The 129,428-nt window shown below is 53.7% G+C and overlaps 3 protein-coding genes across 9 annotated transcripts; 1 reads left to right on the top strand and 2 right to left on the bottom strand.

Annotated features, from left to right (window-relative positions):
* Window positions 1-47,354: 47,354 nt before the first annotated feature.
* RNF40 (ring finger protein 40) lies at window positions 47,355-85,247 on the bottom strand. The gene is made up of 20 exons (XM_073546289.1): window positions 85,152-85,247; window positions 71,099-71,293; window positions 68,847-69,014; window positions 68,563-68,704; window positions 65,573-65,794; window positions 65,381-65,499; window positions 52,480-52,626; window positions 51,307-51,381; window positions 51,113-51,232; window positions 50,817-50,996; window positions 50,601-50,736; window positions 50,412-50,524; window positions 49,975-50,300; window positions 49,545-49,662; window positions 49,325-49,474; window positions 49,027-49,239; window positions 48,833-48,958; window positions 48,464-48,604; window positions 48,255-48,356; window positions 47,355-47,621 (listed from the first exon to the last, which is right to left on the bottom strand). The coding sequence occupies exons 2-20, from the start codon at window positions 71,228-71,230 to the stop codon at window positions 47,445-47,447; spliced, it is 2,907 nt and encodes a 968-aa protein (XP_073402390.1). The 5' UTR covers window positions 71,231-71,293; window positions 85,152-85,247; the 3' UTR covers window positions 47,355-47,444.
* A 61-nt stretch (window positions 85,248-85,308) lies between these two features.
* CFAP119 (cilia and flagella associated protein 119) lies at window positions 85,309-108,673 on the top strand. 5 transcript variants are annotated; one of them, XM_073546298.1, is made up of 8 exons: window positions 85,326-85,478; window positions 87,234-87,265; window positions 87,987-88,052; window positions 88,130-88,296; window positions 88,398-88,468; window positions 101,232-101,348; window positions 101,516-101,582; window positions 107,732-107,892. In XM_073546298.1, exons 1-8 carry the CDS (start codon window positions 85,389-85,391, stop codon window positions 107,755-107,757), a joined length of 636 nt encoding a protein of 211 aa, XP_073402399.1. In that variant the 5' UTR covers window positions 85,326-85,388; the 3' UTR covers window positions 107,758-107,892. The 5 variants fall into 5 exon arrangements, with proteins under 5 accessions (XP_073402398.1, XP_073402394.1, XP_073402395.1 ...); XM_073546295.1 differs by having other exon boundaries at window positions 85,330-85,478; window positions 101,516-101,611; window positions 107,732-108,673; XM_073546297.1 differs by lacking the exons at window positions 101,232-101,348; window positions 101,516-101,582; window positions 107,732-107,892 and adding an exon at window positions 90,709-92,454 and having other exon boundaries at window positions 85,309-85,418.
* Window positions 108,674-108,862: 189 nt separating this feature from the next.
* On the bottom strand, window positions 108,863-119,258 carry PHKG2 (phosphorylase kinase catalytic subunit gamma 2). 3 transcript variants are annotated; one of them, XM_073546291.1, is made up of 9 exons: window positions 119,063-119,258; window positions 112,502-112,677; window positions 111,081-111,135; window positions 110,939-111,004; window positions 110,359-110,522; window positions 110,153-110,243; window positions 109,882-110,035; window positions 109,668-109,793; window positions 108,863-109,539 (listed from the first exon to the last, which is right to left on the bottom strand). In XM_073546291.1, the coding sequence occupies exons 1-9, from the start codon at window positions 119,155-119,157 to the stop codon at window positions 109,279-109,281; spliced, it is 1,188 nt and encodes a 395-aa protein (XP_073402392.1). In that variant the 5' UTR covers window positions 119,158-119,258; the 3' UTR covers window positions 108,863-109,278. The 3 variants fall into 3 exon arrangements, with proteins under 3 accessions (XP_073402392.1, XP_073402391.1, XP_073402393.1); XM_073546290.1 differs by lacking the exon at window positions 119,063-119,258 and adding an exon at window positions 112,882-115,833; XM_073546292.1 differs by lacking the exon at window positions 119,063-119,258 and adding an exon at window positions 112,877-112,967.
* Window positions 119,259-129,428: the final 10,170 nt, after the last annotated feature.

The raw sequence follows: 129,428 nt of genomic DNA on the forward strand, positions 1-129,428 counted from the left end.
CCGGCGTCACCTCACGTATGACCACATTGAATACGGATTTCATTCTGTGTACGCCGTTGCCTGTCAGTGCACATCCAGTGTAGAGAATCATCTGTGACTGGTGGATGACAGACTGTATGGTTATATATATATATATATACATTGTACACGGTGTATGACATCTGATATATATCCCAGCACTGATATTCTATAGGGAGAGGATGGTGCTCGTGGCTACAGGACCTCCCATGTGGACGGTCCGGTGCGGGCTCCGCAGTGGCTCCATCTGGGGCACAGGGTGACTGATAGCAGCAGGTTGGGGGCCGAGGACCCGACACAGACAGCCATCATAACACTCCCTGATCCTCCGGCTCCGGCCTGCTGGGCTTCTCAGGAGAGGAGCCACCCCGTTCCGCTGCTCCTGGTACAGGCATCGCTCATCTCCGGCCCCGCTCACTCTCTGGAGCCCACACAGTATACAGTCATGGCTGAGCCCCATGTCGCCTGTGCGGTGATGCGGCCAGCCCGACACACATCGAGGCTCTGGGAAGCGGCGAGGAGTCAGAGCTGCAGCTTCCGTGAGAGGCCGTGCTCCGCCTCACTCGCCCACCACCGCGCCATGTCACCTGCCTGCAGCAGAGCAGCCCCCGCCCGGCGTCCCGGGGCAGTTGAACCGATGTCCGCCCGTGGCTACAGCGCGATGATGAGACTCAGGGGTTCGGGGGCTTCCGGGGATACATTGGGCTTATTAACCCTGAGAAGCACGGTGCTGCCATAATTCATCTCTCGGTGCCACGTGTCGCCCCTCTCCCTGGATATCACTGATTGATGGGGGCTCCCGGGGATACATTGGGCTTATTAACCCTGAGAAGCACGGTGCTGCCATAATTCATCTCTCGGTGCCACGTGTCGCCCCTCTCCCTGGATATCACTGATTGATGGGGGCTCCCGGGGATACATTGGGCTTATTAACCCTGAGAAGCACGGTGCTGCCATAATTCATCTCTCGGTGCCACGTGTCGCCCCTCTCCCTGGATATCACTGATTGATGGGGGCTCCCGGGGATACATTGGGCTTATTAACCCTGAGAAGCACGGTGCTGCCATAATTCATCTCTCGGTGCCACGTGTCGCCCCTCTCCCTGGATATCACTGATTGATGGGGGCTCCCGGGGATACATTGGACTTATTAACCCTGAGAAGCACGGTGCTGCCATAATTCATCTCTCGGTTCCCACGTGTCGCCCCTCTCCCTGGATATCACTGATTGATGGGGCTCCCGGGGATACATTGGGCTTATTAACCCTGAGAAGCACGGTGCTGCCATAATTCATCTCTCGGTGCCCACGTGTCGCCCCTCTCCCTGGATATCACTGATTGATGAGGCTCCCGGGGATACATTGGTCTTATTAACCCTGAGAAGCACGGTGCTGCCATAATTCATCTCTCGGTGCCACGTGTCGCCCCTCTCCCTGGATATCACTGATTGATGGGGGCTCCCGGGGATACATTGGACTTATTAACCCTGAGAAGCACGGTGCTGCCATAATTCATCTCTCGGTGCCCACGTGTCGCCCCTCTCCCTGGATATCACTGATTGATGGGGGCTCCCGGGGATACATTGGTCTTATTAACCCTGAGAAGCACGGTGCTGCCATAATTCATCTCTCGGTGCCCACGTGTCGCCCCTCTCCCTGGATATCACTGATTGATGGGGGATCCCGGGGATACATTGGACTTATTAACCCTGAGAAGCACGGTGCTGCCATAATTCATCTCTCGGTGCCACGTGTCGCCCCTCTCCCTGGATATCACTGATTGATGGGGCTCCCGGGGATACATTGGGCTTATTAACCCTGAGAAGCACGGTGCTGCCATAATTCATCTCTCGGTGCCCACGTGTCGCCCCCTCCCTGGATATCACTGATTGATGGGGGCTCCCGGGGATACATTGGTCTTATTAACCCTGAGAAGCACGGTGCTGCCATAATTCATCTCTCGGTGCCCACGTGTCGCCCCTCTCCCTGGATATCACTGATTGATGGGGGCTCCCGGGGATACATTGGACTTATTAACCCTGAGAAGCACGGTGCTGCCATAATTCATCTCTCGGTGCCACGTGTCGCCCCTCTCCCTGGATATCACTGATTGATGGGGGATCCCGGGGATACATTGGACTTATTAACCCTGAGAAGCACGGTGCTGCCATAATTCATCTCTCGGTGCCCACGTGTCGCCCCCTCCCTGGATATCACTGATTGATGGGGGCTCCCGGGGATACATTGGTCTTATTAACCCTGAGAAGCACGGTGCTGCCATAATTCATCTCTCGGTGCCCACGTGTCGCCCCTCTCCCTGGATATCACTGATTGATGGGGCTCCCGGGGATACATTGGGCTTATTAACCCTGAGAAGCACGGTGCTGCCATAATTCATCTCTCGGTGCCACGTGTCGCCCCTCTCCCTGGATATCACTGATTGATGGGGCTCCCGGAGATACATTGGACTTATTAACCCTGAGAAGCACGGTGCTGCCATAATTCATCTCTCGGTGCCACGTGTCGCCCCTCTCCCTGGATATCACTGATTGATGGGGCTCCCGGGGATACATTGGGCTTATTAACCCTGAGAAGCACGGTGCTGCCATAATTCATCTCTCGGTGCCCACGTGTCGCCCCTCTCCCTGGATATCACTGATTGATGGGGCTCCCGGAGATACATTGGACTTATTAACCCTGAGAAGCACGGTGCTGCCATAATTCATCTCTCGGTGCCCACGTGTCGCCCCTCTCCCTGGATATCACTGATTGATGGGGGCTCCCGGGGATACATTGGTCTTATTAACCCTGAGAAGCACGGTGCTGCCATAATTCATCTCTCGGTGCCCACGTGTCGCCCCTCTCCCTGGATATCACTGATTGATGGGGCTCCCGGGGATACATTGGACTTATTAACCCTGAGAAGCACGGTGCTGCCATAATTCATCTCTCGGTGCCACGTGGCGCCCCTCTCCCTGGATATCACTGATTGATGGGGGCTCCCAGGGATACATTGGTCTTATTAACCCTGAGAAGCACGGTGCTGCCATAATTCATCTCTCGGTGCCCACGTGTCGCCCCTCTCCCTGGATATCACTGATTGATGGGGGATCCCGGGGATACATTGGACTTATTAACCCTGAGAAGCACGGTGCTGCCATAATTCATCTCTCGGTGCCACGTGTCGCCCCTCTCCCTGGATATCACTGATTGATGGGGCTCCCGGGGATACATTGGGCTTATTAACCCTGAGAAGCACGGTGCTGCCATAATTCATCTCTCGGTGCCCACGTGTCACCCCTCTCCCTGGATATCACTGATTGATGGGGGATCCCGGGGATACATTGGACTTATTAACCCTGAGAAGCACGGTGCTGCCATAATTCATCTCTCGGTGCCACGTGTCGCCCCTCTCCCTGGATATCACTGATTGATGGGGCTCCCGGGGATACATTGGGCTTATTAACCCTGAGAAGCACGGTGCTGCCATAATTCATCCCTCGGTGCCACGTGTCGCCCCTCTCCCTGGATATCACTGATTGATGGGGCTCCCGGGGATACATTGGACTTATTAACCCTGAGAAGCACGGTGCTGCCATAATTCATCTTTCGGTGCCCACGTGTCGCCCCTCTCCCTGGATATCACTGATTGATGGGGCTCCCGGGGATACATTGGGCTTATTAACCCTGAGAAGCACGGTGCTGCCATAATTCATCTCTCGGTGCCCACATGTCGCCCCTCTCCCTGGATATCACTGACTGATGGGGGCTCCCGGGGATACATTGGGCTTATTAACCCTGAGAAGCACGGTGCTGCCATAATTCATCTCTCGGTTCCCACGTGTCGCTCCTCTCCCTGGATATCACTGATTGATGGGGGCTCCCGGGGATACATTGGGCTTATTAACCCTGAGAAGCACGGTGCTGCCATAATTCATCTCTCGGTGCCACGTGTCGCCCCTCTCCCTGGATATCACTGATTGATGGGGCTCCCGGGGATACATTGGGCTTATTAACCCTGAGAAGCACGGTGCTGCCATAATTCATCTCTCGGTGCCACGTGTCGCCCCTCTCCCTGGATATCACTGACTGATGGGGGCTCCCGGGGATACATTGGACTTATTAACCCTGAGAAGCACGGTGCTGCCATAATTCATCTCTCGGTTCCCACGTGTCGCTCCTCTCCCTGGATATCACTGATTGATGGGGGCTCCCGGGGATACATTGGGCTTATTAACCCTGAGAATCACGGTGCTGCCATAATTCATCTCTCGGTGCCACGTGTCGCCCCTCTCCCTGGATATCACTGATTGATGGGGGCTCCCGGGGATACATTGGACTTATTAACCCTGAGAAGCACGGTGCTGCCATAATTCATCTCTCGGTGCCCACGTGTCGCCCCTCTCCCTGGATATCACTGATTGATGGGGCTCCCGGGGATACATTGGGCTTATTAACCCTGAGAAGCACGGTGCTGCCATAATTCATCTATCGGTGCCCACGTGTCGCCCCTCTCCCTGGATATCACTGATTGATGGGGCTCTCGGGGATACATTGGGCTTATTAACCCTGAGAAGCACGGTGCTGCCATAATTCATCTCTCGGTGCCCACGTGTCGCCCCTCTCCCTGGATATCACTGATTGATGGGGCTCCCGGGGATACATTGGGCTTATTAACCCTGAGAAGCACGGTGCTGCCATAATTCATCTCTCGATGCCACGTGTCACCCCTCTCCCTGGATATCACTGATTGATGGGGCTCCCGGGGATACATTGGGCTTATTAACCCTGAGAAGCACGGTGCTGCCATAATTCATCTCTCGGTGCCACGTGTCGCTCCTCTCCCTGGATATCACTGATTGATGGGGCTCCCGGGGATACATTGGACTTATTAACCCTGAGAAGCACGGTGCTGCCATAATTCATCTCTCGGTGCCCACGTGTCGCCCCTCTCCCTGGATATCACTGATTGATGGGGCTCCCGGGGATACATTGGGCTTATTAACCCTGAGAAGCACGGTGCTGCCATAATTCATCTCTCGGTGCCACGTGTCGCCCCTCTCCCTGGATATCACTGATTGATGGGGGCTCCCGGGGATACATTGGGCTTATTAACCCTGAGAAGCACGGTGCTGCCATAATTCATCTCTCGGTGCCCTGGTGTCGCCCCTCTCCCTGGATATCACTGATTGATGGGGCTCCCGGGGATACATTGGGCTTATTAACCCTGAGAAGCACGGTGCTGCCATAATTCATCTCTCGGTGCCCACGTGTCGCCCCTCTCCCTGGATATCACTGATTGATGGGGGCTCCCGGGGATACATTGGACTTATTAACCCTGAGAAGCACGGTGCTGCCATAATTCATCTCTCGGTGCCCACGTGTCGCCCCTCTCCCTGGATATCACTGATTGATGGGGGCTCCCGGGGATACATTGGACTTATTAACCCTGAGAAGCACGGTGCTGCCATAATTCATCTCTCGGTGCCCACGTGTCGCCCCTCTCCCTGGATATCACTGATTGATGGGGCTCCCGGGGATACATTGGGCTTATTAACCCTGAGAAGCACGGTGCTGCCATAATTCATCTCTCGGTGCCCACGTGTCGCCCCTCTCCCTGGATATCACTGATTGATGAGGGCTCCCGGGGATACATTGGGCTTATTAACCCTGAGAAGCACGGTGCTGCCATAATTCATCTCTCGGTGCCACGTGTCGCCCCTCTCCCTGGATATCACTGATTGATGGGGGCTCCCGGGGATACATTGGACTTATTAACCCTGAGAAGCACGGTGCTGCCATAATTCATCTCTCGGTGCCACGTGTCGCCCCTCTCCCTGGATATCACTGACTGATGGGGGCTCCCGGGGATACATTGGGCTTATTAACCCTGAGAAGCACGGTGCTGCCATAATTCATCTCTCGGTGCCCACGTGTCGCCCCTCTCCCTGGATATCACTGATTGATGGGGGCTCCCGGGGATACATTGGGCTTATTAACCCTGAGAAGCACGGTGCTGCCATAATTCATCTCTCAGTGCCCACGTGTCACCCCTCTCCCTGGATATCACTGATTGATGGGGGCTCCCGGGGATACATTGGGCTTATTAATCCTGAGAAGCACGGTGCTGCCATAATTCATCTCTCAGTGCCCACGTGTCACCCCTCTCCCTGGATATCACTGATTGATGGGGCTCCCGGGGATACATTGGGCTTATTAACCCTGAGAAGCATGGTGCTGCCATAATTCATCTCTCGGTGCCACGTGGCGCCCCTCTCCCTGGATATCACTGATTGATGGGGCTCCCGGGGATACATTGGGCTTATTAACCCTGAGAAGCACGGTGCTGCCATAATTCATCTATCGGTGCCCACGTGTCGACCCTCTCCCTGGATATCACTGATTGATGGGGCTCCCGGGGATACATTGGGCTTATTAACCCTGAGAAGCACGGTGCTGCCATAATTCATCTCTCGGTGCCCACGTGTCGCCCCTCTCCCTGGATATCACTGATTGATGGGGCTCCCGGGGATACATTGGGCTTATTAACCCTGAGAAGCACGGTGCTGCCATAATTCATCTCTCGATGCCACGTGTCACCCCTCTCCCTGGATATCACTGATTGATGAGGCTCCCGGGGATACATTGGGCTTATTAACCCTGAGAAGCACGGTGCTGCCATAATTCATCTCTCGGTGCCACGTGTCGCTCCTCTCCCTGGATATCACTGATTGATGGGGCTCCCGGGGATACATTGGACTTATTAACCCTGAGAAGCACGGTGCTGCCATAATTCATCTCTCGGTGCCCACGTGTCGCCCCTCTCCCTGGATATCACTGATTGATGGGCCTCCCGGGGATACATTGGGCTTATTAACCCTGAGAAGCACGGTGCTGCCATAATTCATCTCTCGGTGCCACGTGTCGCCCCTCTCCCTGGATATCACTGATTGATGGGGGCTCCCGGGGATACATTGGGCTTATTAACCCTGAGAAGCACGGTGCTGCCATAATTCATCTCTCGGTGCCCTGGTGTCGCCCCTCTCCCTGGATATCACTGATTGATGGGGCTCCCGGGGATACATTGGGCTTATTAACCCTGAGAAGCACGGTGCTGCCATAATTCATCTCTCGGTGCCCACGTGTCGCCCCTCTCCCTGGATATCACTGATTGATGGGGGCTCCCGGGGATACATTGGACTTATTAACCCTGAGAAGCACGGTGCTGCCATAATTCATCTCTCGGTGCCCACGTGTCGCCCCTCTCCCTGGATATCACTGATTGATGGGGGCTCCCGGGGATACATTGGACTTATTAACCCTGAGAATCACGGTGCTGCCATAATTCATCTCTCGGTGCCCACGTGTCGCCCCTCTCCCTGGATATCACTGATTGATGGGGCTCCCGGGGATACATTGGGCTTATTAACCCTGAGAAGCACGGTGCTGCCATAATTCATCTCTCGGTGCCCACGTGTCGCCCCTCTCCCTGGATATCACTGATTGATGAGGGCTCCCGGGGATACATTGGGCTTATTAACCCTGAGAAGCACGGTGCTGCCATAATTCATCTCTCGGTGCCACGTGTCGCCCCTCTCCCTGGATATCACTGATTGATGGGGGCTCCCGGGGATACATTGGACTTATTAACCCTGAGAAGCACGGTGCTGCCATAATTCATCTCTCGGTGCCACGTGTCGCCCCTCTCCCTGGATATCACTGATTGATGGGGCTCCCGGGGATACATTGGACTTATTAACCCTGAGAAGCACGGTGCTGCCATAATTCATCTCTCGGTGCCCACGTGTCACCCCTCTCCCTGGATATCACTGATTGATGGGGCTCCCGGGGATACATTGGGCTTATTAACCCTGAGAAGCACGGTGCTGCCATAATTCATCTCTCGGTGCCCTGGTGTCGCCCTCTCCCTGGATATCACTGATTGATGGGGCTCCCGGGGATACATTGGACTTATTAACCCTGAGAAGCACGGTGCTGCCATAATTCATCTCTCGGTGCCCACGTGTCGCCCCTCTCCCTGGATATCACTGATTGATGGGGCTCCCGGGGATACATTGGGCTTATTAACCCTGAGAAGCACGGTGCTGCCATAATTCATCTCTCAGTGCCCACGTGTCACCCCTCTCCCTGGATATCACTGATTGATGGGGCTCCCGGGGATACATTGGGCTTATTAACCCTGAGAAGCACGGTGCTGCCATAATTCATCTCTCAGTGCCCACGTGTCACCCCTCTCCCTGGATATCACTGATTGATGGGGGCTCCCGGGGATACATTGGGCTTATTAACCCTGAGAAGCACGGTGCTGCCATAATTCATCTCTCGGTGCCCACGTGTCACCCCTCTCCCTGGATATCACTGATTGATGGGGCTCCCGGGGATACATTGGGCTTATTAACCCTGAGAAGCACGGTGCTGCCATAATTCATCTCTCAGTGCCCAGGTGTCACCCCTCTCCCTGGATATCACTGATTGATGGGGGCTCCCGGGGATACATTGGGCTTATTAATCCTGAGAAGCACGGTGCTGCCATAATTCATCTCTCAGTGCCAACGTGTCACCCCTCTCCCTGGATATCACTGATTGATGGGGCTCCCGGGGATACATTGGGCTTATTAACCCTGAGAAGCACGGTGCTGCCATAATTCATCTCTCGGTGCCCACGTGTCGCCCCTCTCCCTGGATATCACTGATTGATGGGGGCTCCCGGGGATACATTGGGCTTATTAACCCTGAGAAGCACGGTGCTGCCATAATTCATCTCTCGGTGCCCACGTGTCGCCCCTCTCCCTGGATATCACTGATTGATGGGGCTCCCGGGGATACATTGGGCTTATTAACCCTGAGAAGCACGGTGCTGCCATAATTCATCTCTCGGTGCCCACGTGTCACCCCTCTCCCTGGATATCACTGATTGATGGGGCTCCCGGGGATACATTGGGCTTATTAACCCTGAGAAGCACGGTGCTGCCATAATTCATCTCTCAGTGCCCACGTGTCACCCCTCTCCCTGGATATCACTGATTGATGGGGGCTCCCGGGGATACATTGGGCTTATTAATCCTGAGAAGCACGGTGCTGCCATAATTCATCTCTCAGTGCCCACGTGTCACCCCTCTCCCTGGATATCACTGATTGATGGGGCTCCCGGGGATACATTGGGCTTATTAACCCTGAGAAGCACGGTGCTGCCATAATTCATCTCTCGGTGCCACGTGTCGCCCCTCTCCCTGGATATCACTGATGGATGGGGCTCCCGGGGATACATTGGACTTATTAACCCTGAGAAGCACGGTGCTGCCATAATTCATCTCTCGGTGCCCACGTGTCGCCCCTCTCCCTGGATATCACTGATTGATGGGGGCTCCCGGGGATACATTGGACTTATTAACCCTGAGAAGCACGGTGCTGCCATAATTCATCTCTCGGTGCCCACGTGTCGCCCCTCTCCCTGGATATCACTGATTGATGGGGCTCCCGGGGATACATTGGGCTTATTAACCCTGAGAAGCACGGTGCTGCCATAATTCATCTCTCGGTGCCCACGTGTCGCCCCTCTCCCTGGATATCACTGATTGATGAGGGCTCCCGGGGATACATTGGGCTTATTAACCCTGAGAAGCACGGTGCTGCCATAATTCATCTCTCGGTGCCACGTGTCGCCCCTCTCCCTGGATATCACTGATTGATGGGGGCTCCCGGGGATACATTGGACTTATTAACCCTGAGAAGCACGGTGCTGCCATAATTCATCTCTCGGTGCCACGTGTCGCCCCTCTCCCTGGATATCACTGATTGATGGGGCTCCCAGGGATACATTGGGCTTATTCACCCTGAGAAGCACGGTGCTGCCATAATTCATCTCTCGGTGCCACGTGTCGCCCCTCTCCCTGGATATCACTGATTGATGGGGGCTCCCGGGGATACATTGGACTTATTAACCCTGAGAAGCACGGTGCTGCCATAATTCATCTCTCGGTGCCACGTGTCGCCCCTCTCCCTGGATATCACTGACTGATGGGGGCTCCCGGGGATACATTGGACTTATTAACCCTGAGAAGCACGGTGCTGCCATAATTCATCTCTCGGTGCCCACGTGTCGCCCCTCTCCCTGGATATCACTGATTGATGGGGCTCCCGGGGATACATTGGGCTTATTAACCCTGAGAAGCACGGTGCTGCCATAATTCATCTCTCGGTGCCACGTGTCGCCCCTCTCCCTGGATATCACTGATTGATGGGGCTCCCGGGGATACATTGGGCTTATTAACCCTGAGAAGCACGGTGCTGCCATAATTCATCTATCGGTGCCCACGTGTCGCCCCTCTCCCTGGATATCACTGATTGATGGGGCTCCCGGGGATACATTGGGCTTATTAACCCTGAGAAGCACGATGCTGCCATAATTCATCTCTCGGTGCCCACGTGTCGCCCCTCTCCCTGGATATCACTGATTGATGGGGCTCCCGGGGATACATTGGGCTTATTAACCCTGAGAAGCACGGTGCTGCCATAATTCATCTCTCGGTGCCCACGTGTCACCCCTCTCCCTGGATATCACTGATTGATGGGGCTCCCGGGGATACATTGGGCTTATTAACCCTGAGAAGCACGGTGCTGCCATAATTCATCTCTCAGTGCCCACGTGTCACCCCTCTCCCTGGATATCACTGATTGATGGGGCTCCCGGGGATACATTGGACTTATTAACCCTGAGAAGCACGGTGCTGCCATAATTCATCTCTCGGTGCCCACGTGTCACCCCTCTCCCTGGATATCACTGATTGATGGGGCTCCCGGGGATACATTGGGCTTATTAATCCTGAGAAGCACGGTGCTGCCATAATTCATCTCTCAGTGCCCACGTGTCACCCCTCTCCCTGGATATCACTGATTGATGGGGCTCCCGGGGATACATTGGACTTATTAACCCTGAGAAGCACGGTGCTGCCATAATTCATCTCTCGGTGCCCACGTGTCGCCCCTCTCCCTGGATATCACTGATTGATGGGGCTCCCGGGGATACATTGGGCTTATTAATCCTGAGAAGCACGGTGCTGCCATAATTCATCTCTCAGTGCCCACGTGTCACCCCTCTCCCTGGATATCACTGATTGATGGGGCTCCCGGGGATACATTGGGCTTATTAACCCTGAGAAGCACGGTGCTGCCATAATTCATCTCTCGGTGCCCACGTGTCGCCCCTCTCCCTGGATATCACTGATTGATGGGGCTCCCGGGGATACATTGGGCTTATTAACCCTGAGAAGCACGGTGCTGCCATAATTCATCTCTCGGTGCCACGTGTCGCCCCTCTCCCTGGATATCACTGATTGATGGGGCTCCCGGGGATACATTGGACTTATTAACCCTGAGAAGCACGGTGCTGCCATAATTCATCTCTCGGTGCCCACGTGTCGCCCCTCTCCCTGGATATCACTGATTGATGGGGGCTCCCGGGGATACATTGGACTTATTAACCCTGAGAAGCACGGTGCTGCCATAATTCATCTCTCGGTGCCCACGTGTCGCCCCTCTCCCTGGATATCACTGATTGATGGGGCTCCCGGGGATACATTGGGCTTATTAACCCTGAGAAGCACGGTGCTGCCATAATTCATCTCTCGGTGCCCACGTGTCGCCCCTCTCCCTGGATATCACTGATTGATGAGGGCTCCCGGGGATACATTGGGCTTATTAACCCTGAGAAGCACGGTGCTGCCATAATTCATCTCTCGGTGCCACGTGTCGCCCCTCTCCCTGGATATCACTGATTGATGAGGCTCCCGGGGATACATTGGGCTTATTAACCCTGAGAAGCACGGTGCTGCCATAATTCATCTCTCGGTGCCACGTGTCGCCCCTCTCCCTGGATATCACTGATTGATGGGGGCTCCCGGGGATACATTGGACTTATTAACCCTGAGAAGCACGGTGCTGCCATAATTCATCTCTCGGTGCCACGTGTCGCCCCTCTCCCTGGATATCACTGATTGATGGGGCTCCCAGGGATACATTGGGCTTATTCACCCTGAGAAGCACGGTGCTGCCATAATTCATCTCTCGGTGCCACGTGTCGCCCCTCTCCCTGGATATCACTGATTGATGGGGGCTCCCGGGGATACATTGGACTTATTAACCCTGAGAAGCACGGTGCTGCCATAATTCATCTCTCGGTGCCACGTGTCGCCCCTCTCCCTGGATATCACTGATTGATGGGGGCTCCCGGGGATACATTGGACTTATTAACCCTGAGAAGCACGGTGCTGCCATAATTCATCTCTCGGTGCCACGTGTCGCCCCTCTCCCTGGATATCACTGACTGATGGGGGCTCCCGGGGATACATTGGACTTATTAACCCTGAGAAGCACGGTGCTGCCATAATTCATCTCTCGGTGCCCACGTGTCGCCCCTCTCCCTGGATATCACTGATTGATGGGGCTCCCGGGGATACATTGGGCTTATTAACCCTGAGAAGCACGGTGCTGCCATAATTCATCTCTCGGTGCCACGTGTCGCCCCTCTCCCTGGATATCACTGATTGATGGGGCTCCCGGGGATACATTGGGCTTATTAACCCTGAGAAGCACGGTGCTGCCATAATTCATCTATCGGTGCCCACGTGTCGCCCCTCTCCCTGGATATCACTGATTGATGGGGCTCCCGGGGATACATTGGGCTTATTAACCCTGAGAAGCACGGTGCTGCCATAATTCATCTCTCGGTGCCACTTGTCGCCCCTCTCCCTGGATATCACTGATTGATGGGGGCTCCCGGGGATACATTGGGCTTATTAACCCTGAGAAGCACGGTGCTGCCATAATTCATCTCTCGGTGCCCACGTGTCGCCCCTCTCCCTGGATATCACTGATTGATGGGGCTCCCGGGGATACATTGGGCTTATTAACCCTGAGAAGCACGGTGCTGCCATAATTCATCTCTCGGTGCCCACGTGTCGCCCCTCTCCCTGGATATCACTGATTGATGGGGCTCCCGGGGATACATTGGGCTTATTAACCCTGAGAAGCACGGTGCTGCCATAATTCATCTCTCGATGCCACGTGTCACCCCTCTCCCTGGATATCACTGATTGATGAGGCTCCCGGGGATACATTGGGCTTATTAACCCTGAGAAGCACGGTGCTGCCATAATTCATCTCTCGGTGCCACGTGTCGCTCCTCTCCCTGGATATCACTGATTGATGGGGCTCCCGGGGATACATTGGACTTATTAACCCTGAGAAGCACGGTGCTGCCATAATTCATCTCTCGGTGCCACGTGTCACCCCTCTCCCTGGATATCACTGATTGATGGGGCTCCCGGGGATACATTGGGCTTATTAACCCTGAGAAGCACGGTGCTGCCATAATTCATCTCTCGGTGCCCTGGTGTCGCCCCTCTCCCTGGATATCACTGATTGATGGGGCTCCCGGGGATACATTGGGCTTATTAACCCTGAGAAGCACGGTGCTGCCATAATTCATCTCTCGGTGCCCACGTGTCGCCCCTCTCCCTGGATATCACTGATTGATGGGGGCTCCCGGGGATACATTGGACTTATTAACCCTGAGAAGCACGGTGCTGCCATAATTCATCTCTCGGTGCCCACGTGTCGCCCCTCTCCCTGGATATCACTGATTGATGAGGGCTCCCGGGGATACATTGGGATTATTAACCCTGAGAAGCACGGTGCTGCCATAATTCATCTCTCGGTGCCACGTGTCGCCCCTCTCCCTGGATATCACTGATTGATGGGGGCTCCCGGGGATACATTGGACTTATTAACCCTGAGAAGCACGGTGCTGCCATAATTCATCTCTCGGTGCCCACGTGTCGCCCCTCTCCCTGGATATCACTGATTGATGGGGGCTCCCGGGGATACATTGGGCTTATTAACCCTGAGAAGCACGGTGCTGCCATAATTCATCTCTCGGTGCCCACGTGTCGCCCCTCTCCCTGGATATCACTGATTGATGGGGGCTCCCGGGGATACATTGGGATTATTAACCCTGAGAAGCACGGTGCTGCCATAATTCATCTCTCGGTGCCCACGTGTCGCCCCTCTCCCTGGATATCACTGATTGATGGGGCTCCCGGGGATACATTGGGCTTATTAACCCTGAGAAGCACGGTGCTGCCATAATTCATCTCTCGGTGCCCACGTGTCGCCCCTCTCCCTGGATATCACTGATTGATGAGGGCTCCCGGGGATACATTGGGCTTATTAACCCTGAGAAGCACGGTGCTGCCATAATTCATCTCTTGGTGCCACGTGTCGCCCCTCTCCCTGGATATCACTGATTGATGGGGGCTCCCGGGGATACATTGGACTTATTAACCCTGAGAAGCACGGTGCTGCCATAATTCATCTCTCGGTGCCACGTGTCGCCCCTCTCCCTGGATATCACTGATTGATGGGGCTCCCAGGGATACATTGGGCTTATTCACCCTGAGAAGCACGGTGCTGCCATAATTCATCTCTCGGTGCCCACGTGTCGCCCCTCTCCCTGGATATCACTGATTGATGGGGGCTCCCGGGGATACATTGGGCTTATTAACCCTGAGAAGCACGGTGCTGCCATAATTCATCTCTCGGTGCCACGTGTCGCCCCTCTCCCTGGATATCACTGATTGATGGGGGCTCCCGGGGATACATTGGACTTATTAACCCTGAGAAGCACGGTGCTGCCATAATTCATCTCTCGGTGCCACGTGTCGCCCCTCTCCCTGGATATCACTGACTGATGGGGGCTCCCGGGGATACATTGGGCTTATTAACCCTGAGAAGCACGGTGCTGCCATAATTCATCTCTCGGTGCCCACGTGTCGCCCCTCTCCCTGGATATCACTGATTGATGGGGGCTCCCGGGGATACATTGGGCTTATTAACCCTGAGAAGCACGGTGCTGCCATAATTCATCTCTCGGTGCCCACGTGTCACCCCTCTCCCTGGATATCACTGATTGATGGGGGCTCCCGGGGATACATTGGTCTTATTAACCCTGAGAAGCACGGTGCTGCCATAATTCATCTCTCGGTGACACGTGTCTACCCTCTCCCTGGATATCACTGATTGATGGGGGCTCCCGGGGATACATTGGACTTATTCACCCTGAGAAGCACGGTGCTGCCATACTTCATCTCTCGGTGCCACGTGTCGCCCCTCTCCCTGGATATCACTGATTGATGGGGCTCCCAGGGATACATTGGGCTTATTAACCCTGAGAAGCACGGTGCTGCCATAATTCATCTCTCGGTGCCACGTGTCGCCCCTCTCCCTGGATATCACTGATTGATGGGGCTCCCGGGGATACATTGGGCTTATTAACCCTGAGAAGCACGGTGCTGCCATAATTCATCTCTCGGTGCCCTGGTGTCGCCCTCTCCCTGGATATCACTGATTGATGGGGCTCCCGGGGATACATTGGACTTATTAACCCTGAGAAGCACGGTGCTGCCATAATTCATCTCTCGGTGCCCTGGTGTCGCCCCTCTCCCTGGATATCACTGATTGATGGGGGCTCCCGGGGATACATTGGGCTTATTAATCCTGAGAAGCACGGTGCTGCCATAATTCATCTCTCAGTGCCCACGTGTCACCCCTCTCCCTGGATATCACTGATTGATGGGGCTCCCGGGGATACATTGGGCTTATTAACCCTGAGAAGCACGGTGCTGCCATAATTCATCTCTCGGTGCCACGTGTCGCCCCTCTCCCTGGATATCACTGATTGATGGGGCTCCCGGGGATACATTGGACTTATTAACCCTGAGAAGCACGGTGCTGCCATAATTCATCTCTCGGTGCCCACGTGTCGCCCCTCTCCCTGGATATCACTGATTGATGGGGGCTCCCGGGGATACATTGGACTTATTAACCCTGAGAAGCACGGTGCTGCCATAATTCATCTCTCGGTGCCCACGTGTCGCCCCCTCCCTGGATATCACTGATTGATGGGGGCTCCCGGGGATACATTGGGCTTATTAACCCTGAGAAGCACGGTGCTGCCATAATTCATCTCTCGGTGCCACGTGTCGCCCCTCTCCCTGGATATCACTGATTGATGGGGCTCCCGGGGATACATTGGACTTATTAACCCTGAGAAGCACGGTGCTGCCATAATTCATCTCTCGGTGCCCACGTGTCGCCCCTCTCCCTGGATATCACTGATTGATGGGGGCTCCCGGGGATACATTGGACTTATTCACCCTGAGAAGCACGGTGCTGCCATAATTCATCTCTCGGTGCCCACGTGTCGCCCCCTCCCTGGATATCACTGATTGATGGGGGCTCCCGGGGATACATTGGGCTTATTAACCCTGAGAAGCACGGTGCTGCCATAATTCATCTCTCGGTGCCCACGTGTCGCCCCTCTCCCTGGATATCACTGATTGATGAGGGCTCCCGGGGATACATTGGGCTTATTAACCCTGAGAAGAACGGTGCTGCCATAATTCATCTCTCGGTGCCACGTGTCGCCCCTCTCCCTGGATATCACTGATTGATGGGGGCTCCCGGGGATACATTGGACTTATTAACCCTGAGAAGCACGGTGCTGCCATAATTCATCTCTCGGTGCCACGTGTCGCCCCTCTCCCTGGATATCACTGATTGATGGGGCTCCCAGGGATACATTGGGCTTATTCACCCTGAGAAGCACGGTGCTGCCATAATTCATCTCTCGGTGCCACGTGTCGCCCCTCTCCCTGGATATCACTGATTGATGGGGGCTCCCGGGGATACATTGGACTTATTAACCCTGAGAAGCACGGTGCTGCCATAATTCATCTCTCGGTGCCACGTGTCGCCCCTCTCCCTGGATATCACTGACTGATGGGGGCTCCCGGGGATACATTGGGCTTATTAACCCTGAGAAGCACGGTGCTGCCATAATTCATCTCTCGGTGCCACGTGTCACCCCTCTCCCTGGATATCACTGATTGATGGGGGCTCCCGAGGATACATTGGGCTTATTAACCCTGAGAAGCACGGTGCTGCCATAATTCATCTCTCGGTGCCACGTGTCGCCCCTCTCCCTGGATATCACTGATTGATGGGGCTCCCGGGGATACATTGGGCTTATTAACCCTGAGAAGCACGGTGCTGCCATAATTCATCTCTCGGTGCCCACGTGTCGCCCCTCTCCCTGGATATCACTGATTGATGGGGGCTCCCGGGGATACATTGGGCTTATTAACCCTGAGAAGCACGGTGCTGCCATAATTCATCTCTCGGTGCCCACGTGTCACCCCTCTCCCTGGATATCACTGATTGATGGGGCTCCCGGGGATGCATTGGACTTATTAACCCTGAGAAGCACGGTGCTGCCATAATTCATCTCTCGGTGCCACGTGTCGCCCCTCTCCCTGGATATCACTGATTGATGGGGGCTCCCGGGGATACATTGGGCTTATTAACCCTGAGAAGCACGGTGCTGCCATAATTCATCTCTCGGTGCCACGTGTCGCCCCTCTCCCTGGATATCACTGATTGATGGGGGCTCCCGGGGATACATTGGACTTATTAACCCTGAGAAGCACGGTGCTGCCATAATTCATCTCTCGGTGCCCACGTGTCACCCCTCTCCCTGGATATCACTGATTGATGGGGCTCCCGGGGATACATTGGGCTTATTAACCCTGAGAAGCACGGTGCTGCCATAATTCATCTCTCGGTGCCACGTGTCGCCCCTCTCCCTGGATATCACTGATTGATGGGGCTCCCGGGGATACATTGGACTTATTAACCCTGAGAAGCACGGTGCTGCCATAATTCATCTCTCGGTGCCCACGTGTCACCCCTCTCCCTGGATATCACTGATTGATGGGGCTCCCGGGGATGCATTGGACTTATTAACCCTGAGAAGCACGGTGCTGCCATAATTCATCTTTCGGTGCCCACGTGTCTCCCCTCTCCCTGGATATCACTGATTGATGGGGCTCCCGGGGATACATTGGGCTTATTAACCCTGAGAAGCACGGTGCTGCCATAATTCATCTCTCGGTGCCCACGTGTCACCCCTCTCCCTGGATATCACTGATTGATGGGGCTCCCGGGGATACATTGGGCTTATTAACCCTGAGAAGCACGGTGCTGCCATAATTCATCTCTCGGTGCCACGTGTCGCCCCTCTCCCTGGATATCACTGATTGATGGGGGCTCCCGGGGATACATTGGACTTATTAACCCTGAGAAGCACGGTGCTGCCATAATTCATCTCTCGGTGCCACGTGTCGCCCCTCTCCCTGGATATCACTGATTGATGGGGGCTCCCGGGGATACTTTGGGCTTATTAACCCTGAGAAGCACGGTGCTGCCATAATTCATCTCTCGGTGCCCACGTGTCGCCCCTCTCCCTGGATATCACTGATTGATGGGGCTCCCGGGGATACATTGGACTTATTAACCCTGAGAAGCACGGTGCTGCCATAATTCATCTCTCGGTGCCCACGTGTCGCCCCTCTCCCTGGATATCACTGATTGATGGGGCTCCCGGGGATACATTGGGCTTATTAACCCTTAGAAGCACGGTGCTGCCATAATTCATCTCTCGGTGCCACGTGTCGCCCCTCTCCCTGGATATCACTGATTGATGGGGCTCCCGGGGATACATTGGGCTTATTAACCCTGAGAAGCACGGTGCTGCCATAATTCATCTCTCGGTGCCACGTGTCGCCCCTCTCCCTGGATATCACTGACTGATGGGGGCTCCCGGGGATACATTGGGCTTATTAACCCTGAGAAGCACGGTGCTGCCATAATTCATCTCTCGGTGCCCAGGTGTCGCCCCTCTCCCTGGATATCACTGATTGATGGGGCTCCCAGGGATACATTGGGCTTATTAACCCTGAGAAGCACGGTGCTGCCATAATTCATCTCTCGGTGCCACGTGTCGCCCCTCTCCCTGGATATCACTGATTGATGGGGCTCCCGGGGATACATTGGGCTTATTAACCCTGAGAAGCACGGTGCTGCCATAATTCATCTCTCGGTGCCACGTGTCGCCCCTCTCCCTGGATATCACTGATTGATGGGGGCTCCCGGGGATACATTGGACTTATTAACCCTGAGAAGCACGGTGCTGCCATAATTCATCTCTCGGTGCCACGTGTCGCCCCTCTCCCTGGATATCACTGATTGATGGGGCTCCCGGGGATACATTGGACTTATTAACCCTGAGAAGCACGGTGCTGCCATAATTCATCTCTCGGTGCCCACGTGTCACCCCTCTCCCTGGATATCACTGATTGATGGGGCTCCTGGGGATACATTGGGCTTATTAACCCTGAGAAGCACGGTGCTGCCATAATTCATCTCTCGGTGCCACGTGTCGCCCCTCTCCCTGGATATCACTGATTGATGGGGCTCCCGGGGATACATTGGACTTATTAACCCTGAGAAGCACGGTGCTGCCATAATTCATCTCTCGGTGCCCACGTGTCACCCCTCTCCCTGGATATCACTGATTGATGGGGCTCCTGGGGATACATTGGGCTTATTAACCCTGAGAAGCACGGTGCTGCCATAATTCATCTCTCGGTGCCACGTGTCGCCCCTCTCCCTGGATATCACTGATTGATGGGGGCTCCCGGGGATACATTGGACTTATTAACCCTGAGAAGCACGGTGCTGCCATAATTCATCTCTCGGTGCCACGTGTCGCCCCTCTCCCTGGATATCACTGATTGATGGGGGCTCCCGGGGATACTTTGGGCTTATTAACCCTGAGAAGCACGGTGCTGCCATAATTCATCTCTCGGTGCCCACGTGTCGCCCCTCTCCCTGGATATCACTGATTGATGGGGCTCCCGGGGATACATTGGACTTATTAACCCTGAGAAGCACGGTGCTGCCATAATTCATCTCTCGGTGCCCACGTGTCGCCCCTCTCCCTGGATATCACTGATTGATGGGGGCTCCCGGGGATACATTGGGCTTATTAACCCTTAGAAGCACGGTGCTGCCATAATTCATCTCTCGGTGCCACGTGTCGCCCCTCTCCCTGGATATCACTGATTGATGGGGCTCCCGGGGATACATTGGGCTTATTAACCCTGAGAAGCACGGTGCTGCCATAATTCATCTCTCGGTGCCACGTGTCGCCCCTCTCCCTGGATATCACTGACTGATGGGGGCTCCCGGGGATACATTGGGCTTATTAACCCTGAGAAGCACGGTGCTGCCATAATTCATCTCTCGGTGCCCAGGTGTCGCCCCTCTCCCTGGATATCACTGATTGATGGGGCTCCCAGGGATACATTGGGCTTATTAACCCTGAGAAGCACGGTGCTGCCATAATTCATCTCTCGGTGCCACGTGTCGCCCCTCTCCCTGGATATCACTGATTGATGGGGCTCCCGGGGATACATTGGGCTTATTAACCCTGAGAAGCACGGTGCTGCCATAATTCATCTCTCGGTGCCACGTGTCGCCCCTCTCCCTGGATATCACTGATTGATGGGGGCTCCCGGGGATACATTGGACTTATTAACCCTGAGAAGCACGGTGCTGCCATAATTCATCTCTCGGTGCCACGTGTCGCCCCTCTCCCTGGATATCACTGATTGATGGGGGCTCCCGGGGATACTTTGGGCTTATTAACCCTGAGAAGCACGGTGCTGCCATAATTCATCTCTCGGTGCCCACGTGTCGCCCCTCTCCCTGGATATCACTGATTGATGGGGCTCCCGGGGATACATTGGACTTATTAACCCTGAGAAGCACGATGCTGCCATAATTCATCTCTCGGTGCCACGTGTCGCCCCTCTCCCTGGATATCACTGATTGATGGGGCTCCCGGGGATACATTGGACTTATTAACCCTGAGAAGCACGGTGCTGCCATAATTCATCTCTCGGTGCCCACGTGTCACCCCTCTCCCTGGATATCACTGATTGATGGGGCTCCTGGGGATACATTGGGCTTATTAACCCTGAGAAGCACGGTGCTGCCATAATTCATCTCTCGGTGCCACGTGTCGCCCCTCTCCCTGGATATCACTGATTGATGGGGGCTCCCGGGGATACATTGGACTTATTAACCCTGAGAAGCACGGTGCTGCCATAATTCATCTCTCGGTGCCACGTGTCGCCCCTCTCCCTGGATATCACTGATTGATGGGGGCTCCCGGGGATACTTTGGGCTTATTAACCCTGAGAAGCACGGTGCTGCCATAATTCATCTCTCGGTGCCCACGTGTCGCCCCTCTCCCTGGATATCACTGATTGATGGGGCTCCCGGGGATACATTGGACTTATTAACCCTGAGAAGCACGGTGCTGCCATAATTCATCTCTCGGTGCCCACGTGTCGCCCCTCTCCCTGGATATCACTGATTGATGGGGGCTCCCGGGGATACATTGGGCTTATTAACCCTTAGAAGCACGGTGCTGCCATAATTCATCTCTCGGTGCCACGTGTCGCCCCTCTCCCTGGATATCACTGATTGATGGGGCTCCCGGGGATACATTGGGCTTATTAACCCTGAGAAGCACGGTGCTGCCATAATTCATCTCTCGGTGCCACGTGTCGCCCCTCTCCCTGGATATCACTGACTGATGGGGGCTCCCGGGGATACATTGGGCTTATTAACCCTGAGAAGCACGGTGCTGCCATAATTCATCTCTCGGTGCCCAGGTGTCGCCCCTCTCCCTGGATATCACTGATTGATGGGGCTCCCAGGGATACATTGGGCTTATTAACCCTGAGAAGCACGGTGCTGCCATAATTCATCTCTCGGTGCCACGTGTCGCCCCTCTCCCTGGATATCACTGATTGATGGGGGCTCCCGGGGATACATTGGGCTTATTAACCCTGAGAAGCACGGTGCTGCCATAATTCATCTCTCGGTGCCCACGTGTCGCCCCTCTCCCTGGATATCACTGATTGATGGGGCTCCCGGGGATACATTGGGCTTATTAACCCTGAGAAGCACGGTGCTGCCATAATTCATCTCTCGGTGCCCACGTGTCGCCCCTCTCCCTGGATATCACTGATTGATGGAGGCTCCCGGGGATACATTGGGCTTATTAACCCTGAGAAGCACGGTGCTGCCATAATTCATCTCTCGGTGCCACGTGTCGCCCCTCTCCCTGGATATCACTGATTGATGGGGGCTCCCGGAGATACATTGGGCTTATTAACCCTGAGAAGCACGGTGCTGCCATAATTCATCTCTCGGTGCCACGTGTCACCCCTCTCCCTGGATATCACTGATTGATGGGAGCTCCCGGGGATACATTGGACTTATTAACCCTGAGAAGCACGGTGCTGCCATAATTCATCTCTCGGTGCCCACGTGTCACCCCTCTCCCTGGATATCACTGATTGATGGGGGCTCCCGGGGATACATTGGGCTTATTAACCCTGAGAAGCACGGTGCTGCCATAATTCATCTTTCGGTGCCCACGTGTCGCCCCTCTCCCTGGATATCACTGATTGATGGGGCTCCCAGGGATACATTGGGATTATTAACCCTGAGAAGCACGGTGCTGCCATAATTCATCTCTCGGTGCCCAGGTGTCGCCCCTCTCCCTGGATATCACTGATTGATGGGGCTCCCGGGGATACATTGGACTTATTAACCTTGAGAAGCACGGTGCTGCCATAATTCATCTCTCGGTGCCACGTGTCGCCCCTCTCCCTGGATATCACTGATTGATGGGGGCTCCCGGGGATACATTGGGCTTATTAACCCTGAGATGCACGGTGCTGCCATAATTCATCTCTCGGTGCCCACGTGTCGCCCCTCTCCCTGGATATCACTGATTGATGGGGGCTCCCGGGGATACATTGGACTTATTAACCCTGAGAAGCACGGTGCTGCCATAATTCATCTTTCGGTGCCCACGTGTCTCCCCTCTCCCTGGATATCACTGATTGATGGGGGCTCCCGGGGATACATTGGACTTATTAACCTTGAGAAGCACGGTGCTGCCATAATTCATCTCTCGGTGCCACGTGTCGCCCCTCTCCCTGGATATCACTGATTGATGGGGCTCCCGGGGATACATTGGGCTTATTAACCCTGAGAAGCACGGTGCTGCCATAATTCATCTCTCGGTGCCACGTGTCGCCCCTCTCCCTGGATATCACTGATTGATGGGGGCTCCCGGGGATACATTGGACTTATTAACCCTGAGAAGCACGGTGCTGCCATAATTCATCTCTCGGTGCCCACGTGTCGCCCCTCTCCCTGGATATCACTGATTGATGGGGGCTCCCGGGGATACATTGGACTTATTAACCCTGAGAAGCACGGTGCTGCCATAATTCATCTCTCGGTGCCCACGTGTCGCCCCTCTCCCTGGATATCACTGATTGATGGGGGCTCCCGGGGATACATTGGGCTTATTAACCCTGAGAAGCACGGTGCTGCCATAATTCATCTCTCGGTGCCCACGTGTCGCCCCTCTCCCTTGATATCACTGATTGATGGGGCTCCCGGGGATACATTGGACTTATTAACCCTGAGAAGCACGGTGCTGCCATAATTCATCTCTCGGTGCCCACGTGTCGCCCCTCTCCCTGGATATCACTGATCGATGGGGCTCCCGGGGATACATTGGGCTTATTAACCCTGAGAAGCACGGTGCTGCCATAATTCATCTCTCGGTGCCCACGTGTCTCCCCTCTCCCTGGATATCACTGATTGATGGGGCTCCCGGGGATACATTGGACTTATTAACCCTGAGAAGCACGGTGCTGCCATAATTCATCTTTCGGTGCCCACGTGTCGCCCCTCTCCCTGGATATCACTGATTGATGGGGGCTCCCGGGGATACATTGGGCTTATTAACCCTGAGAAGCACGGTGCTGCCATAATTCATCTCTCGGTGCCCACGTGTCGCCCCTCTCCCTGGATATCACTGATTGATGGGGGCTCCCGGGGATACATTGGGCTTATTAACCCTGAGAAGCACGGTGCTGCCATAATTCATCTCTCGGTGCCCACGTGTCACCCCTCTCCCTGGATATCACTGATTGATGGGGCTCCCGGGGATGCATTGGACTTATTAACCCTGAGAAGCACGGTGCTGCCATAATTCATCTCTCGGTGCCACGTGTCGCCCCTCTCCCTGGATATCACTGATTGATGGGGGCTCCCGGGGATACATTGGGCTTATTAACCCTGAGAAGCACGGTGCTGCCATAATTCATCTCTCGGTGCCACGTGTCGCCCCTCTCCCTGGATATCACTGATTGATGGGGGCTCCCGGGGATACATTGGACTTATTAACCCTGAGAAGCACGGTGCTGCCATAATTCATCTCTCGGTGCCCACGTGTCACCCCTCTCCCTGGATATCACTGATTGATGGGGCTCCCGGGGATACATTGGGCTTATTAACCCTGAGAAGCACGGTGCTGCCATAATTCATCTCTCGGTGCCACGTGTCGCCCCTCTCCCTGGATATCACTGATTGATGGGGCTCCCGGGGATACATTGGACTTATTAACCCTGAGAAGCACGGTGCTGCCATAATTCATCTCTCGGTGCCCACGTGTCACCCCTCTCCCTGGATATCACTGATTGATGGGGCTCCCGGGGATGCATTGGACTTATTAACCCTGAGAAGCACGGTGCTGCCATAATTCATCTTTCGGTGCCCACGTGTCTCCCCTCTCCCTGGATATCACTGATTGATGGGGCTCCCGGGGATACATTGGGCTTATTAACCCTGAGAAGCACGGTGCTGCCATAATTCATCTCTCGGTGCCCACGTGTCACCCCTCTCCCTGGATATCACTGATTGATGGGGCTCCCGGGGATACATTGGGCTTATTAACCCTGAGAAGCACGGTGCTGCCATAATTCATCTCTCGGTGCCACGTGTCGCCCCTCTCCCTGGATATCACTGATTGATGGGGGCTCCCGGGGATACATTGGACTTATTAACCCTGAGAAGCACGGTGCTGCCATAATTCATCTCTCGGTGCCACGTGTCGCCCCTCTCCCTGGATATCACTGATTGATGGGGGCTCCCGGGGATACTTTGGGCTTATTAACCCTGAGAAGCACGGTGCTGCCATAATTCATCTCTCGGTGCCCACGTGTCGCCCCTCTCCCTGGATATCACTGATTGATGGGGCTCCCGGGGATACATTGGACTTATTAACCCTGAGAAGCACGGTGCTGCCATAATTCATCTCTCGGTGCCACGTGTCGCCCCTCTCCCTGGATATCACTGATTGATGGGGCTCCCGGGGATACATTGGACTTATTAACCCTGAGAAGCACGGTGCTGCCATAATTCATCTCTCGGTGCCCACGTGTCACCCCTCTCCCTGGATATCACTGATTGATGGGGCTCCTGGAGATACATTGGGCTTATTAACCCTGAGAAGCACGGTGCTGCCATAATTCATCTCTCGGTGCCACGTGTCGCCCCTCTCCCTGGATATCACTGATTGATGGGGGCTCCCGGGGATACATTGGACTTATTAACCCTGAGAAGCACGGTGCTGCCATAATTCATCTCTCGGTGCCACGTGTCGCCCCTCTCCCTGGATATCACTGATTGATGGGGGCTCCCGGGGATACTTTGGGCTTATTAACCCTGAGAAGCACGGTGCTGCCATAATTCATCTCTCGGTGCCCACGTGTCGCCCCTCTCCCTGGATATCACTGATTGATGGGGCTCCCGGGGATACATTGGACTTATTAACCCTGAGAAGCACGGTGCTGCCATAATTCATCTCTCGGTGCCCACGTGTCGCCCCTCTCCCTGGATATCACTGATTGATGGGGGCTCCCGGGGATACATTGGGCTTATTAACCCTTAGAAGCACGGTGCTGCCATAATTCATCTCTCGGTGCCACGTGTCGCCCCTCTCCCTGGATATCACTGATTGATGGGGCTCCCGGGGATACATTGGGCTTATTAACCCTGAGAAGCACGGTGCTGCCATAATTCATCTCTCGGTGCCACGTGTCGCCCCTCTCCCTGGATATCACTGACTGATGGGGGCTCCCGGGGATACATTGGGCTTATTAACCCTGAGAAGCACGGTGCTGCCATAATTCATCTCTCGGTGCCCAGGTGTCGCCCCTCTCCCTGGATATCACTGATTGATGGGGCTCCCAGGGATACATTGGGCTTATTAACCCTGAGAAGCACGGTGCTGCCATAATTCATCTCTCGGTGCCACGTGTCGCCCCTCTCCCTGGATATCACTGATTGATGGGGCTCCCGGGGATACATTGGGCTTATTAACCCTGAGAAGCACGGTGCTGCCATAATTCATCTCTCGGTGCCACGTGTCGCCCCTCTCCCTGGATATCACTGATTGATGGGGGCTCCCGGGGATACATTGGACTTATTAACCCTGAGAAGCACGGTGCTGCCATAATTCATCTCTCGGTGCCACGTGTCGCCCCTCTCCCTGGATATCACTGATTGATGGGGCTCCCGGGGATACATTGGACTTATTAACCCTGAGAAGCACGGTGCTGCCATAATTCATCTCTCGGTGCCCACGTGTCACCCCTCTCCCTGGATATCACTGATTGATGGGGCTCCTGGGGATACATTGGGCTTATTAACCCTGAGAAGCACGGTGCTGCCATAATTCATCTCTCGGTGCCACGTGTCGCCCCTCTCCCTGGATATCACTGATTGATGGGGCTCCCGGGGATACATTGGACTTATTAACCCTGAGAAGCACGGTGCTGCCATAATTCATCTCTCGGTGCCCACGTGTCACCCCTCTCCCTGGATATCACTGATTGATGGGGCTCCTGGGGATACATTGGGCTTATTAACCCTGAGAAGCACGGTGCTGCCATAATTCATCTCTCGGTGCCACGTGTCGCCCCTCTCCCTGGATATCACTGATTGATGGGGGCTCCCGGGGATACATTGGACTTATTAACCCTGAGAAGCACGGTGCTGCCATAATTCATCTCTCGGTGCCACGTGTCGCCCCTCTCCCTGGATATCACTGATTGATGGGGGCTCCCGGGGATACTTTGGGCTTATTAACCCTGAGAAGCACGGTGCTGCCATAATTCATCTCTCGGTGCCCACGTGTCGCCCCTCTCCCTGGATATCACTGATTGATGGGGCTCCCGGGGATACATTGGACTTATTAACCCTGAGAAGCACGGTGCTGCCATAATTCATCTCTCGGTGCCCACGTGTCGCCCCTCTCCCTGGATATCACTGATTGATGGGGGCTCCCGGGGATACATTGGGCTTATTAACCCTTAGAAGCACGGTGCTGCCATAATTCATCTCTCGGTGCCACGTGTCGCCCCTCTCCCTGGATATCACTGATTGATGGGGCTCCCGGGGATACATTGGGCTTATTAACCCTGAGAAGCACGGTGCTGCCATAATTCATCTCTCGGTGCCACGTGTCGCCCCTCTCCCTGGATATCACTGACTGATGGGGGCTCCCGGGGATACATTGGGCTTATTAACCCTGAGAAGCACGGTGCTGCCATAATTCATCTCTCGGTGCCCAGGTGTCGCCCCTCTCCCTGGATATCACTGATTGATGGGGCTCCCAGGGATACATTGGGCTTATTAACCCTGAGAAGCACGGTGCTGCCATAATTCATCTCTCGGTGCCACGTGTCGCCCCTCTCCCTGGATATCACTGATTGATGGGGCTCCCGGGGATACATTGGGCTTATTAACCCTGAGAAGCACGGTGCTGCCATAATTCATCTCTCGGTGCCACGTGTCGCCCCTCTCCCTGGATATCACTGATTGATGGGGGCTCCCGGGGATACATTGGACTTATTAACCCTGAGAAGCACGGTGCTGCCATAATTCATCTCTCGGTGCCACGTGTCGCCCCTCTCCCTGGATATCACTGATTGATGGGGGCTCCCGGGGATACTTTGGGCTTATTAACCCTGAGAAGCACGGTGCTGCCATAATTCATCTCTCGGTGCCCACGTGTCGCCCCTCTCCCTGGATATCACTGATTGATGGGGCTCCCGGGGATACATTGGACTTATTAACCCTGAGAAGCACGATGCTGCCATAATTCATCTCTCGGTGCCACGTGTCGCCCCTCTCCCTGGATATCACTGATTGATGGGGCTCCCGGGGATACATTGGACTTATTAACCCTGAGAAGCACGGTGCTGCCATAATTCATCTCTCGGTGCCCACGTGTCACCCCTCTCCCTGGATATCACTGATTGATGGGGCTCCTGGGGATACATTGGGCTTATTAACCCTGAGAAGCACGGTGCTGCCATAATTCATCTCTCGGTGCCACGTGTCGCCCCTCTCCCTGGATATCACTGATTGATGGGGGCTCCCGGGGATACATTGGACTTATTAACCCTGAGAAGCACGGTGCTGCCATAATTCATCTCTCGGTGCCACGTGTCGCCCCTCTCCCTGGATATCACTGATTGATGGGGGCTCCCGGGGATACTTTGGGCTTATTAACCCTGAGAAGCACGGTGCTGCCATAATTCATCTCTCGGTGCCCACGTGTCGCCCCTCTCCCTGGATATCACTGATTGATGGGGCTCCCGGGGATACATTGGACTTATTAACCCTGAGAAGCACGGTGCTGCCATAATTCATCTCTCGGTGCCCACGTGTCGCCCCTCTCCCTGGATATCACTGATTGATGGGGGCTCCCGGGGATACATTGGGCTTATTAACCCTTAGAAGCACGGTGCTGCCATAATTCATCTCTCGGTGCCACGTGTCGCCCCTCTCCCTGGATATCACTGATTGATGGGGCTCCCGGGGATACATTGGGCTTATTAACCCTGAGAAGCACGGTGCTGCCATAATTCATCTCTCGGTGCCACGTGTCGCCCCTCTCCCTGGATATCACTGACTGATGGGGGCTCCCGGGGATACATTGGGCTTATTAACCCTGAGAAGCACGGTGCTGCCATAATTCATCTCTCGGTGCCCAGGTGTCGCCCCTCTCCCTGGATATCACTGATTGATGGGGCTCCCAGGGATACATTGGGCTTATTAACCCTGAGAAGCACGGTGCTGCCATAATTCATCTCTCGGTGCCACGTGTCGCCCCTCTCCCTGGATATCACTGATTGATGGGGGCTCCCGGGGATACATTGGGCTTATTAACCCTGAGAAGCACGGTGCTGCCATAATTCATCTCTCGGTGCCCACGTGTCGCCCCTCTCCCTGGATATCACTGATTGATGGGGCTCCCGGGGATACATTGGGCTTATTAACCCTGAGAAGCACGGTGCTGCCATAATTCATCTCTCGGTGCCCACGTGTCGCCCCTCTCCCTGGATATCACTGATTGATGGAGGCTCCCGGGGATACATTGGGCTTATTAACCCTGAGAAGCACGGTGCTGCCATAATTCATCTCTCGGTGCCACGTGTCGCCCCTCTCCCTGGATATCACTGATTGATGGGGGCTCCCGGAGATACATTGGGCTTATTAACCCTGAGAAGCACGGTGCTGCCATAATTCATCTCTCGGTGCCACGTGTCACCCCTCTCCCTGGATATCACTGATTGATGGGAGCTCCCGGGGATACATTGGACTTATTAACCCTGAGAAGCACGGTGCTGCCATAATTCATCTCTCGGTGCCCACGTGTCACCCCTCTCCCTGGATATCACTGATTGATGGGGGCTCCCGGGGATACATTGGGCTTATTAACCCTGAGAAGCACGGTGCTGCCATAATTCATCTTTCGGTGCCCACGTGTCGCCCCTCTCCCTGGATATCACTGATTGATGGGGCTCCCAGGGATACATTGGGATTATTAACCCTGAGAAGCACGGTGCTGCCATAATTCATCTCTCGGTGCCCAGGTGTCGCCCCTCTCCCTGGATATCACTGATTGATGGGGCTCCCGGGGATACATTGGACTTATTAACCTTGAGAAGCACGGTGCTGCCATAATTCATCTCTCGGTGCCACGTGTCGCCCCTCTCCCTGGATATCACTGATTGATGGGGGCTCCCGGGGATACATTGGGCTTATTAACCCTGAGAAGCACGGTGCTGCCATAATTCATCTCTCGGTGCCCACGTGTCGCCCCTCTCCCTGGATATCACTGATTGATGGGGGCTCCCGGGGATACATTGGACTTATTAACCCTGAGAAGCACGGTGCTGCCATAATTCATCTTTCGGTGCCCACGTGTCTCCCCTCTCCCTGGATATCACTGATTGATGGGGGCTCCCGGGGATACATTGGACTTATTAACCTTGAGAAGCACGGTGCTGCCATAATTCATCTCTCGGTGCCACGTGTCGCCCCTCTCCCTGGATATCACTGATTGATGGGGCTCCCGGGGATACATTGGGCTTATTAACCCTGAGAAGCACGGTGCTGCCATAATTCATCTCTCGGTGCCACGTGTCGCCCCTCTCCCTGGATATCACTGATTGATGGGGGCTCCCGGGGATACATTGGACTTATTAACCCTGAGAAGCACGGTGCTGCCATAATTCATCTCTCGGTGCCCACGTGTCGCCCCTCTCCCTGGATATCACTGATTGATGGGGGCTCCCGGGGATACATTGGACTTATTAACCCTGAGAAGCACGGTGCTGCCATAATTCATCTCTCGGTGCCCACGTGTCGCCCCTCTCCCTGGATATCACTGATTGATGGGGGCTCCCGGGGATACATTGGGCTTATTAACCCTGAGAAGCACGGTGCTGCCATAATTCATCTCTCGGTGCCCACGTGTCGCCCCTCTCCCTTGATATCACTGATTGATGGGGCTCCCGGGGATACATTGGACTTATTAACCCTGAGAAGCACGGTGCTGCCATAATTCATCTCTCGGTGCCCACGTGTCGCCCCTCTCCCTGGATATCACTGATCGATGGGGCTCCCGGGGATACATTGGGCTTATTAACCCTGAGAAGCACGGTGCTGCCATAATTCATCTCTCGGTGCCCACGTGTCTCCCCTCTCCCTGGATATCACTGATTGATGGGGCTCCCGGGGATACATTGGACTTATTAACCCTGAGAAGCACGGTGCTGCCATAATTCATCTTTCGGTGCCCACGTGTCGCCCCTCTCCCTGGATATCACTGATTGATGGGGGCTCCCGGGGATACATTGGGCTTATTAACCCTGAGAAGCACGGTGCTGCCATAATTCATCTCTCGGTGCCACGTGTCGCCCCTCTCCCTGGATATCACTGATTGATGGGGGATCCCGGGGATACATTGGACTTATTAACCCTGAGAAGCACGGTGCTGCCATAATTCATCTCTCGGTGCCACGTGTCGCCCCTCTCCCTGGATATCACTGATTGATGGGGGCTCCCGGGGATACATTGGACTTATTCACCCTGAGAAGCACGGTGCTGCCATAATTCATCTCTCGGTGCCCACGTGTCGCCCCTCTCCCTGGATATCACTGATTGATGGGGCTCCCGGGGATACATTGGACTTATTAACCCTGAGAAGCACGGTGCTGCCATAATTCATCTCTCGGTGCCACGTGTCGCCCCTCTCCCTGGATGTCACTGATTGATGGGGGCTCCCGGGGATACATTGGGCTTATTAACCCTGAGAAGCACGGTGCTGCCATAATTCATCTCTCGGTGCCCACGTGTCGCCCCTCTCCCTGGATATCACTGATTGATGGGGCTCCCGGGGATACATTGGACTTATTAACCCTGAGAAGCACGGTGCTGCCATAATTCATCTCTCGGTGCCCACGTGTCGCCCCTCTCCCTGGATATCACTGATTGATGGGGCTCCCGGGGATACATTGGGCTTATTAACCCTGAGAAGCACGGTGCTGCCATAATTCATCTCTCGGTGCCACGTGTCGCCCCTCTCCCTGGATATCACTGATTGATGGGGGCTCCCGGGGATACATTGGACTTATTAACCCTGAGAAGCACGGTGCTGCCATAATTCATCTCTCGGTGCCCACGTGTCGCCCCTCTCCCTGGATATCACTGATTGATGGGGGCTCCCGGGGATACATTAGACTTATTAACCCTGAGAAGCACGGTGCTGCCATAATTCATCTCTCGGTGCCCACGTGTCGCCCCTCTCCCTGAATGTCACTGATTGATGGGGCTCCCGGGGATACATTGGAATTATTAACCCTGAGAAGCACGGTGCTGCCATAATTCATCTCTCGGTGCCCACGTGTCGCCCCTCTCCCTGGATATCACTGATTGATGGGGCTCCCGGGGATACATTGGAATTATTAACCCTGAGAAGCACGGTGCTGCCATAAATCATCTCTCGGTGCCCACGTGTCGCCCCTCTCCCTGGATATCACTGATTGATGGGGCTCCCATGGATACATTGGGCTTATTAACCCTGAGAAGCACGGTGCTGCCATAATTCATCTCTCGGTGCCACGTGTCACCCCTCTCCCTGGATATCACTGATTGATGGGGCTCCCGGGGATACATTGGGCTTATTAACCCTGAGAAGCACGGTGCTGCCATAATTCATCTCTCGGTGCCACGTGTCGCCCCTCTCTTTGGATATCACTGATTGATGGGGCTCCCGGGGATACATTAGGCTTATTAACCCTGAGAAGCACGGTGCTGCCATAATTCATCTCTCGGTGCCCACGTGTCGCCCCTCTCCCTGGATATCACTGATTGATGGGGCTCCCGGGGATACATTGGACTTATTAACCCTGAGAAGCACGGTGCTGCCATAATTCATCTCTCGGTGCCCACGTGTCGCCCCTCTCCCTGGATATCACTGATTGATGGGGGCTCCCGGGGATACATTGGACTTATTAACCCTGAGAAGCACGGTGCTGCCATAATTCATCTCTCGGTGCCCACGTGTCGCCCCTCTCCCTGGATATCACTGATTGATGGGGGCTTCCGGGGATACATTGGGCTTATTAACCCTGAGAAGCACGGTGCTGCCATAATTCATCTCTCGGTGCCACGTGTCGCCCCTCTCCCTGGATATCACTGATTGATGGGGCTCCCGGGGATACATTGGGCTTATTAACCCTGAGAAGCACGGTGCTGCCACAATTCATCTCTCGGTGCCACGTGTCGCCCCTCTCCCTGGATATCACTGATTGATGGGGCTCCCGGGGATACATTGGGCTTATTAACCCTGAGAAGCACGGTGCTGCCATAATTCATCTCTCGGTGCCACGTGTCACCCCTCTCCCTGGATATCACTGATTGATGGGGCTCCCGGGGATACATTGGGCTTATTAACCCTGAGAAGCACGGTGCTGCCATAATTCATCTCTCGGTGCCACGTGTCGCCCCTCTCCCTGGATATCACTGATTGATGGGGGCTCCCGGGGATACATTGGGCTTATTAACCCTGAGAAGCACGGTGCTGCCATAATTCATCTCTCGGTGCCCACGTGTCGCCCCTCTCCCTGGATATCACTGATTGATGGGGCTCCCGGGGATACATTGGAATTATTAACCCTGAGAAGCACGGTGCTGCCATAAATCATCTCTCGGTGCCCACGTGTCGCCCCTCTCCCTGGATATCACTGATTGATGGGGGCTCCCGGGGATACATTGGGCTTATTAACCCTGAGAAGCACGGTGCTGCCATAATTCATCTCTCGGTGCCCACGTGTCACCCCTCTCCCTGGATATCACTGATTGATGGGGCTCCCGGGGATACATTGGGCTTATTAACCCTGAGAAGCACGGTGCTGCCATAATTCATCTCTCGGTGCCACGTGTCGCCCCTCTCCCTGGATATCACTGATTGATGGGGCTCCCGGGGATACATTGGGCTTATTAACCCTGAGAAGCACGGTGCTGCCATAATTCATCTCTCGGTGCCACGTGTCACCCCTCTCCCTGGATATCACTGATTGATGGGGGCTCCCGGGGATACATTGGACTTATTAACCCTGAGAAGCACGGTGCTGCCATAATTCATCTCTCGGTGCCCACGTGTCGCCCCTCTCCCTGGATGTCACTGATTGATGGGGGCTCCCGGGGATACATTGGGCTTATTAACCCTGAGAAGCATGGTGCTGCCATAATTCATCTCTCGGTTCCCACGTGTCGCACCTCTCCCTGGATATCACTGATTGATGGGGCTCCCGGGGATACATTGGGCTTATTCACCCTGAGAAGCACGGTGCTGCCATAATTCATCTCTCGGTGCCACGTGTCGCCCCTCTCCCTGGATATCACTGATTGATGAGGCTCCCGGGGATACATTGGGCTTATTCACCCTGAGAAGCACGGTGCTGCCATAATTCATCTCTCGGTGCCACGTGTCGCCCCTCTCCCTGGATATCACTGATTGATGGGGCTCCCGGGGATACATTGGGCTTATTAACCCTGAGAAGCATGGTGCTGCCATAATTCATCTCTCGGTGCCACGTGTCGCCCCTCTCCCTGGATATCACTGATTGATGGGGGCTCCCGGGGATACATTGGGCTTATTAACCCTGAGAAGCACGGTGCTGCCATAATTCATCTCTCGGTGCCCACGTGTCGCCCCTCTCCCTGGATATCACTGATTGATGGGGGCTCCCGGGAATACATTGGGCTTATTAACCCTGAGAAGCACGGTGCTGCCATAATTCATCTCTCGGTGCCACGTGTCGCCCCTCTCCCTGGATATCACTGATTCATGGGGCTCCCGGGGATACATTGGGCTTATTAACCCTGAGAAGCACGGTGCTGCCATAATTCATCTCTCGGTGCCCAGGTGTCGCCCCTCTCCCTGGATATCACTGATTGATGAGGCTCCCGGGGATACATTGGGCTTATTAACCCTGAGAAGCACGGTGCTGCCATAATTCATCTCTTGGTGCCCAGGTGTCGCCCCTCTCCCTGGATGTCACTGATTGATGGGGGCTCCCGGGGATACATTGGGCTTATTAACCCTGAGAAGCACGGTGCTGCCATAATTCATCTCTCGGTGCCACGTGTCGCCCCTCTCCCTGGATATCACTGATTGATGGGGGCTCCCAGGGATACATTGGACTTATTAACCCTGAGAAGCACGGTGCTGCCATAATTCATCTCTCGGTGCCACGTGTCACCCCTCTCCCTGGATATCAATGATTGATGGGGGCTCCCGGGGATACATTGGGCTTATTAACCCTGAGAAGCACGGTGCTGCCATAATTCATCTCTCGGTGCCCACGTGTCGCCCCTCTCCCTGGATATCACTGATTGATGGGGGCTCCCGGGGATACATTGGGCTTATTAACCCTGAGAAGCACGGTGCTGCCATAATTCATCTCTCGGTGCCACGTGTCGCCCCTCTCCCTGGATATCACTGATTGATGGGGGCTCCCAGGGATACATTGGACTTATTAACCCTGAGAAGCACGGTGCTGCCATAATTCATCTCTCGGTGCCACGTGTCACCCCTCTCCCTGGATATCACTGATTGATGGGGGCTCCCGGGGATACATTGGGCTTATTAACCCTGAGAAGCACGGTGCTGCCATAATTCATCTCTCGGTGCCACGTGTCACCCCTCTCCCTGGATATCACTGATTGATGGGGGCTCCCGGGGATACATTGGACTTATTAACCCTGAGAAGCACGGTGCTGCCATAATTCATCTCTCGGTGCCCACGTGTCGCCCCTCTCCCTGGATGTCACTGATTGATGGGGGCTCCCGGGGATACATTGGGCTTATTAACCCTGAGAAGCATGGTGCTGCCATAATTCATCTCTCGGTGCCCACGTGTCGCCCCCTCCCTGGATATCACTGATTGATGGGGGCTCCTGGGGATACATTGGGCTTATTAACCCTGAGAAGCACGGTGCTGCCATAATTCATCTCTCGGTGCCCACGTGTTGCCCCTCTCCCTGGATATCACTGATTGATGGGGGCTCCCGGGGATACATTGGGCTTATTAACCCTGAGAAGCATGGTGCTGACATAATTCATCTCTCGGTTCCCACGTGTCGCCCCTCTCCCTGGATATCACTGATTGATGGGTGCTCCCGGGGATACATTGGACTTATTAACCCTGAGAAGCACGGTGCTGCCATAATTCATCTCTCGGTGCCACGTGTCACCCCTCTCCCTGGATATCACTGATTGATGGGGGCTCCCGGGGATACATTGGGCTTATTAACCCTGAGAAGCACGGTGCTGCCATAATTCATCTCTCGGTGCCACGTGTCGCCCCTCTCCCTGGATATCACTGATTGATGGGGGCTCTCAGGGATACATTGGGCTTATTAACCCTGAGAAGCACGGTGCTGCCATAATTCATCTCTCGGTGCCACGTGTCACCCCTCTCCCTGGATATCACTGATTGATGGGGGCTCCCGGGGATACATTGGGCTTATTAACCCTGAGAAGCACGGTGCTGCCATAATTCATCTCTCGGTGCCACGTGTCACCCCTCTCCCTGGATATCACTGATTGATGGGGCTCCCGGGGATACATTGGACTTATTAACCCTGAGAAGCACGGTGCTGCCATAATTCATCTCTCGGTGCCCACGTGTCGCCCCTCTCCCTGGATGTCACTGATTGATGGGGGCTCCCGGGGATACATTGGGCTTATTAACCCTGAGAAGCATGGTGCTGCCATAATTCATCTCTCGGTGCCCACGTGTCGCCCCCTCCCTGGATATCACTGATTGATGGGGGCTCCCGGGGATACATTGGACTTATTAACCCTGAGAAGCACGGTGCTGCCATAATTCATCTCTCGGTGCCCACGTGTCGCCCCCTCCCTGGATATCACTGATTGATGGGGGCTCCCGGGGATACATTGGGCTTATTAACCCTGAGAAGCACGGTGCTGCCATAATTCATCTCTCGGTGCCCAGGTGTTGCCCCTCTCCCTGGATATCACTGATTGATGGGGGCTCCCGGGGATACATTGGGATTATTAACCCTGAGAAGCACGGTGCTGCCATAATTCATCTCTCGGTGCCCAGGTGTTGCCCCTCTCCCTGGATATCACTGATTGATGGGGCTCCCAGCTCTGCTGCTCCTCTAATTCTCTGGCCATGTGATAAAGTTCTGGTCTTTTGGGAATTCTGTACTTATGGCAAGGGTGGGAGCCACAGCCTGTGGAAGGGAGAGCTCTCCATAACCTAAGGGGCCTGATCCTGCATGGCGGCTCCCTCGTCCCTTACACCGCCTATTAATTGCCCAGCCCGCGCTGACTGCAGCTATAGTGGGGTACTGGCATAGTCGGAGACCTCTCCCGTGTCTCCCACCCCAGAGAAGCGCCTCTATTCTCTTGATATCATTAAGCCGCTGCTGGGGCTCAGTTCAGATACAAATTAATAGATCGCTCTGTCTATACAGTGACTGGAATGGAGATTAGATCCCCATTTAAACGCTTCTCCATTTGTGAAGACACACAGACCTATAGCGGATTCCTGGTGCTGCTTGTGATCATATGATCAGATCCAAAGCAGATCACTGTCAGGAAAATATGCGTATTGCCTAAATAACCGCAGCACCCATCCAGTGCTGCCTGTTGCATTTCTTTGGTTTGTGAATGACATGCTTCAGTAACGATCCCCCCTCTGTGATAACACACGCTCCCTCCGCCTTCCCTGTAACACAGGGTCATTTTATGACCCCGAATGGTTAAAAGCAGTTCTTCCCACCATGGATTTAAACTCTCCTTTGTCTGTCCAAACTCAAATGTAATATCACACAATAATCCTGCGGCAGGAAACATTTTCAGAACCAGCATCATTAAAGCTACTCACAGCAGTGTTCTGCAACTTCTGGGGCCGCCAGAAGCCGAGACAAGGGTCTCCACCTTCCAGCGGCCTGCAGATAGGCCTTGTTCGGTATAATACTCCCGTCGTCACTCTGTGAGCTCCCCAGACGGAGAGATGGCCAGCAGAAGTTTTTAATAACTTTCAAAAAGGGGCGAACTCAGACCACCTAGTGAGGTCAGCAAGGGGGGAGTCTCTTGGTTTTAGGCAAAGGGATAAAGCCCAGATGCTGCATCAGGGGGGGGTCACTTGCCTGGAGGATCAGCTACATGACGCCGTGAGGGTGTACCCTTTGTTCTGGGACGGTTCTCCCCCTCATCGACACGTCATACCAGTGACGGAGATGGAGTAAGTTCTTATTTTAATCCGCTTTCATTCGTAGCTGTATATTCTGTATTTTGTCTCCTTTTGTAAAATCTTTTGTATCTTTTCTGAAGTAAACTTATAAAATTACTAGTTCGTTCTTTTGGCTCTATGATGGAACAGACACGTCCTCCGCGCTAAACTATGCTACCTAGTGGGTCGGTTCCTGACCAGATATCACCTCTGGTATCAAACAAGCATCCTGGTGGTATTGGAGAACCTTGGCAGTGATGGACCGGAGGTTTGTGTGTATTCCCTGCCTGGGACTGGTGATACACATACCGCCCTCACTACAGAGTGCCCAATAGCCAGGAAGTGACCAGGCAGCTGTTCTGGCAACTACTTAACCTAGGTGCAGTTCCCTGACTGACCTGAGGGTAAGAGGGGATTTATATATCCAAACAGTTTTTCCAAACGCGAAGCGGCCATAGTTCTTTCTCCCCGCATTTCTCCTTAATCCTGCACGTCCGTCACTTTGTCTAAGCCATTCATGGCGCAATAAAGGACATTGGAAACTTGCAACTTGGAGAGCGCAGCATCGTTTTTTTCTCTTCTGTATACGGACACTAGCTTGAACCTCCGACCTAGTAGATAATACCTCAATGTATCCACTGCCCATTTTAGACATTCCTTCTCGTAGTTCTTTTCGCATGAGATCTTCCGTCTCAAATACAAGATGGGATGTTCTTCTCAATTTATCTCCTGAGACAGCACGGCTCCCAAGCCAACTTCTGACGCATCCGTCTGGACCACGAACTCTTTGCTGAAGTCTGAGGTGACAGCATCGGATGTTTACACAGAGTTCTCTTCAGTTCCTGGAATGCAATCTCCATGTCATCAGTCCATTTGACTATCATCCATCAATGGTGCGGCAGACTATGGTGAAGCTTGGGATGAATCGCCGGTAACATCCCACAATTCCAAGAAACGCCCTCACTTGCTTCTTGAAAAACAGTTGTGGCCACTCTTGAATCGCCTCGATCTTTTCGATTTTTGCGGTTTAATTTCGCCTCTCCCAACGACATAGCCTAGGTATTTGGCCTCTTCCTTACCTATGGCACATTTTTGGGGATTTACGGTGAACCCCACATTTCTTCAAGCATCCAGAACCAGCTGTACCTTTGGCAGATGACTAGCCCAGTCAGGGCTAAAGACCGCTAGGTCATCGATGTATGCGGCGGCATACTTATGCGAAGCCAGGATCCAATCCATTGCTCTTTAGAAGGTGGCCGGGGTCCACTGCAGACCGAAGGGTTACTAAACAGTTCTCTATTTCAGTAGTTACTATGCAATATGGTGTGTTCGCTTGAACCTGTTGATATTTTTGAACCTGTTTTTGTTGTGCATTATAAAACAATAAAATTTTGAATAAGAAAACAACCATCAGGTGTCGAGAAGCCTGTCTTCTCCTTGGCATTCTGGGACATGAGGATCTGTCAGTAGCCCTTCATCAGGTCCACGGTTGTAATGTACCGTGTGTATTCGTCTCTCAATGAGTTTGTCCACGAGGCATTGGGTAAGCATCAAAACTAGAAACTTCATTCAGCTTGCCGTAGTCGTTGCAAAACCGTCACTCACTGTCAGGCTTCGGTACAAGGACGATGGGACTCAACCATACGCTTTTCGACTCCTCTATCACCCCGAAGTCTAGCATCCTCTTCTCTTCATTGGATATCACCTCTCCGTGCTTCCGGAATTCTATAGGGCTTGAGGTTCACTCTTACGTGCCATTCTGGCAACACATCATGTTCGAGCGCCTGCGTAGGCCCTGCCAACTCTGAGAATAGGTACCGGTTCCGCTGCAACAGCTCCCGACACTGTTTCCTCTGGGCTGACGTCAGAGTCTCGGGAACGGTGACATCGTCCACGGTAACTTTGGGACTGGCTCCCAGGCAAGGGGTGTCCAGCGATACTCAATCTTGCTATTCACATGATAGACCTGGTGCGGCTTCCTTTGCCCTGGCTGGCATACCTTGTAATTAACTTTGCCCAGTTTTTCCACCAGCATGGACCTTACCACTTGGCTAGTGACTTGCTTTCCACCGTGGGGATAAGCACTAGCATGTGGTCCCCAGGCTGGAACTGCCTCAGCCTCACTGATCGATTATACATCCTTGCCTGCGCCTCCCGTGCTTAAAGAAGATGCTACTTCACAATAGGCATCACTTTCGCCATTCTCTCCTGCAGCTGGGCGACATGTTCTGTGATGCTCCAGTGTGGCGTGACCTCGGCTTCCCATGTTTGTTTGGCAATATCAGGAGCCCTCGAGGATGTTGACTATACAGGAGCTCGAACAGTGAAAAGCCAGTAGAGGCCTGAGGAACTTCCCTGAGAAGAGCAGAAACAGGAGGTAGTCCCAGTTTCGACCGTCTTACTCAATGACCTTTTTGAGCATGGCCTTCAAGGTTTTATTGAAGCGCTCTACTAGGCCGTCGTTCTGTGGATGGTACACTGAGGTTCGCAGCTGGGCAATCTGGAGGACCCTACAGAGTTCTTTCATTATCTTGCTCATGAAGGGGGTTCCCTGGTCTGTCAGAATCGCCGCCGGCAGGCCCGGCCTAGCAAAAAATATGGACAAGTTCCCGGGTGATACTCTTAGCTGAAGAGTTCCTTATGGATACTGCTTCAAGGTACCATGTCGCATAGTCCATGACCATTACAATATATTGGTGCACGTGTGCAGACTCAACTAGAGGACCTACTAGGTCCATGGCAATTAGCTAAAACGGGATCTCTATTACTGGTAACGGAACTAGAGCACTTGAGCGAGCGGTTATCTGGCAGGTGGGGCAGGACCTACAATAAATCAGGATCTCCCGATAACATCCCGGCCAATGGAAGCTAAGCAGTATTCTCTCCTGCGTTTGCTCCACCCCCAGATGTCCACATAAAACATGCAAATGGGCCATGACTAGAACACTCCGCCGGTATGGCTCTGGAACCAGCAACTGCTCCACTATTTCACCTCAACTCGATACAATTCGCTAGTGACTGCAAAGTGTGTGTACCTGGTGTCAGCCTGCAGCTCTTGAGCAACCCCATCAATCACAGACACATTTTCAAAGGCCCCTTTTAGGGTAAGATCCTGCACTTCAGCAGAGCCAAAATTTTCCCCCAAACCTCCCGCTCAGGAACCTCAGCCTCACTGGCCACCGTTTCGTCCTCATCACCACCTAGAATACACAATGGGAACTCCTCCACCTCCGATGGGGACTCATCAGGGTTGCGCTGGCTCCTTCCTGAGCCACTGGGCAACCCTGCCTTTCTCCATAAGTCTCAAAACAGGCTGAAGTCCCGCCCGATTATCACTGGGTATAGTAAGTCTATGACTACCCCAGCCTCATGGGACTCTGTACCCCAACTCGTTTTAATCAACACTCTGGCAACAGGATAGTTTTGGCATCCCTGTGTATACAGCGTACCCCCACAGGTTTCCCTGGGATCAACTGGTGGGAAAGTTTGGCTCTTATCAGGGTCACCAAACACTCGGAGTCTACGAGTCCTGATGCCAGTACTCAGTTTATGGTCACAGGGCATGACTGCGAACCCTATCCGGGCTGATAGTCCACACTGCAGGCTAGGTGGGCATAATATGAGCGGCGCCTTCCTAGGCTACAATCCATCTGCTCGGAAGACATAGGACAACAGGCCTCTGTGTCCAGGACTGTGACACCGCCAGCATATCAGGTCGTTACCAGCAGCCTTTGGTAGCCCCTCAGCGGCTCCTCGGATTCCCTTCAGTGGCGGCTGTTACCCCTTTTTTGGGACTTGGGTTCCTGCTGGGTATCCCAGTATGGAGATATACCACCCCCTGGCTTCCTCAGGTACCAGGTGGTCGAGAGGTCCCCATCTATGAGACCCACCAAGTCATCAGCATTATGGGGGTTCCCTTTGGCAACCTAGGTCAGAAAGTGAATAAATCAGTCCATGACGACCCGACGATCTGGGCTGCAGTGGAGGACTCTGACTGCAATCATTTCTTGATCAAATGCAACAAGTCAAACACTTATGAGCGGGAAGGTTTGTCGCTACCCATTGATGAACCCTTTGGACTCTGACAGACATAGTGACCCATGAGTGTGCCAATATCTCCGTTTTCAAATTGGCATATTCCTGGGCATCCTGTAATGTCAAATCATACTATGCTTTCTGGGGTTCACCAGTCAGATAGGGGGCCAGCAACTCTGCCCATTGCTCCGGGGACAATCTCTCCTGCTCTGCAACCCATTCAAAATCTCCTCTATTTCATCCCCTGGGGTCATCTTTTGCATGGTTCGTCTTACCGCTTCCCGGACGCAGGAGTCATCACCTTGACCTGGGGGAGGTTTCCCGGCTGCAAACATCTCCCATGAGCAGTTCCACCTGCTTTTGCTGTTGTTGCAGCTGTTGTATTAGGAGTTTACTTGTCTCCTGTTGTACCTGCTGCTGCTGGCTCAGGATCAGATGCTTGAGTAGCTCCTCCATTTTGTCCGACAGCTGTTCCATCTCCGTAGCTGCCTTAACCCAGGACATACGATTTGTCCACAGCTGTTACTCATGATCCTGGAATGTTTGCCCGCTTCCAAAACACCTCTTGTGGCAGGTCGGCTCACTTAGCTGCTCCTCGAGGCAGACACAGGCACACATGTGGTTAAAGTCTCTGGGGGGTTTATTGCAACATAAACCAAAAACCCAAATGGGTAACAGAAAAAACAGCCTTCTAGCTCAAAAGAAAGTAAACAGTTCATATACAGTCCTGCCCCGGCCCTCTGGGACCACACATACAGCCGCGCTCGCAGGAGCTAGCAATCCAGAGGGGCCTGCTCGCCCCCACACAACACAGAGAGAAAAAACTGGCTGGACATTTAACTCCCAGCCGCACTCTGGAGGTGGAGATATGGTGGGGTGGCGATATGGTGAGGTGGAGATATGGTGAGGTGGAGATATGGTGAGGAGGAGATATGGTGAGGAGGAGATATGGTGAGGAGGAGATATGGTGAGGAGGAGATATGGTGGGGTGGAGATATGGTGAGGTGGAGATATGGTGGGGTGGAGATATGGTGGGGAGGAGATATGGTGAGGTGGAGATATGGTGGGGTGGAGATATGGTGAGGTGGAGATATGGTGAGGTGGAGATATGGTGAGGAGGAGATATGGTGGGGGTGGAGATATGGTGGGGGTGGAGATATGGTGAGGAGGAGATATGGTGAGGAGGAGATATGGTGAGGTGGAGATATGGTGAGGTGGAGGTATGGTGAGGTGGAGGTATGGTGAGGTGGAGATATCATAGAATCATAGAATCGTAGAGTTGTAAGGGACCTCCTGGGCCATCTGGTCCAACCCCCTGCTCAAAGCAGGATTCGCTAAATCATCCCAGTCAGATGTCTGTCCAGCCTCTGTTTGAAGACTTCCATTGAAGGAGAACTCACCACTTCTCGTGGCAGCCTGTTCCACTCATTGATCACTCTAACTGTCAAAAAGTTTTTTCTAATATCTAATCTGTGTCTCCTCCCATTCAGTTTCATCCCATTGCTTCTAGTCTTTCCTTGTGCAAATGAGAATAAAGTTGATCCTTCTACAATGTGACAGCCCTTTAGATATTTGTAGACAGCTATTAAGTCTCCTCTCAGTCTTCTCTTTTGCAAACTAAACATTCCCAAATCCTGCAACCTTTCCTCATAAGACAGGGTTTGCAGACCGGTCACCATTCTGGTCGCTCTTTTCTGAACTTGCTCCAGTTTGTTGATGTCTTTTTTAAAATGTGGTGCCCAAAACTGGACACAATATTCCAGATGAGGTCTGACCAAAGAGGAGTAGAGGGAAATAATGACTTCACGTGATCTAGACTATATGCTTCTGTTAATACATCCTAGAATTGCATTTGCCTTTTTTGCTGCTGCATCACACTGTTGACTCATATTCAGTCTGTGATCTATTAGTATACCCAAGTCTTTTTCACATGTGCTGTCACTTAGCCCTATTTCTCCCATTCTGTATATGCTTTTTTCATTTTTATTGCCCAGATGTAGTACTTTGCATTTCTCCCTGTTAAAAATCATTCTGTTAGTTGCTGCCCACTGCTCCAGTTTATTTAAATCTTTTTGAATCCTCTCTCTCTCTTCTCTTGTATTAGCTATCCCTCCTAGCTTTGTGTCATCAGCAAATTTAATCAGATTACCCTCAATTCCTTCATCTAAATCATTGATAAAGATGTTGAACAATACAGGGCCCAGGACAGAGCCCTGTGGTACCCCACTTGAGACATTCTTCCAACTGGATGTGCAGCCATTTACGACCACTCTTTGGGTCCGATCACTAAGCCAGTTATGAATCCACCTAACAGTTGCCTTGTCCATTCCATACTTAGTCATTTTTTCAATAAGGATTTTATGAGAGACTTTGTCAAATGCTTTGCTGAAGTCAAGATATACTATATCTACAGCATTTCCTTGATCCACCCAATCAGTGATTCCGTCATAGAAGGAAATTAAGTTAGTCTGACATGACTTATTAGTTACAAACCCATGCTGACTCTGTTTAATCACTTCATTCTTATCCAGGTACTGACATACATGTTGTTTAATAATTTGTTCAAAGATCTTTCCTGGTATAGAAGTCAGACTCACCGGCCTATAGTTGCCTGGGTCCACCTTCTTCCCCTTTTTGAAGATAGGAACAACATTTGCTCTTCTCCAGTCTTCTGGCACTTCTCCTGTTCTCCAAGAATTTTCAAAGATTATGGAGAGGGGTTCAAAAATTTCTTCTGCTATCTCCTTCAGTACTCTGGGGTGTAATTCATCTGGTCCTGGAGACTTGAATTCATTTAGGTTAGCTAAGTGTTTCCTTACTATCTTTCTGTTTATAGATATCCTGGATTCTTCTATTCCCTTAATAGGACAGTGAATAACAGTTGATGTTACATTTCCTTTCTCAGAGAAAACAGATGCAAAATAGGAATTTAAAAGTTCAGCCTTCTCAACATCCTGTCTTATCATTTCATCATTTTCATCCTGTAAAATGGTGAGGTGGAGATATGGTGAGGAGGAGGTATGGTGAGGAGGAGGTATGGTGAGGTGGAGGTATGGTGAGGTGGAGGTATGGTGAGGTGGAGATATGGTGAGGTGGAGATATGGTGAGGTGGAGATATGGTGAGGTGGAGGTATGGTGAGGTGGAGGAATGGTGAGGTGGAGGTATGGTGAGGTGGAGGTATGGTGAGGTGGAGGTATGGTGGGGTGGAGATATGGTGGGGTGGAGATATGGTGGGGTGGAGATATGGTGGGGTGGAGATATGGTGGGGTGGAGATATGGTGGGGTGGAGATATGGTGGGGTGGAGGTATGGTGGGGTGGAGGTATGGTGAGGTGGAGATATGGTGAGGTGGAGATATGGTGGGGTGGAGATATGGTGGGGTGGAGATATGGTGGGGTGGAGATATGGTGAGGAGGAGATATGGTGAGGAGGAGATATGGTGAGGTGGAGATATGGTGAGGTGGAGATATGGTGAGGTGGAGATATGGTGGGGTGGAGGTTTTGGTGAGGTGGAGATATGGTGAGGTGGAGATATGGTGGGGTGGAGGTATGGTGGGGTGGAGGTATGGTGAGGTGGAGATATGGTGGGGTGGAGATATGGTGGGGTGGAGATATGGTGGGGTGGAGATATGGTGAGGAGGAGATATGGTGAGGAGGAGATATGGTGAGGTGGAGATATGGTGAGGTGGAGATATGGTGAGGTGGAGATATGGTGGGGTGGAGGTTTTGGTGAGGTGGAGATATGGTGAGGTGGAGATATGGTGGGGTGGAGATATGGTGGGGTGGAGGTATGGTGGGGTGGAGGTATGGTGAGGTGGAGATATGGTGAGGTGGAGATATGGTGAGGTGAAGATATGGTGAGGTGGAGATATGGTGGGGTGGAGATATGGTGAGCCGGCGTCCTGCCCATCTCTTACCTACTCACCTAAACACCCGACCACAACATGGCCGCTTAACTCCTTCAGCACATAGCATCACAGAGGAAAGCAGTCTTCATGACACACAGATCCCTTCACATACAGTGCCAGTGCCCCTGTCACAAGACATACACGTGATAGATCGCTCCCCGTCCCGAATACGCCATTACCGCGTATATATCCTCACTACAGCTGGAGTAAATAGCAGGCGGCACTTGCGCTTTACTCACAGAGTCAATCTCTAGCGGCGCTCACACACCAGTCTTCTCATTGTAATTGTGTGTTTCCTTTGAAAATGATTAAAAGTTACGTTTTACTTTACGATCTTGATTAGGGATCTTTAGTTGCCTTTGGCAAATTGTGTCGCCTCACGTACAAGACACGAGCCCGGCCACGGCGTCGCCTCACGTACAAGACACGAGCCCGGCCACGGCGTCGCCTCACGTACAAGACATGAGCCCGGCCACGGCGTCGCCTCACGTACAAGACACGAGCCCGGCCACGGCGTCGCCTCACGTACAAGACACGAGCCCAGCCACGGCGTCACCTCACGTACAAGACACGAGCCCGGCCACGGCGTCGCCTCACGTACAAGACACGAGCCCGGCCACGGCGTCACCTCACGTACAAGACACGAGCCCGGCCACGGCGTCACCTCACGTACAAGACACGAGCCCGGCCACTGGATGATTTAGCGAATCCTGCTTTGAGCAGGGGGTTGGACCAGATGGCCCAGGAGGTCCCTTCCAACTCTACGATTCTATGATTCTATGATCACCTCGCGTACGAGACACCAGCCGGCAGCATCACATCACCTCAAGTGCAAAACGGGCCCGACCGCAGCGTCACATTAGATACGGGACACCGGCTGGCAGCATTATCTAATGTACAAGACAGGGGCGAGGCCGGACAGTCACCTCACATACGGGACACCGGCCGGCAGCATCATATCATGTACAGGACACGGGCCCGTCAGCAGCGTCACACCACATACGGGACACCGGCCGGCATTGTCACCTCATGTACAGGACAGGAGCCAAGCCACAGTCACCTCACATACGGGACACCGTCCGGCAGCATCATCTCACATACAAGACAGGGGCGAGGCCGCACAGTCACCTCACACACGAGACACTGGCTTGGCTGCCTGAATCCAGCATCACTTCCCAAACAATATAGCAGCCTTGACACAAACAGGACACGCAGGAAAAGTGACCGGGTGACATGTTGGCCATATATGAAGATTTCCCAGGAGGCCGTCCCAGCTGACTACTGGAGTAAAGCACGTAGCGCCTGTCAGAGGGTACGCAACCAATACAGACACGTTCGGACTCATCAACAGGTGACGTGTGCACCGCCATCTGCTGCACATACGTAACACAGCGATCAGGTCACAGGTGGTGCAGATCAATCCATCTTTATTGCCCCCATCACCACATTCTGGTTTCCACCCACGAATTCCTCAAGAGGACTCCGGTCACCTTCTCTCCATCAGTTTATATAAATTCGGTGGAAATCGTGCGCCCCGAAGGCGGCGTTACACTTGGGGCACTTCCTCTGTCTGGAGTCATATCGGGTCTTTACACATTCGAAGCAGAAGACGTGGAAACACTTGGTGAGGACGGCGTCCTTCTTACGGGTGTTACAGCAGGGGCAGGTGAGACGGGCCTAGGGAGAAACATGGACGTCACCACAGGGCTCTGTACCCACACCCCCACATGCAGCCTCGGCCCTGTGCCGAACCCCTGCCCCCACGTGGTCTCTGCCCTGCGCCGGATCCCTGCCAGCAGATGCAGCCTAACCTGAACCCTGCTTCCGCTTGCGGCCTTGGCCCTGTACTGGACCCCGGACCCCACATGCAGCCTCAGCCCTGCGCTGGACCCCTGCCCCCACATGCAGCCTCGGTCCTGCGCCAGACCCCTGTCCCCAGATGCAGCCTCACCTGACCCTTGCTCCCACATGCAGCCTAGGTCCCTGCACTGGACCAGTGCCCCCCGGGATGCAGCCTCGGTCCTGCACCAGACCCCTGTCCCCGGATGCAGCCTCACCTGACCCTTGCCCCCACATGCAGCCTCGGCCCTGCACCCCAAAAGCAGCCTAGGTCCCTGCACTGGACCAGTGCCCCCGGGATGCAGCCTCGGTCCTCGCGCCAGACCTATGATCCCAGACGTAGCCTCACCTGACCCCTGACCCCACATGCAGCCTCAGCCCTGTGCGGGAACCCCTTACCCCTGGAAGCAGCCTAATGCCCACCCCATATTTCCAGAGGTATATTAGGTGTGGCACTCTGTCCCGCCTTACTCTGTACTCTTTGATCTCCTCCTGCAGGATCTGATCAGCGTCTGCATAAACCTCCATCTTCTTTTGTTTCTCCAATTTTCTACGCAGGCGCGAGACATCCTCCTGCAGAAGACGAAGGGTTAAAAGGGGCTAAGATGAGCGACAGCGGGAACATGGAAGGCTGGCAGGAGGTTCATTGCGCCCTCTCGTAGGCGGGTGTGGGGCGTTACCTGCGCTCTCTTCAGACTGAATGATTCCTTCTCCTTGGCGGAGCGGTTGTCACACACCAGGCTCTGCGTGTCGCGGAGCGTGCTGACTATATGTTCCAGCTGAACCTTCAGGTCCTCGGCGAGCTGAGCCGCTTCGACTGCCTGGGATAAGTGTAGGGTGAGTAACCAGCTGCCCGCGCCCCATTCCCAGAGCCGCCCAGCCCAAGTCGCCTCCCACCCCACGTCCGGCCCCCCGAGTCGCCTCGAGCCCCATTCCCGATGCCACATCGTACAATGGAGTCACCTCACACCTTGTCCCTGGAGCAATCCCGCGACCTAGCCCTGGAGCCATCCTGCACACCCCAGAGCCACCCCCTACCCGGTCCGCACCTTCCTCTTCTGGATCTCTAGCGCCTGTGTCCTGAGCGTTAGCTCCTTCTCGATGGCGGCCAGGGAGGTGTGCAGCACCCGCTCCCGCTCCTCCAGCTTCTGCACCTGTAACAGCTGAGAGTCCACCTGCCAAGGAGAAGCTATGAGACCAGGCCCTGCACCCCCAGACACCCCAGAGCGTCCCGCAGCGGTACCTGTGTCTTCAGGCCCTGCACCTGCTCCGCCAGCTCCTCCTTCTCCTCTCGCAGCAACTTGTGGATCTGATTGGATTTGATCCGCTCAGACATGAGCTTGAAGTTGGCGTCGTCCTTTTCTCGCAGCTGTTGCATCAGGCGGATGTTCTGCTCCTGCATGTCCTCAAACGCCTGCCCTGTCACATCCATCTCCGACAGCAAAGCCTCCTCCTCCTGGATAAATGACCGAGACGGGTGGGGGAATGTGGTGAGAGTGGCACCCGGCGGTCATCCTCACCTCACTGCAGGCGCCACTCACCTGCTTGGTTGCGCTGAGTTTCCGCTGTAGATGTTCGATCTGCTCCTCGGCTATTTTAATCTTCCGCAGCGCTTCCTCATCCGCCAGCTTCTTCCGCTCACGACGATCCTTTTCTTCAAGCACTTGAACTCGTAATCGCAGCTCCTCCACCTGCGAGAAACACAGGTGTATGACACCAGGCTGTGGCCCGCATCCCTCAGGGAGCAGAGTGGGCACTCACCTCAGCTTTGGTCTTCCTCTCGGCTGCCATCAGCTGCACCTTGTCCCTCTGTTCCTTGGGGGCAGATTTGTACATATCAAGAAGCAGCTTCATCTCCTTCTGACTCTCCTGGGCTTTTCTAAGAGAGGGACAGATAAGCCAAGAGTCAGCGGCGGACAGAGAGGTCCAGCTCTGGCAGCAGAGGTTGGTGGGTGGGCAGCTGAAGCGGGCGCAGGAGGACGGTGGGCGGGCAGCTGAAGCGAGCGCAGAGGCCAGTGGGCGGGCAGCTGAAGCGAGCGCAGGGGCTGGTGGGCAAACAGCTGAGGCAGGTCAAGAAGCTGGCAGGGAAGAGGGCAGACAGCTGAAGTGAGCGCAGAGGTCGGGGGTGGGGATAGGGGACATGCAGACATTAGCAGAGGCAGGTAGAGAGGCTGGCAGGAACAGCTCTTACTTGAGGTCTGCTCTGAGCTGTTTTAGGATGTCCGTGTCCTTCCTCTTTGTGTCTTCGCCCTTCTGCTTGTCTCGCTCCCGCTCTCGCTCCTTCTCCCGCTCCTTTTCCCGCTCTAGTTCTCGCGTCTTGCTCCTTTCGAGTTCTTTTTTCTGCTCCTCCTCTTCTTTCTTCACCTCCAGGATTGTGGGCATTTCTGGGTCTCGAGGCAGAAGCATAGGAGGCTCCTTCTTCACTTCTGCTGCCGCTTCTTCTTCTTTGATGGCTGGAGAGGTGACTTCAGCACTAGACAATCCGGGTGCTGGACCCAGAGGGACCTGTAAACGCATCTGGGGAGATGGGAGAACGCAGGCGTCATGCAGAATCGGGTTCACCATACTAGGCACCACGCACACATGGGGGCGCCGTATAACCTCCACCTCCCCCTGCACCTTGCTCACCTCTCCTTGGGCATCTCGCACCTTGCGCTTGTACCGCTGCACGTCACCCTTCAGCTGGTGGTTGTGGTTCTGTAGACTTCCGATCAGATGACGCATTTCTCGATTAATGGGACCTATAAGAGGAGAGGAGTCATCCTTTAGCAATGGCAGTGTCGGGGGGCGCAGTGTCGGGGGCATTCCTCTTGTTACCTGCTTGTTCGTTGGCAGCCAGATTCTGCTCAAACTCGATCCTCAGCATCTCGTACTCCTTGCGCACCTGAGCGAGCGTGTCCTCCAGCTGGATCACCTCCGTGCGCAGCTTCTTCTGTACAGACAGCTCCTCGCTCTGTGGAAGCAGAGACCAGAGCGAGCGGTCACAACAAAGGGCTGCCGTGGTAGTAAGGTCACCCCAGTAGAGTGCTTTACCTCCATGCGTTCGATCTGTCGCAGATGGCTGTTTTTCGTGCTCAGGAGCAGCGCTCGTGCTTCATCCAGTTGAGTCTTCACCTGCAGAGACTCGTTATACAGAAGTGAGAATTGGGACTGCAGACAGCGGAAGTCCTGTGTCCCCCTGACCGCCTCCTCCGGGAGGGTCCGCAGATCAAGCTGTAAGAATAGAAACTTGGTGAAGACTGCAAGCCCCAAGAGACCCACCTACCCAAAGCAGAGACCCTTCCCAAGATTTCTCCTCCAGAGACCCCTCCGTTACTCTGGACACGGACCTTCAGCTTCTCCTTTAGCCGCACGGCCGCTTGCAGCTCATTCTGCAGCTTCTCCAGCTCACACATGCGACCGTTTGCCAATTCTTGGTTTTGTTCCAGCTCGGCATTCAGCATCTCAAACTGAGAAAGGAGACGATGCAGAAGGCAGCAGCAGCACAAAGCACCTCAGTCATAACCAGGCAGCACCCCATTACCTTCTGCACAGTCAGAGTCGTCTGTCCTCCCTGGAAACTTCCAGAACTTCCAGAGATGTGGTGTCCAGAATTCAGCTATGGAAAAATAACGAGGCAACCTGAGGACAGCCAGTCGTGGGGAGGTCGGGGGACGGATGGCGGAGTCGATGGAGGAAAGCAGGAAGGCTGGTTGTAGGGGAGATCGTTGGATGGCTGGTTGAGGGAGGAGAGCTGGAGAAACAGTCATGGGGGAGGTGCTGCCTGTAGTGGGGGTCAGGTGACAGGATGGCGGAGTCGATAGGGAAAGCAGGAAGGCCGGTTGTGGGGGAGGATGGGAGAGAATTGGATGGCTGGTTGTGGGGGAGATCGGGTGGGACAGTAGTGGGAGGGACAGTTGTGGGGGAAATGCAGCCTGTAGTGGTGGTTGGAGGACAGGATGGCGGAGTCGATAGGGGAAAGCTGGAAGGCCGGTTGTGGGGGAGGATGGGAGAGAATTGGATGGCTGGTTGTGGGGGAGATCGGAAGGGACAGTAGTGGGGAAGAGTGGGAGGGACAGTTGTGGGGGAAATATAGCCTGTAGTGGGGGTCGGGCGACAGGATGGCAAAGTCGATAGGGGAAAGCTGGAAGGCCGGTTGTGGGGGAGGATGGGAGAGAATTGGATGGCTGGTTGTGGGGGAGATCGGAAGGGACAGTAGTGGGGAAGAGTGGGAGGGACAGTTGTGGGGGAAATGTAGCCTGTAGTGGGGGTCGGGTGACAGGATGGCAAAGTCGATAGGGGAAAGCTGGAAGGCCGGTTGTGGGTGAGCATGGGAGAGAGTTGGACGGATGGTTGTGGGGGACAGCGGGACAGTCATGGAGAAAATGGGTGAGACTGGGAGGCTACCCATGGCAGGGTAGCGTGCAGGCCATGAGGGAAGGATAGGGGAGAGTGCGATGGTTGCCCATGGGGGGGGCGGGAGGGATTGCAGGACTGCCACCTATGGGGGGGTTGGGACACAGGAGCATCCGCCCATGGTAGATTGGGAAGGTAGAGAAGATAGAGAAGAGCAGCCACCTGTTGGAGAAAAAAGCAGCAGACAGTGGGGTGTCCATGGGTGAGAGTGGGTTTTTGCTGGATGGCCGGTCATGGGGTTCAGAAAGGAATGAGGGCAGCCCCACGCAGAGGAGCAGCACTGTGACCAGAGGGCACATACCTGCTCCAGGGCCTCCGCCAGGTGGCGGTTCAGCTTCTGCTCGTGTTTGCGCAGTTTCTCGATGTCCCATTGAAGATCCTCGATGCTTCGCTCCATTTCTGACACTTTGGTTTCTGATGAAGTGACGCGATCCTGGAGCTCATGGTGCTGGAGGCAGAAACCAGAGGGCGAGTCAGAGGGGACGACGGGAGGCAGCACATAGGGGAGAAGACACCACTGTGTCATGTACTGTCCTCCAGTACTATATACAGTTGTATGAAAAAAGTGATTGCCCCCTAAATCTAGTAACTGGGCCGCCCTTAGCAGCAATAACGGCAACCATGCGTTAGTGAAAACTGGCAGAGTCTTTTACAATGATCTGGAGGAATTTTGGCCGCTCATCTCTGCAGAATTGTTGTCATTCAGCCACATTGGAGGGTTTCCGAGCATGAACCGCGCTTTTAAGGTTATGCCACAGCATCTCGATTGGAGTAAGGGCAGGACTTCGAGTAGGCCACTCAAGTCTTAATTTTATTTTTTCTTAAGCCATTCAGAGGTGGACTTGCTTGTGTGTTTTTGGGCCATTGTTTTGGTGCATAACCCTAGTACGCTTCAGCTTGAGATCATAAACAGATGGTCGGACATTCTCAGGAGTTTTTGGTAGACATTAGAATTCATGGTTCCATTTACCACAGCAATTCTTCCAGGTCCTGAAGCAGAAAAATAGCCCCAGACCATCACACTACCACCACCATATTTTACTGTTGGTATGATGTTCCTTTTCTGAAATGCTGCTACTTCTATGCCAGATGTACATCTTCCAAAAAGTTCAACTTTTGTCTCGTGAGTCCATAGAGTATTCTCCCAAAAGTCTTGGGGATCATCAAGATGTTTTCTGGCAAAACTGAGAAAAGCCTTTATGTTCTTATTGCTCAGCAGTGGTTTTCGTCTTGAAACTCTGCCATGCAGGCCATTTTTGCTCAGCTTCTTTCTTATGGTGGAGTCATGAACACTGACATTAACTGAGGCAAGTGAGGCATGCAGATCTTTGTTGTGGGGTCTTTTGTGACCTCTTGGATGAGTAGTCGCTGCGCTCTTGGGGCAATTTTGGGAAGAATCACCACTACTCCTTGTTTTTGCCATTTGTGTATAATGGCTTTCACTGTGGTTCGCTGGAGTCCAAAGCTTTAGAAATGGCTTTATAACCTGTTCCAGACTGACAGATCTCAACTATTTTATGTGAGGATATGGCCACTTACTAAAGACTGTATCCACAAAATAAAAGGAAGAGGGAACAGGAAAGTCAGCTCACCGGTAAGCTGTACACCTTGTTTGTGGAACTCTTCTGCACGGAGCGGCACCAGTCTAGGGCGTAGTAAGAATAGCAAGGAATAAAGTAGATTTGGGGTTCTTACCATAAAATCTCTTTCTCAGAGCCTTCATTGGGGGACACAGCACCCACCCTTTTTTCTAATGATTCAGTTTATGTTGACACAGGAAACCATGGGTGTATGCTGCTGCCACTAGGAGGCCGACACTATGCAAATAAACGTCAGTGTCAAAGCAGTAGGAGAAGCAACCTAAATGGAATCATTAGAAAAAAAAGGGTGGGTGGTGTGTCCCCCAATGAAGGCTCCGAGAAAGAGATTTTACGGTAAGAACCCAAAATCTACTTTTCTCTATCGCTTCATTGGGGGACATAGGAAACTATGGGACGTCCCAAAGCAGTACCCAAGGGTGGGAAGACTACAAGGACTAGTCAAAGACAAAAGCAGAGGCAACGATTGCGGGACAGAGACCGGCCTCTGTAATATGTAGAAGACCATGCTACCCAAGCGAAAAATGCCAGGAAGGCAGAAGGAAAGGCAAAATTACAACAGCTTAGAGAGTTGCTATTAGGGACCCGAGAAAGAATCTTGTAGAAGAAGATACAGTCATATGTTAAAGTTTGTGCACCCCTATTAATGTTAAGCTTTTTTCTTTATAACAATTTTGGTTTTTGCAACAGCTATTTCAGTTTCATATATCTAATAACTGATGGACTCAGTTATATTTCTGGATTCAAATGAGGTTTATTGTACTAACAGAAAATGTGCAATCTGCATTTACACAAAATTTGACCGGTGCAAAAGTATGGGCACCTCAACATAAAAGTGACATTAATATTTCGTAGATCCTCCTTTTGCAAAAATAACAGCCTCTAGTCGCTTCCTGTAGCTATTAATGAGTTCCAGGATCCTGGATGAAGGTATTTGTGACCATTCCTGTTTACAAAACAATTCCAGTTCAGTTAAGTTTGATGGTCGCCGAGCATGGACAGCCCGCTTCAAATCATCCCACAGATGTTCAATGATCTTCAGGTCTGGGGACTGGGATGGCCATTCCAGAACATTGTAATTGTTCCTCTGCATGAATGCCTGAGTAGATTTGGAGCGGTGTTTTGGATCATTGTCTTGCTGAAATATCCATCCCCTGCGTAACTTCAACTTCGTCACTGATTCTTGCACATTATTGTCAAGAATCTGCTGATACTGAGTTGAATCCATGCAACCCTCAACTTTAACAAGATTCCCGGTGCCGGCATTGGCCACACAGCCCCAAAGCATGATGGAACCTCCACCAAATTTTACTGTGGGTAGCAAGTGTTTTTCTTGGAATGCTGTGTTTTTTAGCCTCCATGCATAACGCCTTTTTGTATGACCAAACAACTCAATCTTTGTTTCATCAGTCCACAGGACCTTCTTCCAAAATGTAACTGGCTTGTCCCAATGTGCTTTTGCAGACCTCAGGCGACTCTGTTTGTGGCGTGCTTGCAGAAACGGCTTCTTTCACATCACTCTCACATACAGCTTCTCCTTGTGCAAAGTGTTCTGTATTGTTGACCGATGCACAGTGACACCATCTGCAGCGAGATGATGCTGCCGGTCTTTGGAGGTGGTCTGTGGATTGTCCTTGACTGTTCTCACCATTCTTCTTCTCTGCCTTTCTGATAGTTTTCTTGGCCTGCCACTTCTGGGCTTAACAAGAACTGTACCTGTGTTCTTCCATTTCCTTACTATGTTCCTCACAGTGGAAACTGACAGGTTAAATCTCTGAGACAACTTTTTGTATCCTTCCCCTGAAAAGCTATGTTGAATAATCTTTGTTTTCAGATCATTTGAGAGTTGTTTTGAGGAGCCCATGATGCCACTCTTCATAGGAGAAGCAAATAGGAGAACTACTTGCAAGTGGCCACCTTAAATACCTTTCCTCATGATTTGATACACCTGGCTATGAAGTTCAAAGCTCAGTGAGGTTACAAAACCAATTTAGTGCTTCAGGAAGTCAGTAAAAAGTAGTTAGGAGTGTTCAAATCAAGAAAATGATAAGGGTGCCCATACTTTTGCACCGGTCAAATTTTGTTTAAATGCAGATTGCACATTTTCTGTTAGTACAATAAACCTCATTTGAATCCAGAAATATAACTGAGTCCATCAGTTATTAGATATATGAAACTGAAATACCTGTTACAAAAACCAAAATTGTTATAAAGAAAAAAGGTTAACATTAATAGGGGTGCCCAAACATATGACTGTAAACGATGATGACAGTCCGAATACAAGCAAGGAATCTGATAGTCCGAAGAAGCTGTTCTCTGCAGAAGGAACGCGGAGACGCCCCTTTGTCCAGTTACTAAGGTATCCAGGAAAATTGCTAGAAAAAAAAAAAATCACAAGAAGGAGCATGGGAAAAAATTACCGCCAGAGGAGGGGTATCACAAAGACACCCAGGAAGCCGCTAGGAATCAAAGAAGGAGAAACTAACACCAAGGGGGAGAGGATGAGAGACAACTGGGCTCCAGAACCGACCCAGGGAGGAGAGAAAGGGCATATAAAAGAGGGATTCCCTGCTAAGGTCGTATCTACACCTTGACTGGAGGAAACCGAGTTTGGATGTCACGGTTCACTAGCTGGCCACAAAAAGGACAGGGACAGTTACAATATGACAAGAAAAAAACGCGAAAGAAGGTTATCGTGAGCCTATTGGAGAGCGAGACACTGAAGCCATACTGAAAGAAACCCCATGTAGTACTCAGGATTTCCTAAGAGCGACGCAGGTTCCGTTTCATCACCAAGCGGCTCAGAAAACAAAGACCGGCAGCACGGTGGCTCAGTGGTTAGCGCTGCAGCCTGGGTTCGAATCCCACCAAGGACAACATCTGCAAGGAGTTTGTATGTTCTCCCCGTGATTGCGTGGGTTTCCTCCGGGTGCTCCGGTTTCCTCCCACATTCTAAAGACATACTGCTAGGGAATTTAGATTGTGAGCCCCATCAGGGACAGTGATGAAAATGTGTGCAAACGGTAAAGCGCTGCGGAATATGTTAGCGCTATATAAAAATAAAGATTATTATTATTATGAAGAGACAGCCCCTTGCCTGTCTACGTAGGTAGAAGTTAAGACTGCCGTGGACGACTCAGCAGACTCGGAAAAATCACGAAACTAAACTCAAGCGTACTGGGATGAGAAAGGTCATAAGGAACTAGGGAAACAGATGTCTAGATGGCATGAGAAGGCACAATAGTAATGAGCAGTCACCTCTGGAAAACCTGTTGAGAAAGGAGATGTACCTTTCCAGAAGATGCGACCGTGCCTCCTAAAACCATCAGGCTCTGGTGAGCGAGTGGGTAGGAGACGGGGCCAGGACAATATAAGGATCACCTAAACACGCTTCTGTGTTAGGGTTAGGGTCCTACCGGCCAGACATAGGAGGATACGGAGTAGCAGTACACTCCGTACTCAAAGTCTCTACGTAGGAGTACAGTTGTGGCTGTTCACACTGTATCCCTCCAGAGGTAAAGGAGAAGCTCCATCTGATAAACAAGAGACATTACAGGAAAATGACGAAAGCCGAGGTAGAAATGGGTCTCGTGAAAGACCCGTGTGCACCTCCTACTAAGCTAAGCTGACCAGCTTTGCCCTGGTCGGTGGGGAGGACACTGCGAAGGAGGAGCCAACTCTTACTTGCATAGTGTCAGCCTCCTAGTGGCAGCAGCATACACCCATGGTTTCCTGTGTCCCCCAATGAAGCAAGAAAAAAAAAAAAATAAAAAAAGAAGAGGGTTGTCTCTAGCGATGAATAACTCCACTCGTAAGGTACAAAAAAAAAACAAAACTTAATAGAATCCTCTAAAATCATGTAACCAACGTAGTCAACAATACCAGATAGTCCACACATGTAACACCAACGCGTTTCAGCATCTAGACTTACACCATGATTAAGACTAGATGCTTGGGAGAGATTGAAAACCTAGAAAGATCACAGACATCACCCGTCGGACGAGGTCAGAAAGTCATTATGTTATGAATGAGTCACCGGTGGAGTAAACAAAAATACAAGCTAAGTCCAGAAAACAGGAGAGGTTGGTAGATATCGGATTGCAGACCCCTGATCCTATTCACCACAACTAACAGTAGCCGTGGGGGGTTCCTACGGTGGTCCTAGACCCCTCGTCACAGCCGGAGAACTACATAAGCCTAAAGAAAGAAAGGGGAAATCTAAATTGCCCCAGAGCAGACCCCAAAGCAATAGACAGCCCCCAACATGTACTGTCGGTGAAAAAGAGATGAAAACACAAACACAGACAGAAAGACAGGCTGCGCAAACGATGGGGCCCTCACTAACTAGATAGGACAGGACAGAAAAGATGCTGGCTGCAATCCGCAAAAAACCCTACAAAAATGTCCCAACCGTCTGATAGGAAAAAAGGCCCTGAAGTCGCTAGACTTCAAAATCACTATATCAGCACTCAGGTATATTCTGAAAACAGAGCAAAGAGATCAACTGATCAGAGACAAAAATGGAATTCAGCCAGTCCCAACCAGGACTGGCTGAATACAAACACCAAGGAAACCAGACAAAATCTCATGGAACAATAGCAGAGCAAAGCCAGAGCTCAGAGCAGAAAGGATCACCAGTAAACCCTGCAGGGCGTCGGCTGCCTTATATCCACTCAGAAATTCCAGCTGTCCAATCACACTCTGCCTGTTCAGATAACAGGTTCTTCCCATCCCAATCAATTTCACTACCTCTCTTCACCAGCAGAGGGAGTTCATCAGACATCAAAGGTGAAGGGGAAAATGAACTCACAACACATTAATAATAAAACGTGAATCGTTACGCCCCCTACTCATACATAAAGCAAAAGCCGATCTCCCCGGATGCCGTCATTATTATGAATATGGAAACAAAAGTGGGAAGTTTTTAGCCAGAGCTCGGAGGACACAGAGAGCCAACACCTATATCCCACCCAACAATCGAACACAACTACGCAAACACCTGCTGCCCGACATTGTGGATATGCTTACAACCTTCTACGCTTCTCTGTAGACTCGACTAACCCCGCCACACAAAATGCTAAACTTCAAATGGCGCATCCAGACATACATAGCAGAGTCTGGCCTTCCCTCCCTGTCCGCCACTGACAGCGCTTCCTTAGAGTTGCCCTTTACTATAGAGAACTGCGTGCCGCTGTAAAAAAAACAAGTCAGGAAAGGCCCCGGGCCCAGAAGGATGGACAATGGCCTATTATACGTGGTTCTTGGGATCTCTCTCTCCTCATCTGATCACTAGCCTTAACGAGAGATCTAAAGGCTCTGCTCTCCCAGGAGACTCCCCGCGAGCCCACATATCAGTGATACCTAAGGGGGAGAAAGACCCCGCACAAAGTGCATGTTATAGGCCTATAGCCCTGCTCAACGAGGGTACTAAGCTGTTTGCGAAAATGCTTGCATCCAGATAGTCTCCACAGGGATTATCCACCCAGATCAGGCAGGGTTCATGAGGGGAGAGAAGCCAGGGACAACACAGCCAAGGCATTGAGCCCAATACATAGAGTCAGAATTAAAGGTCACCCTCTTATGCTACTGTCCACCGAGGCGGAGAAGGCATCCGATAGAGTGAACTGGGATTTTGTGAATGAGACTAGTCCTAAAATCCAACATGTTACGCTGGATATCAGTATTATACCCAAAGCCAATGTGAAAGTGAATGGGGTAGTCTCCAAGAGCTTGTTATACGCAGTGGTAGGCGTCAGGGAGGTCCATTATCTCCTCCGATCTTCATTCCTACACTAGAACCATTTCTGGGGAAAAGCCGGTCTAATGACACTATTGAGGCTCCTTGTGTTCGGGGTTCTTCAGGTAAAATTGATGGGTTTTTTCCATTAACAAACCAGCCAAATCTTGGCCTACTCTAATGGCGGAGTGCAGCACATAGAACGACCGCTCCAATGTTAAAATCAATTGTGCCAAATCAGAAGCCCTGAACATGAATAACTCTCAGTCTATAGTGGCACCCCCCCCCTAAAAGCAGCTTTTAGCTTTAAGTGACAGTGATAAAGTATCTGGGGATATTACCACCAAGTGACACGACATTATTCCCTTAATTTCCCTAAATTGCTGAAGATGGACGAGAAATGCCTTTACACGGTTCGGCAGAAGAGTGATCGGTAAAATGCACATTCTGCCTCGGATCCTGCCTGTTATCCCGACTGCTGACCCCTCGTCCGTCTTTACAGATCTTGCCACGGCTCGGATGAAGTCTATCTGTTCCGGTAAGGAGCACACTGCATCCTCCCAAGTCCTCTGGGGGTATTGCCTTGCCTGACTTCAGATTAGAGCTCTGGACTGGTGCAGGGATGGAATGGAGAAGGCCTGGATCAGGATGGAACAAAGTCTCATAAACATCCCTCTAGGACGAGCGGACGATGGTCGTAGAGCGGAGTCCACAGCATTATGCAAGAGACACGTTTCCAGCACAGCGCATCGGGTGCCTCGATACTCTGGTGTTTTATTAGTGATTTTCTTGCTCGTCAGTCCATCCTCAGGAATCCATGTTTCCATTCAGGGACAGTAAAGGCCCCGTTACACTTTGTGATGCACCAGCGATCCCGACCACGATACGACCCGGTCAGGATCGCTGGTACATTGCTAAATGGTCACTAGTGAGCTGCCACACAGGCAGATCTCACAGCGATGCAGCAGCGATACAGCGGACGATACTCACCTGTCAGACGTGGCGATGATGACGTCCTCCACCCGCGTCCACACAACGCTTGTCAGCGCCAGCAGGAAGCTCCCAACGAGAAGTGGAGCTGCGCGATCAGCGACAGACAACAGGGGAGCGGGTCGTAAGTATCACACATAGCGATATCGCTAGCAATATCGCTGCTGCGTCACTAAATCGGTGATGCTTTTGTGATGTTGCTAGCGATATCGCTATGTGTAAAACCCCCTTAAGGCCAGACAGGAGATTGCTAAAGGTAAATGTAAAGCAATCATCCTATGAATCCATTGCTCTCCCAGACTAGGCCCATTGTGTGGAGGGAGAGAGTAGACGCAGGGGCGCCGTCACCACAGGGGGTCTCACATCAGTCCCAGGTGATGGAATACGCTTTGTTCTATGAGCTAAAGGAAAATGTTTAAAGGGGTTGCCGGGCTTTTCACATAATCTCAGTACATATCTGGGCTACAGAATTATGACAATAAGTAATTTACTTTCTGTCACTAGTTTGCAGGGTTTTCTAGTTTTGCACGAATTTCCCTCCTCACTAGTTTCACTTTCCATAGATCACTGTTCAGTGTGTGTCTGGGGGAGGAGCAGCTGCTCTCTGCAGTGAGGGAAGGAATTACTGATAATGAGTTATGTATTGTAATCATGGAGTGGCCCAGAATACAGGACGGTTTTCCCTCCTCACTAGTTTCACTTTCCATAGATCACTGTTCAGTGTGTGTCTGGGGGAGGAGCAGCTGGGTGGTCTGCTCTCTGCAGTGAGGGTAGGAATTACTGATAATGAGTTATGTATTGTAATCATGGAGTGGCCCAGAATACAGGACGGTTTTCTCTCCTCACTAGTTTCACTTTCCATAGATCACTGTTCAGCGTGTGTCTGGGGGAGGAGCAGCTGCTCTCTGCACTGAGGCTGCTAGAGGGGGAGGATTTGTTACTGTGTGAGGAGGGCTTCTTCATGTGGAGGGGGAGGGTCTGTAGCTATGGAGGGTGGGGTTGTTGCTATAGAGGGCAGGTTTGGAGTAGAGTAGGAGGAAACGACCAGTTCTCATTTCAATGCCAGAACACCCCCCCCTTGGACGTTCTGTTTAGAATATCTAGAAAACCGTGCAAACTAGTGACAGAAAGTAAATTACTTATTGTCAGCATTCTGCAGCCCAGATATGTAGTGAGATTATGTGAAAAGCCCGGACAACCCCTTTAATGGGGAGGGAGAAAAAGACACAGAGGCAACAATCAGGCAGTGTTGGAGTGACTTCGAAGGGAGAGGATCCCAGCTGGGCTGGATGGATGGATGATCTATGGAGTTTTGCAGACTGATTGTTGGCTGGAGGGGTACCCATGAGCAGGGCTGTGGAGATGGTAGCCTCCGACTCCTCCATTTCCATGGCACAGACTCCCTCATACAGGGCTCATGTTTAAGTGATACATTTCCTGCAGTAAAATGATAACATCAGGCTTTCAATCATTATTATGATGCAATAACCAAGCCATTTAGAAAGAACATAAATATATTTATTAGAACACAACTTCAGAACAAAGAACTTTTTCATACTTACAATTATACACTCTACAGTAAGAGGGGGGAAAAGCCATTTTCATCAAAAACCGTCCTGAGTAGCGTGTGTGCAGTGTATGAATGTGTCCTGAGAAATAGAATCACCTCCATCAGATCCTCCCTCAGAGGACCTCACATCTGACCTCATTATTCTAAGGCCAGAGAACAACCTCTCTACAGTAATGTGTGTTGGTGGTAAAGCCGTAACCACATGGGAACATCTCGAACAATCTCAGGGTGTGAAGGAATTGCCTCGTGCACAGTCAGTGTTGATGAACGGTTGAACTCTTCTACTCCTTTGAAAGCAAGTGAAAAATTTTGGTGAAATCTGGTCACTGTTTTCTATGGGAGTGGAATCTTGTTCCTTGAGGCAACGCTTTGCCGGCTCCATGTCGTCCAAATACTTTTCGAAATCAAACTCCTCATCTGATGAGGATGAAGAGACAGCAGCAGCAGCACTGGCAGGACCAGAGTCCTCTTGCTCTCGGCCGTCCTGTAGGCCTCTCATCCTAACTGCTACCTCAGTCAGAGCTTCTTCTCCTTTAGTAAGCTGTTGATCATCCAGCAATATCCGATGACTCGGGTCCACATAAACAGCTGCCTCCTCTCTGGGACAGGCAAATAACAAGTTTTCCACTCCTTTATAAAAACACCAGGAGTTAAATCCTCAGCTTGTAATTTTTTAGTCACCGGTAAATGGGTGATGAAGCAATTCCTTCAATTCAGCCACCTGTGTCCATTGACCTTCATGTAGTGTTACCTGAGGGTTCGCCATATCTACAGGGAAGGGTTTCAGCTCAAGCAATCGCTCAATCATTAATTAAGTGCTGCCCCACCGAGTTGCTTGATCGACAATTGCCCCTTTCCCAGCACGTCTCTTCAAGATGGAATCAATTTTAGGAGTTCTCGCAGCAATAACCAATTTCCTCACTTTTCCAATCAGATTTCCAGCATGTCCCTCTTGCAGACTGTCTCTTATTGCCAGCTGCAGCGTGTGCACAACACAGCGCATGTGATGGATAGGAAGGAGGTGTGAAGCAGCTTCAACAAGATCATCTATTTCTACAGTATAATGTTCTGTTCTTCTGTAGTAATATCTGTTTGTTCCTCAGTTACATGAATAACACTGTGGCCTTCCATCTCATACTGAATCCTAAATGTTCCTCTAGCTTCTCATGACTCTCATTCATCAGTGTCATTGTACTTATGTGTGAAGCATTGTCCGTCACAATACCAAGAACCTGTTCTTGTGCGAGTTTGTAATCTTGCAGAACTTTTTCCACTAAGGCCTGGAGAAACTGGCTGCTGGGAGGAACTTTAGGATCTTTTACTGCCAACGTGTTGGTAACAATTTTTGTTGTCACAACCATCGAACGTTGATGGCAAAATCGTTCACTCTGTGACGTGTGCAGGCATCCAGTGTAAGAAACATGAAGCGTCTCTTGAGAGTCTTTTTAAGATCTTCCTTTTGGTTAAGGGCTTCTTCAATCACTAATTTTCTAATACTTTCTCTTTCCAGAGAAACACCAAGTTTGCGGCCATTTCTCCATTAATAGTAAAAGCTGGTCGTGCCAATAGTGATAATGGTACACCGTCCTTCACAACAAGCTGGAGGAGCTGTTAGACATATCTGCTGTCATTGTTACAGTAACTTTGTCACTTACAAAATATCTAGTAGCTGATGTCTGAGACGCTCTTTCCTCCTCCTTTGCTTGGCGGGAAGTGCTGTGATCTTTCTCAGTCACAGCTTTGTAAACTTCTGGGTGGCAGCGCTGTAAATCTCTTTGTAGTTCGGAAGCTCTTGTAGGAGTATTTTTATCACTGCCTGAGTATGCACTGATTTTGGCATCACAGCATTTGTTTCATCTGGGTCACTTATACACTGACATACAAAATGTTTTTTTATCTTGAGTGATTGTGAAATGCTCAAATACAACTGACATCATAAGATGCTTCTTAGACATTTTAGAATTATGTAACACCGGCTCTAAAAAAAATTTGTCCTGTGAAAAAAAAAGGTATATTGGAATTCTTGCAAGATTAGGGAATCATGCACTGTATAATTTAGGATAGAAATAAAACAATCTGCATAAATCAATAGGACAGATGATCGGTATAAAGTTTGTAAAATATGTTGTTAGCTTTAGCCTGAACTTTCAATGTCAGGCTTGTCTCGGGGTACAGCTCACTAAATGCTTCACATCATATTTCTTCACAGTCTATGAAGAGGGGAGGGAGCATGTGTGTGCTGAATCCTATTCCAGAACACTCAAATATAGATGTCCTCATCGATCCCGTTACTGTATTTCTGAATTTGAGATGCTAGAAAACAGTTTTTCCCCTTATATTCTATGTATAATGTATAAGTCATCACAGCAGCTAATTTCTCCAATTATGAGCTAAGAGGACAAACAAACTAAAACATCAAGCATACAACAAATACTGGACTATTGATTTATGCAGTTTATTGAGAGTTTAGATTAGCTTTAAGAAGTACTTACCTTAATCCTGCTTTCCTGTTCACTCCAGAAGTTCTGAGATGAATGTAGGCATTCCTTCCCTGTGTGTTTGTTATTTTTCCCCTTATCTGTAGAGGAGGAGCTTCACTACTTATCATGATCATAAACTGCAGCACAGATTCATCTCAGCTAAAAGTCTAGACCCGAGATCAGGAATAGGACAGACATTTATAGGACATTTCATAACTTTCCCAAATTCCTATGAAAAAATATTCAGCACATTCTGCATTGAACTACTGTACCCAATTTATTATATATTTTAGGAGTCGGTATATTTTATACCGACTCCAACTCCACCAAAATGGCCTTCAACTCCACAGCCCTGTCCATGAGCTACGGTCAGGATATCCATCATCTGTAGGAACATAGGCTGTGACTGCACACTCTACCGGCTGGAGATACCAAAAGCTGTGGGCCAAGCAAAAGTTGTGAGACAGTGGGTATTGCCTGGAACGGAGCCAGTGGATCTACCGATCTGAGGTGGGAACTTGTGGACCGAGGACATTGTATGTCGGCCATCTACCTGGATTTGTTGCACAATCATGGATGTATGGAATAAAAACAGTTGCATCGTTAACCTGCCTGGGGGATTTGTTATAACCCACGACCTCAGATCTTCACACTTTGGATCGCGGCACGATGACTAGCTTTTGAGCATCTTGAGGCACACAGTTTTTCACACAACTGTATAGAGGCGATAAGACCCTGTTGTGTCATGAACCGCGCTCCTCCAGTACTATATACATATATAAAATATTATAATCAGACCCCGCTGTGGTGATGTTGGGGGTCCGCACCTGTAGTGAGATGCGGTGGTGCTTCTCCTGGAGGACGGTCGCCAGGTCCTGCAGTTTGTGGTTCTCAGTGAAGACCTCCTTGTTCTGCGCTCGATGCGTCTCCTCCACCCGATCAGCGTCTGGGGGGCACAGAATACGCGGTTGACATCCCATCATGCTCTCTGCGCTGCGCCAGGACTCGGGGTCACTTACCAGCACTACACTCGCACAGCTTCTGCATCCGTCCGTGCAGCTTGCTGGAGGTCTCGAGGACGCAGGACACTGCTCGCTTACTGAACTCCATGCGATCCTGCAGCTGCAGCTCCATCTCCTCCGGGGTGCTGCACGCGAGGGTGGCCAGGAAGGTCAGAGAGGATTCTGGAAGAACGCCGGGGGAGGTCTGCGTTGGAGGAGCTGCTGGGGGGGCTGAGGACTCTGCAGACATCGAAGAGCAGTGGTGAGATCCATGGATGCTGCGACAGGACCCCCGATACAACACACAGCAGATACACAATGGCTGCCACCTGCCGACAGTCCAAAGCACACAACACCTTCCATTATCCAGTGCTACGGCCTCAGAGAAAGGACTACAACCCCCAACAGAAACTCAACCTACCGCACGGCCCAGAAGTCTAAGGGAGGTGAGGAATTAAATGCTGCAGAGGAAGAAGCTCCTGGTAACATAAGGGTTAATGGCCTATATGTATCAATGCCCAAGATGCAAAGTCACCGACCCCCGCCTCCATCGTCAGTATCTGGTGACCGCCCGTCCCCTCCATCGTCAGTATCTGGTGACCGCCCGTCACCTCCATCGTCAGTATCTGGTGACCGCCCGTCCCCTCCATCATCAGTATCTGGTGACCGCCCGTCCCCTCCATCATCAGTATCTGGTGACCGCCCGTCCCCTCCATCATCAGTATCTGGTAAATGCCCATCGCCTCCATCGTCAGTATCTGGTGACCGCCCGTCCCCTCCATCATCAGTATCTGGTGACCGCCCGTCCCCTCCATCGTATCTGGTAAATGCCCGTCGCCTCCATCGTCAGTATCTGGTGACCGCCCGTCGCCTCCATCGTCAGTATCTGGTAAATGCCCGTCGCCTCCATCGTCAGTATCTGGTAAATGCCCGTCGCCTCCATCGTCAGTATCTGGTAAATGCCCGTCGCCTCCATCGTCAGTATCTGGTAAATGCCCGTCGCCTCCATCGTCAGTATCTGGTGACCGCCCGTCCCCTCCATCATCAGTATCTGGTGACCGCCCATCCCCTCCATCGTATCTGGTGACCGCCCGTCGCCTCCATCATCAGTATCTGGTGACCGCCCGTCGCCTCCATCATCAGTATCTGGTGACCGCCCGTCGCCTCCATCATCAGTATCTGGTGACCGCCCGTCGCCTCCATCATCAGTATCTGGTGACCGCCCGTCGCCTCCATCATCAGTATCTGGTGACCGCCCGTCGCCTCCATCATCAGTATCTGGTGACCGCCCGTCGCCTCCATCATCAGTATCTGGTGACCGCCCGTCGCCTCCATCATCAGTATCTGGTGACCGCCCGTCGCCTCCATCATCAGTATCTGGTGACCGCCCGTCGCCTCCATCATCAGTATCTGGTGACCGCCCGTCGCCTCCATCATCAGTATCTGGTGACCGCCCGTCCCCTCCATCATCAGTATCTGGTGACCGCCCGTCGCCTCCATCATCAGTATCAGGTGACCACCTGTCGCCTACATGTAATATGTGTGATGAAAAAGAATAGTGGGGGCCCTCAGGGGCCAAAGCTGGGGAAGGTCCAGCATCTCGGATTCACAGTAAATGTAAAACGGGTGACATATAATTTCTTAACTTATTTTTCCTTCTACATCAACGACCCCCAAAGTCCAGCGGATGTTAGTAACAATGAGGAGTCCTGGGGGTGATGATCCGGCCCCGGAGCCCTGACCTCACTTCATCCGTCTGCCTGGGATCACATGGAGAGATCCCTACAAGCCTCATACACAGAAGACCTGGGGGTGATGATCCGGCCCCGGAGCCCTGACCTCACTTCATCCACCTGCCTGGGATCACATGGAGAGATCCGCACAAGCCTCATACACAGAAGACCTGGGGGTGATGATCCGGCCCCGGAGCCCTGACCTTACTTCATCCACCTGCCTGGGATCACATGGAGAGATCCGCACAAGCCTCATACACAGAAGTCCTGGGGGTGATGATCCGGCCCCGGAGCCCTGACCTCACTTCATCCGTCTGCCTGGGATCACATGGAGAGATCCGCACAAGCCTCATACACAGAAGACCTGGGGGTGATGATCCGGCCCCGGAGCCCTGACCTCACTTCATCCACCTGCCTGGGATCACATGGAGAGATCCGCACAAGCCTCATACACAGAAGACCTGGGGGTGATGATCCGGCCCCGGAGCCCTGACCTTACTTCATCCACCTGCCTGGGATCACATGGAGAGATCCGCACAAGCCTCATACACAGAAGACCTGGGGGTGATGATCCGGCCCCGGAGCCCTGACCTCACTTCATCCACCTGCCTGGGATCACATGGAGAGATCCGCACAAGCCTCATACACAGAAGACCTGGGGGTGATGATCCGGCCCCGGAGCCCTGACCTTACTTCATCCACCTGCCTGGGATCACATGGAGAGATCCGCACAAGCCTCATACACAGAAGTCCTGGGGGTGATGATCCGGCCCCGGAGCCCTGACCTCACTTCATCCACCTGCCTGGGATCACATGGAGAGATCCGCACAAGCCTCATACACAGAAGACCTGGGGGTGATGATCCGGCCCCGGAGCCCTGACCTTACTTCATCCACCTGCCTGGGATCACATGGAGAGATCCGCACAAGCCTCATACACAGAAGACCTGGGGTGATGATCCGGCCCCGGAGCCCTGACCTCACTTCATCCGTCTGCTACCGATGGCCGAGGCGACAGGCGGTCACCAGCTACCGATGACCGAGGCGACAGGCGGTCACCAGCTACCGATGACCGAGGCGACAGGCGGTCACCAGCTACTGTCTGCAGAAGGATTGGAGAATTTGACTGGACGCTTCTGACTCCGCTGCACTTTGCCCTCTGACATGTTTGGCGCCGTGTTAAACACTGGCTGTAGGGAGCGGCGAGTCCTGGTCCTGAGGGGTGTGACAGGACTCTCCCCGGAGTAATCAGACATTAGCAGTCGCACCCCGGTACCTTTGCAGTCGGACGTCTCTGTGAGCGGCTCCTCTGCAGCCTCCAGTTCGGTGGGATTCTCGGCTTTCTCCGGTGGCGCCTCCACCGCAGCGCCGGGATCGGAGTCGTAGCGCTTTAGCAGCAGCTGTACGTTCTCATCCAGCTGGAAAGAGGCGTGAGAATCAGCAGAGCACGGAGCCAGCCCCTTACTGTCCTGCCAAACCTCCCATGACTGTCCCTTGCCCCCCCAATCTTCTAGCTGCCGAGCCCCCTCATTTCCACCCTCTCCCGTGGTCTTCGCTCACCTGGCTCCAGTAGCGGTTGACAATTAGCAGCGTGGCGTCATCTGTGGCCTGTCGCTTCTCCAACTTCTCTATCTTCTCGCGGAGCTCGTCCTCCACCCCCTGACGCTGCTCCAGACGCTCCGCCAGCTTCTTGTTCTTAAATTGTAAGACCTTCATGTCCATCTCCTCCTGAGAGCAGAAGTCATCAGTGAAAGGGCGGCCGCCGGGGGGAGGGGCGAGAAGGACGCTGGGCCAAGAGGAGGAGGGGCCACCAAGGAAGAGGGGAGGACAAGCGAGAAGGCTGCTGGGGAGATGGGGCTAGGGGAGAGGAGGAGGAGGAGGGGCGAGAAGGACGCTGGGCGAAGAGGAGGAGGGGCCACCAAGGAAGAGGGGAGGACAAGCGAGAAGGCTGCTGGGGAGATGGGGCTAGGGGAGAGGAGGAGGAGGGGCAAGAAGGACGCTGGGCGAAGAGGAGGACGGGCCACCAAGGAAGAGGGGAGGACAAGCGAGAAGGCTGCTGGGGAGATGGGGCTAGGGGAGAGGAGGAGGAGGAGGGGCGAGAAGGACGCTGGGCGAAGAGGAGGACGGGCCACCAAGGAAGAGGGGAGGACAAGCGAGAAGGCTGCTGGGGAGATGGGGCTAGGGGAGAGGAGGAGGAGGAGGGGCGAGAAGGACGCTGGGCGAAGAGGAGGACGGGCCACCAAGGAAGAGGGGAGGACAAGCGAGAAGGCTGCTGGGGAGATGGGGCTAGGGGAGAGGAGGAGGGGCGAGAAGGACGCTGGGCGAAGAGGAGGACGGGCCACCAAGGAAGAGGGGAGGACAAGCGAGAAGGCTGCTGGGGAGATGAGGCTAGGGGAGAGGAGGAGGAGGAGGAGGAGGGGCGAGAAGGACGCTGGGCCAAGAGGAGGAGGGGCCACCAAGGAAGAGGGGAGGACAAGCGAGAAGGCTGCTGGGGAGATGGGGCTAGGGGAGAGGAGGAGGAGGGGCGAGAAGGACGCTGGGCGAAGAGGAGGAGGGGCCACCAAGGAAGAGGGGAGGGCAAGCGAGAAGGCTGCTGGGGAGATGGGGCTAGGGGAGAGGAGGAGGGGCGAGAAGGACGCTGGGCGAAGAGGAGGACGGCCACCAAGGAAGAGGGGAGGACAAGCGAGAAGGCTGCTGGGGAGATGGGGCTAGGGGAGAGGAGGAGGGGCGAGAAGGACGCTGGGCGAAGAGGAGGACGGGGCCACCAAGGAAGAGGGGAGGACAAGCGAGAAGGCTGCTGGGGAGATGGGGCTAGGGGAGAGGAGGAGGGGCGAGAAGGACGCTGGGCGAAGAGGAGGACGGCCACCAAGGAAGAGGGGAGGACAAGCGAGAAGGCTGCTGGGGAGATGGGGCTAGGGGAGAGGAGGAGGGGCGAGAAGGATGCTGGGCGAAGAGGAGGACGGGCCACCAAGGAAGAGGGGAGGACAAGCGAGAAGGCTGCTGGGGAGATGGGGCTAGGGGAGAGGAGGAGGGGCGAGAAGGACGCTGGGTGAAGAGGAGGACGGGCCACCAAGGAAGAGGGGAGGACAAGCGAGAAGGCTGCTGGGGAGATGGGGCTAGGGGAGAGGAGGAGGAGGAGGAGGAGGAGGAGGAGGGGGAGGGGGAGGGGCGAGAAGGACGCTGGGCGAAGAGGAGGAGGGCAAGCGAGAAGGATACTGGGGAGATGGGGCTAGGGGAGAGGAGGAGGAGAGGGCACCGAGGAGAGGGGGGCGCTGAGAAGAAGTTGGGGCGAAGGGGGGCACAGAGAAGGGGCAAGAGGGAGAGCAGAGGAGGAGGAGCTAAGGGAGTACTGAGGAGGAGGGATGAGGGTGGTGCGCTGCTAAGGAGGAGGGGCGCCAGGGAGCAGGGAGACGGGTGTGGGATGCACCAGGGAAGAGGGGTGTAAGATGAAGGATGCGCCGAGAAAAAAGAGGCCAAGGGGGATGCACGAGGGCAAAGGAGGAGGGGCGCAGAGGAAGAGAGGCGAGGGATGCGCTGGGGAAGAGGGGTAGGAGCGAGGCAGAGGAAGAAGGGCGAGAGGGAGTGCAGAGGAAGAGGGACAAGGAGGAGAGGAACAGAGGAAGAAGGGCGAGAGGGAGCGCACAGGAGGAGGGACAAGGAGAGGAACAGAGGAAGAGGGAGGCTCCGAGGAGAAAGAGGGAGCGCAGAGGTCTAGGGGAGTGCTGGGTAAAATAGGCGCCGTGGAGGAGGGGCGAGGGAGCGGCCGAGAAAGACAGGCGAGGGACGCACCCGGGGAAGAGGGACGCACTCACCGTAGAGGAGATGCCGCCCAGGCGAATGGGCTCGATCAGCGTTGTCGGCGTCTTCTCGTCATGGTTGGGCTTCTTCTCCGGGGGGCCGGACACTCCGTCCCCCGATGCTCTCTTGTTACCGGGGGCGGACATATTGGTCCTGGTTGCGGTCACTTCAGCAGATGCGGTGGTAACTACGCGGTCGATGTGTCATATCTACAACCAGTAAACAGAGGTGATCACTGACATCACCGCGTCGTATCCTTGACAACCCCACCAACACCCCCTGAAATCACAAGGAGAAGTCATCTGAGTGCAGCACAATATACAGAGAAGGCAGCGAGGAGACAGCGAGGAGGCAGCGAGGAGGCAGCGAGGAGGCAGCGAGGAGGCAGCGAGGAGACAGCGAGGAGACAGCGAGGAGACAGCGAGGAGACAGCGAGGAGACAGCAGGGACTCAGCATCGGCTGCAGTTGTGTTAAAATCAAAGCAAACGATGAATGACCTGCTGCCATGTAGTATAACTCTGTCCCCCCAGCACTGATAGGCTGCTGTCTGTATACAGTACATGGGCGTGGTTATACAGAAAGCTGCCAATCACTGCTAGGGGAGGGGTTATACACAGACAGCAGCCTATCAGTGGAGATGGGCGGACACCTTGATGTTCGGCTGGACGTCGCGGGCTGGACGCTGCGGATGTATGCAGCGTCCAGCCCACAACGTCCAGCCCGCGGCGTCCAGCCGAACATCAAGGTGTCCGCCCATCTCCACTGATAGGCTGCTGTCTGTGTATAACCCCGCCCCCAGCAGTGATTGGCAGCTTTCTGTATAACCACGCCCATGTACTGTATACAGATGTTACAGCGTTTTATGAAATCCCATATCCACTATGTGTTCAAACACGCGGGGGGGGCGTAAAATTGGCTTAATTTAAAAAAGGGAATCTTTTCAGATTTCCACATTGAATACAGGGGCGCCGCGCGGCTCACACAAGAGACAAGGTTTAATTAAATATTATAACTGATTCGTTCACCTTCTACGCTTCTCTGGTCACAGGTCTCCATATTCTTTTTCTTGTGTGACTTTTATCATATAATTTTTATATTGCATGTATTATAATAGGATATTCTAATTGTGGGCATTGTCCGACCAATCATGCTCAGCATCCTTGTGTATAATTATGTGCTTCATCTAGTGCAGGGTCCCCAACTCCAGTCCTCCCGGCCCACCCACAGGTCCTGTTCTCAGGATTCCCCTTAGTATTGCTCAGGTGATAATTGCCTGGAGGACTGGAGTTGGGGGAACGCCGCACTAGTGATGGCCTCGCCGTGGGCCTGGAGGACTGGAGTTGGGGAACGCCGCACTAGTGATGGCCTCGCCGTGGGCCTGGAGGACTGGAGTTGGGGAACGCCGCACTAGGGACGGCCTCGCCGTGGGCCTGGAGGACTGGAGTTGGGGGAACGCCGCTCTAGTGACGGCCTCGCCGTGGGCCTGGAGGACTGGAGTTGGGGGAACGCCGCACTAGGGACGGCCTCGCCGTGGGCCTGGAGGACTGGAGTTGGGGAACGCCGCACTAGTGATGGCCTCGCCGTGGGCCTGGAGGACTGGAGTTGGGGAACGCCGCACTAGTGATGGTCTCGCTGTGGGCCTGGAGGACTGGAGTTGGGGAACGCCGCACTAGTGATGGCCTCGCCGTGGGCCTGGAGGACTGGAGTTGGGGAACGCCGCACTAGTGATGGCCTCGCCGTGGGCCTGGAGGACTGGAGTTGGGGAACGCCGCACTAGTGATGGTCTCGCCGTGGGCCTGGAGGACTGGAGTTGGGGAACGCCGCTCTAGTAGACAGATCTTGACGAAGACTGCAGAGTTGGGACGCGCTGATCCGACAACAATGTGTTTTTTTGCGTGACAACTTTGTGCCGTCCATGTTTGAAATAATGGATGAAAAGTTATTTTTTAGGCTGCTCCTCTCTGGCTGGAGCCTTCCCTCCTGTGGTTACGTATGTTTGCTTCAATGGAACCGAGCTGAGTGCCAGCTGTCTAACGAAGAGTCCACACAGTGGTGAGCTGACTTCACAGCCCTTCTGGCTTTCCTTATCTTGTGAGCATTTCTTAGTCGTGCACCCCATTACTGTGTTATCCCCTGAATATACACAAGGCAGTAACCCTAACCCTTTCATGATTTTTTATTGTCGTGGCTTATTCCTCCTTTTTGTCCTCATGTTTCTACAAGGTTCAGTGAAATTAATGATTATTCACAAAGACTGAATAAAGCAGCGACTGGGTCTGATCATGAATCCGCTACCAGCTGTAAGAAGACGGCCTGAAAGATCTAACGATACAGCCGAGAACATGGCCAAGGAATTAAGGTGGGCTCGAACCACAACGAAGACGGATGAATCCAAAGAGATGATCCCGGGAGGTCAGCGCCAGGTTTAGTGATCCGCGCCAATCTGAGCGGAACGCTCTCCTGACCCAGCGCTCACTGCAGCCGTTATTAAGGATGAGGGTCTGGAATCGACAACGCCAAATGAAGAAAGGAAAGATTGGCAAAACTCGGAGGAATTTAACACTTTGAAAGATCGTTTAAAAGGAGAACATGTCCAAACTGGAGAATCAGATCATGGAGGTGAAAACGAGAAAATCCACCAGAGACACTCAACGTTATACGACGGATAAGATCTACGACTGGCGCCCTCTAGCCTTAAAAAGAGGTTCCAAACAGGCAAACGTTACACAGGAAGGGTTAACGTCACTGATCTCAATGACTCCTCTGACTCTTCAGGGGCTTCTATCTGGAGCAGAGCTCCGACACCTAACAGGAGCCCTAACACTAAGGCTGTGCGCACACGCTGCGGACTGGCCTGCGCTTTCTCTGCGGACTGGCCTGCGCTTTCTCTGCGGACTGGCCTGCGCTTTCTCTGCGGACTGGCCTGCGCTTTCTCTGCGGACTGGCCTGCGCTTTCTCTGCGGACTGGCCTGCGCTTTCTCTGCGGACTGGCCTGCGGATTGGCCTGCGCTTTCTCTGCGGATTGGCCTGCGCTTGCCCTGCGCTTTCTCTGCGGATTGGCCTGCGCTTTCTCTGCGGATTGGCCTGCGCTTTCTCTGCGGATTGGCCTGCGCTTTCTCTGCGGACTGGCCTGCGCTTTCTCTGCGGACTGGCCTGCACTTTCTCTGCGGATTGGCCTGCGCTTTCTCTGCGGACTGGCCTGCACTTTCTCTGCGGATTGGCCTGCGCTTTCTCTGCGGATTGGCCTGCGGATTGGCCTGCGCTTTCTCTGCGGATTGGCCTGCACTTTCTCTGCGGATTGGCCTGCGCTTGGCCTGCGCTTTCTCTGCGGATTGGCCTGCGCTTTCTCTGCGGATTGGCCTGCGCTTTCTCTGCGGATTGGCCTGCGCTTTCTCTGCGGATTGGCCTGCGCTTTCTCTGCGGATTGGCCTGCGCTTTCTCTGCGGACTGGCCTGCGCTTTCTCTGCGCTTTCTCTGCGGATTGGCCTGCGCTTTCTCTGCGCTTTCTCTGCAGACTGGCCTGCGCTTTCTCTGCGGATTGGCCTGCGCTTTCTCTGCGGATTGGCCTGCGCTTTCTCTGCGGATTGGCCTGCGCTTTCTCTGCGGATTGGCCTGCGCTTTCTCTGCGGATTGGCCTGCGCCTTCTCTGCGGATTGGCCTGCGCCTTCTCTGCGGATTGGCCTGCGCCTTCTCTGCGGATTGGCCTGCGCCTTCTCTGCGGATTGGCCTGCGCCTTCTCTGCGGATTGGCCTGCGCCTTCTCTGCGGATTGGCCTGCGCCTTCTCTGCGGATTGGCCTGCGCCTTCTCTGCGGATTGGCCTGCGCCTTCTCTGCGGATTGGCCTGCGCCTTCTCTGCGGATTGGCCTGCGCCTTCTCTGCGGATTGGCCTGCGCCTTCTCTGCGGATTGGCCTGCGCCTTCTCTGCGGATTGGCCTGCGCCTTCTCTGCGGATTGGCCTGCGCTTTCTCTGCGGATTGGCCTGCGCTTTCTCTGCGGATTGGCCTGCGGTTTATCATCTCCACAATGGAGCAGGTGTAAAACCGCTGCGGAATCCGCACAAAGAAGTGACATGCTGCGGACTAGAAACTGCAGCAAATCCGCCTGGAAAACTCTACAGCCTGCGCACAGCGGTTTTGGTTTTCCAGAGAAAGTAAAGGTACTGTACACTGCAGCAGAATCCGCAGCGTGTGCACATAAAAAAAACCCGAGAAGACGTGCGGGGCGTGAACACCGGAGGAGGCAGACCTCAGCCACGCTTCCGGAACCGCCAGCGGTTCCATCATCTCTGATGATCACATTTCTCTCCTGGGTAAAGGACTTGGTTTTGCACCATCTAAAGATTCTGACACTTTTTCTACTATTTAGGACGTTAATAAATGAGCCGGTAACCTGACTATTAAATGCCATTTATTGTCAGAAAACACTTCTTCTCTACCGGAACTTTAAAAAGGGCAATCGTCCACGGACAGCTTCAGGAGTCTGTCTGAACCCAAGGCGATGCTACATTGGAGTCATGTATGGACAGAGCTTCCATCAGTGAAGACTTTCCCACCAGTAACCCTAACCCACCAGTAACCCTAACCCTTTCCCACCAGTATCCCTAACCCACCAGTAACCCTAACCCACCAGTAACCCTAAACCTTTCCCACCAGTATCCCTAACCCACCAGTAACCCTAACCCTTTCCCACCAGTAACCTTAACCCACCAGTAACCCTAACCCTATCCCACCAGCAACCCTAACCCTATCCCACCAGTAACCCCAACCCACCAGTAACCCTAACCCTTTCCCACCAGCAACCCTAACCCTATCCCACCAGTAACCCCAACCCACCAGTAACCCTAACCCTATCCCACCAGCAACCCTAACCCTATCCCACCAGCAACCCCAACCCACCAGTAACCCTAACCCTTTCCCACCAGCAACCCTAACCCACCAGTAACCCTAACCCTTTCCCACCAGTAACCCTAACCCTATCCCACCAGCAACCCTAACCCTATCCCACCAGCAACCCTAACCCTATCCCACCAGCAACCCTAACCCTATCCCACCAGCAACCCTAACCCTTTCCCACCAGCAACCCTAACCCTTTCCCACCAGCAACCCTTTCCCACCAGTAACCCTAACGTCCTCCTATGGGGGGGAGTACTCAGGAGGAGGCCGTTACATTGATGACCTCCTGTGTACCCCCCCCACCAGGAGGACGTCATCATTGTAACGGCCTTTTCCTGTGTACCCCCCCCACCAGGAGGACAAGGCCGTTACAATGATGACGTCCTCCTGGTGGGGGGGTACACAGGAAAAGGCCGTTACAATGATGACGTCCTCCTGGTGGGGGGGGTACACAGGAGGAGGCCGTTACAATGATGACGTCCTCCTGGTGGTGGTGGGGGTACACAGGAGAAGGCCGTTACATTGATGACGTCCTCCTGGTGGTGGGGGGGGGGGGGGTACACAGAAGAAGGCCGTTACATTGATGACGTCCTCCTGGTGGTGGGGGGGGGGTACACAGAAGAAGGCCGTTACATTGATGACATCCTCCTGGTGGTGGGGGGGTACACAGGAGGAGGCTGTTACATTGATGACGTCCTCCTGGTGGTGGGGGGGGTACACAGGAGGCGGCCGTTACATTGATGACATCCTCATGGTGGTGGGGGGAGTACACAGGAGAAGGCCGTTACATTGATGATGTCCTCCTGGTGGGGGAGTACACAGGAGGAGGCCGTTACATTGATGACGTCCTCCTGGTGTGGGGGGGAGGTACACAGGAGGAGGCCGTTACATTGATGACCTCCTCCTGGTGTGGGGGGGGTACACAGGAGGAGGCCGTTACATTGATGACATCCTCATGGTGGTGGGGGAGTACACAGGAGAAGGCCGTTACATTGATGACATCCTCATGGTGGTGGGGGAGTACACAGGAGAAGGCCGTTACATTGATGATGTCCTCCTGGTGGGGGAGTACACAGGAGGAGGCCGTTACATTGATGACGTCCTCCTGGTGTGGGGGGGAGGTACACAGGAGGAGGCCGTTACATTGATGACCTCCTCCTGGTGGGGGGGGGGGTACACAGGAGGAGGCCGTTACATTGATGACGTCCTCCTGGTGTGGGGGGAGGTACACAGGAGGAGGCCGTTACATTGATGACCTCCTCCTGGTGGGGGGGTACACAGGAGGAGGCCGTTACATTGATGACGTCCTCCTGGTGTGGGGGGTACACAGGAGGAGGCCGTTACATTGATGACGTCCTCCTGGTGTGGGGGATACACAGGAGGAGGCCGTTACATTGATGATGTCCTCCTGGTGTGGGGGGTACACAGGAGGAGGCCGTTACATTGATGACGTCCTCCTGGTGGGGGAGTACACAGGAGGAGGCCGTTACATTGATGACGTCCTCCTGGTGGGGGAGTACACAGGAGAAGGCCGTTACATTGATGACGTCCTCCTGGTGGGGGAGTACACAGGAGGAGGCCGTTACATTGATGACGTCCTCCTGGTGGGGGAGTACACAGGAGGTCGTTACATTGATGACGTCCTCCTGGTGGGGGGGGGGTACACAGGAGAAGGATGTTACATTGATGACCTCCTCCTGGTGGGGGAGTACACAGGAGGCCGTTACATTGATGACGTCCTCCTGGTGGGGGAGTACACAGGAGGTCGTTACATTGATGACGTCCTCCTGGTGGGGGGGGGGGGTACACAGGAGAAGGCCGTTACATTGATGACCGCCTCCTGGTGGGGGAGTACACAGGAGGCCGTTACATTGATGACCTCCTCCTGGTGGGGGAGTACACAGGAGGCCGTTACATTGATGACCTCCTCCTGGTGGGGGAGTACACAGGAGGCCGTTACATTGATGACCTCCTCCTGGTGGGGGAGTACACAGGAGGCCATTAGTTTGTCAGCTATATTAATCATTTGAAACTCACACATTTTTACTTTTCAATTAATGTTTTGGACCTGACTATCCGCGGACCACGCCGATCAGTCCGTGACTAGTCACCTTATTATACAGCCAGTATTCTACCCTAATGGTGTGGTCTTGTCATCCCAAACATGTCGTGAAACAGATCCCTTAGGGTGAAAGGATCAACTGCAGCAATCTAATCTCCACGATGATCAGAGCGGGGTGTGGGACAGCGGGGGTGTGGGACAGCGGGGGTGTGGGACAGCGGGGGTGTGGGACAGCGGGGGTGTGGGACAGCGGGGGTGTGGGACAGCGGGGGTTACACTTGGCGGGAAACAAGGTAATAAAAATGGAGAGAAAGAACCTTCTAGAAAATAAAAACCCTAAGTCTGGCGCTCATCGAGATTCCTCACTTTTACCACTACTCCTAACTCTCCATCTAATAATAATACTACAGTGACAGTCATCATTAGCGAGGGGGGCGGGGTCACAGCCGGCCATCACTAGGGCGGGGGGCGGGGTCACAGCCGGCCATCACTAGGGCGGGGGGCGGGGTCACAGCCGGCCATCACTAGGGCGGGGGGCGGGGTCACAGCCGGCCATCACTAGGGCGGGGGGCGGGGTCACAGCCGGCCATCACTAGGGCGGGGGGCGGGGTCACAGCCGGCCATCACTAGGGCGGGGGCGGGGTCACAGCCGGCCATCACTAGTGCGGGGGTCACAGCCGGCCATCACTAGTGCGGGGGGCGGGGTCACAGCCGGCCATCAATAGTGCGGGGGGCGGGGTCACAGCCGGCCATCAATAGTGCGGGGGGCGGGGTCACAGCCGGCCATCACTAGGGCGGGGGGCGGGGTCACAGCCGGCCATCACTAGGGCGGGGGTCACAGCCGGCCATCACTAGTGCGGGGGGCGGGGTCACAGCCGGCCATCACTAGTGCGGGGGACGGGGTCACAGCCGGCCATCACTAGTGCGGGGGACGGGGTCACAGCCGGACATCACTAGTGCGGGGGACGGGGTCACAGCCGGCCATCACTAGTGCCGGGGGAGGGGTCACAGCCAGGCCATCACTAGTGCGGGGACGGGGTCACAGCCGGCCATCACTAGTGCGGGGGGCGAGGTCACAGCCAGGCCATCACTAGCGCGGGGGGCGGGGTCACAGCCAGGCCATCACTAGCGCGGGGGGCGGGGTCACAGCCGGCCATCACTAGTGCGGGGGTCACAGCCGGCCATCACTAGTGCGGGGGGCGGGGTCACAGCCAGCCATCACTAGTGCGGGGGCGAGGTCACAGCCGGCCATCACTAGGGCGGGGGCGGGGTCACAGCCGGCCATCACTAGGGCGGGGGACGGGGTCACAGCCGGCCATCACCAGTGCGGGGGACGGGTCACAGCCGGCCATCACTAGTGCGGGGGCGGGGTCACAGCCGGCCATCACTAGGGCGGGGGACGGGGTCACAGCCGGCCATCACTAGTGCGGGGGACGGGGTCACAGCCGGCCATCACCAGTGCGGGGGACGGGGTCACAGCCGGCCATCACCAGTGCGGGGGACGGGGTCACAGCCGGCCATCACTAGTGCGGGGGACGGGGTCACAGCCGGCCATCACTAGTGCGGGGGCGGGGTCACAGCCGGCCATCACTAGGGCGGGGTCACAGCCGGCCATCACTAGGGCGGGGTCACAGCCGGGCCATCACTAGGGCGGGGTCACAGCCGGGCCATCACTAGGGCGGGGTCACAGCCGGGCCATCACTAGGGCGGGGTCACAGCCGGGCCATCACTAGGGCGGGGTCACAGCCGGGCCATCACTAGGGCGGGGTCACAGCCGGGCCATCACTAGGGCGGGGTCACAGCCGGGCCATCACTAGGGCGGGGTCACAGCCGGGCCATCACTAGGGCGGGGTCACAGCCGGGCCATCACTAGGGCGGGGTCACAGCCGGGCCATCACTAGGGCGGGGTCACAGCCGGGCCATCACTAGGGCGGGGTCACAGCCGGGCCATCACTAGGGCGGGGGGCGGGGTCACAGCCGGGCCATCACTAGGGCGGGGGGCGGGGTCACAGCCGGGCCATCACTAGGGCGGGGTCACAGCCGGGCCATCACTAGGGCGGGGGGCGGGGTCACAGCTGGGCCATCACTAGGGCGGGGTCACAGCCGGGCCATCACTAGGGCGGGGTCACAGCCGGGCCATCACTAGGGCGGGGGGCGGGGTCACAGCCGGCCATCACTAGGGCGGGGGGCGGGGTCACAGCCGGGCCATCACTAGGGCGGGGGGGCGGGGTCACAGCCGGGCCATCACTAGGGCGGGGGGGCGGGGTCACAGCCGGCCATCACTAGTGCGGGGGGGGGGGGGTCACAGCCGGCCATCACTAGGGCGGGGGGGGCGGGGTCACAGCCGGCCATCACTAGTGCGGGGGGGGGCGGGGTCACAGCCGGCCATCACTAGTGCGGGGTCACAGCCGGCCATCACTAGTGCGGGGTCACAGCACTAGTGACCCCAGTCACAGCCGGGCCATCACTAGGGCGGGGGGGCGGGGTCACAGCCGGGCCATCACTAGGGCGGGGGGGCGGGGTCACAGCCGGCCATCACTAGTGCGGGGGGGGGGGGGGTCACAGCCGGCCATCACTAGGGCGGGGGGGGCGGGGTCACAGCCGGCCATCACTAGTGCGGGGGGGGGCGGGGTCACAGCCGGCCATCACTAGTGCGGGGTCACAGCCGGCCATCACTAGTGCGGGGTCACAGCCGGCCATCACTAGGGCGGGGTCACAGACGGGCCATCACTAGGGCGGGGTCACAGCCGGGCCATCACTAGGGCGGGGTCACAGCCGGGCCATCACTAGGGCGGGGGGCGGGGTCACAGCCGGGCCATCACTAGGGCGGGGGGCGGGGTCACAGCCGGGCCATCACTAGGGCGGGGGGCGGGGTCACAGCCGGGCCATCACTAGGGCGGGGGGCGGGGTCACAGCTGGGCCATCACTAGGGCGGGGTCACAGCCGGGCCATCACTAGGGCGGGGTCACAGCCGGGCCATCACTAGGGCGGGGGGCGGGGTCACAGCCGGCCATCACTAGGGCGGGGGGGCGGGGTCACAGCCGGGCCATCACTAGGGCGGGGGGGCGGGGTCACAGCCGGGCCATCACTAGGGCGGGGGGGCGGGGTCACAGCCGGCCATCACTAGTGCGGGGGGGGGGGGGTCACAGCCGGCCATCACTAGGGCGGGGGGGGCGGGGTCACAGCCGGCCATCACTAGTGCGGGGGGGGGCGGGGTCACAGCCGGCCATCACTAGTGCGGGGTCACAGCCGGCCATCACTAGTGCGGGGTCACAGCCGGCCATCACTAGTGCGGGGGGCGGGGTCACAGCCGGCCATCACTAGTGCGGGGGGCGGGGTCACAGCCGGGCCATCACTAGTGCGGGGGGCGGGGTCACAGCCGGGCCATCACTAGGGCGGGGTCACAGCCGGGCCATCACTAGGGCGGGGGGCGGGGTCACAGCCGGCCATCACTAGGGCGGGGTCACAGCCGGGCCATCACTAGTGCGGGGGGCGGGGTCACAGCCGGCTATCACTAGTGCGGGGGCGGGGTCACAGCCGGCCATCACTAGGGCGGGGTCACAGCCGGGCCATCACTAGGGCGGGGGGCGGGGTCACAGCCGGCCATCACTAGGGCGGGGGGCGGGGTCACAGCCGGCCATCACTAGGGCGGGGTCACAGCCGGGCCATCACTAGTGCGGGGGGCGGGGTCACAGCCGGCCATCAATAGGGCGGGGGCGGGGTCACAGCCGGCCATCACTAGGGCGGGGGGCGGGGTCACAGCCGGCCATCACTAGGGCGGGGGGCGGGGTCACAGCCGGCCATCAATAGTGCGGGGTCACAGCCGGCCATCACTAGGGCGGGGGGCGGGGTCACAGCCGGCCATCACTAGGGCGGGGGTCACAGCCGGCCATCACTAGTGCGGGGGGCGGGGTCACAGCCGGCCATCACTAGTGCGGGGGACGGGGTCACAGCCGGACATCACTAGTGCGGGGGGTGGGGTCACAGCCGGCCATCACTAGGGCGGGGGAGGGGTCACAGCCAGGCCATCACTAGGGCGGGGGCGGGGTCACAGCCGGCCATCACTAGTGCGGGGGGCGGGGTCACAGCCAGGCCATAACTAGCGCGGGGGGCGGGGTCACAGCCAGGCCATCACTAGCGCGGGGGTCACAGCCGGCCATCACTAGTGCGGGGGTCACAGCCGGCCATCACTAGTGCGGGGGGAGGGGTCACAGCCGGCCATCACTAGTGCGGGGGCGAGGTCACAGCCGGCCATCACTAGGGCGGGGGCGGGGTCACAGCCGGCCATCACTAGGGCGGGGGACGGGGTCACAGCCGGCCATCACTAGTGCGGGGGCGGGGTTACAGCCGGCCATCACTAGGGCGGGGGACGGGGTCACAGCCGGCCATCACTAGTGCGGGGGCGGGGTCACAGCCGGCCATCACTAGGGCGGGGTCACAGCCGGCCATCACTAGGGCGGGGTCACAGCCGGGCCATCACTAGGGCGGGGTCACAGCCGGGCCATCACTAGGGCGGGGTCACAGCCGGGCCATCACTAGGGCGGGGTCACAGCCGGGCCATCACTAGGGCGGGGTCACAGCCGGGCCATCACTAGGGCGGGGTCACAGCCGGGCCATCACTAGGGCGGGGTCACAGCCGGGCCATCACTAGGGCGGGGTCACAGCCGGGCCATCACTAGGGCGGGGTCACAGCCGGGCCATCACTAGGGCGGGGTCACAGCCGGGCCATCACTAGGGCGGGGGGCGGGGTCACAGCCGGGCCATCACTAGGGCGGGGGGCGGGGTCACAGCCGGGCCATCACTAGGGCGGGGTCACAGCCGGGCCATCACTAGGGCGGGGGGCGGGGTCACAGCTGGGCCATCACTAGGGCGGGGTCACAGCCGGGCCATCACTAGGGCGGGGTCACAGCCGGGCCATCACTAGGGCGGGGGGCGGGGTCACAGCCGGCCATCACTAGGGCGGGGGGGCGGGGTCACAGCCGGGCCATCACTAGGGCGGGGGGGCGGGGTCACAGCCGGGCCATCACTAGGGCGGGGGGGCGGGGTCACAGCCGGCCATCACTAGTGCGGGGGGGGGGGGGGTCACAGCCGGCCATCACTAGGGCGGGGGGGGCGGGGTCACAGCCGGCCATCACTAGTGCGGGGGGGGGCGGGGTCACAGCCGGCCATCACTAGTGCGGGGTCACAGCCGGCCATCACTAGTGCGGGGTCACAGCACTAGTGACCCCAGTCACAGCCGGGCCATCACTAGGGCGGGGGGGCGGGGTCACAGCCGGGCCATCACTAGGGCGGGGGGGCGGGGTCACAGCCGGCCATCACTAGTGCGGGGGGGGGGGGGTCACAGCCGGCCATCACTAGGGCGGGGGGGGCGGGGTCACAGCCGGCCATCACTAGTGCGGGGGGGGGCGGGGTCACAGCCGGCCATCACTAGTGCGGGGTCACAGCCGGCCATCACTAGTGCGGGGTCACAGCCGGCCATCACTAGGGCGGGGTCACAGACGGGCCATCACTAGGGCGGGGTCACAGCCGGGCCATCACTAGGGCGGGGTCACAGCCGGGCCATCACTAGGGCGGGGGGCGGGGTCACAGCCGGGCCATCACTAGGGCGGGGGGCGGGGTCACAGCCGGGCCATCACTAGGGCGGGGGGCGGGGTCACAGCCGGGCCATCACTAGGGCGGGGGGCGGGGTCACAGCTGGGCCATCACTAGGGCGGGGTCACAGCCGGGCCATCACTAGGGCGGGGGTCACAGCCGGGCCATCACTAGGGCGGGGGGCGGGGTCACAGCCGGCCATCACTAGGGCGGGGTCACAGCCGGGCCATCACTAGGGCGGGGTCACAGCCGGGCCATCACTAGGGCGGGGTCACAGCCGGGCCATCACTAGGGCGGGGTCACAGCCGGGCCATCACTAGGGCGGGGTCACAGCCGGGCCATCACTAGGGCGGGGTCACAGCCGGGCCATCACTAGGGCGGGGTCACAGCCGGGCCATCACTAGGGCGGGGTCACAGCCGGGCCATCACTAGGGCGGGGTCACAGCCGGGCCATCACTAGGGCGGGGTCACAGCCGGGCCATCACTAGGGCGGGGTCACAGCCGGCCATCACTAGGGCGGGGGGCGGGGTCACAGCCGGCCATCACTAGGGCGGGGGGGTGGGGTCACAGCCGGGCCATCACTAGGGCGGGGGGGCGGGGTCACAGCCGGCCATCACTAGGGCGGGGGGGGGGGCGGGGTCACAGCCGGCCATCACTAGTGCGGGGGGGGGGCGGGGTCACAGCCGGCCATCACTAGGGCGGGGGGGCGGGGTCACAGCCGGCCATCACTAGTGCGGGGGCGGGGTCACAGCCGGCCATCACTAGTGCGGGGGGCGGGGTCACAGCCGGGCCATCACTAGGGCGGGGGGCGGGGTCACAGCCGGCCATCACTAGGGCGGGGTCACAGCCGGCCATCACTAGGGCGGGGTCACAGCCGGGCCATCACTAGTGCGGGGGGCGGGGTCACAGCCGGCCATCACTAGGGCGGGGGGCGGGGTCACAGCCGGGCCATCACTAGGGCGGGGGGCGGGGTCACAGCCGGGCCATCACTAGGGCGGGGGGCGGGGTCACAGCCGGCCATCACTAGGGCGGGGGTCACAGCCGGCCATCACTAGTGCGGGGGGCGGGGTCACAGCCGGCCATCACTAGTGCGGGGGCGGGGTCACAGCCGGCCATCACTAGGGCGGGGGGCGGGGTCACAGCCGGGCCATCACTAGGGCGGGGGGCGGGGTCACAGCCGGCCATCACTAGTGCGGGGGCGGGGTCACAGCCGGCCATCACTAGTGCGGGGGGCGGGGTCACAGCCGGCCATCACTAGTGCGGGGGGCGGGGTCACAGCCGGCCATCACTAGTGCGGGGGGCGGGGCTGTGCGGGGCTCGGCAGTAAGAGCACGGCTGGTCGCGCAGAACACACTGCCGGTAGCGGGGTCGCCGCGGCCGCTGTTCGGGCTCTTCCTTCCCTTCATTGTTATTATCGACCCCCAGACATGACGCCATTCCCTCCGGCGGGCAGCAGGGGGCGGTGGTTGGGCTCCTCGCGCCGCTCACAGTCGGACTCCGCGGCCGCGCTCGCTCTTACCGTGTCCGCCATCTTCGTTCGCATCTCTGCGCATGCGCCTTGACAATCCATCCGCCTGCACTCCTTTAACGTCCCCGGGTCACACGCTCGCTGCTATTGGTTGCTGAGGGTGTCAGTTATAAGAGGCCGGTTTACTATTGGCTAATGGTGAGTGAACCCTCGCCCAGCCGCCGTTACCCATGGTAACAGTGTTCCGGGCTTCAGATAAACTGTTGTCAGGGAGACAGACGCCGAAAGATGAGTGAGGAAAGTGCGAGCCCGTGCCCGGTGAGGAGGAGGGGAGGAGGGAAGCTGTGCCCGGTGAGGAGGAGGAGGGAGCTGTGCCCGGTGAGGAGGAGGAGGGGAGAGCTGTGCCCGGTGAGGAGGAGGAGGGGAGCTGTGCCCGGTGAGGAGGAGGAGGGGAGCTGTGCCCGGTGAGGAGGAGGAGGGGAGCTGTGCCCGGTGAGGAGGAGGGGAGGAGGGGAGCTGTGCCCGGTGAGGAGGAGGGGAGGAGGGGAGCTGTGCCCGGTGAGGAGGAGGGGGGAGCTGTGCCCGGTGAGGAGGAGGAGGGGAGAGCTGTGCCCGGTGAGGAGGAGGAGGGGAGCTGTGCCCGGTGAGGAGGAGGAGGGGAGCTGTGCCCGGTGAGGAGGAGGGGAGGAGGGGAGCTGTGCCCGGTGAGGAGGAGGGGAGGAGGGGAGCTGTGCCCGGTGAGGAGGAGGAGGGAAGCTGTGCCCGGTGAGGAGGAGGAGGGGAGCTGTGCCCGGTGAGGAGGAGGGGGGGAGCTGTGCCCGGTGAGGAGGAGGGGGGGAGCTGTGCCCGGTGAGGAGGAGGAGGGGAGCTGTGCCCGGTGAGGAGGAGGGGAGGAGGGGAGCTGTGCCCGGTGAGGAGGAGGGAAGCTGTGCCCGGTGAGGAGGAGGAGGGGAGCTGTGCCCGGTGAGGAGGAGGAGGGAAGCTGTGCCCGGTGAGGAGGAGGAGGGAAGCTGTGCCCGGTGAGGAGGAGGGGGGAGCTGTGCCCGGTGAGGAGGAGGAGGGAAGCTGTGCCCGGTGAGGAGGAGGGGGGGAGCTGTGCCCGGTGAGGAGGAGGAGGGGAGCTGTGCCCGGTGAGGAGGAGGAGGGGAGCTGTGCCCGGTGAGGAGGAGGGGGGAGCTGTGCCCGGTGAGGAGGAGGGGGGAGCTGTGCCCGGTGAGGAGGAGGAGGGGAACTGTGCCCGGTGAGGAGGAGGAGGGGAGCTGTGCCCGGTGAGGAGGAGGGGAGCTGTGCCCGGTGAGGAGGAGGAGGGGGGAGCTGTGCCGGGTGAGGAGGAGGAGGGGGGGAGCTGTTCCCGGTGGGGAGGAGGGGAGCTGTTCCCGGTGAGGAGGAGGGGAGGAGGGGAGCTGTGCCCGGTGAGGAGGAGGAGGGGGGAGCTGTGCCCGGTGAGGAGGAGGGGAGCTGTGCCCGGTGAGGAGGAGGAGGGGGGAGCTGTGCCGGGTGAGGAGAAGGAGGGGGGGAGCTGTTCCCGGTGAGGAGGAGGGGAGGAGGGGAGCTGTGCCCGGTGAGGAGGAGGAGGGGGGAGCTGTGCCGGGTGAGGAGGAGGAGGGGGGGAGCTGTGCCGGGTGAGGAGGAGGAGGGGGGGAGCTGTTCCCGGTGAGGAGGAGGGGAGCTGTTCCCGGTGAGGAGGAGGGGAGCTGTGCCCGGTGAGGAGGAGGAGGGGGGAGCTGTTCCCGGTGAGGAGGAGGGGAGCTGTGCCCGGTGAGGAGGAGGAGGGGGGAGCGGTGCCCGGTGAGGAGGAGGAGGGGGGAGCTGTGCCCGGTGAGGAGGAGGGGGGAGCTGTGCCGGGTGAGGAGGAGGAGGGGGGGAGCTGTTCCCGGTGAGGAGAAGGGGAGGAGGGGAGCTGTGCCCGGTGAGGAGGAGGGGAGGAGGGGAGCTGTGCCCGGTGAGGAGGAGGAGGGGGGAGCTGTGCCCGGTGAGGAGGAGGAGGGGGGGAGCTGTTCCCAGTGAGGAGGAGGAGGAGGGGAGCTGTGCCCGGTGAGGAGGAGGAGGGGGGGAGCTGTGCCCGGTGAGGAGGAGGAGGGGGGAGCTGTGCCCAATATCCACAACTCTTATAATCTGTTTCTTCTTTTTCAGGAAAAAATAACAAAACTAAAAGCCTACATGTGGTAAATAATCTATAACTGCCGTCCCTCCACCTCCCCCTTCCGCCCCGTCCATACCAAACCCGTGCGCCTCTCCCCTCCCCAATTCCGCCCTATCTGTCCCTCCGCCACCTCCCTTGCGTCTCGTCCGTCTTTCCCCCTCGTTCTCGGGTCCTCCGTCGGTCTTTCCCTCTCGTTCTCGGGTCCTCCGTCCGTCTTTCCCCCTCGTTCTCGGGTCCTCCGTCCGTCTTTCCCCCTCGTTCTCGGGTCCTCCGTCCGTCTTTCCCTCTCGTTCTCGGGTCCTCCGTCCGTCTTTCCCCCTCGTTCTCGGGTCCTCCGTCCGTCTTTCCCCCTCGTTCTCGGGTCCTCCGTCCGTCTTTCCCCCTCGTTCTCGGGTCCTCCGTCCGTCTTTCCCCCTCGTTCTCGGGTCCTCCGTCCGTCTTTCCCCCTCGTTCTCGGGTCCTCCGTCCGTCTTTCCCCCTCGTTCTCGGGTCCTCCGTCCGTCTTTCCCCCTCGTTCTCGGGTCCTCCGTCCGTCTTTCCCCCTCGTTCTCGGGTCCTCCGTCCGTCTTTCCCCCTCGTTCTCGGGTCCTCCGTCCGTCTTTCCCCCTCGTTCTCGGGTCCTCCGTCCGTCTTTCCCCCTCGTTCTCGGGTCCTCCGTCCGTCTTTCCCCCTCGTTCTCGGGTCCTCCGTCCGTCTTTCCCCCTCATTCTCGGTCCTCCTTCCTCACACATTTGGTCTCTTAGGAATGATGTGACAGCAGGGGACCTGCAGAGGCTGGAGCTCGCCCGGAGCACTGAGGATCTGCGCAGGTAGTGAGCGGACCTGCTCCCCTGTGATCATGTTGTCCCCTCCCCCATGACCTCCATCATCTGTCGTCTCTCCCCAGAGTTCTTCGGGAATTGCTGGATGTGCGACTCCTCGGTGAGCCTCGCGCCTCCGCGTTGCTGGAACTTTACTACCACGCGTTGCGCTTCTGCTGGGACTGCGGCTTTAAGAGAGAGCAGACGTCTTGTGTCTTGTCTGTGGTGAAGGAGACGCATGCGTTGTGCGCAGGTGAGCCGCGGCGCGCTCTCTGGCTTGTGCACTGACTATTCCTTCCCGCACCACCACTGTCAGACAGGTGCGGACCCCCCTCATGCTGCCTCTCCTTGTAGGGTCGCCTCTGGTGGACGCTGCGGAGTGTTATTCTCGCCTCCAGGAGCTGCTCCTGCGTCACTCGGTACATGTAAGTCATGCTGTGGGGGGCTGTGCGGTGTCCGCAACGTGGGGACGGTGCCAAATCTAACACATTTCACCATCACACACACGGTGCCTGTACCCGAGCTGACGATCGACTGCATGAAAATCATTACCAGCCTCTCTTCACAGGCCCCACATACCCCCCACCTATACTAAATGCGCGGTCCCCACATACCCCCCACCTATACTAAATGCGCGGTCCCCACATACCCCCCACCTATACTAAATGCGCGGTCCCCACATACCCCCCCACCTATACTAAATGCGCGGTCCCCACATACCCCCCACCTATACTAAATGCGCGGTCCCCACATACCCCCCCACCTATACTAAATGCGCGGTCCCCACATACCCCCCACCTATACTAAATGCGCGGTCCCCACATACCCCCCCACCTATACTAAATGCGCGGTCCCCCACCTATACTAAATGCGCGGTCCCCACATACCCCCCCACCTATACTAAATGCGCAGTCCCCACATACCCCCCCCCACCTATACTAAATGCGTGGTCCCCACATACCCCCCCACCTATACTAAATGCGCGGTCCCCCACCTATACTAAATGCGCGGTCCCCACATACCCCCCCACCTATACTAAATGCGCGGTCCCCACATACCCCCCCTCACCTATACTAAATGCGCTGTCCCCACATACCTCCCTCACCTATACAAAATGCGCTGTCCCCCACATACCCCCCCTCACCTATACTAAATGCGCGGTCCCCCACATACCCCTCCCTCACCTATACTAGGTGCGCTGTCCCCCACATACCCCTCCCTCACCTATACTCGGTGCGCTGTCCCCGCGTACTTCTCCCTCACATGTACACGGTGCGCTGCCCCCCGCGTACCCCTCCCTCACATGTACACGGTGCGCTGTCCCCCACATACCTCCCTCACCTATACTAAATGCGCTGTCCCCCACATACCCCCCCTCACCTATACTAAATGCGCTGTCCCCCACATACCCCTCCCTCACCTATACAAAATGCGCTGTCCCCCACTTACTTCTCCCTCACCTATACACAGTGCGCTGTCCCCACATACCCCTCCCTCACATATACACAGTGCGCTGTCCCCCACGTACCCCTCCCTCACATATACACGGTGCGCTGTCCCCCGCATACCCCTCCCTCACATATACACAGTGCGCTGTCCCCCACATACCCCTCCCTCACATATACACGGTGCGCTGTCCCACGCATACCCCTCCCTCACATATACACGGTGCGCTGTCCCCCGCGTACCCCTCCCTCACATGTACACGGTGCGCTGTCCCCACATACCCCTCCCTCACATGTACACGGTGCGCTGTCCCCCGCGTACCCCTCCCTCACTTGTACACGGTGCGCTGTCCCCACATACCCCTCCCTCACATGTACACGGTGCGCTGTCCCCCACATACCCCTCCCTCACATGTACACGGTGCGCTGTCCCCACATACCCCTCCCTCACATGTACACGGTGCGCTGTCCCCGCATACCCCTCCCTCACATATACACGGTGCGCTGTCCCCACATACCCCTCCCTCACATATACACGTTGCGCTGTCCCCACATACCCCTCCCTCACATATACACGTTGCGCTGTCCCCGCATACCCCTCCCTCACATATACACGGTGCGCTGTCCCCACATACCCCTCCCTCACATATACACGGTGTGCTGTCCCCACATACCCTCCGCTACACACACAGTATCATGTTACTTCTATATCAGGAATAATGTGTGAACAAATTATTAAACAGCCTGTATGTAAGTATTTGGATAAGAATACAGTAATTAACTACAGCCAGCATGGGTTTGTAGCAAACAAGTCATGCCAGACTAATCTAATTTCCTTCTATGATGGAATCACTGACTGGGTGGATCAGGGAAATGCTGTAGATATAATATTTTTCGACTTCAGCAAAGTATCTAATACTATAATTATTGAAAAAAATGGCTAGGTTTGGGATTGACAAGGCTACGGTAAGATGAAGCTCAACAAAAGATGATACATAGGCAATAATAATATATAACAAAATAATTTATTTTATTAGAAAACGATTAAAAACATATACCAAGATATGGGGAAAGAAGGGGGTGGGCTAGAGGCTCACCGCCATGATCAAAAATCGACATGCATGTCCAGGCAACGGACAGTACCATATAAGGGGAATAATATGTCTGCTATGAATATCTAATCAATAACATGTCATTAAGGAACAAAAATTCTTTCACAGACAAGACCCTCATCTACACCTAATAACAGGGGGAAGGAGACCGAAACGCGCGTCGGGGTAGACGTGCAGCCCCCAGCTAATAGCGGTACCTCTGTGCTATCCCTTGGAGGTAATTTTACCATTGGAAGAAAAAACTTTTTAATGTTATATGTTTATCCAGGGTACACAGGTACTATTACCATCCCCGTGCCCTCCGTTAAACTAGGTGGCTCCGAGCACGAGGGACTCCGCCCGGAGTTTGAAGAGCAGAGGGGGAGTAGTAAAAGTCCCACCAGCCTTGATTCCACGTGCCCCCTGGTCTGGGGAGAAATTAGTGGAAGAGCAGTGCGGTGTCTGGTGGACACTGGCTCTCAAGTGACCACCATGCCTGAGGGATATTTCCGCTGTCACTTCACAAAGGCGCTAGGGCGCAAATGGGGCCCAGTGGTCAAACTTATGGTGGCTAATCACTTGCCCATCCTGGTCGCAATGGTGGTATGGATGAACATAGAGGTCTGCAGTAAAGATGTGAGGAGGAGTAGTACTAGTGGATGGAGGGGCCACTAAAGACCACACCGTGACCCTTACGATTCTGTGTGGACTATCGCTGGCTCAACGCTTTCACTGTGCAGGACTCGTACCCACTGCCCATTATAGAAGAGTCCTTATCGGCACTGGGAAATGCCAGGTACTTCTCCACGTTAGACTTGGCCAGCGGTTATTGGCAGGTGCCCATGTCCGAGCAAGATCGAGCCAAGACGGCTTTCATCTTTCCAATGGGACTGTCCGAGTTCGACCGCATGCCTTTCGGCCTAGCGAATGCCCCAGGAACATTTCAGCGGCTCATGGAGAGATGTCTGGGAGACCTGAACTTTGAGGCCACTTCGATTTACTTGGACGATATCATCGTCTTTGCCCCCACCTTTGAGGAGCATCTAGAGAGATTGGAGCAAGTTCTGAGTCGGCTACAGATGTATGGCCTGAAGGTAAAACCCCAGAAGTGTCTGGACCGAGATCGAATACTTGGGACATGTTGTCTCTGCTGAGGGGGTGAGGCCTTCGCAGGAGAAGATCGCTGCGGTACAAGAGTGGCCTACTCCAAAAAGCGTGAAAGATGTGCGTGCGTTCCTGGTACTTACAGGATACTTCATATGCTTCGTAAAAGACTTTACCCGCCTTGCAAATCCACTTCTGGCGTTGTTGAGGGGAATGCCCTCCTGCGCAAAAAACAGGAACATACAGTGACCCGTGCAGAGACAGTGACCCCCGTGCGAAGCCCCGGTACCCGCAGTGTTATTGCAGAGCCCCTGATTCCTGTGGAGAGACTTAATTGTAGACGGAGCTTCACTTCCCTGGGAGAGACTGTAGTGTTGGAGGAAAAGGACTCAGAGCAGGGGGGACCCCGTTTACCACGTACCCCCTCTAACTCCAGCAGAGTAACCCCTGAGACCCCGGCTGGGGAATATTAAAGACCACAGAGTTCACAGAGACTATAGACGACAAGTGCCGCTGCTGTTCGGCGCCTACGTGGGAGAAGTTCGACCCTGCAAGCAAGTCCCCCTTCAGACTGTTAAGTTCTTTTCAGGAAATACCATTTATTACTGTTTGTACTGCTTGCCTGTCTGATAATCTGTTTCACTCTTCTAATACTCACACTGTTATATTGCCAGTTTATATCCCTGTAAATAAACCCCTTTAACTGTTGGTCCTTTTGTTCCGTGGTGACATATCCAACACCTGCACTTTGATACACTGGCCCCAGTGTTACATGTGGGGTACCACAAGGCTCTGTCCTGGCCCCAGTGTTACATGTGGGGTACCACAAGGATCTGTCCTGGCCCCAGTGTTACAAGTGGGGTACCACAAGGCTCTGTCCTGGCCCCAGTGTTACATGTGGGGTACCACAAGGATCTGTCCTGGCCCCAGTGTTATATGTGGGAACCACGAGGCTCTGTCCTGGCCCCAGTGTTACATGTGGGTACCACAAGGCTCTGTCCTGGCCCCAGTGTTACATGTGGGTACCACAAGGCTCTGTCCTGGCCCCAGTGTTACATGTGGGTACCACAAGGCTCTGTCCTGGCCCCAGTGTTACAGGTGGGGACCACAAGGCTCTGTCCTGTCTCCAGTGTTACATGTGGGGTACCACAAGGCTCTGCCCTGGCCCCAGTGTTACATGTGGGTACCACAAGGCTCTGCCCTGGCCCCAGTGTTACAAGAGGGGTACCACAAGGCTCTGTCCTGGCCCCAGTGTTACATGTGGGGTACCACAAGGCTGTGCCCTGGCCCCAGTGTTACAGGTGGGGACCACAAGGCTCTGTCCTGGCCCCAGTGTTACATGTGGGGTACCACAAGGCTCTGTCCTGTCCTCAGTGTTACATGTGGGGTACCACAAGGCTCTGCCCTGGCCCCAGTGTTACAAGAGGGGGTACCACAAGGCTCTGTCCTGGCCCCAGTGTTACATGTGGGGTACCACAAGGCTGTGCCCTGGCCCCAGTGTTACATGTGGGGTACCACAAGGCTCTGTCCTGGCCCCAGTGTTACATGTGGGGAACACAAGGCTCTGTCCTGGCCCCAGTGTTACATGTGGGGTACCACAAGGCTGTGCCCTGGCCCCAGTGTTACATGTGGGGTACCACAAGGCTGTGCCCTGGCCCCAGTGTTACATGTGGGGTACCACAAGGCTCTGCCCTGGCCCCAGTGTTACAAGAGGGGTACCACAAGGCTCTGTCCTGGCCCCAGTGTTACATGTGGGGTACCACAAGGCTGTGCCCTGGCCCCAGTGTTACATGTGGGGTACCACAAGGCTCTGTCCTGGCCCCAGTGTTACATGTGGGGAACACAAGGCTCTGTCCTGGCCCCAGTGTTACATGTGGGGAACACAAGGCTCTGTCCTGGCCCCAGTGTTACATGTGGGGTACCACAAGGCTGTGCCCTGGCCCCAGTGTTACATGTGGGGTACCACAAGGCTCTGTCCTGGCCCCAGTGTTACATGTGGGGAACACAAGGCTCTGTCCTGGCCCCAGTGTTACATGTGGGGAACACAAGGCTCTGTCCTGGCCCCAGTGTTACATGTGGGGTACCACAAGGCTCTGTCCTGGCCCCAGTGTTACATGTGGGAACCACAAGGCTCTGTCCTGGCCCCAGTGTTACAAGTGGGGAACACAAACAAGGCTCTGTCCTGGCCCCAGTGTTACAAGTGGGGTACCACAAGGCTCTGTCCTGGCCCAAGTGTTACATGTGGGGAACACAAGGCTCTGTCCTGGCCCCAGTGTTACATGTGGGGAACACAAGGCTGTGCCCTGGCCCCAGTGTTACATGTGGGGTACCACAAGGCTGTGCCCTGGCCCCAGTGTTACATGTGGGGTACCACAAGGCTGTGCCCTGGCCCCAGTGTTACAAGAGGGGTACCACAAGGCTCTGTCCTGGCCCCAGTGTTACATGTGGGGTACCACAAGGCTCTGTCCTGGCCCCAGTGTTACAAGTGGGGAACACAAACAAGGCTCTGTCCTGGCCCCAGTGTTACAAGTGGGGTACCACAAGGCTCTGTCCTGGCCCCAGTGTTACAAGTGGGGTACCACAAGGCTCTGTCCTGGCCCCAGTGTTACATGTGGGGTACCACAAGGCTCTGTCCTGGCCCCAGTCTTACATGTGGGGTACCACAAGGCTCTGTCCTGGCCCCAGTGTTACAAGTGGGGTACCACAATGCTCTGCCCTGGCCCCAGTGTTACAAGTGGGGTACCACAAGGATCTGTCCTGGCCCCAGTGTTACAAGTGGGGTACCACAAGGCTCTGTCCTGGCCCCAGTGTTATATGTGGGAACCACAAGGCTCAGTCCTGGCCCCAGTGTTACAAGAGGGGTACCACAATGCTCTGCCCTGGCCCCAGTGTTACATGTGGGGTACCACAAGGATCTGTCCTGGCCCCAGTGTTACAAGTGGGGTACCACAAGGCTCTGTCCTGGCCCCAGTGTTATATGTGGGAACCACAAGGCTCAGTCCTGGCCCCAGTGTTACAAGAGGGGTACCACAAGGCTCTGCCCTGGCCCCAGTGTTACATGTGGCGTACCACAAGGCTCTGTCCTGGCCCCAGTGTTACATGTGGGGTACCACAAGGCTCTGTCCAGTCCCCAGTGTTACAAGTGGGAACCAAAAGGCTGTGTCCTGGCCCCAGTGTTACAAGTGGGGTACCACAAGGCTCTGTCCTGGCCCCAGTGTTACATGTGGGGTACCACAAGGCTCTGTCCTGGCCCCAGTGTTACATGTGGGGTACCACAATTCTCCGCCCTGGCCCCAGTGTTACAAGAGGGGTACCACAAGGCTCTGTCCTGGCCCCAGTGTTACAAGTAGGGAACCACAAGGCTCTGTCCTGGCCCCAGTGTTACAAGTGGGGTACCACAAGGCTCTGTCCTGGCCCCAGTGTTACAAGTGGGGTACCACAAGGCTCTGTCCTGGCCCCAGTGTTACATGTGGGGTACCACAAGGCTCTGCCCTGGTCCCAGTGTTACAAGTAGGGTACCACAAGGCTCTGTCCTGGCCCCAGTGTTACATGTGGGGTACCACAATTCTCCGCCCTGGCCCCAGTGTTACAAGTGGGGTACCACAAGGCTCTGTCCTGGCCCCAGTGTTACAAGAGGGGTACCACAAGGCTCTGTCCTGGCCCCAGTGTTACAAGTAGGGAACCACAAGGCTCTGTCCTGGCCCCAGTGTTACAAGTGGGGTACCACAAGGCTCTGTCCTGGCCCCAGTGTTACAAGTGGGGTACCACAAGGCTCTGTCCTGGCCCCAGTGTTACATGTGGGGTACCACAATGCTCTGCCCTGGCCCCAGTGTTACAAGAGGGGTACCACAAGGCTCTGTCCTGGCCCCAGTGTTACAAGTGGGGTACCACAAGGCTCTGTCCTGGCCCCAGTTTTACAGGTGGGTACCACAAGGCTCTGTCCTGGCCCCAGTGTTACATGTGGGGTACCACAAGGCTCTGTCCTGGCCCCAGTTTTACAGGTGGGTACCACAAGGCTCTGTCCTGGCCACAGTGTTACATGTGCGGTACCACAAGGCTCTGTCCTGTCCTCAGTGTCACAAGTGGGGTACCACAAGGCTCTGTCCTGGCCCCAGTGTTACATGTGGCGTACCACAAGGCTCTGTCCTGGCCCCAGTGTTACAAGTGGGGTACCACAAGGCTCTGTCCTGCTCCCAGTGTTACAAGTGGGAACCACAAGGCTCTGTCCTGGCCCCAGTGTTACAGGTGGGGAACACAAGGATCTGTCCTGGCCCCAGTGTTACAGGTGGGGAACACAAGGATCTGTTCTGGCCCCACTGTTACAAGTGGGGTACCACAAGGCCCTGTCCTGGCCCCAGTGTTACATATGGGGACCACAAGGCTCTGTCCTGGCCCCAGTGATACAAGTAGGGTACCACAAGGCTCTGTCCTGGCCCCAGTGATACAAGTAGGGTACCACAAGGCTCTGGCCTGCTACCCAGTGTTACAAGTGGGGTACCACAAGGCTCTGTCCTGGCCCCAGTGTTACAAGTGGGGTACCACAAGGCCCTGTCCTGGCCCCAGTGTTACATATGGGGACCACAAGGCTCTGTCCTGGCCCGTGTTACATGTGGGGACCACAAGGATCTGTTCTGGCCCCACTGTTACAAGTGGGGTACCACAAGGCTCTGTCCTGTTCCCAGTGTTACAAGTGGGGACCACAAGGCTCTGCCCTGGCCCCAGTGTTACATGTGGGTACCACAAGGCTCTGTCCTGGCCCCAGTGTTACATGTGGGGACCACAAGGCTCTGTCCTGGCCCCAGTTTTACAGGTGGGTACCACAAGGCTCTGTCCTGGCCACAGTGTTACATGTGCGGTACCACAAGGCTCTGTCCTGTCCTCAGTGTCACAAGTGGGGTACCACAAGGCTCTGTCCTGGCCCCAGTGTTACATGTGGCGTACCACAAGGCTCTGTCCTGGCCCCAGTGTTACAAGTGGGGTACCACAAGGCTCTGTCCTGCTCCCAGTGTTACAAGTGGGAACCACAAGGCTCTGTCCTGGCCCCAGTGTTACAGGTGGGTACCACAAGGCTCTGTCCTGGCCACAGTGTTACATGTGCGGTACCACAAGGCTCTGTCCTGTCCTCAGTGTCACAAGTGGGGTACCACAAGGCTCTGTCCTGGCCCCAGTGTTACAAGTGGGAACCACAAGGCTCTGTCCTGGCCCCAGTGTTACAAGTGGGAACCACAAGGCTCTGTCCTGGCCCCAGTGTTACAAGTGGGAACCACAAGGCTCTGTCCTGGCCCCAGTGTTACAGGTGGGGAACACAAGGATCTGTCCTGGCCCCAGTGTTACAGGTGAGGAACACAAGGATCTGTTCTGGCCCCACTGTTACAAGTGGGGTACCACAAGGCCCTGTCCTGGCCCCAGTGTTACATATGGGGACCACAAGGCTCTGTCCTGGCCCCAGTGATACAAGTAGGGTACCACAAGGCTCTGTCCTGGCCCCAGTGATACAAGTAGAGTACCACAAGGCTCTGTCCTCCCAGTGTTACAAGTGGGAACCACAAGGCTCTGTCCTGGCCCCAGTGTTACAAGTGGGGTACCACAAGGCCCTGTCCTGGCCCCAGTGTTACATATGGGGACCACAAGGCTCTGTCCTGGCCCGTGTTACATGTGGGGACCACAAGGATCTGTTCTGGCCCCACTGTTACAAGTGGGGTACCACAAGGCTCTGTCCTGTTCCCAGTGTTACAAGTGGGGACCACAAGGCTCTGCCCTGGCCCCAGTGTTACATGTGGGTACCACAAGGCTCTGTCCTGGCCCCAGTGTTACATGTGGGGACCACAAGGATCTGTCCTGGCCCCAGTTTTACAGGTGGGTACCACAAGGCTCTGTCCTGGCCACAGTGTTACATGTGCGGTACCACAAGGCTCTGTCCTGTCCTCAGTGTCACAAGTGGGGTACCACAAGGCTCTGTCCTGGCCCCAGTGTTACATGTGGCGTACCACAAGGCTCTGTCCTGGCCCCAGTGTTACAAGTGGGAACCACAAGGCTCTGTCCTGGCCCCAGTGTTACAGGTGGGGAACACAAGGATCTGTCCTGGCCCCAGTGTTACAGGTGAGGAACACAAGGATCTGTTCTGGCCCCACTGTTACAAGTGGGGTACCACAAGGCCCTGTCCTGGCCCCAGTGTTACATATGGGGACCACAAGGCTCTGTCCTGGCCCCAGTGATACAAGTAGGGTACCACAAGGCTCTGTCCTGCTCCCAGTGTTACAAGTGGGAACCACAAGGCTCTGTCCTGGCCCCAGTGTTACAGGTGGGGAACACAAGGATCTGTCCTGGCCCCAGTGTTACAGGTGAGGAACACAAGGATCTGTTCTGGCCCCAGTGTTACAAGTGGGGTACCACAAGGCCCTGTCCTGGCCCCAGTGTTACATATGGGGACCACAAGGCTCTGTCCTGGCCCGTGTTACATGTGGGGACCACAAGGATCTGTTCTGGCCCCACTGTTACAAGTGGGGTACCACAAGGCTCTGTCCTGTTCCCAGTGTTACAAGTGGGGACCACAAGGCTCTGCCCTGGCCCCAGTGTTACATGTGGGTACCACAAGGCTCTGTCCTGGCCCCAGTGTTACATGTGGGGACCACAAGGCTCTGTCCTGGCCCCAGTGTTACAAGTGGGGTAGCACAAGAATTTGTCCTGGCCCCAGTGTTACATGTGGGAACCACAAGGTTCTGTCCTGGCCCCGGTGTTACAGGTGGGGAACACAAGGATCTGTTCTGGCCCCACTGTTACAAGTGGGGTACCACAAGGCCCTGGCCTGGCCCCCAGTGTTACATGTGGGTACCACAAGGCTCTGCCCTGGCCCCAGTGTTACATGTGGGTACCACAAGGCTCTGTGCTGGCCCCAGTGTTACATGTGGGGTACCACAAGGCCCTGGCCTGGCCCCCAGTGTTACATGTGGGATACCACAAGGCTCTGTCCTGGTCCCAGTGTTACATGTGGGAATCACAAGGCTCTGTCCTGGCCCCAGTGTTACAAGTGGGGACCACAAGGCCCTGGCCTGTCCCCCAGTGTTACCAGTGGGTACCACAAGGCTCTGTCCTGTCCCCAGTGTTGTTCACCATTTTTATAAATGATCTAGATAAGGGAACTGAAGGTAAACTGATCAGATTTGCAGGTGATGAAAAGCTAGGAGCGATAGCGAACACTAGAGAAGACAGAGAAAGGATTCAGAAGGATCTAGAGACGCTTGAACAATGGGCAGCGACTAATAGGATGAAATTTACCTGGGAGAAATGCAAGATCCTTCATCTGGGAAAGAAACATAAAAATTACATCTATAGAATGGGAGGAATAGGGCTAAGCAACAGCACATGTGAAAAAGACTTGGGTATACTAATAGATCACAGACTGCACATGAGTCAACAGTGTGATGCAGCAGCAAAAAAGGGCAAAGTTCTAGGACGTATTAACAGAAGCATACAGTCTAGATCACCTGAAGTCATTATTGCCCTCTACTCCTTGGTTAGACCTCATCTGGAATACTGTGTCCAGTTCTGGGATGTAAAAGACAGAAAAAACCAGGAGAAAGCAGGCAGTGATGTTTGCCTGCCCAGCCTCCAGACAAATGCACCCTCAGGATGCAGCAGACCCATGTATTTAATTAAGATGGCGGTAACACAGGCGCAAAAATACTGATGAAACCACTCACAGCCTACCAATCCATGCGGGGGGGTTGCCTACTATGTTATTGCACATTAGAGCTTGTATGTGGCGCTGTTCACACAGTGGTAATGCACAACCTTCTATTAGATCAGGCGGGCTGCCCAGCGCCGTTGTTAGTCCTCTTTTAGTTGCTTTGTTGTTTAGCGATAGGACTCGCAAGCGTGAGGACACGTGACATGGGTTGCGTGGCATGGGTTGCATATCGTAGCCAAGACTGATACCTCACATTTTTATATGTAGCCTTCTGCTCTTTATTTTTCGGGTGCAGCTAGGCCCATTTGATCCTGTACACTGTGGTGTTCACAGACGATGCATTCAGATAGCGCGGGGCAGCCCGCCTGATCTACTCGGAGGGCGTCACTAATAGGCTGTACACCAGAGGCTGCGCGTTTCCACTGTGTGAACAGCGCCGCATACAATCTCTATTGTGCAAGAACATACTAAGCAACCCCCCTCCATGGATTGGCAGGCCGGCAGTAGTTGTTTCATCAGTATCTTTGCACCTGTGTTACCGCCATCTTACCTGCATGGGTCTGCCGTATCCTGGCAGGCACGGTACTAATTAAGGAACGTGCCTCTGACTGTGGAGCCCATATGACTAAAGCTAGACAAAGTCTGGTTCAGTGCCCAATTCCCTCCTCTCACCACTCCCCGGGTGATGCACTAATTGGGACGCCCAGCTGTCCAATGGGATTAAAGGGGAAGGGGCGTCCGGCCACACCTGCATGGGTTAACTTCAGGTGCCTGGGGTCAGTGACTTCCTCTTTCCCCCGGTTGACCCCTGGAAGCTTTTGTCCCACCCTCCCTCCCTTATATATTTAGCGGTGCTTAGATTGCCATTAAAAAAAACCCCCAAACCCTTGACAATGATATTCAGTCACAGCGGAAGATGAGGAGGGCAAAGGCTCGTGACCGCTCACTGGCCGGCTCGCCTGTCGGTCGCAGACACGGCCTTCGGTGATGAGCCCGTTATGACATGTAAGTGCCCTTGAATAAACTGTGACCGACCTGTTCACCCATCTAGGCCTGGCTGTGTCGTCATTACGGGACTGGGGGGAAGGCACTCTAACACCCGTCTCTGCGCAGTCTGGGGTGCATTAGTCTGGAGGCCTGGGCCTGCCTTCTTTCTCCTGGTTAGTGACTCCTGCTTTGAGCAGGGTTTTGGACACGATGACCCCGGAGGTCCCTTCCAACTCTGACATTCTAGGATGTGATGTCCCCCCATTCAGCCTCCTGCACACATACAGTATGATGTCCACGCACAGTAAGGTGGACCGACAGCCCCTATAATTACTGACACATATACCTACCTACGCATGGTTCCTGGTGGCAGTAGTGATGCAATGTCATCACGCCATCTGTGCTGATGTCCTGGGAGTGATCCTGCCGTTTTGTAGGCTGCTGGCCTAAGATGACCTATGGCCACCAGAATAGAGAGTGGCAGGAGAGCAGAGCTCCTTGTACTGCAGAGCTCTACCGCGTGAGCTGCTGTGCACACACCTTGACACTCAGTTTTTTAATTGGCAGATGGGCCCTAGAATGTGCATGGGGCCCTTGTGACATTGTGGGCCTTTGTGAGTCTGTAGGCCCCTTGTAAGGCTATTAGCCCTTGTGAGTCTGTAGGCCCCTAGTGTGTCTGTGGACCCTCGTGTGTCTGTAAGCCCTTTGTGAGTCTATGGGCCCTTTGTGTGTCTGTGGGCCCTTGCGTGTGGGGTCCTTTCCCTTCCCAGTACTCCCATCCTCACATCAGCCCTGGATGTGTGCCGATGACACGCATGGTGGTGCTTCTGGTTTGCTGCACGTGGCGGTAATGTCTTTTGTCTTTTTTCGGCAGCGGCCTCCATTCAGCATCGGCGTGTTCTCCCCGCAGCAACTTCTGCACATGTCCGACTACTTTGTGAATACATATTTCCGTCATTTCAAGCTGTACAAATACGTGTTCACTCCTCAGGTGAGAAGTGCGGAGGGCAGACAGATCAAAGTGAAGCAGCATCCATGGGAAGCAGGCAGATTCCAGCACACTTCCTTCAGATGCCTTTTAGACCATGAAGCAGCGACCTAATCGGTTGCCATAAGCCCAAAGCCTTTTCTGCACTGATTACAGCTCTTTTCTTGTAGATCACTTTAGATCTCTCAGTCATTTACGATGGAATCTCCGAGCTGGAAGATACGACAAGTGACAAAGGTGTCTGCAGGGGCAACTCGCTGCAAAGGGTGCGGAGGCAACGGAGCAGATAGCAGGGAGAGTATCAGCTCTGATCGTCACCAGAGTAGACATATGAGAGGGGGGAGTACCGGGCACTGATCGTCACCAGAGTAGAGATGTGGGAGGACGAGTATCGGGCACTGATCGTCACCAGAGTAGAGATGTGGGAGGACGAGTACCGGGCACTGATCATCACCAGAGTAGAGATGTGGGAGGACGAGTATCGGGCACTGATCCTCACCAGAGTAGAGATGTGGGAGGACGGGTATCGGGCACTGAACGTCACCAGAGTAGAGATGTGGGAGGACGAGTACCGGGCACTGATCGTCACCAGAGTAGAGATGTGGGAGGACGAGTACCGGGCACTGATCGTCACCAGAGTAGAGATGTGGGAGGACGAGTACCGGGCACTGATCATCACCAGAGTAGAGATGTGGGAGGACGAGTACCGGGCACTGATCGTCACCAGAGTAGAGATGTGGGAGGACGAGTATCGGGCACTGATCCTCACCAGAGTAGAGATGTGGGAGGACGAGTACCGGGCACTGATCGTCACCAGAGTAGAGATGTGGGAGGACGAGTACCGGGCACTGATCATCACCAGAGTAGAGATGTGGGAGGACGAGTACCGGGCACTGATCATCACCAGAGTAGAGATGTGGGAGGACGAGTATCGGGCACTGATCGTCACCAGAGTAGACATATGAGAGGGGGGAGTATCGGGCACTGATCGTCACCAGAGTAGAGATGTGGGAGGACGAGTACCGGGCACTGATCATCACCAGAGTAGAGATGTGGGAGGACGAGTACCGGGCACTGATCGTCACCAGAGTAGAGATGTGGGAGGACGAGTACCGGGCACTGATCGTCACCAGAGTAGAGATGAGGGAGGACGAGTATCGGGCACTGATCCTCACCAGAGTAGAGATGTGGGAGGGGGGAGTATCGGGCACTGATCGTCACCAGAGTAGAGATGAGGGAGGACGAGTATCGGGCACTGATCATCACCAGAGATGTGGGAGGACGAGTATCGGGCACTGATCATCACCAGAGTAGAGATGAGGGAGGACGAGTATCGGGCACTGATCGTCACCAGAGTAGAGATGAGGGAGGACGAGTACCGGGCACTGATCGTCACCAGAGTAGAGATGTGGGAGGACGAGTATCGGGCACTGATCCTCACCAGAGTAGAGATGTGGGAGGATGAGTATCGGGCACTGATCCTCACCAGAGTAGAGATGTGGGAGGATGAGTATCGGGCACTGATCGTCACCAGAGTAGAGATGTGAGAGGGGGGAGTATCTGGCACTGATCGTCACCAGAGTAGAGATGAGGGAGGACGGGTATCGGGCACTGATCCTCACCAGAGATGTGGGAGGACGAGTATCGGGCACTGATCCTCACCAGAGTAGAGATGTGAGAGGGGGGAGTATCTGGCACTGATCCTCACCAGAGTAGAGATGTGGGAGGGGGGAGTACCGGGCACTGATCCTCACCAGAGTAGAGATGTGGGAGGACGGGTATCGGGCACTGATCCTCACCAGAGTAGAGATGTGAGAGGATGAGTATCGGGCACTGATCCTCACCAGAGTAGAGATGTGGGAGGACGAGTATCGGGCACTGATCCTCACCAGAGTAGAGATGCGAGAGGGGGGAGTATCGGGCACTGATCGTCACCAGAGTAGAGATGTGAGAGGGGGGGGGGGGGGGGGGGGGAGTACCGGGCACTGATCGTCACCAGAGTAGAGATGTGGGAGGGGGGAGTACCGGGCACTGATCCTCACCAGAGTAGAGATGTGAGAGGATGAGTATCGGGCACTGATCCTCACCAGAGTAGAGATGTGAGAGGATGAGTATCGGGCACTGATCCTCACCAGAGTAGAGATGTGGGAGGACGAGTATCGGGCACTGATCCTCACCAGAGTAGAGATGTGGGAGGACGAGTATCGGGCACTGATCCTCACCAGAGTAGTGACGTGAGGGGGAAGTACCGGGCACTGATCCTCACCAGAGTAGACAGGTGAGAGGGGGGAGTATCGGGCACTGATCCTCACCAGAGTAGAGATGTGAGAGGGGGGAGTACTGGGCACTGATCCTCACCAGAGTAGAGATGTGGGAGGACGAGTACCGGGCACCGATCGTCACCAGAGATGTGAGAGGGGGGGAGTACTGGGCACTGATCCTCACCAGAGTAGAGATGTGGGAGGACGAGTACCGGGCACTGATCGTCACCAGAGTAGAGATGTGGGAGGACGAGTACCGGGCACTGATCGTCACCAGAGTAGAGATGTGAGAGGGGGGAGTACCGGGCACTGATCCTCACCCGAGTAGAGATGTGAGAGGGGGGAGTACCGGGCACTGATCCTCACCTGAGTAGAGATGTGAGAGGGGGGAGTATCGGGCACTGATCGTCACCAGAGTAGAGATGTGGGAGGACGAGTATCGGGCACTGATCGTCACCAGAGTAGAGATGTGGGAGGACGAGTATCGGGCACTGATCGTCACCAGAGTAGAGATGTGGGAGGACGAGTATCGGGCACTGATCCTCACCAGAGTAGAGATGTGGGAGGACGAGTATCGGGCACTGATCCTCACCAGAGTAGAGATGTGGGAGGACGAGTATCGGGCACTGATCCTCACCAGAGTAGAGATGTGGGAGGACGAGTATCGGGCACTGATCCTCACCAGAGTAGAGATGTGGGAGGACGAGTATCGGGCACTGATCCTCACCAGAGTAGAGATGTGAGAGGGGGGAGTACCGGGCACTGATCCTCACCAGAGTAGAGAGGTGAGAGGACGAGTACCGGGCACTGATCCTCACCAGAGTAGAGATGTGGGAGGACAAGTATCGGGCACTGATCGTCACCAGAGTAGAGATGTGGGAGGACGAGTATCGGGCACTGATCGTCACCAGAGTAGAGATGTGGGAGGACGAGTATCGGGCACTGATCGTCACCAGAGTAGAGATGTGGGAGGACGAGTACCGGGCACTGATCATCACCAGAGTAGAGATGTGGGAGGACGAGTACCGGGCACTGATCCTCACCAGAGTAGAGATGTGGGAGGACGAGTATCGGGCACTGATCCTCACCAGAGTAGAGATGTGGGAGGACGAGTATCGGGCACTGATCGTCACCAGAGTAGAGATGTGGGAGGGGGGAGTATCGGGCACTGATCCTCACCAGAGTAGAGATGTGGGAGGACGAGTACCGGGCACTGATCATCACCAGAGTAGAGATGTGGGAGGACGAGTACCGGGCACTGATCCTCACCAGAGTAGAGATGTGAGAGGGGGGAGTACCGGGCACTGATCCTCACCAGAGCAGAGATGTGGGAGGTGGGAGTATCGGGCACTGATCGTCACCAGAGTAGAGATGTGGGAGGACGAGTACCGGGCACTGATCATCACCAGAGTAACATAGTTAGTAAGGCCGAAGAAAGACATCAGTCCAGCCAATAAAATTCTGTCAGAATAAATCCCCAGATCTACGTCCTTCTAAAGAACCTAACAATCACTGTAAGACACAATATCGTTACGCTCCGGGAAGACATTGCAGCATTAAAATATTCACACTGACAGATTTATCAAAAACTGCAACCAGCCGGTCCAGTAGCAGAACTAAGTGGTGGAGATTACCAATGTGCCATAAAAGGCCCCACGCTAGTGCACCCTTCCTTACAGCGGAGGTTGGCACCCTCACTTGAACGCAGTATGGCGCCCCCGCTCACCGTCGTCTCACCCTAGATATCCCCATCTGTATACCTAGCAGGGCGCAAAGAGCATGCAGTGTTCAGAAACGGTGTGCTGCGGTGGTTAGAAAGAGAAGGGTGTAAAGAGTTTGTCAATCAGTGAACCAAAGGAGGTATGTCCATATAAAAGATGGTCTGTTCACTGGTACCAGGCAGACAACAAAGGTTCTATTTCCACCACTAACAAGATTGAGCCAACTTCACCTCCCCCTCCTCTTTATCCCTACTGCACATTGGGGTCTGCAGAGTTGGAAAGGTTGTTGCGGAGGGGAGGTGACAGTAAGCCGACATTGAGCGGGGGCGCCGTTTTGTGTGATCATCTAGGGTTCCAACCTCCGCGGCAATGTAGGGACAGGTGATTAGGGCAGGTGGAGGGTGATTTAGCTCAGTCAAACCCCTTTCCTATTGAATCCATACCAAGTATTTGGTTTTTGGTCTGGGTCTTCGGTTGTTTTTTCGTGGTTGGAGTGCCTCACATGGGCTCCTAAGGGGATAACCTTTGTTGTCTGCCTGGTACCAATGAACAGACCATCTTTTATATGGACATACCTCCTTTGGTTCACTGATTGACAAACCCTTTACACCCTTCTCTTTCTAACCACCACAGCACACCGTTTTTGAACATTGATTGCATATTCTTTGCGCCCTGCTAGGTATACAGATGGGGATTTCTAGGTTGAATCCAGGGTGAGCCGACGGTGAGCGGGGGCGCCATGTTGCATTCAAGTGAGGGTGCCAACCTCCGCTGTAAGGAAGGGTGCACTAGGGTGGGGCCTTTTATGGCACATTGGTAATCTCCACCACTTAGCTCTATTACTGGACAGGCTGGTTGCAGTTTTTGATAAATTTGTCTGTGTGAATATTTTAATAGTTTAAAAGAAAGTTTAGTTTTAAGATATAGTTTTCATGTTAGAGATTGGATTGACTATACTCCGCCATCTTTACTTTTTCTCTTCTTGGGATGGAAGAGTAGCAGGCGCTGAGCATTGGTGGGGTGGGAGCAGTAGCAGGCGCTGAGCATTGGTGGGGTGGGAGAGTAGCAGGCGCTGAGCATTGGTGGAGTGGGAGAGTAGCAGGCGCTGAGCATTGGTGGGGTGGGAGCAGTAGCAGGCGCTGAGCATTGGTGGGGTGGGAGAGTAGCAGGCGCTGAGCATTGGTGGGGTGGGAGAGTAGCAGGCGCTGAGCATTGGTGGGGTGGGAGCAGTAGCAGGCGCTGAGCACTGGTGTGGTGGGAGCAGCAGCAGGCACTGAGCATTGGTGGGGTGGGAGCAGTAGCAGGCGCTGAGCATTGGTGGGGTGGGAGAGTAGCAGGCGCTTAGTATTGGTGGGGTGGGAACAGTAGCAGGCACTGAGCGTTGGTGGGGTGGGAGCAGTAGCAGGCGCTGAGCGTTGGTGGGTTGGGAGAGTAGCAGGCGCTGAGCATTGGTGGGGTGGGAGCAGTAGCAGGCTCTGAGCATTGGTGGGGTGGGAGCAGTAGCAGGCGCTGAGCATTGGTGGGGTGGGAGCAGTAGCAGGCGCTGAGCATTGGTGGGGTGGGAGCAGTAGCAGGCGCTGAGCATTGGTGGGGTGGGAGCAGTAGCAGGCGCTGAGCATTGGTGGGGTGGGAGCAGTAGCAGGCGCTGAGTATTGGTGGGGTGGGATATTAGCAGGCACTGAGCGTTGGTGAGGTGGGAGGAGTAGCAGGTGCTGAGCATTTGTGGGGTGGGAGAGTAGCAGGCACTGAGCATTGGTGGGGTGGGAGATTAGCAGGCGCTGAGCATTGGTGGGGTGGGAGCAGTAGCAGGCGCTGAGTATTGGTGGGGTGGGAGCAGTAGCAGGCGCTGAGCATTGGTGGGGTGGGAGAGTAGCAGGCACTGAGCATTGGTGGGGTGGGAGAGTAGCAGGCACTGAGCGTTTGTGGGGTGGGAGCAGTAGCAGGCACTTGTGGGGTGGGAGCAGTAGCAGGCACCGAGCATTGGTGGGGTGGGAGAGTAGCAGGCGCTGAGCATTGGTGGGGTGGGAGCAGTAGCAGGCGCTGAGCATTGGTGGGGTGGGAGAGTAGCAGGCGCTGAGCATTGGTGGGGTGGGAGAGTAGCAGGCGCTGAGCATTGGTGGGGTGGGAGAGCAGCAGGTGCTGTAGTCACCTATATACATTTTAATGACTAAGACCACATTCACACATTCAGTATTTTACATCAGTATTTTTTAGCCAAAATCAGTTGTGGAATAATATCATAGAAACACATCTCCAATTTTCACCCATTCCTGTTTTTGGCTTATAAATATTGATGTACAATACTGATCAAATAGTGTGAATGTGGCCTTAGCTGGAACTCAGAAGCCAGACGAGATGACAGCATCAAATGTCACAAAGTAAAGCATCACTCCTTATATCACAGACTCTGCTGATATCTCCATCCTGTGAGCCGTGGCCCATCGCTCCTGATGTCTCCATCGCTCTCCATCCTGTGAGTCCCGGGACCATCGCTCCTGATGTCTCCATCGCTCTCCATCCTGTGAGTCCCGGGACCATCGCTCCTGATGTCTCCATCGCTCTCCATCCTGTGAGTCCCGGGACCATCGCTCCTGATGTCTCCATCGCTCTCCATCCTGTGAGTCCCGGGACCATCGCTCCTTATGTCACAGACTCTGCTGGTATCTCCATCCTGCGAGTCCCGGGCCATCACTCCTGATTTCTCCATCCTGCGAGTCCCGGGACCATCACTCCTGATGTCTCCATCCTGTGAGCCGTGGCCCATCGCTCCTGATGTCTCCATCCTGTGAGTCCCGGGACCATCGCTCCTGATGTCTCCATCGCTCTCCATCCTGTGAGTCCCGAGACCATCGCTCCTTATGTCACAGACTCTGCTGGTATCTCCATCCTGCGAGTCCCGGGCCATCACTCCTGATTTCTCCATCCTGCGAGTCCCGGGACCATCACTCCTGATGTCTCCATCCTGTGAGCCGTGGCCCATCGCTCCTGATGTCTCCATCCTGCGAGTCCCGGGACCATCACTCCTGATGTCTCCATCCTGCGAGTCCCGGGACCATCACTCCTGATGTCTCCATCCTGCGAGTCCCGGGACCATCACTCCTGATGTCTCCATCCTGCGAGTCCCGGGACCATCACTCCTGATGTCTCCATCCTGCGAGTCCCGGGACCATCACTCCTGATGTCTCTATCCTGCGAGTCCCGGGACCATCACTCCTGATGTGTCCATCGCTCTCCTTGGGACTGGAACATGGTCACTACGTGGTCATGCGAGTCATCCCTAAACACCATTGTGATTGATGAATGTGACAATATTACAGTTCTATTAAACATTGTGCATCTGATGATAGATCCTAGTCCTGTTTGCATTTTAGATGTGACCTTGATGGTTCCCGCTTTAGACCTAAGGTGATTCTTGACGACTGCTGGCCCTGACTGAGGGTCTGGCTGACCACGCTTCGGTTTGTGGTCTGGTACCTTGCTCCGGATCTGCGGGGCATCACTGGTTGCTAGAGGAAGATAGTTCAGGGATTGTAGATTATGTTTGTTCACTCCATAATGACACTTTAATTAGAAAAAAAAAAAAAACCACAGTAACTGCAAAGTATGGGAATGTATCTCGACATGTAAGAACAAGGCTGGAGCGTGGGGCAGCTAATAGGACTTTTTCCGTGTCATTTGTCTGAGCCATAGAAACATCAGAGCAATGAAAATGATGTGTGGTCAGACACGTAGCGTCCACGGCCTTATGAAACCCATACATCTGGGGATCAGTCTGCTCTCTGCGAGGACGCGCTGTCACCCATAACACATGCCATCTAACATAACGTCTAGAGTAGGGAGCGACTCTCCCCGTGACAAATCTGTGCTGAATACCCGTAGTCTCCTCCACGTTGTGAGAAACGCACAACACACGTATTGACCTATCAGACAGATTCACAATCAGTGGTGACGTTATAAGTCCCCTTCATGCTCGTCGTCATCTCCCATTGTCAATAATAGGGCTTTGGGCTGGTTCTGAAATAAAGCTGCACGATTCTGTCTTTCTCCCTTTTTCACCCAATGCCCATAGATCCGGAAAGCACAGGCATCAATAAGTCTTCTGATGCCCTTCACCCCATATGGGTCTCTCATGAGGAGTCCACGGGTGACGGGCCGAGCTTGTCGCCATCTCACCAAAATACGAACACAAGCCAAAGCCGCCCAGGCTGCAATCTGGGGAAGAGAATAGTCCACAGATTTACAGAGACTCGACATTTGTACATTTATCAGTAACAAGAACTGATGAAATTAATGACTAGGAACATCACAAACCGCTGCTGAAGGATGAAGAGCACACTCACCCGAAAGCGGCGATGTGGTTTGATAGTGGAGCCATGCTCTCGCTGGTGACTTTGGAAAAATCTGTGCTGAAGAGCCTGGTCTGCAGTAAGACGATTCTCTGGACACACCTCAAGAAGACGGGAAATCTAAAGAACAAAGACAGAAAAACAGCCAAAGCTCAAGATGAGATCCTGACTGCTCCTCTGTGCCCAATCTGAGGCCCCAGGACCTCACCAGGTCCTTTGCTGTTGCAGATCGGTCATCCCATTCAGGAGATCCGAACTGATATCGTCCATCCATAATCATCCGAAGCATTAACATCTGTCTACGGTGCCAGAAGGGAGGAGAACCAGCCAGTAATGTAAACATTATCACACCACATGCCCACCTACAACAGACAAGAGACCACCTTGCTAAAAGTGTCAGACAGATCCTTGTCCTACAGCCTCCCAATCATAAAGAGGTTTCATCACGTAGTGATCCAGCAGGTGCCTCAGATACTCACAGGTCCACCGCTTTCCCATATCCAGGGTGTGTTTCATCCATCGAACACTTCAGGATTTCTGGAGCTAAATATCCTGGTGTCCCACAAAGCTCTGGTCACCAAATAAAGAACACATTAAAGAATGTCAGAGGAACAACATATGCCTCCAACAGCAGCGAAGAATAAATCCGACCCGCGTCAGATACTTCTCAGACAAAGGACAGCACCTCGAAGCTTCTCCTCAGGTTTCAAGACACAACTGAAGCCAAAGTCAGAAAGCTTGATGTTCAGACAGTCGTCCATCAGAATATTCTCTGGTTTCAGATCACGGTGTACAATCTCATTTGCATGTAGATATGAGACTGCCTCCAAAAGAGAGCGCATGATACACCTGGAAAACAGAAACTTAGAATGTCACAAAGGTGAAATGACAGAGACATGTTACCATGAACATTGACCAAGAGGGGCTTCATCTCCTCCAACTTACAAGATGTCCGGCTCTAGAAAAGACAAATGCAGTTGATTGAGCAGAGGAGGCTCCACGTGATTTGCCGACTCGGGAACTTGTTACAACTAAACCAAGTAATAATTTGCCCAAGGAAAGTTAAGTCCTGTAGACTGTTATTTACCACCCAGTGCTGCGGCCTCTCAGAGCCTGCTAACAAGGAAGAACAACTAGCCTCCGAAGAGCCGGGACAGGAGTCTGAAAGCGGAAATGGCTCCTCAGATTGTTGCATCGTCTGCTCATAAAAGAGACCTTTGCTTGCTACCAGACAAAGATGTTCCCACCAAAAAAAGTGAACCCACCTGGTCTCCTTCTCACTCAGGGTCACCTTCTCCGTTAGGTAGTCAAACAGCTCCCCTCTCTTCATCCTAACCAAAAATACTGTCCATGAAAATCAACAAAATAACCTGAAGCTCAATCTCCAAAGAACTCGATCATACTCACAAGTCGAATACCAGGAAAATGAATGTGGAGGATTCATAAGAATCAATCAGTGTTACTACAAGAAAACGAGAGAACAGGTCAGGAGCAGTGCTGACCGAACGTGCTTGAATAAGGTGTTATCCGAGCATGCTAACAGAGTTACTTCACCGTGCTCGAAAAATTTGTTCCATTCCCCGCGCCTTGATATCTTGTATGTTCAACAGCCGCACGACACGCGGGCCTTGCCTAACAGCCGCACGACACGCGGGCCTTGCCTAACAGCCGCACGACACGCGGGCATTGCCTAACAGCCGCACGACACGCGGGCCTTGCCTAACAGCCGCACGACACGCGGGCCTTGCCTAACAGCCGCACGACACGCGGGCATTGCCTAACAGCAGCAAGACACGCGGGCATTGCCTAACAGCCGCAAGACACGCGGGCATTGCCTAACAGCCGCAAGACACGCGGGCATTGCCTAACAGCCGCAAGACACGCGGGCATTGCCTAAGAGCCGCAAGACACGCGGGCATTGCCTAACAGCCGCACGACACGCGGGCATTGCCTAACAAACGCACGACACGCGGGCACTGCCTAACAAACGCACGACACGCGGGCATTGCCTAACAGCCGCACGACACGCGGGCATTGCCTAACAGCCGCAAGACACGCGGGTATTGCCTAACAGCCGCAAGTCATGCGGGCATTGCCTAACAGCCGCAAGTCATGCGGGCACGGGGACTCAAACATATTTTTCGAGCGCATCGAAGACACTCTGTTAGCACTCTCAGATAACACCTCATCTGAGCATATTCGCTCATCACTAGTCAGGAGCAAAAAAGAAGCCATAGACGAAAGAGCAGAGTCGTTAGGAGGAATACACAGGAGCAGAGACTGCTATACACAGCTACCAACGGAGGAAGAGACTAAGGAGGTGTAAGCAGGAGCAGAGACCACAGTATACAGCAAACGATGGAGGAAGAGACACAAGTAGGTATAGACAGGAGCAGAGACCACTGTATACAGCAAATGATGGAGGAAGAGACACAAGTAGGTATAGACAGGAGCAGAGACCACTGTATACAGCAAATGATGGAGGAAGAGACACAAGTAGGTATAGACAGGAGCAGAGACCACTGTATACAGCAAACAATGGAGGAAGAGACACAAGTAGGTATAGACAGGAGCAGAGACCACTGTATACAGCAAACAATGGAGGAAGAGACACGAGTAGGTATAGACAGGAACAGAGACCACTGTATACAGCAAACGATGGAGGAAGAGACACAAGGAGTACGCTGTAGGAGGTGAATGATGAAGGAAGAGACACGAGGAGGAGTACGCAGGAGCAGAGAACGCTTTAGGAGGTGAATGATGGAAGTTTGAGGACTTTTGCAGGGACTGTTGGGGGACATATGACGGAGGTGGGATTCGGTACGCACTGATGAAGGGATGCTGGGACACCTGGTGGAGGATCTCCATTTCTTTGGCAGTGGACAGCCGGACTTCTTGCAGCTGTTCTGGACTCATCCGTTCTGGCGTCACCTCGATGATCTTCACAGCGTACTGCCGCCCAGTCTCTCGGTGGATGCAGCGCCGCACTGTGCTCGACACTCCCCTGAGAACAGCAGAGAGGACCAATTACAACTTTTTGTCCTGGTTCCTAACGTACAGCCTCCACCCTGGGACGAAGACCCCCGTACTGATGTCCACACGTTACCGCCAGGTCAGTGTCTGCAGTAGTTAGTGCACAGCAACTAAACCATTGCATTTATCATCCTGTGCATACAAGATGTCACATAAGGTCTCGTTCACACCTCACATTTTGTATAGGAGCACGCTCTGTTTTTCATGGCTAGCACTCGTTCCCATAATTGTGGAAGGGGCCGTGGTCTGTGCAGACATGACACAGCAGGCTCGGATGGCGGAGCAGGCTCGGATGGCGGAGCAGGCCCGGATGGCGGAGCAGGCCCGGATGGCGGAGCAGGCCCGGATGGCGGAGCAGGCCCGGATGGCGGAGCAGGCTCGGACGGCTGTTGGAGGTGTGATCGAGTCCATGCAGTACACAGGTTATGGGGCGCTGATAAGGTAGAACTTTCTCCCAGACAAGTTCTCGTCATCCAACATCTGTGACTCTTCCTCTCCTGCCTCCACCGGATCAGCTACTTTTCTGCTTTTCATTAAACATTTATTTTACCAATCTGCTGAAAAATAGGGAATAAATTTGTGAAATGTGAAAACCCCGCTATGGTTCTTGTTATTTTTATGACATTTTTTGTGCGGCTGAAATGAGCAGTCCGTACAATTCTCCTGGCCGTCTGACAACAGAGACCGAACTAACAACGTAGATATACGAGCACTGAAACGTAGGTCAGGTGGTAGAGCGGCGCACTCGGCTGACACGGAGGTCGGCACAGGAGCGCTGGCTCTTAAGTCCTTGTCACGGGTATGTCAGAAGCTGCAGACGGTCGCACAACATCTGGCTGCTGAAGCTCTCTGCGTTTGGCTTTGCAGACACCTTAATTCTTCTGAATTTTGAACCCGGCAGCAAGCTCCCCCCGGCTCTAGGAGGACCGGGGTGTTTGCTGCTGGGAGTTACCGGTGATATTTCCATTTCCCTATTGAGGCTTGGACCTATAGCAGTTGGCTATCTTCCTCTTTGGTGTTGTTGGAGGACATCTGTGTTACTTCTCCAAGTCTACTCAAGATAAGTGTTCCCCTTGTTCGTCTATCCCAGCTGTCTTTAGGGGTAGTGCGGATCGACTAGTGCTCACCCCATCATTCCCTAAGCAGGGTTTAAGGTCCTGCTCGGCGATAGGTGCACAACCTATATAGGGACGTTTAGGGCAGACAGGGTGATATTAGATCTGCCTAGGGGTCTCACGTTTCCTAGTGTTGGGCATCCTTCCCCTCATCCATTCATGTTGCACTTAGTGTTTCCTACACTGTGCATGACGTTATCACCAGCCATGCATATTTAAGGAAAAAAAACTGACATGTTCTTTTTTCCTTTTTCTCCCTTGGTATGGATCCGGTTGCAGGGCTGACAGACCAGCTACGCTGTCTGTCTCTGGAGGTGAGTGACCTCCACTAAGAGGTTCAGCAGCAGCAACAGCGGGTGCAGGTCTCTGATGTTGGGGTCTCTGCAGGTAAGCCAGTCCAACCTGAACCCAAGGTTTACCTCCCAGACAGGTTTTCCAGAGGTAGAGACAAGTTTTTTGTGTTCCAGGAAGCTTGCAAACTTTATTTTAAGCTTCGCCCTCACTCCTTCGGAAATGAGGATTACAGAGATGGTATTGTGATTTCTCTGCTGCAAGGAGATCCTCAATCCTGGGCTCTTTGCAGCTCTTGGATTTTTTTTGGCTCTTGATCGAGTCATCTTGGCTGATTCCAGGTTGCATTGCCTTTGGCAGGGGAACGGGTCAGTGGAGACGTATAGCTCCGAATTCCGCAGATGGCCAGCTGATACTAAGTGGAATGACCCGGCTCTCAGAAGCTAATTTCTTCAGGGTCTCACTGAAAGGTTGAAAGATGCTTTGGCGGTGTATAAAACCCCAGAGTCCTCGGAGGCCGCTATGTTATTGGCTTTATGTGTTGACAGACGCCTTCGGGACAGGTGGGCAAGACCACCTTCTCTAGAGCCTCCTTTTCGGGGTATTGCCCCTTTGCCAGAGTAGCGATTTAGAGCTGAACAAGTTCTGGGGATGGTGGAGGAACCTATGCAGTTAGGGGACGCCTCTGCATCGTACATTTCCCGGGACGTTCACCAAAAAAAAAAATGGGGTAGGTTTTTTGTGGAAAAAAGGGACATTTTATTGGGGCCTGTACTTTGATGCCTTCGCAAAAGGAGACTCGTTTGTCCTGACAGCAGAGGTGGTGCTGGAAAGCAAAACCGAGGAGATTTGTGTTTGTTGACAGTGGAGCTGGAGTCAGCATGGTTGATGCTGAATTTGCTAGAACTCATGGTCTGGCCTGCTGTACTTTAGCTAAGCCCATTCCTATCCTTGCCATCGACTCAGCGCCACAGAAAGCTCTAACTCAGATTGTACATAATGTAAGACTGAGGGTGGGGGTCGATTCATTGGGAGATAATTCCTTGCTATGTCCTGGACAGTCTTCCCACCCCAATTGTATTGGGTCTTCCCTGGTTGGTGAGACATAATCCATTGGTGGATTGGCAAGCCAGGGGGATCATTGATGGTGGGGATTACTGCCATGAGAACTGTATAAATATTTCCCTTTCTACAGTCTCTACAGAAACCTTTCCTGCATTTTTGTCTGGTTTTGAGGATGTTTTTTCTGAGAGGGGGTCATCATGAATATGACTGTCCTATTAATCTGACTGTCGGAGATAAACTGCCTAAGTCCAGACTGTATAATCTTTCTGGTCCGGAGAGACAACACTTTCAGTCTGACCAATGCACCTGCGGTATTTCAGCATTTCATCAAGGATATTTTCCATCATTTGGTGGGCAGGTTTGTGGTGGTCTATCTAGATGATATTTTGATTTACTCTCCTGATTTGGACACACATCGGGGGCATGTTAAACAGGTGCTGCAAATATTAAGAGATAAATTATAAGCCAAACTAGAAAACGGTTTTCGCCATCCAGGAGGTGCAGTTTTTGGGTACTTGTTCTCACCCACAAAGCTCTCCACAGTGCGGCACCCCCTTACATCTCCTCCCTCATTTCTGTCTATCGGCCTAACCGACCGCTGCGCTCTGCAAATGACTTTCGACTAACCTCTGCCCTAATCCGTACCTCCCACTCCCGACTCCAAGACTTCTCCCGTGCTGCGCCAATCCTCTGGAATGCTCTACCCCAAAATATTAGGACCATCCACAATTTGCATAGTTTTAGGCGCTCGCTCAAAACACATTTGTTCAGAGCGGCCTATCACATTCAGTAATCAAAGTCATGTTTGTGTGTGTGTAGCCCATTCACTATCTCCATCTAACCCCCACCCCCTGAAGATGGCTGGACCGTCATTGTAAATACATCATTGTAAATACAAACCTGTGCTTTGTATCCCCCCCACCTCATTGTAGATTGTAAGCTCCACGAGCAGGGTCGTCTTATTTCGCTTTAATTATTGTATTGTTAACGTTGTTACTTATGACTGTTGTGTTTGAAACTGTTCAACTGTAAAGCGCTGCGGAATATGTTGGCGCTATATAAATAAAGATTATTATTATTATTATTATTTTGGGGTACCTGTCGTCATCTTCATGTATTCGGATGGATCAGAAGATCCATGCTGTTCTTGATTGGGACCCTCCTGAGAACTTGAAGTCTGTGTTTTTTGGGCTTTACTAATTCTTAGAGGAATTCATCCAAAATTATTCTGCAGTTGTGAAACCCTTACCGACATGACAAGGAAGAGGTCTCACTTTTCCAACGATGCCCTGTGGGCTTTTTCCTCCCTTAAGAGTGGTTTTGCCATGTCTCCTATACTTAAGTCAACCAAATGTTTCCCAGCCCTTTGTTGTAGAGGCTGATGCGTCGGAGGTGAGGGTTGGGGCTGTGTTGTCTCCGGGTCCGTGCCCTGGTAAATGGCGTCCATGTGTCTTCTTTTCTAAAATATCTTCTTCGGCTGAAATTATGACGTGGGAGCTTTTGGTGACTTAAATTGGTATTTGAAGAATGGCGACATTGTTGGAGGGGGCAGTCCATTCTATTACTGTTATCACTGACCATAAGAACCTCTCGAATCTACAATCGGCTAACCGTCTCAACCCTAGACAAGTAGATGATGCTTTGTCCTGGAGCTTCCCTGGTGGTGGTTACCATGAGGACCCTGTTCCGATTTTGCAGAAGGGACAGTCATTTCGACATTGCACCCCCCCGCTGGAGGGTGAAGTTTTGGAGACCCAGGTGGATGCCCCGGCCTCTTACCCTCCAGGAATGTTACTTGTGCCACCTAATCTGCGCCACAAAGTAATTGGGGAACATCACAACTCTGTGCTTGCTGGTCATCCAGGTGGTAACGCAACCGCAGACCTCCTTTCTCGTAGTTTTTGGTGGCCGGGGTTGCATCAGGATGTGGTTGTACAAGTAGCTGCTTATAGTATTTGCGCACATTCAAAACTATCGCATAACCATCTGTCTGGTCCTCTTCTTCCACTACCTATTCCTAACAGACCATGGAAACACTTGTCCATGGATTTAATTACTGACCTACCGATAGCTGCAGGCAAGACTGTGGTTTTGGTGGTTCAGTAAAATGGTTCATTTTGTCGCATTACCGACACTTCCGAATTCCAAGTCTCTTGCTCTGGTGTTCGTAAATGAGATTGTGAAGCTTCGTGGGGTTCCCCCCGATGTGGTGTCAGATCAGGAGACCTAGTTTGTTTCCAACTTCTGGAGGGTGTTTTGTTCTTGACTGGTGGTGCATGGACAAAACAGAATTCATCATCTTTCCCCCATCCCACTCTACCCCTCCATCAGACCTATCCATCAATGTCAATGGCTGCTCACTTTCCCCAGTCCCACATGCTCGGTGCCTCGGGTGATCGACTCTGCCCTCTCTTTCAAGCCACATGTCTAAGCCCTTGCCTCCTCCTGCTGACTCCAACTCAAAAATATTTCCCGGATCTGTACATTCCGTGACCAAGAAACTGCAAAAATGCTCGTGCACGCCCTCATCATCTCCCGCCTCGACTATTGCAACCTCCTACTTTCTGGCCTCCCCTCTAGCACTCTTGCACCACTCCAATCCATCCTACACTCTGCTGCCCGACTAATCCACCTGTCTCCCCGTTATTCCCCAGCCTCTACTCTCTGCCAGGCCCTTCACTGGCTTCCTATCGTCCAGAGGCTCCAATTCAAAACCCTAACCATGACATACAAAGCCATCCACAACCTGTCTCCTCTATACATCTGTGACATGGTCTCCCTGTAGTTACCTACACGCAACCTTCGATCCTCTCAAGATCTCCTTCTCTTCTCCCCCCTTATCTCTTCTTCCCACAACCGCATACAAGACTTCTCCCATGCTTTCCCCATATTCTGGAACTCTCTACCCCAACACATCAGACTCTCGCCTATCATGGAAACCTTCAAAGACCGACCTCTTCCGACAAGCCTACAATCTGTAATGATCCTCAGTCTACTGAACCACCGCACGACCAGATCTACCCTCGCCTACTGTATCCTCACCCATCCCCTGTAGACTGAGCCCTCGCAGGCAGGGTCCTCTCTCCTTGTGTGCGCCTTGCATTGCTCATGTTCATTGTATTTGTCTATGTATAGCCCTTTTCACATGTAAAGCGCCATGGAATAAACGGCGCTATAAAAACGACTAATAATAATACAGCACAACTCTGAGCTCCGCACCACGGCCCCGGCGTCAGCTCCTCCAGGAGGCGGCCCGCGCCCTCAGCTCTTCCAGGAGGCGGCCCGCGCCCTCAGCTCTTCCAGGAGGCGGCCCCCGCCCTCAGCTCCTCCAGGAGGCGGCCCCCGCCCTCAGCTCCTCCAGGAGGCGGCCCCCGCCCTCAGCTCCTCCAGGAGGCGGCCCCCGCCCTCAGCTCCTCCAGGAGGCGGCCCGCGCCCTCAGCTTCTCCAGGAGGCGGGCCCCGCCCTCAGCTCCTCCAGGAGGCGGCCCCGCCCTCAGCTCCTCCAGGAGGCGGCCCCCGCCCTCAGCTCCTCCAGGAGGCGGCCCCGCCCTCAGCTCCTCCAGGAGGCGGCCCCCGCCCTCAGCTCCTCCAGGAGGCGGCCCCCGCCCTCAGCTCCTCCAGGAGGCGGCCCGCGCCCTCAGCTCCTCAGGAGGCGGCTCCGGGCACACGCTCCGCACGGCTCAGGGCTGCGGGACACCGGGCCGGGGTGTCCAGGCGTTCTCACGGCTGTGGATATCACTGCCCTCCAATCGCTCGCCCTCTGCCGACGGCTCCCGGGACAGCACACGTGACGGCTCTACGCTCCGCCTACTACAGCGGGGACGTCATTCTCAGTACCAGGGACTCAAGGATGACCCCGCCCCGCCAAACAAGCCCCGCCCACTACCTGCCGACGATCTCTTTTGGGTCATATTTCTGATAGAACTCCTTGGCCCCGGCCCAGTCCGGCAGCTCGTCACGTGTCTCCACCTCGCGAGTCATAGCGGTGTCAACAGGAACCGGAGCTTCCGACACTTAAGGCGCCGCCATAATCAGCGCTACGAAACCGGAAATGCCGTACAAAGCCACGCCCCCTCATCCGCTCACTGTTACCAAGCAACGGTTTAGCCAACAGCGTGAACAAGCTGGAGTCACGTAACCACTAATCACTTGGGAGGGCGGGAGAACGTAATCAACATTGCAGTGTCAGACCTGAGCGGCAGAGGGCGATAGTGTGTCAGTGTGTATATATATATATACAGGGGGCTCTCCGGTCAGTGTGTATATATATATATACAGGGGGCTCTCCAGTCAGTGTGTATATATATATATATATATACAGGGGGCTCTCCGGTCAGTGTGTATATATATATATATATATACAGGGGGCTCTCCGGTCAGTGTGTATATATATATATATATATATATACAGGGGGCTCTCCGGTCAGTGTATATATTTATATACAGGGGGCTCTCCGGTCAGTGTGTATATATATATACAGGGGGCTCTCCGGTCAGTGTGTATATATATATATATACAGGGGACTCTCCGGTCAGTGTGTATATATATATATACAGGGGGCTCTCCGGTCAGTGTATATATATATACAGGGGGCTCTCCAGTCAGTGTATATATATATACAGGGGGCTCTCCGGTCAGTGTGTATATATATATATACAGGGGGCTCTCCGGTCAGTGTGTATATATATATATACAGGAGGCTCTCCGGTCAGTGTGTATATATATATACAGGGGGCTCTCCGGTCAGTGTGTATATATATATACAGGGGGCTCTCCGGTCAGTGTGTATATATATATACAGGGGGCTCTCCGGTCAGTGTATATATATATATACAGGGGGCTCTCCGGTCAGTGTATATATATATATACAGGGGGCTCTCCGGTCAGTGTATATATATATATACAGGGGACTCTCCGGTCAGTGTATATATATATATACAGGGGGCTCTCCGGTCAGTGTGTATATATATATATATATACAGGGGGCTCTCCGGTCAGTGTGTATATATATATACAGGGGGCTCTCCAGTCAGTGTGTATATATATATACAGGGGGCTCTCCGGTCAGTGTGTATATATATATACAGGGGGCTCTCCGGTCAGTGTATATATATATATACAGGGGGCTCTCCGGTCAGTGTATATATATATATACAGGGGGCTCTCCGGTCAGTGTATATATATATATACAGGGGGCTCTCCGGTCAGTGTATATATATATATATACAGGGGACTCTCCGGTCAGTGTATATATATATATACAGGGGGCTCTCCGGTCAGTGTGTATATATATATATATATACAGGGGGCTCTCCGGTCAGTGTGTATATATATATACAGGGGGCTCTCCAGTCAGTGTGTATATATATATACAGGGGGCTCTCCGGTCAGTGTGTATATATATATACAGGGGGCTCTCCAGTCAGTGTGTGTATATATATATACAGGGGGCTCTCCAGTCAGTGTGTATATATATATACAGGGGGCTCTCCAGTCAGTGTGTATATATATATACAGGGGGCTCTCCGGTCAGTGTGTATATATATATACAGGGGGCTCTCCAGTCAGTGTGTATATATATATACAGGGGGCTCTCCGGTCAGTGTGTATATATATATACAGGGGGCTCTCCGGTCAGTGTGTATATATATATACAGGGGGCTCTCCAGTCAGTGTGTATATATATATATATATACAGGGGGCTCTCCGGTCAGTGTATATATATATATACAGGGGGCTCTCCGGTCAGTGTATATATATATATACAGGGGGCTCTCCGGTCAGTGTATATATATATATACAGGGGACTCTCCGGTCAGTGTATATATATATATACAGGGGGCTCTCCGGTCAGTGTGTATATATATATATATATATACAGGGGGCTCTCCGGTCAGTGTGTATATATATATACAGGGGGCTCTCCAGTCAGTGTGTATATATATATACAGGGGGCTCTCCGGTCAGTGTGTATATATATATACAGGGGGCTCTCCAGTCAGTGTGTATATATATATATATATACAGGGGGCTCTCCGGTCAGTGTATATATATATATACAGGGGGCTCTCCGGTCAGTGTGTATATATATATACAGGGGGCTCTCCAGTCAGTGTGTATATATATATATATATACAGGGGGCTCTCCAGTCAGTGTATATATATATATACAGGGGGCTCTCCGGTCAGTGTGTATATATATATACAGGGGGCTCTCCAGTCAGTGTGTATATATATATATATATACAGGGGGCTCTCCGGTCAGTGTATATATATATATACAGGGGGCTCTCCGGTCAGTGTATATATATATATACAGGGGGCTCTCCGGTCAGTGTATATATATATATACAGGGGACTCTCCGGTCAGTGTATATATATATATACAGGGGGCTCTCCGGTCAGTGTGTATATATATATATATATATACAGGGGGCTCTCCGGTCAGTGTGTATATATATATACAGGGGGCTCTCCAGTCAGTGTGTATATATATATACAGGGGGCTCTCCGGTCAGTGTGTATATATATATACAGGGGGCTCTCCAGTCAGTGTGTATATATATATACAGGGGGCTCTCCAGTCAGTGTGTATATATATATACAGGGGGCTCTCCGGTCAGTGTGTATATATATATATATATACAGGGGGCTCTCCGGTCAGTGTATATATATATATACAGGGGGCTCTCCAGTCAGTGTGTATATATATATACAGGGGGCTCTCCGGTCAGTGTGTATATATATATACAGGGGGCTCTCCAGTCAGTGTGTATATATATATACAGGGGGCTCTCCAGTCAGTGTGTATATATATATACAGGGGGCTCTCCGGTCAGTGTGTATATATATATATATACAGGGGGCTCTCCGGTCAGTGTGTATATATATATACAGGGGGCTCTCCGGTCAGTGTGTATATATATATACAGGGGGCTCTCCAGTCAGTGTGTATATATATATACAGGGGGCTCTCCGGTCAGTGTGTATATATATATACAGGAGGCTCTCCGGTCAGTGTGTATATATATATATACAGGGGGCTCTCCGGTCAGTGTGTATATATATATACAGGGGGCTCTCCGGTCAGTGTGTATATATATATATACAGGGGGCTCTCCGGTCAGTGTGTATATATATATACAGGGGGCTCTCCGGTCAGTGTGTATATATATATATACAGGGGGCTCTCCAGTCAGTGTGTATATATATATACAGGGGGCTCTCCAGTCAGTGTGTATATATATATACAGGGGGCTCCCCGGTCAGTGTGTATATATATATATATACAGGGGGCTCTCCAGTCAGTGTGTATATATATATACAGGGGGCTCTCCGGTCAGTGTGTATATATATATACAGGGGGCTCTCCGGTCAGTGTGTATATATATATATATACAGGGGGCTCTCCAGTCAGTGTGTATATATATATATACAGGGGGCTCTCCGGTCAGTGTGTATATATATATATACAGGGGGCTCTCCGGTCAGTGTGTATATATATATATATACAGGGGGCTCTCCAGTCAGTGTGTATATATATATACAGGGGGCTCTCCAGTCAGTGTATATATATATATATATACAGGAGGCTCTCCGGTCAGTGTATATATATATACAGGGGGCTCTCCGGTCAGTGTGTATATATATATATATACAGGGGGCTCTCCAGTCAGTGTATATATATATATATATACAGGAGGCTCTCCGGTCAGTGTATATATATATACAGGGGGCTCTCCGGTCAGTGTGTATATATATATATACAGGGGGCTCTCCGGTCAGTGTGTATATATATATATATATATATACAGGGGGCTCTCCGGTCAGTGTGTATATATATATATATATATATACAGGGGGCTCTCCAGTCAGTGTGTATATATATATATACAGGGGGCTCTCCGGTCAGTGTGTATATATATATATACAGGGGGCTCTCCGGTCAGTGTGTATATATATATATATACAGGGGGCTCTCCAGTCAGTGTGTATATATATATACAGGGGGCTCTCCGGTCAGTGTGTATATATATATACAGGGGGCTCTCCGGTCAGTGTGTATATATATATATACAGGGGGCTCTCCAGTCAGTGTGTATATATATATATACAGGGGGCTCTCCGGTCAGTGTGTATATATATATATATACAGGGGGCTCTCCGGTCAGTGTGTATATATATATATACAGGGGGCTCTCCGGTCAGTGTGTATATATATATATATACAGGGGGCTCTCCAGTCAGTGTGTATATATATATACAGGGGGCTCTCCGGTCAGTGTGTATATATATATATACAGGGGGCTCTCCGGTCAGTGTGTATATATATATATACAGGGGGCTCTCCAGTCAGTGTGTATATATATATATACAGGGGGCTCTCCGGTCAGTGTGTATATATATATATACAGGGGGCTCTCCGGTCAGTGTGTATATATATATATATACAGGGGGCTCTCCAGTCAGTGTGTATATATCTATACAGGGGGCTCTCCGGTCAGTGTGTATATATATATATATATACAGGGGGCTCTCCAGTCAGTGTATATATATATACAGGGGGCTCTCCAGTCAGTGTGTATATATCTATACAGGGGGCTCTCCGGTCAGTGTGTATATATATATATATACAGGAGGCTCTCCGGTCAGTGTATATATATATACAGGGGGCTCTCCGGTCAGTGTGTATATATATATATATACAGGGGGCTCTCCGGTCAGTGTGTATATATATATATATATATATACAGGGGGCTCTCCGGTCAGTGTGTATATATATATACAGGGGGCTCTCCGGTCAGTGTGTATATATATATATATACAGGGGGCTCTCCAGTCAGTGTGTATATATATATACAGGGGGCTCTCCGGTCAGTGTGTATATATATATATATACAGGGGGCTCTCCGGTCAGTGTGTATATATACAGGGGGCTCTCCGGTCAGTGTGTATATATATATATACAGGGGGCTCTCCAGTCAGTGTGTATATATATATATACAGGGGGCTCTCCGGTCAGTGTGTATATATATATATACAGGGGGCTCTCCGGTCAGTGTGTATATATATATATACAGGGGGCTCTCCGGTCAGTGTGTATATATATATATACAGGGGGCTCTCCGGTCAGTGTGTATATATATATATACAGGGGGCTCTCCAGTCAGTGTGTATATATATATACAGGGGGCTCCCCGGTCAGTGTATATATATATATATACAGGGGGCTCTCCGGTCAGTGTGTATATATATATATACAGGGGGCTCTCCAGTCAGTGTGTATATATATATACAGGGGGCTCTCCAGTCAGTGTGTATATATATATATACAGGGGGCTCTCCGGTCAGTGTGTATATATATATATACAGGGGGCTCTCCAGTCAGTGTGTATATATATATATACAGGGGGCTCTCCAGTCAGTGTGTATATATATATACAGGGGGCTCTCCAGTCAGTGTGTATATATATATATACAGGGGGCTCTCCGGTCAGTGTGTATATATATATATACAGGGGGCTCTCCGGTCAGTGTGTATATATATATATACAGGGGGCTCTCCGGTCAGTGTGTATATATATATACAGGGGGCTCCCCGGTCAGTGTATATATATATATATATACAGGGGGCTCTCCAGTCAGTGTGTATATATATATATACAGGGGGCTCTCCAGTCAGTGTGTATATATATATACAGGGGGCTCTCCAGTCAGTGTGTATATATATATATATACAGGGGGCTCTCCAGTCAGTGTGTATATATATATATACAGGGGGCTCTCCAGTCAGTGTGTATATATATATATACAGGGGGCTCTCCAGTCAGTGTGTATATATATATACAGGGGGCTCTCCAGTCAGTGTGTATATATATATATACAGGGGGCTCTCCGGTCAGTGTGTATATATATATATACAGGGGGCTCTCCAGTCAGTGTGTATATATATATATACAGGGGGCTCTCCAGTCAGTGTGTATATATATATACAGGGGGCTCTCCAGTCAGTGTGTATATATATATATACAGGGGGCTCTCCGGTCAGTGTGTATATATATATATACAGGGGGCTCTCCGGTCAGTGTGTATATATATATATACAGGAGGCTCTCCGGTCAGTGTGTATATATATATATACAGGGGGCTCTCCGGTCAGTGTGTATATATATATACAGGGGGCTCTCCGGTCAGTGTGTATATATATATATATACAGGGGGCTCTCCGGTCAGTGTGTATATATATATACAGGGGGCTCTCCGGTCAGTGTGTATATATATATATATACAGGAGGCTCTCCAGTCAGTGTGTATATATATATACAGGGGGCTCTCCGGTCAGTGTGTATATATATATATATATACAGGGGGCTCTCCAGTCAGTGTATATATATATATATATACAGGAGGCTCTCCGGTCAGTGTGTATATATATATACAGGGGGCTCTCCGGTCAGTGTGTATATATATATATATACAGGGGGCTCTCCAGTCAGTGTGTATATATATATATATACAGGGGGCTCTCCAGTCAGTGTGTATATATATATACAGGGGGCTCCCCGGTCAGTGTGTATATATATATATACAGGGGGCTCTCCGGTCAGTGTGTATATATATATATACAGGGGGCTCTCCGGTCAGTGTGTATATATATATATACAGGGGGCTCTCCGGTCAGTGTGTATATATATATATACAGGGGGCTCTCCAGTCAGTGTGTATATATATATATACAGGGGGCTCTCCGGTCAGTGTGTATATATATATATACAGGGGGCTCTCCGGTCAGTGTGTATATATATATATACAGGGGGCTCTCCAGTCAGTGTGTATATATATATATACAGGGGGCTCTCCGGTCAGTGTGTATATATATATATACAGGGGGCTCTCCGGTCAGTGTGTATATATATATATACAGGGGGCTCTCCGGTCAGTGTGTATATATATATATACAGGGGGCTCTCCAGTCAGTGTGTATATATATATATACAGGGGGCTCTCCAGTCAGTGTGTATATATATATACAGGGGGCTCTCCAGTCAGTGTGTATATATATATATACAGGGGGCTCTCCAGTCAGTGTGTATATATATATACAGGGGGCTCTCCAGTCAGTGTGTATATATATATATACAGGGGGCTCTCCGGTCAGTGTGTATATATATATATACAGGGGGCTCTCCAGTCAGTGTGTATATATATATATACAGGGGGCTCTCCGGTCAGTGTGTATATATATATATACAGGAGGCTCTCCGGTCAGTGTGTATATATATATATACAGGGGGCTCTCCGGTCAGTGTATATATATATATACAGGAGGCTCTCCGGTCAGTGTGTATATATATATATATATATATATATATATATATACAGGGGGCTCTCCGGTCAGTGTATATATATATATACAGGAGGCTCTCCGGTCAGTGTGTATATATATATATATATATATATACAGGGGGCTCTCCGGTCAGTGTATATATATATATATACAGGGTGCTCTCCGGTCAGTGTGTATATATATATATACAGGGGGCTCTCCGGTCAGTGTGTATATATATATATATATACAGGGGGCTCTCCGGTCAGTGTATATATATATATATACAGGGGGCTCTCCGGTCAGTGTATATATATATATACAGGAGGCTCTCCGGTCAGTGTATATATATATATACAGGGGGCTCTCCGGTCAGTGTATATATATATATATACAGGGTGCTCTCCGGTCAGTGTGTATATATATATACAGGAGGCTCTCCGGTCAGTGTGTGTATATATATATATACAGGGGGCTCTCCAGTCAGTGTGTATATATATATACAGGGGGCTCTCCGGTCAGTGTATATATATATATATACAGGGGGCTCTCCGGTCAGTGTATATATATATATACAGGGGGCTCTCCGGTCAGTGTGTATATATATATATACAGGAGGCTCTCCGGTCAGTGTGTATATATATATACAGGGGGCTCTCCGATCAGTGTGTATATATATATATACAGGGTGCTCTCCGGTCAGTGTGTATATATATATACAGGGGGCTCTCCGGTCAGTGTGTATATATATATACAGGAGGCTCTCCGGTCAGTGTGTGTATATATATATATACAGGGGGCTCTCCAGTCAGTGTGTATATATATATACAGGGGGCTCTCCGGTCAGTGTATATATATATATATACAGGGGGCTCTCCGGTCAGTGTATATATATATATACAGGGGGCTCTCCGGTCAGTGTGTATATATATATATACAGGAGGCTCTCCGGTCAGTGTGTATATATATATACAGGGGGCTCTCCGATCAGTGTGTATATATATATATACAGGGTGCTCTCCGGTCAGTGTGTATATATATATACAGGGGGCTCTCCGGTCAGTGTGTATATATATATACAGGAGGCTCTCCGATCAGTGTGTATATATATATACAGGGGGCTCTCCGGTCAGTGTGTATATATATATACAGGGGACTCTCCGGTCAGTGTGTATATATATATACAGGGGGCTCTCCGATCAGTGTGTATATATATATATATACAGGGTGCTCTCCGGTCAGTGTGTATATATATATACAGGAGGCTCTCCGGTCAGTGTGTATATATATATACAGGAGGCTCTCCGGTCAGTGTGTATATATATATACAGGAGGCTCTCCGGTCAGTGTGTATATATATATATACAGGGGGCTCTCCGGTCAGTGTGTATATATATATACAGGAGGCTCTCCAGTCAGTGTGTATATATATATACAGGAGGCTCTCCGGTCAGTGTGTATATATATATATATACAGGAGGCTCTCCGGTCAGTGTGTATATATATATATACAGGGGGCTCTCCGGTCAGTGTATATATATATATATACAGGGTGCTCTCCGGTCAGTGTGTATATATATATACAGGAGGCTCTCCGGTCAGTGTGTGTATATATATATATACAGGGGGCTCTCCGGTCAGTGTGTATATATATATACAGGGGGCTCTCCGGTCAGTGTATATATATATATATATACAGGGGGCTCTCCGGTCAGTGTATATATATATATACAGGGGGCTCTCCGGTCAGTGTGTATATATATATATATACAGGAGGCTCTCCGGTCAGTGTGTATATATATATACAGGGGGCTCTCCGATCAGTGTGTATATATATATATACAGGGTGCTCTCCGGTCAGTGTGTATATATATATACAGGGGGCTCTCCGGTCAGTGTGTATATATATATACAGGAGGCTCTCCGATCAGTGTGTATATATATATACAGGGGGCTCTCCGGTCAGTGTGTATATATATATACAGGGGACTCTCCGGTCAGTGTGTATATATATATACAGGGGGCTCTCCGATCAGTGTGTATATATATATATACAGGGTGCTCTCCGGTCAGTGTGTATATATATATACAGGAGGCTCTCCGGTCAGTGTGTATATATATATACAGGAGGCTCTCCGGTCAGTGTGTATATATATATACAGGAGGCTCTCCGGTCAGTGTGTATATATATATATACAGGGGGCTCTCCGGTCAGTGTGTATATATATATACAGGAGGCTCTCCGGTCAGTGTGTATATATATATACAGGAGGCTCTCCGGTCAGTGTGTATATATATATATACAGGAGGCTCTCCGGTCAGTGTGTATATATATATATATATACAGGGGGCTCTCCGGTCAGTGTATATATATATATATATATATATATATATATATATATATATACAGAAGGCTCTCCGGTCAGTGTGTATATATATACACAGGAGGCTCTCCGGTCAGTGTGTATATATATATATACAGGAGGCTCTCCGGTCAGTGTGTATATATATATACAGGAGGCTCTCCGGTCAGTGTGTATATATATATATACAGGGGGCTCTCCGGTCAGTGTATATATATATATATATATATATATATATATATATATACAGGAGGCTCTCCGGTCAGTGTGTATATATATACAGGAGGCTCTCCGGTCAGTGTGTATATATATATACAGGAGGCTCTCCGGTCAGTGTATATATATATACAGGAGGCTCTCCGGTCAGTGTGTATATATATATACAGGAGGCTCTCCGGTCAGTGTGTATATATATACAGGGGGCTCTCCGGTCAGTGTATATATATATATACAGGAGGCTCTCCGGTCAGTGTGTATATATATACAGGGGGCTCTCCGGTCAGTGTATATATATATATACAGGGGGCTCTCCGGTCAGTGTATATATATATACAGGAGGCTC

The sequence above is a fragment of the Dendrobates tinctorius genome, unplaced genomic scaffold, assembly GCF_039654945.1.
Source record: "Dendrobates tinctorius isolate UK_male_01 unplaced genomic scaffold, ASM3965494v1 ptg000146l, whole genome shotgun sequence".
In the NCBI taxonomy this organism is placed as follows: Eukaryota; Metazoa; Chordata; class Amphibia; order Anura; family Dendrobatidae; genus Dendrobates; species Dendrobates tinctorius.

What these genes read in the sequence shown, in the direction of transcription:
- PHKG2 (XM_073546290.1), bottom strand. Translation starts at nt 113,117, where the DNA reads ATGGACTCGATCACACCTCCAACAGCCGTCCGAGCCTGCTCCGCCATC. An exon ending in AGCGTGCTCCTATACAAAAT is followed by an intron (nt 112,678 to 112,881) that starts GTGAGGTGTGAA and finishes TGCTGTTCTCAG; the next exon opens with GGGAGTGTCGAGCACAGTGC. An exon ending in ACCTGAGGAGAAGCTTCGAG is followed by an intron (nt 110,244 to 110,358) that starts GTGCTGTCCTTT and finishes TTTGGTGACCAG; the next exon opens with AGCTTTGTGGGACACCAGGA.
- CFAP119 (XM_073546293.1), top strand. Translation starts at nt 85,389, where the DNA reads ATGAGTGAGGAAAGTGCGAGCCCGTGCCCGGTGAGGAGGAGGGGAGGA. An exon ending in GGAGGAGGGAGCTGTGCCCG is followed by an intron (nt 85,479 to 87,233) that starts GTGAGGAGGAGG and finishes CTTCTTTTTCAG; the next exon opens with GAAAAAATAACAAAACTAAA. An exon ending in AAACTAAAAGCCTACATGTG is followed by an intron (nt 87,266 to 87,986) that starts GTAAATAATCTA and finishes TTGGTCTCTTAG; the next exon opens with GAATGATGTGACAGCAGGGG.
- RNF40 (XM_073546289.1), bottom strand. Translation starts at nt 71,230, where the DNA reads ATGTCCGCCCCCGGTAACAAGAGAGCATCGGGGGACGGAGTGTCCGGC. An exon ending in ACCACCGCATCTCACTACAG is followed by an intron (nt 52,627 to 65,380) that starts GTGCGGACCCCC and finishes TTCTGCCTCCAG; the next exon opens with CACCATGAGCTCCAGGATCG. An exon ending in GGCTAAAGGAGAAGCTGAAG is followed by an intron (nt 50,997 to 51,112) that starts GTCCGTGTCCAG and finishes CTATTCTTACAG; the next exon opens with CTTGATCTGCGGACCCTCCC.